The sequence below is a fragment of the Microcebus murinus genome, chromosome 22, assembly GCF_040939455.1.
Source record: "Microcebus murinus isolate Inina chromosome 22, M.murinus_Inina_mat1.0, whole genome shotgun sequence".
Classification (NCBI taxonomy): Eukaryota; Metazoa; Chordata; class Mammalia; order Primates; family Cheirogaleidae; genus Microcebus; species Microcebus murinus.
Window position 1 is genome coordinate 17699753 of NC_134125.1, and position 123394 is coordinate 17823146.

General features: G+C 49.1%; 1 protein-coding gene across 1 annotated transcript; it reads left to right on the top strand.

Annotated features, from left to right (window-relative positions):
• Positions 1-23387: 23387 nt before the first annotated feature.
• Positions 23388-102887, top strand: SEZ6L (seizure related 6 homolog like). The gene is made up of 19 exons (XM_075996816.1): positions 23388-23450; positions 24169-24312; positions 25037-25211; positions 25323-25997; positions 26799-26932; positions 28334-28526; positions 30392-30577; positions 41229-41394; positions 44851-45017; positions 45940-46134; positions 47504-47642; positions 66045-66241; positions 71990-72184; positions 75015-75206; positions 87053-87247; positions 92527-92559; positions 94596-94707; positions 96385-96487; positions 98963-102887. Exons 1-19 carry the CDS (start codon positions 23388-23390, stop codon positions 98990-98992), a joined length of 3294 nt encoding a protein of 1097 aa, XP_075852931.1. The 3' UTR covers positions 98993-102887.
• Positions 102888-123394: the final 20507 nt, after the last annotated feature.

The following is a 123394-nucleotide window of genomic DNA, read 5'->3' on the forward strand; positions in this document are numbered from 1 at the left end:
ATGACAAATCTGATCTTCCCTCCCAAACTGGCCCTTACTCAGCATTTTCTGTCTCAGGAGACTCTCCACTCTCTAGCTGGCTGCTCAAGGAGCAACTTGGTGTCATCCTGACCCTTCAGGCATTCTCAATCCACTCCCCTCACCATATCCGGGCCAATCCCAAGACCTCTTGACTCTCAATGGAATCTACCCTAAATCTTTTTTTTCCTTTTTTTTTAATTTATTTTTTTTTGTTTCAGAATATTACAGGGGTACAAATGTTTAGGTTACACATATTGCCTTTGCCCCACTTGAGTCAGAGCTACAAGCATGCCCATCCCCCAGACAGTGTGCACTACACCCATTAGGTAGGAATATACCCATCCGGTCCTCCCTCCTCAGCCTCCCAAAAGGGCTAGGAGTACAAGAGTGAGCCACTGCAGCTGCCAGCCTCTACTCCTGGGCTCCCCCCCGTACAGCTAGGTCCCCTGGAGCTTTATCCTGGGAGGAGGCATGGGTGGTATAGCTGGGGCAAGCTTCCCCTAGATTACTCTTTGCACCTCTCTTGTTGACCTGAGTTGCCCTAGCTCACACTCTGTCCTATTCCAGTAACCCGGAAAAGTCCTCTGAGCCTGATACGAATTCAGATCTGCCTTGCGTGAACAGAACCTCCGCATGCAAGTTCTGAGCCGGGAAGGAAATGAATGCTTCCAACCAAATTAGGCCAAGTAATACCCGTCTCCTCTAGAGGGAAATTATTTAAATAGCATCAAAATCAATTTCCGTGCCATTAAATATTCTGGTCTGTGTTTTAATTGAGACGATTACATATTCCCCAAAAAGAGAAGAAGCTATTTGAAGAATCATGTCTTTTCTCTCTCCCTCTCCCTGGAACTGACAAGGAAAGCACCTTGGAGAGCCGCAGACCACCGTCAGCCTCGGTTCCATCCGTCTTCTTTAGCGCTAACCTGGTTTATCATTTTTCTTTAAGAAATAAAAATGGAGCTCTGAGAGGCACCCAGGGCACTGAGAACTCTGAGTTCTTCAAATAGAATAAACCAGGTCATTCTCTCTGCTCTTCCTTAAGGGCTCGAGGTTTGCAGCTGGTGGCAAGCGGTGGCTGCCACTTTGGATGTCCCGGTAGCAGGCAGGTATGTTTGATTAAGGGGGCCAGGGAGACGAGGGTCACCCTCAGCCTTTGCTGCTCCCGGGCCCTCTCTCTACTCAGCAGACATTTCAGGAGCGTCCTCTATGATGCAGGCAGTCACTCCGGCTCCCTGGAGGCACCCCCCGTCTGCTGGGGAGATGCACCTGAAAACAAGTCATTAAAATGCAACATACTCAGCTCCCCGGCCGGCTGCACCCACTGCCATCACGGACATAAGCCGTGCGCAGCCTCTCAAGCTGGCCAGGGTTACCAAAGTGCTGGGCAGGATGGCTTGCAGAGACAGAGCACACGGGTGTGCATGGAATTTATGGATGCCACTAGCCTCTCCGTCATCCGCAACGTGACAGGCCCCAAGTGCATGGGGGATGTGCTTGCCCTGTTAGAGCCGGAGCAAGAGCACAGAGACTGTGCCAAACCTGGCTTCCAAGTCCTAGATGTCAGGGTGGACCAGTTAGCCCATGGGGATGACCTGTGACTATTAATAAAGCATTTGTATTTTATGTTAAATAATAATAATAATAAAAGCAACACACTAAGAGCAAGAATAAAGACCAGGGTCCTGGGAATTGTACTATAGATCTCACCCTGGTTGCAGCCATTCATTATCGCAGTCATTCTGGCTTTCCTTCTAGATGTAGGCCAGAGACCAGGTCGGTCCTATTTCTACTGTGCCCCCAGTGCCTAGAAGAGTGGCCAGCACAGAGTAGGGGCTCCATCAAAATTAAACGAACAAAGCAATGAATGAATGAATGAATGAATGAATGAATGCAAGGGGCTACCAAAGCATGTGAAGACGGCTCTACAGAGAAAAGAGATCAGAATCGAGATGAGTAGAGGTTCACTAGATGTCCAGGGAGAGGAAAGGCCTTGCCAACAGAGGGAACCATGCATGTAAAGTCATAATGATATAATAAATCAAGAGCTAACATTTACTGAGCATTTACTATGTTCTAGGCTCTTTACATGCACCTGCTCGTTGGATTCTCACAACTACAGTATGAGGTGGTACTCTAATACCCATTTCACAGGTGAGGAGACTGAGGCATGGAGGTTAACTCTCTAAGCTCATGCTGTTAAAAAAAATGGCAAAAATGTGATCCAGTGGCTGCAGCGATTCTGCGACTCCAGGCTTGGCTGTAGCCACTAGGTTTTCCTTCCTGCTCCTCCCAAACATGGGGCTTGGAAACTGTCAAGGGATTTGATATGGCTGTAGGGTAGGGTGAGTGCTAGAAGGCAGGACATAAGGTTGGCGATACACTTCAGGAGAGCCTGAATGCCAGGCTGAAGATTCTCCACTTCCTTTTATAGGTTAGTGTTCCTCAAGCTGGAATTCTGTGAAATGCTATTTTACAAGATGTAAACACAAGAGCGACGTGGCTAAAGGGAGGAGTGGGAGGGAAATGTATGTGCAAATGGTTTGGAAAGCATGGTTTCCACCCAGCTGAACACATTCCCTTTTTGCTGCAGGGCTTGTCAGAGCCTTTACCATGAAGGTGGGCATTTTAATTGCACAAGAGGAGGAGCAGTCGTCTTCCAACTTACTTTCGTGGAGTGTTTCTCAATAGCCCACAGAACGATGAACTTGGGGGTTGCTGGCATGGATGACAGAGGTCCATGGAGAGAATTTAAGGGGCGGGGTGTGGCATGGTCAGACGAGAGGGCTCCCTGGGACGTTAGGAGTCAGAGTCGGAGGGTTTGCTGAATTCAAGTCCCTCCCAAACAGAATATGCAGAAGGCCACTGAGGGGGGCTCTGGGCCTGCATCTGGCCCATTGACATCAAAGTTACGCTTCTACTCACAGCGGGTCCAGTGGGGAAGATACTGAATTCATATCCATGGCATTATCCAAACAAAGCCATGTCGCTTCTGTATAGAACAATGGGCTGGCTTTTCAGGGCAGTTTAATGACTGTGGCGAATCGCCCAGGCCATCAATTAAATTCCAATCCAATTTCCTTCCAAAGCACTCTGCCTTGGGAGTTCCTTTTTAACGTAGAACAAATCTGGCTGATGAAGCAGGAAGACCGATCGGCCAAAACACACGATGACTTTGTCTTCCACGAGGGCGGCCAGGCTCTCAGATCTCGTCTCCTGCCTTCCAAAGGAGGACACCCAGCATGAACAGAAAATTAGACCGCAGAACATTTTTAAAGTGATGACAGGAGTGTCGTGTAGCCTAACCCCTCCACCCATGTTTTCCCCAAGCGGAAACTGAGGCTCAGCAAGGAGTGGTCACATGGCCAAGGTCGCCCACCTGTTGAATCAGCTTCCTAAGTTGCTTTCCCAGCTTCACTCTCTTTCCAGGTTTGGACACTCCCCCTTCAGCAGCCAGGGTACCAGCCGCTCAGCGCAATCATGTGGCCCCTTGTGCCAAAAACTCTCTAAGCATGCCGGGAAACTCAGAGTAAAATCTGACGGGTGGGAGCAGGTGCACACAGACCCAGGTCATCCAGCCCAGCACCACTGACATTTGCACTGCAGAGGGGACCCCTGTGCTGTGCCCTGCAGGGTGTTTAGCAGCATCTCGGGCCTCTGCCCACTGGATGTCCATAGCACCCCTGTCTCAGTTGTGACAACTAAAATTGTCTTCAAACATTGCCAAATGTCCCCTGGGGGGGGGTGAGCAAAGTTACCCCCAGTTGAGAACCAGTGACCAAGGAAAAATTCTAAAAAGCAAGATGTGTTTAAAGCAGGGTTAGGGAATAACTGTTGGCTGGTTTGTTGACCGAATATGAGGCCTTTTGCACAGCCCTTTATCTTCTCCAAGCCTCAGTTTTCTCATCTGTAAAATGGGAAGGATAATTTCTCTTCTGCAAGGTTTTTTATTCCAGGGTGCACCAAATGTGGGAAAGTGCTATAAAAATATCACATGATTAACTATTACCCAGTTCGATGCAATTGTACCGATACAACAGCATGGTTGGGGTGGGGGTGGATTATGGGATATAATTTGCTCCGTGCCTAGAAATCCCAAAGGCAGTGGTTTTCAAATGTCAGCAGGAGCTGGGCACAGTGGCTCATACCTATAATCCCCACACTTTGGGAGGCTGAGGCAGGAGGACCATTTAAGGCCAGGAAGTTCGAGACCAGCCTGGGCAATATAGTGAGACCCCCCCCACCTCTAAAAATAATTTTTTTTAAGTCCATGAGCATGTGACACATCTGGAATACTTGATAAAAACGTAGACTCCTTGTTCTCATCTCCCCAAATTCTACTTCAATGAGTCTACATGAAGCCTAGGAATCTGCATGTTAAAAATCAGCCCAGGAGATTCTAAAGCTAGTGATCTTTTGAAGATTACTGGTATGGGAAGTCTCCCCCAGAGCCTGCACAAGCTCTCCAGAGGGTCCAGAACTCAAACAGATGCACAAGCCTGGAGTGCGGGGAGGAGAAAGTGTCACCCACACTGTCCCAGGGTCAGCACTGGGGCCCCAGCCTCACCCTTTGGGGGCCTGAGCATTAATTGCATTTTCTGTTTCCTCTTGGAAATTTGAGTTTAACCCCAATCTCTCACCACCCCCAGTCCTCACCGTTGACTTTATTTTTCATTTGCTACTTACGCAGCGTGGCTGCCTCCCAAACGTATTGTGATGCTAACATTGCCCAGTCTCTGATCAAAAATGATGGCAAAACATTGTCTTGTCATGAGGCTAATAAAGCGTGTTATCCTGCCCGTCACAGAAGCTGCTTGCCGTGCGCCAGGGCCCTACATTAATCTCCCTTCTCCTCGGCTACAAGGAGCAGAGTCTGCCATGGGAAGATCAATATTGCATTATCTCGGCCACCAGTGTTGTACCAGCTGCGGCAGATGAGTTGTCATTCTTGTGCTACAAGCCCAGTGCAAAAGGGGCGACCATCCCAGTAGGGGACGAGAGAAAGAGTCAGAGGACCAAGGACACAAGAAGCGGTAAAGGCCACCTACCCTGGCTCCGGACAGCCCCAGGGGCAGTGCTGAGCCTGCTTTCAGATGTTCCATGATGACGATTTCATTTTTCTGAACTTCAGTTTCCATACCTATAAAACGGACCCAAAAAATAGCACCTGACACACGGCAGAACGTCTAACCCGATTCATGGCCCGTTAGTAAGGGCTCAATTATCGTTACTGAGATGCTATTCTCGTTAGTGCCGTCGTCATCTTCGTTACTTCCTGGGTAACACTGGACAAGTCACTTTCCTTCCCTAGGTCCTCAGTTTCCCCAATTCTAAAATAAGAATTCCTTTGCATCTCTAAAAAAAAGAACCAAAGAAACAAAATAAAAAAGGCTTAAATGGTAATAGCAAAATTATCAGAGATTTTGAAAGAGATGTTGGTGCTGACGGTTGTGACGTGTGTGTGTGTGTGTGTGTGTGTGTGTGTGTGTGTGTGTGTGTGTGTGTGTGCACGCGTTTCTGAGTATCAGAGAGTTAAGCACTCAGGCGGAAGAACCCGCATGTGCAAAAATATGTTGGCAAAACAGCAAGAGGTGCCGTTGCAGGACAGGAGTTATGGCTGTGTCCTAGAGAGAGGATGTGGGTGTGGACCTCTTAGAGATTTAAATTCTGACTCTTGCAAAATTGCCCACTTCATTCTTTGTGCCTATCCTGGATCTCTTCCTCATCAAGGTCAGGTTGGAGAGGGGAGGTCGCAGGACCCCCAGCTTAAAGCCTGGTTGCCTAAGTCTGGCTCCCTTGGAAAACCCCTCCCTGATGTCTACAGGGACCCTTGTCGTTCCCCTCCCCCCCCCACCCGCCCCCGTGCCTGGACTCCCATCCGCGGGCAGCCAGGTCGAACCCTCTTTACAGGAGCACCCGGCTCCCCAAATTCATTTCATGCTTAGTTAAATAGGGCTCTGAGAGAAGCAATCCCCATTCAAGGATGTAATGAGGTGTCCAGTAACGATCCAGATGCCAAAATAAGGATGAAGCGTGGTCAGTCGACCCTCGGAAAATGAAATTTTGTATTGGAATAATGTCTGATTGGCCTCTTTGGATGTTCACTGGTTGGCGGTTGCTCATTGGTTTGCAGTTTTATCCAAATTATTCATTTGGTGCTTAGCACATACCTTCATCCCCAAGTCTTTGAAGGGTAGGAACCACAGAACAGCAACGAAAATAGTAATTAGTATTTATATAAACAACATTAGGTTTCCAGCGGTCTGCTAGTTACTGCATCATACAAAAGCAGTGAATAGACTTTTTTATCAAAATTGGAAGATGTGCACTCAATCTTTGGCAGGATCTACTAAATACAAAAATGCCATACCCTGTGATGGGCATCCTGTTGGAAATATACCTAACAGAAATGGGTATACATGTACACCAAAACTATGTAATAATATATTTACAGCTGTGCTATTCATAGTATACAAATGCAACCTAAATGCCCACCAGCAGCAGGATGGATAAACTGTGGCCTAGCCACATATGGACTACCACACAGCCATCAAAAAGGGAGGGATGGCCACTGCATGCAATGCCATCAATAAATCTCACAAATACAATGTTGATTGAAAGAAGCAGGATACAAATATATCCTGGATACAATGCAATCCAATATCCAGGATACAAATGCAATATAACATATTGCATAATTATCCAATGCATTCATAAGTAGTCAAAACTAATCCTCAGGGACAGAATGCAAAACACAGGTTACCCTTGAAGCGAGTAGACCAGGGGTGGAGTGTGTGCTGCCGTATTTTGTTTCTTGACCTGGCTGCTAGTTATCCAGGTGGGTCCAGTTTGAGAAAGTTCATTGAGCTGTACTCTTACAATGGGGTGACTTTTCTATGTGTATGTTTCATTCAGTAAAAGTTTATGAAAAACATGAAAAGATACGTTTGCAACTAAGAGACTCTAAAGAGGATCTACATGACATTCCTTACTTTGGGTGTTGGACGCCCAAATGTCAGGTTTGCGTTTGGGACGCAGGAGACCTGAATTCTTCTGAATTCTTCCCCAGTGCTCTTGTGATTGGGCCAGGCTGTATCCGGTTGTCTTATGCTCAGCAGAAAACCCAGACCGTGCAGGCAGGGGTGAAGGACAAACTTTGGGGAACCCCTTGCTCCTGGTTCCCCAGCCTCAGACAGGTGTGGTGCCTTGGAGAGGAAACGAAAGGGCTCTGGAGTTAGCTCACCTTCACTTCTTTCATTCATCACCGCCCACCAAGAACAAAACTGTTTCCAACTTGTGTTATACCTCCTTCCCCATTCCCTAACAAAGTGCCTGGCAGCCACTGGGTTCTCATTAAGTGTTTGTTGTATGACTATATGAAGGTATAGTTAAATGAATGAATTAGTGAGTGGGTGAATGAGTGAATTTTCACTGTGAAAATTAAATAATGTACTTAGAATGCTTTTAGCAGCACCTAAAATGGAGCAGAGTTAGCAGCTAAGGGGCTCATATATCAGACAGTCCTGGGTTTGAGTCCCAGCCACCAACCTCTCCCAGCGTGTTTGTTGTGGGCAAGTGAATTTTCCTCTCTGAGCCTCAGTTTCCCCATCTGCAAGATGGAGAAAGTAATAATCTCCACATCACAGAGCAGCTTTGAGGGTTTTATTTTTTTGAGACAGGGTCTCATTCTTTTGCCAGGGCTAGAGTGCCGTGGCATCGTAGCTCACAGCAACCTCAAACTCCTGGGCTCAAGAAATCCTCCTGCCTCAGCCTCCTAAGTAGTTGGGACTGCAGGTATGCGCCACCATGGCCGGCTAATTTTTCTATTTTTTGTAGAGCCAGGACCTCACTCTTGTTCAGGCTAGTCTCGAACTTCTGGGCTCAATCCTCCAGCCTCAGCCTCCCAGAGTACTAAGATTACAGGTGTGAGCCACCGGGCCCGGCACAGTTTTGAGGATTAAATGAAGCGATGCCTGTAAAACACTTAGCACCATCATGAGGTCCCAAAAGTGGTAGCCACGACTGTCATTATGGGAGAGTTAGCAGTGATGCTGCGAGTGAAGCCATCGTTCACAGGAAGAGGCGATCAGCATCTTTCCTTCTCCATCTTTCAGTGCCCCTCCCCCCTTCTCTGTGTCACAAGTGGCACGTGTTGTGCTGAGCCAACCCTGGCAGAGCTGGCCGCTCAGTGAATGAAAGGACATCCTTCCCCTGCCCCAGGGAGATGGCCGGGGCCACCGCGTGCAGGCGCCATGCCTGCGAAGGGGGCCGGGTGGGCGCCGGGGCACTGAGGTGCTCTGTGTAGCCCCTCTGGTGACCATCAGGTCCAGCCGTCCTGTGCCACCCCAGGCCCCGTGCCCGGCACCTGCCTGCTGTAAGGCCCCGGGCAGAGGCTGGCTGGACTGCGAGAGGCAGACATCAAGGCCCACGAGCCACAGAACGGAGGGGCTGGGGGCTTGGCACTGGGCTTGCCAGCCCTCCCCAGCGTGCACCGGGCTCTGCTGCCTGGTAAGGACACTGATGGTGGAGGCGGAGGGTGGAGCAGGTGTGTCGTGCGTCCCTGCGTCCCCCTAGCACAAGGCAGTGCTCAGCCCCTGACCAAGGGCCGGCTGGGCCGGGGGGAGACAGCTGGGGTGGGATGCAATGGGACAGAATGCAATAGACCCAAGGCATTCACTTCTCCTGTTTAGGCCCCCAGTCCTTGTCCTGCCGCTGGCGGGTGTAGACCTGAGACAGCAGGATGAAACGGAGATAAACAGAAATGGTTTCTCCTTCCGAGCCCCAGGATTCTCAGCCATGGCCCCAAAAGTGAAATTGCACCTTAAAATTCCCTACCCGTAAGACATCAGGTCTGGAAGGCGTATTAGAGACCATTCTGCCCCGTGCTTTTCAAATTATGTTCAAATCCCAGCCCCAGCGTCTGCTAGCTGTGTTGCTTTGAGCAAGTGACTAAACTTCTCTGAGCCTCCATTTCCTCGTCTGTACAGTGGGGGTGATAATATTATCTACCTCTCAGGGGCGGTGAGAGGAGTAAATGAGATGTCCCACAGATACAGAACCACGGACACAGAACCATGAATCTAGAACCACAGATGCAGGACGTAGGGCATGGCATGCTTACCATCATCATCCCCCATCACCATCATCAACGGTGACTCGGGTAAGAGGAAGGTTTAGGGGGCAGTTCTCAGCCTTCTGCCCCCGCTCCTGATTCAATCCATGTGATCCCACTTTTTTACCCATGATTGGGGTTCAGTGGTTCCCCAAGACTATCTCTTAGTTTCAATCATTTGCCAGGATTCACGGAACTCAGAAAAGCCACCAGGGTTGTTATGGTGTATTACAAGGAAAGGACTCAGAGTGACAGCAGCAAGGGGAAGAGGCACACAGGGCAGAGCCCGGCACAAGCCCCCAGTGTCCTGTCCCCGAGGAGCCCTGCGGCCGGCGCCTCCCTCGCCCGGCACCGGCGTCGTGGCAACGCCTGTAGAGCATGACCAGCCAGGGAAACTCGCCTGCCCCCTTGGCATCCAGGGTGTTTATTGAAGGCTGGTGACACGGGCATAACTGGCCACCCGTGCGGCTGACCTTGGTCTCCAGCCCCTCCAGGGGTCAACCTGAGACCAAGTCCAAACCCCCCACCCACATAAATCACAACGTTAGCGCCAAATATCTGGCATTGCCCAAGGTCCCCAGGTAAAAAAAGAAAAAAAAAGACACTCTTACCTGGCGGGATATTGCAAGGGTTTTGAGGTCACCTCTCTGGAGCCAAGGTCAAGGGCCAGACCTTTCTCTAGCATGTGCAAGGTGTGGACAACCCAGACCTGCTGCGTTAACCCTTTACAGCCCAATCATACACAGGCGGTCCCCGGCTTGCAAAGGTTTCACTTACAGTTTTTCAACTTTACGGTGGCACAAAAAAAAAAATGGCACGCATTCAGAACATCAAATTTTGAAATTTAATTCAAAATTCTTTCTAGTAACTTTATTATATAATAGTCTTTGTGTTAGGTGATTTTTCCCCAACTAATAAGTGTTCCGAGGGTGTTTAAGGCAGGCAAGGCTAAGCTCTGAGAGGTGTATTAAATGCATTTTCAACTTAACATTATTTTCAACTTAAGGTGGATTTATCAGGACGTAATCCCATTGTACGTTGAGGGGCACCCGTATTGTCATTTCTGTTAAGGTTTTACTTGGAGAAGTGATTCCGGTATGCAGATGACAAGTTGAGGCCCAGAAATGACAAAGAGGCTTACCAAAGGCCAGAGAGTGAGATGATGGGGCTTCCTGACTGCCCTAACCCAGGGCTTTGTCTTTTATGCCACAGGCCTCAGCTTGCCCATCTGGGAAATGGGGATGCCGGGCCCACACCCCCATTCCTAGGTGCCTTTTGGTGCTGCCTTTGTAGAAATTCTTCTCCCACATTTTTCTGCAGTCTAGTCATCAGTTGAAGCACCTGGTCCTTGCTACGTTTAGGGCCCCCAAGGGTCCTCCTTCATCACCAAGGTTCCTGCCTTAGGAGTCACTGGGGGCCTATTAGCTGGAGAGATCCGTGCTGATGTGTTTCTAGTAGGTGGTGCTCACCCTGGAAGCAGCCAGGTGGGGTTCAGAGGCTACCTGGAGGAGTGACAAGGAAAAAATACAGCCTTTTCCTTCGCCCCATGGGGACATAGGTTTGGGGGTCTGACAGCCTGGCTTCAAGTCCTGCCTTTGCCACTTTCCAACTGCGGCACCCACCTCTGAGCCTCAGTTTTCTCACCATGAAAATGAAAATGACAGTAGTTACTTCTCAGGAATGTTCTGCACGTCTCCAGCGAACAAAGTCACTGTTGTCCCTATTATGTCTAAAGAGAGGACAGCCCCCATCTCTCCAGCGGTGCAAACTTGTAACTCTGCTTCCAGCACCTAAAACGTCAGCCGTGCACGTGACTCCCCTTGCCTTGCCCCAGATTTTGTTTCCTAAAGGTCAACCAGGTAGAGATGCCTAGTGGAACTTTACAAAGTAGGAAAATGAGGCTTTGGGAGATGGAACTTACTCAAGGTCACATAGCGATTTAGGGGCAAAACCAGTGCTCGGACCCAGGCCTCCAGATTTCTCAAATCTTTTCCCCCTCTGAGCATGTCCTGGGAAGCGTCCTTAAAGACCGATCCCATCTCCATTCCTGTCTGCGAATCTGAGCAAACAGGTGAAGAGAAATCCTGAACTCACTCGTGATGTCTTTTACGCTCACTGCCAAACTGGATTCATTCCCAAGTCTTATATTTGTCTCCATGAGCATATAGGTAATTGAATCTAGATGGATTTCCCACCCTGTGCTTCCTCCCTGGGCTGTCTGCTGTGTCTGTCTCCCTCCCTCAATGACTCACTGAAATTTTTGTGCCCGTATTCATCACACTGCATCCCTCTCCCACTCGCTCGCTACCTGCAAGAAATCACAAAGTCGCACCACGAGGTATGAATGGAGCAGGGGTGCGTGGGGTGGAGGCGGAGGCAGAGCTGGAGGAGGGAAGGCAGAGGAGTGTTTAAATGCTAATCAGTTGGCACCGATGTCAGCCTCGGTCAATCAGATTGCTAAAGATACAAGAGCAAGACACGCCCCTGCGCCAGCGGCTCTCCGGGCTCGTTCAGGGGAGATGGATGCAGCGCCCAGCCGAGCTGACGAGGTGCAACTGGACATAGAAGGATGTTCAGGGCTTTCTGGACCCGGCACGAGTTACAAAGGAGGCCCATTTGTGGGAGAGAAGCCAGCTCACAAAAGACAATTATCAGATAATTACTCTTATTATTACAGCAAATAATTATTATTTAGTAATTATTATGTTTTTATATATTATATATAATATAATATAATATATAATATTATATAATAATATAATGTAATATAATAATATATAATATAATATATAATATAAATATATATTAAATATATAATATATAATATATATTTATATAAATTTATATATAAAATATAATAAATATTATATATAATATATAAAATTATATATATTATATTATATATAATAAATACAAAATATATATTTTATATAATAATTATATAATTAATAATATAATATATTATATATAAAATATATATTTTATATAATAATTATATAGTTAATAATATAATATAATAATTATTACTCTTTCAGCCGAAACGCTGGAAGAGCCTTCTCTTGCCTGTGCCGAGCGGCAGGCCCAGCGGGGGTCTAGGGTGTGAGCTCACGTGTGCGTTTTGGTGCAATATTTGGGGTAGCAAAATCTCCCCTCCAGCCATATGACCGTGGCGAACTCCGGGAAATGAAGGGACCCACGAGCAAATCCCCCAGCTGGGCGACTGACTGCCCTCCTGGCGCTAAAGCAAACCACGTGGTTTGCGTGGACGGGCTGCCTTCGTGCCGTGTGCTTGTAAACCAAAGCACGTTCATCCAGGATTAAGCTGGCCAAGGGTAAACCTTCGTAATAACCAGGAGAGTAAACCAGCCACAGATCTATAATCCGACACTTAGGGAGGGGGGCTTTGTCTGGCCCGGCGAGTCTCATTCTCAACACGGCAGACACATTCGCGATTCGTTAGATATTTATTGGGGGGCCACAGAGTAGGGTCTAGGGAGATGGGGACGGATAACAGACGCGCTCCCCGTCCTCGAGAGACTCTTCCTAGTAGGGGAGGCAGGAGAAAAGCCCCGCGATTATGGCAGGGTGACTAAGGCTTGGGCTTCTCTCTCCGGCGTTGCCAAGAGTTAAGGAAGGAGAGCCAGCCCGGGTAGCGAGCGCAGCACTTGCAGGAGTTGGAGACGCGAGGGGGGCGGGAAGGAGGGAGACATTGACTGACGCAGCTTGGGAGGACTGAATGGTCTGCTTGCCATGGGGCAGGCAGTGGGGAGTGAGCACAGGGAAAGTTTCTGGAACCCATCACCTGGAACCTTCCAGGGAAAGGTAAGGAGCTGGAAGTTGATCAGACAGACACACCAGCCACGGAAGGGGGTGGCTTAATGGGACCCCTCCCTCCTGAGTGCTGTGGCTGGGATGAGCTGCGGAGCCCAGGGAGGGGCCCGCGTGGGTCACGAAGCGAAGTCCAGGTGAGCAGCAGGGCTGTCCTGAAATCGCTGTGGGGACGCTAGATCTTTAAAACTCTCTCCTTAACTTACTCACCTCGCTTCTCTCACAGCGGGACCCAGGCTCTTGGGTGCAGCTTAGAAGGGAAAAGCTCGGCCGGGCGCGGTGGCTCACGCCTGTAATCCCAGCACTCTGGGAGGCCAAGGCGGGAGGATCGCTCAAGGTCAGGAGTTTGAAACCAGCCTGAGCAAGAGCGAGACCCTGTCTCTACTATAAACAGAAAGAAATGAATCGGCCAACTAAAAATACAAAGAAAAAAATCAGCCGGGCATGGTGGCGCATGCCTGTAGTCCCAGATACTCGGGAGGCTGAGGCAGGAGGATCACTGGAGCCCAGGAGTTTGAGGTTGCTGTGAGCTAGGCTGACGCCACGGCACTCTAGCCCGGGGAACAGAGTGAGACTCTGTCTCAAAAAATTAAAAAATTAAAAATTAAAAAATAAGAAAGAAGTGAAAAGCTGAACTCATCCCACGCCCCAACGAACGGTGTTGAATGGAACCCCCTGCCTCGACCTCCCCTGGGTGAGGCCCGCCTTGGGCACTGCGCATGCTCTGTCTGTGACCACACAACGCACCCGTAAATAATCACCTTGGACGGTGTCTACGGGAGCCAGGGGCCGAGCCTGGGGCGCGATCCCTGCAGGACCCCCTGGTGGAGGTAGGTCCCGTGTGGGGGGTTGCTGTCTCCCCGCATGCGACGGCGTTGCTTCCGCGTCCCTTGCCGTGGGTGGCCGGCTCAGAGTGAGAGGAGGGCTGGGCGTCTTGGGGTCCCCTGCGCCGCGCGATCGGGGTGTCGTTCAGCCACAGAGCATCGACCGATGGTCCCGGCCGCCTCCCCTCCCCCGTCCCTCGTCTTAGCGCCCGTGGGCCCCTCTCCGGGAGAGGGGAGGCTGGGAGGAGAGGCCGGGTGCGAGGGAGGAAGCCAGAGCACTGGCCGGGAGACGCCCGGGGACCAGACTGCAGTGGCTTTCCCCAGGACGGATCTGGGCACCCGGCTGGCTCCCTGCCCCCCACGCACAGGACTGCAGAATTTCTGGAAGCTTCCTCAGCTGCTCGAGATCTGCTAGTCGCCCTCCAATGCCCTTCTCTCCCTTCTCCTCCCCTGTTCCTTGGCCGTCTGGCGTGTGCTGGCGCTGTAGGAGACGCAAAGACGTGTCTCCCCGCCTAAGCTCCCTGCCCTGCTTCCTCCCACCCTTCCGCCTCTCCTCTCCCTCCTGCCTCCCTTCCCTGATGAACTCAACACCTGCTTACTGGACTTCGCAGACACAGAAGATACACGGTAGGGACACAGCAGAGAACAAAATAAATAGCAGTGTATCTCCCTTTACTTCCCACTCAGAAGTACCTTAACTTATTAGCTTTTAGGACCGGACCCAGGGCGGATGGCACCTCAGCATGCAGGACAACGGCGTAGGGGATCTTGAGTTCTCAGGAAGCTTCCAAACATCCGGGTCATTCTGCACTTGGGACACACGTGGTCAAGCCAAGTGACACTGCATGGGTGAGGACGCTCTTGCGGAGACAGGCGGTGAGCAACAAAGCAAATGACCAAGATTAATTCAGATTGCAGTAAGGTCTTTGAAGGGAATGAGATAGCAAGTGACAAGGGTGATGATCTTGGAGGTGAACTGGGACCTGAAGGACTAGAAGGAGCCAGCCAAGCAAAGATGTAAAGGGAGAGAGTTCTGGACAAAGAGAGAAGCATGTGCAAAGGCCCTGGGGTGCAGAAAGAATTCAAACGGTTCAAGGGGCAAGAAGAAAAGCGTGTGTGGTTGGTTGCCTGGGGGTCGATTTTGGATATCTAGTGGGAAATCTGCAGTGCCTGATGTCCCGCCCATATAGGAAGGGCCCCATCTGTCTTGCTCATGATGGAAGACCATCAGAGGCCATTTGATGTAAGTGCAAAGCCAGTGCTCCCGGGAAAAGTGTGATGTGCCGGGTGAAGTCCAGGTTACCTGTGCTTAACCTAAGCACAATAAACAAGACCATGAGCCACATTTAGAAGTTCCCTTGAGACTCCGGGCTCTCATTAGCCAGCGTTGGGGTGGAAATGGTCATGATTCACCTCGCTGGTCCTCACCTTTGATTTTAACCAGCTGAAATGGGCACAAGAAGTCAGACAGCACCAGCTGCATTACCGATGATAGGATGCTGCAGATCACAGCCGGACACCTACACCGTGTGCTCCCCAGGCGACTTGGATTTGGGGACGCAGCCACAAGCAGAGAAGCCTGGAACCTGGCGGGGACAGGGGGAGAGACTGGCTCTCACACTGCCCGCTTTTCCATCCAGTGGCCCTGCCCTGGAAGTAGGGTTCACAGTGGATGCCTACAGATCCCCGATTCCTGACCCTCCAGTCAGCTAGTCCCTCCTTCCATTCCCCGGGGGGGGGAGGGGAGAGGCGTGGAGCAGTGCTGTTTCTCGAGGACTCCCTGCTGGAGGGGAGCAGATTTCCCCTCTCCCCGTGGAAATGTGAGAAGGGTTAGAACCCCTGAGGAAGGCCGGGGCTTGTTCTCTGCCCTCCTCTGAAATGGAGGTGACAAAGGGAGTTAATTATTATTTTGTAATGATTGCTATAAGAATGGCATGCACGGGGCAAAATCACGAAAGTGCATAAAATGATACACAATAAAAAGTGATTCTCTCTCTCCCACCCAAAACCTCAGTGCTACTCTGCTGAGGCAACCCCATTATCTGGTCGAGGGCACCCCTATATACACAGGAGACCCAGGACACTCCCTGCCCTCCCTCCACTGTGTCAACACCACACTCAGGTGTGTTGGCACGTAGCTCTGCCGTTCTTTTTAATATTTTTCAACTTTTTAATATAGTTTTTGAACAAGTAATGTCCTCTCTCTAGACATATGCATACATGTACACATGTATATATATACACACAATATATGCACACATATAATATATATACATATATAATATATACGTATATATTACATATATTATGCATACATATATTATACATATATATTATGTATACATATATACACATAATATATACATACATATATATTATACGTGCATATATTACATATATGGATATATACATGTATGTGTGTATATATATTGTATAAATACATGTATATGCATATATAGAAAGGTGTGTAGGAAATTTTCCCTTTCCACCTTTACTCCCCATCATGCTATTTCCCATGCCCCATAATTAACCAGCATAATTAGTTTCTTGTGTATCCTCTCAAAGTTTCTCTGTGCCCATATGAGCAAATGCACACATACATAGCCTTGTTTCTCTTTCCTGTTTCTACATGAAAAGTAACACATTACACACGCTGCACACCATTCTCCAGCTTGCTTTTTTTTATTTAGAGAAAAGAAGACTTCTTGATTGCAAGTAGGAGCGAGCAGCAGGATGGTTCATGTAGTCTAGAGACGTCATTCCTCACACCTCCGCCCCTCCCCGCCCCACCCCTGCGAACACAGAGCTGCCATGACAGTTCAGTTCCGAGTTACGCACCTTCCCTGCATCCGCATTGACATGCAGTTGGACCCAAGTGAATCTTGGTGTTCAGAAAACTCACTTTTCAAGTGTATTTATCTTTAATTGGCAAACAAAATTTATAAATTTATCATATACTACATAATGTCTTAAAGTATGTAGACCTTGTGGGATGGCTAAGTCAAGCTAATTTGCATATGCATTATCTCATCTACTTATTTTTTGTGGTCAGAACACTTATAATCTATTCTCTTGGCAGCATTTAAGAATATAAGACATTGTTATTAACTACAGTCGCCATGCAGTATAATATGTCTCCTGAACTTACTTCTCCTGTGCTGTGGTTTGAGTATCTCTGTCCCCTCCAAAACTCATGTTGAACTTTAATCCCCAATGTGGCCGTATTGAGAGGTGGGACCTCAAAGAGGCAATTGGATGGCAGTTCTGCCCTCATGAATGGGCTAATCCATTCATGAATGGATGGATTGAGGGATTAATGGGTTATCATGGGAGTGAGACTCGTGGCTTTACAGAAGTCCCCACGAAGAAGAAAGCCCTCACCCTGTGCCAAGTCATGCCCTTGGACTTCCCAGCCTCCAGAATTGTAAGAAATAAATTCCTTCCCTCTATAAATTACCCAGTTTCAGCTGTTCTGTTACAAGCAACAGGACAAAACTAAAAAATTTCTTTCTAACTGGAACTGTATCCTTTGACCAACATGTCCCTAACCCTTCCCCTCCCCCCAGTCCCTGGTAACCACCATTCTACTCTCTGCTTCCATGAATTCAACTAACTTAGATGCAATTTTTTACGATTCAGCTTTTTTGGACTGCATCTTGTTTTTTAACATAACAGAAACCTTGGCCATCTCTCCTCTTCAGTCTGTAGAGACCTTCCTGCTCTTCTCTGAGCTTCGCTGCACTCCGCCTACATGTTCCGTAATCGATTTAACCTTATTGATGGATACGTAATTTGTCTTCTCGTCTTTTGCTACTACAAACAGCACCGCCTTGCTTAACCTTGTGCACACATCATTTCGCACATGGGCAAATACCTCTCTGCAGGATGGATTCCCAGAAATGGACTTCTGAGTCAAAGAGGAGATGGACTGGAAGTTTTGAAAGTTCTTCCCATGCCATACTCCATGTTATTCACCAGTGACTTCACCTCCTTCCTGTAAACCCTGCATGTACTGCGGTGTGTGTTTCCACAATCATTTAGTCCCGATCAATGGGCACGTAAGATGTTTCTAGATTTTTGCCAATACAAACCATACTTGCACTGTGAACACTTTGCATCACCCTAGTGAGTGTCAGTGACCACAAAAGTCTCTGTGCTTTGGGACGTGACCAGGCAGCCCGTTTACCTAGAAATCTACTGCCATTTAAATGAAGCTTCTTTTGCTCTCAGCCAGTGAACCCACACTTTCCTCCTAGCCCTCATTTGCCGTGAATGCCCCATCCGGTCTGTTACATGAACTCTGGCGGACATGGTGTGGACCTGCAAAGCACCCCAGAATGGGGGTCCTGGCTGCTCTTGTCAAGGGGGGGCACGTTTCAAAAGCACACTGTGCCTATATCCAACTGTCCTAGACTCCAATTACATGATCTAGTTAAAGCCACCAGAAGTGGAGTGCTGACTTCACTGCCGAGAAGTGACAGCACTCTTGAGCAGAGTTGGCGGCAGGGTCAATAGGTTCAGATTATTCTGGAAGGCAATTCCTTCATGCCGATCAAAGCTTTAAATAGGTAAATCTTTCGGTTGAGCAATGCAACTTCTAGGGTACTTTCCTGAAGAAATTACCAGAACATGTTCACCAAAGATACATATTAATTCCAGTGTTATTTGGGAGGTAGGGTAGGGCAACAAGCCAAATATTCACTGATAGGGGATTGGTTCAACAATGTATATGCTTATATGTTAATGTAACCATTTAGAAAAGATCGAATGGATATGCATGTGCTAACATGAGAATAGACCCATAATGGCTTCTAAGTAAAAAGTTGGTAGTGGAATACTATACAGCAATGAAAATGAATCCATTAGAACTGCAGGTATCAACATGGACTGATCCCATCAAGTGTTGAACAAAAAATAGAAAACCAGAAAAGGAAAAAAAAAAACAATTTGGAGGGTAATTCATTTGGCATGACAGCATTTATATAAAGTTTTAAGATGTGCCACACAGTGCCTGTCAACCATGTATTGTTGACAGATACTGACATCTATACCAAATAAATGCACACAGTAAATCATACTAAAAGTGCACATAGTAAATGAGGAAGCTAAATGCCAAATTCAGGGCAATAGTTCCTTCTGCAGGGCGAAGGATGAGTCGAAGCTGAGGCAAGAAGAAGAAACCGGGCTCGGGCCGCCTTGGGAGCGCTCTTTTTCTCTGGAGGCATGCGTACCTGGCTATGGCTCGCTGTCTTTAACTCTTTAGAATGACTGAAATATTTCCAAATATGTTACTTAGTAAGTGACAGAGCAATCTATGCCATGTGTAGACTTTGCAAATGTTCAGATAGACAGAAAGTGACACCAGAGCTGGTGGCGGCTGACAGGCTGCTGGATGAGCTCCGTGTTTCGCAGGCACGATTTGATTTCGCTCTCTAGGGACCCCAAGAGATGAAGCTGGTGTAGCCCGTTCCGTACGGGTGAGAACAGCGAGCTCCGGAGACGGGGAGGGACCGCCCTGGGTTTTACCCGCAGTGAGCAGCGGGCTGAGTCTACAACACAAACAGTTCTCACTCCCAGCCGCACATGCCTCGGTGCTACTGCACTTCGTAAAATAAAAACACTTTATTGTTTTTGTATCAGTATACTTTGTTTAGAGATTAAAGACCTTGTTAACATGGATTCCTGTTAGAAGACAGGCTTGGTGAATAAGGGGGGCTGGGTGTGTTTGTACTTTTGATTTCCTACCTTTTGGGTAGTCTTGCATTTTTTGAATAAACTGTTGTATAGGAAAAAAAAATATTTGAAGACAAGGGAAAGAGGAAAGAGCACAAGAAACAATGTTAGAGAGTGTCTAACTCTACCCCAATTTGCTCCATGATCTTGGGCAAGTCAGTCTCCACCTCTAAGCCTTGATGATTTTTTTTCTTTTTTATCTTATAAAATGGGGAGAGCAAAACGTCAGCCTCACGGTCGCGTCTGTAGGTTGGAATGGGATCGCAAGTGGGAATCCACTTTGCAGAGTGTTAACCGCCCTTCGATACCGGTTTTGCCAGTACACGCACAGGGGCAGAGGGCTACAGACGACTCAACCCCCAGGCGCACCCCCGCCTCTGTCCTTTGTCCCAGAAAGTCTTCTCGGCGTCCAGATGGGAATCTGTCCAAGGGTCCTCCTTCCCACAGGACTAGGCAAGGGGGTGAGCCAGGTTCTATCTGGCTGTCACTAGCTGTCACTAGCTGGGTGCCAGCACCTGTTGTCCCTCCCAGTGACAGGCAGGTAGTAAGTGGAATGAATGAATGAATGAATGAATGAATGAATGAATGAATGAATGCAGGGGTGGTTGGATAAATGGGTGAAGCAATGACCAAATGTGAGCGGGACAAGGAAACTCAGCCCTCACTCAATTCACGTCCTTATCTATCAATTGGGAATTATGCAAAGACTTTCTCCAACCCTAAAATTCAAGGACGCAGGGCTCTGGGAGCAGGAAGGAATGTTGCTCAGTTCTGAGGGCAGTGGCATCTCGCCTCTGTTTTGTTCGCTGTGGATAACCCCGCCGTCCTCAACCAAGGCGATTTCACCACCCAGGGGACATCTGGCAGTGTCTGGAACCGTTCTGGTTGTTGCACTGGGGGTGGTGGGGGGAGGTTCGCTACTGGCATCCGGTGGGAGGAAGCCGGCCGTGCTCAACATCCGACAACAGGACAGGCCCTCGCCCCCCAGCAAAAGTGACCCCGCCCAGACGCAGAAGGCATGGAATTAACTGGCAGTCTTCAAAGTGGTCCAGATGATCCTGGTTTTGCCACTTTGTTTGATGTGCTTTAGCGTGGCTTTTCAAGCCTCAGATGGGCTTGTTTTGTCACTGCTTACGGATATGCCGTGTGACCCCGGGCAGACAATTCTTCTCTCTGGACCCCAAGCTCTCTCTCTGGGCAGCTTGCAACCATAATATCCAGGAGTCTTTTCATCTTTAAGATGTGATATTTCCTTTCTGGGTTTTGTCCCCATTGGGGTCAAACAAGCCAACCAAGCAAGGCAGGCTGGGTAAGTCCTTATTGTGGAGTCTGAAGGTACAAGAAATAACCACTGGATCGGGTGTTACTAATGATGACAAGATTAGAAAGGTGCTATTTTTGTAGCACCTTTTACCAAAAGCACATCCACTGATTCACCTGCCAGTCCTGCCTGGCTATTAAGGTGGCCGTTGTAAACAGTCCTATGAAGGGGACAATCGGCATCATCCCTGCCAGGAAACCGCACTCCAAAGCAGCCCAGGGACTTTGTTAGTCCACAAAATGCTTTTGTGACTGCAAACGTGTCCCTAGACCTCTCAACCACTGGGTGCCAGAGCCAGCATCTAAACTCAGCTCTTTGTTCATTTAAGAAAGTATTAAATGCTTATTAAACATATTTTTGGATAATGCCCAAAAGTAGAGGGAATAAAAAGCACCGCCCACAACGGTCCCTACACCCAGGGCCCACCAGGGCCACCGTCCCCATGCCATTCTTGGATTCGAAACACGGCTCTCTGCATTGCAATTTGTTTTACTTGGTTGTTTCTAGTTATTTTCATACACACCATATAATTTTATCTCTTGCTCTTTTCATTGAACATAATGGCAGAAGCGTCCCCCAGTTCCCTGTCCCTTCCCTCATGACACATTGCACATGCATGATCATAAGCTATTGCTTGCAATTCCGTGTCTTTCCCAGCCCTTCTGCTGCTGCCGGGCATCTAAGATACAAACCTCCAGTCTCAGAACGTGTGCTTTCTGCACTTTAATGGGGTGCCTCCCAGTCTAATCTCCCGTCGTGCCTCAGAGCTAGAAAAAAGGAAGAGAGAGAGAGAGGGAGAGAGAGGTGCTCACGCCTCCCCAGCTTGGATGGCAGAACTAACGCTCGGGTGACTTCTGTGCGCTGGGCTCTGTCCCTACAGAGAAGAGTGACATCAGGATGCATTTAATTAAAGCTTTGTCTCTTCTGTTTGACTCTGTGTTTGGTTGCCGGAGTATGTCTGTTTTCCTAGCTCCTTGAGGGCAAGACCCATATCTCAGAGTGTTGACTCTCTCATGCTTGCTCAGGTGCCAACCAGGGGAGAGAGTCGGCACCCAACACTGTCATTGATTGACAGGTTGACCGAATTTGAGGTGGGCACTGAAGGTATTGTGATAAAGGAAGGCTCAGCCAAACGGGACGACCACGACTGAAATTTTTAAGTGCTCTGGGCAAAAGGAGTTTATTTAACCCATTGGTCACTGAAGTACCTAGAAAAAAAAAATCATGCTATTACAGCAAGTGGTGATGTGATCATGCTCAGTGGGGACTGGGTTTTGCACGGTGCCCGCCTGGCCAGCACAGCGCCCTGGCTAAGAGCAAGGCATTCAGGCTGCATGCGTTGTAGACCACAGGTGCACGTCTGTCGATGTTGGACTTGGCCTTAAGTCTGGGGCCAGCCAGCAAGATCCCAGCTCATATATCATCTGAGGGGGAGGGGACAGTGGGGACAGGGAGGGGACTTTATCTGGTGACTACAAAACTCTGCTTGACGGTCAGGTTTTGAGTAGGGAATGGCTGGCTCTGAACCCAGCGGGATTTACTTCCTTTATAGCTACTCAGGTTAGCACCTCCCTTGCTCCCTTCTGCTCCTGTCGGCTGCATCTGGGTGTTGGGAGGCTGGGATCGCCAAGGAGATCACGGGCCTTGGAAAGAGTCAAAAGGTCACCGCCTGCTGCACACACCCACACCTGTTTCCTGCCTCCTGCAGCCTCAGGCACCGAGAAGGCAAAATGAATAAGGAACACACAGAAAGTCAGGCAAGGCCACATGATCCCACACTGCTCTGATAACTCTGATAATAAAAGTCTCCGATGAGGCCAAGATCCACCCCTGGACACTCAGGTGTGGTGGGTCTGGGTTAAGTTGGAAAAGCCCACCCGGCAGAAACACAAACCAAATGCGAGGGAAGAGGGAAGAGACTGCTTCAAGCTGAAGAGGCGGATGCCAAGAAACAGCGATATCCCCTATTTCTTAAGAGAAGTAGTGGCATGCTCTTTGGGGTCAGGAAAAACCTAGATCTGAAACTCAGCTTTGCTGTGTGACCTTGAAAATTTACTTGCTATGGCAAAGCCTCAGTTTGCTCATCCATAAAATAGGAATGATCATTCCTACCTAATAAGGTTGAGAAAGAATTGAATTAAATGAAGCAAAGTACCTATTCAGCACTCAACAAAGCAATCAAAAATGAAATGTGATAAATATCACTAGTATTATTATGACCAAGGGGCATTTGGTGTACTTTTTGTCACCTTGTTCTGTGTAGACAACACTTGTTGCCCTAGTCGTGCTTTCTCTCTCTCCCCTCTCTCTCTCTCTCTCCTCTCTCTCTCCTCTCTCTCTCTCTCTCTCATCCTCCCTGTGGTCATGGGACCATGTTTGTGAAGAGACCCTGGCTGACCACAGAACACAAGGTTCACCAGGCAGTATTAGGATAGCTGTCACTTGTTAACCTTATTTAGCAAGGTTAGCAAATTGCTCCAAGAATAATTGTCAATTACGTGCTCATTTCAAAAACCAGCAGTGTCAGAGCTAGGAGGGCCCTTACATCATGTCTGTCCACCTGCCCATTTTAACACACGGAGAGAAGACAGCAGAGGAGACCCAGGCAAAGGTGTGATGGTGAGCAGTGGCCAACACAGGACAACCACCCCCACCCAGGTCCCCCACCCCCTGCTTGCGTCCAAGCTCGATGCATCAAACCACAGCTGGGTCTCGGGAACTGGATGTCCCTACCCGTCACCTTCTGCTCTTTCTGTCCCATTATCCTCTTCTCATTCCGCAGCCTACAAAGACAGTCGACATCAATCATTTTATAAAAGTGACAATGAGCATAAAATCCACGCTTTGGGGCAGATCCGCATGGATCTGACCCTGTAAGGTAGACAGAATATCTCCATTATACAAAAGAGGCTACTGAGCCTCAGAGGGGTCAATGGACTTGTTCAGGCTCACTCAGCTCATGATGTACCAGCAGGATTTGAACCTAGGTCAACCTTGAAGCCTCAATGCTGCCCACCTTGGACCAGGAAACCTGTTTGGCCCCTGAATGACCTTGGTCTGCCCTCGTGCCATCCACATAGCCTCTCCTCCCCATACCCGCTCCGGCCCTGGTGCCCCCGGCGGCCTGGAGGGAACTCTGGCTGGTAACCGGTGCTACCCAACAGGGACCACTGCTGGTGCCAGTTGCAAACTGTTGCAGTCTATATAGATTAAGCCACTGCCGCCAACTCCATGAAAGCGAAGGAGCCTTTCCAACGGCCGCGGCACTGAATTTAAATGACAGCACTGAAGGGCCTGGAGACTGTGGCTGAGCAAGCGTCTCTCTGCAGAAAATCGACAAGGACGGCTACCGGTCCGAGCGCCTTTGTCCCCGTGATGTCATTTCCCTCCACCTAGAGATCATCACTGGGGATGTCCGGACTGCTCCGGCTTCCCGTGCAAGGGCTGCGATCGCAACGCCAACAGGGAAGACCGTGACGGCAGCCGCCCTCACTGCTCTGCATACATCAGCTTAGCGAGTGACCGCCCCAGGACACAGGGAAGGACAGCCCCCTCTGGCAGCTGAGGGGACTGAGGCTCAGACTGTGAGGCCAGTCACCAGCCATCAGCAGAACTGGGTCTTTAAAACGTACACAAAGCTGGTCTCAAGCACCATTTGGCCCGAAAGCTGCCTGGGCCAGCCCTTCTTTAAAATTGCTGGATGGTTCTGGTTTCAGGAAGAAACTAAGTCACAAGGAATTAGCAGGGTGTATGAGGCCTGGCCCTACCTCCCTACCTCACCAGGTTTGTCCCTAATCTCCCTGCCTTGTGCTCCCTGCCCCCTCGCGATTGCTCTTCTGCACCCACTCTAGCCCGGCCCCCATAGACCTTCACGAATTCCTCTGCTCCGAATCTGTCTCATGATTCTGAATCTTCAAATCTTTCTGTGTCTCACAAGGTCACTTTTATATTATTTTATTTACAAAAAAAAAAAAAGTATCTGCTCTACTCCAAAGCCCGGTACAACATAACCATGAGCCAGAGCACAGGGCTTAACGAAGAGAGTGCGGCCTGGTTTACATCCCTACTCGTTCTCTTAGCTGGGTATCTTTGTACAGTGAACAGCCTGTGCAACTGTATGTGGCAGTGCTGTCCTGAAGACTGGGTTAGAGCCCCATCCTCTCTGTCCTGTTAGCACACAAGCTTTTCACTTGCCAGGCATTTACCATATCCAATGGGATTGTTTCTACTTTCCTGTCCCTGCTGCCCCACCTGCACCCGACCTATAAAACTGGACCTGGGGCCCTTGGCTTCTGTGGCCCTAATGCTGAGCTCAACCCTGGCATGGTCGACCCCAAGTCTTCAGGAAAAGGAAGGCAGGAAGCAAGAGAGGGTAAAGGGATCTAGAGTCCTGCCTGGCAAGCCTGGGGCCACCCCGGGGTCTGGCGGAAGGTGGGGGCCCGAAACCCCCCAAGCTAACCGGTGTCTTCTCTCCTCCTCCCAGGCGCTGGCCCCGAGGGAGACGCCGGCCCCTCCGGCCCCTACCTCCTGCCCGCGGGAGCACTGGAGAGCAGCGGCCTGGGCAGAGAGAGCCCCCGGGACGGCGTGGCCACTGCGCCCCCGCAGCCCACGCCGTCGGGGGAGGAGCCGGGCGAGCCCGAGCTGGCAGGGACAGCCCCCGCCGCCGCGCACCAGGACAGCCCGGCCCTGTCGCCGCTGCTGCCGGAGGAGGCCGGCCCCAAGCACGCCTGGTCCCCCAGGAAGAAACCGCCTTCTCTCAAGCAGGTGAACTCGGCCAGGAAGCAGCCGACTCCGAGAGCCACCCCCGCGGCCGCCGCGCCCCCCGCGCCCCCGGGCCTGGGGCTCCTCTCCTCGCCCACTGGGAGGCCCCGCCCCCCCGGGGACCCCGACCCTGGCGCCCCCTCCGAGGGGGCATCCGAGGCGCCCCTCTGGCCGGAGCAGAAGGACGGCGCGGCGCCCACCACGCCCGCGCCCCTGCAGATCGCGCCCTTCACCTCGCAGCCCTACGTGGCCCAGACCCGTCCCCAGGAGGCGCCCCCGGAGGACGCCGGCGACAAAGGGGACAACGAGCTGACCGGGTCGGCCTCCGAGGAGAGCCAGGAGACCACCACGTCCACCATCATCACCACCACGGTGATCACCACCGAGCAGGCCCCGGGTACGCAGCCCCCCATTCCGCGCCCGCCGAGCAGAGCGCCCGGGGTGGGGACAGGGTCCCGGGCAGCCCCGGTGACCACGCTGAGCACCGGCTGGCGGCTCGGCTGGCGGCTCAGCATTATCAGCCCCGTTTTAAAGGTGACACACCGGAGACCCTTAGACCCCAAGCAACCTGCCCAAGGCCACACAGCTAATCAGATTCCAAACCTTTTCACCTGGGAACAGGATTTCCACCTGCTTAGAAGGAGCACGCCTTTTCAATGTGCATTGGCCTTGACCACTTTTCTAGACTTAGTAAAATGCACCTGCGTGTTCCAGCCTTTCTTCTGTCTCCTCTCCCCTCTTCAAACATTGGAGGGACACCCCCACCCCCCACCCCCACCCCCCTGTCGAGCATATGTGGATTTTTGGATAAACGCCACGTGGCCACCCATTAAAGAACGTGAGGCCCGGGTCTGCCTCCCACTCACTGGGTGAGCTCAGCCCCACGCCACCCCCTCTGAGCTTCGTTCACGTCCCTCCCTTCAGGTCCCTCCGAAACGGGCTGGGGTGTCCGTCCGTGGGGATGGAGGGGACCTCCCCTATAGCCTGGCTAGAGGGCGCCCAGCAGGGATAGCCGGGGGTCATTCCCTGTCGATCGTTGTGATTTTCATTACCATGTCGATTCTGGAGCTGAAGAAATAGCAGCAGTGGGAGACCGGGGACAGGGCGATACAGGTCCCCCCTGGAGACCCGTCCCACCCGGCAGCCCCCTGCGACAGCTGAGCCGTCCCTGGCGTCCTGACTAAAGTGCTTCCCCCAGCTCTCTGCAGCGTGGTCTTCTCCGACCCCGAGGGATACATCGACTCCAGCGACTACCCCCCGCTGCCCTTCAGCAACTTCCTGGAGTGCACCTACAACGTGACCGTCTACACCGGCTACGGCGTGGAGCTCCAGGTAACCCCAGGAAGGCGCCCTGCTGCGGCCGCCTGTCCCCGCAGGAAGTCTCTGGAGGGTCGTCTGAGTCTGGCTCACTGGTATCCTCCTGACCGGCTGGGTTCTCTCTTTTCTCCACCCGGGGCAAAGCTAGCTGGGTTTTGCTGTATGAGTAGGTGTTCCCAACTCGGTTCCTCTCCGAAAGAGCTGGGAATGCACGGCACAGACACATTGATAAATTGTGAGGCATTACACACAAAAGGAGTCCCTTGATGCCCTGCTTGTGTGTGTGTGTGTGTGTGTGTGTGTGTGTGTGTGTGTGTCTATTTCTCTCACACACACATTCTAGAAAGCCCTATTTGGTTCATTTAATTCTTAAAATTTTGCCTCTAAACTAAGAAAGAACAAGCAGGGTAGCACAGCACTCACACATCTGGCTTTTAAGTCCTACGTCTTCCAGTTAAAGTTGCGTGACTTTGCATAAGGAACTGCAACTCTCTCAGCCTCAGTTTCCCCATAAGCAAAATAGAAATAACGTTACTACCTCACAGAGCTGCGGGGAGCAATAGATATGACAGTGCACAGGGAGCAGAGGACACCTGGCCGGCGCCCAGCAGAGAGAGCAAGGCCCCGTGCATGTCACCAGTTACCCCCAGCAAGCTGATCGCCCTAGTTCCGTCCTCCCCAGCTTGACCACCCGTCTTTACAAGTCATTTTTTTTTTTTTGAGACAGAGTCTCACTCTGTTGCCCAGGCTAGAGTGAGTGCGGTGGCGTCAGCCTAGCTCACAGCAACCTCAATCTCCTGGACTCAAGCGATCCTCCTGCCTCAGCCTCCCGAGTAGCTGGGACTACAGGCATGCACCACCATGCCTGGCTAATTTTTTCTATATATTTTTAGTTGGCCAATTAATTTCTTTCTATTTATAGTAGAGACGGGGTCTCGCTCTTGCTCAGGCTGGTTTCGAACTCCTGACCTCGAGCAATCCGCCCGCCTCGGCATCCCAGAGTGCTAGGATTACAGGCGTGAGCCACCGCGCCCGGCCTACAAGTCATTTTTAAATGGCCAAAGAAGACGTGCCTGGGTGTGGGGAGCTGTCCAGCTCACTGTCCCACGGAGGAGGGGACGGGGGCAAAGCCGGACAAGGAGGCTGGTGCCATGTGGTGTCAGAACCTTCTAGGCAAAGACCTAGGTGTGTTCTTTTTTCTAGTGGGCAGTAAAGAGCCACCAAATGTTTTTGAGCTGGGACAGTACGACCTTGCCAGAACTTTATTTATTTAGGAAGTTTTTGTTTGTTTGTTTGCTTGTACAGGAAGGATTAAGGTTCTCAGCAGCAGAACCTGTGGGCTTTGCAGTCCCCAGAGCTTTGCACAGTGTGTGGCATATCGTAGGTGCTTAATAAATGCACACCCTCTGTCCCCAGGTGAAGAGCGTGAACCTGTCTGAGGGGGAGCTGCTGTCCGTCCGCGGTGTGGACGGGCCCACCCTGACCGTCCTGGCCAACCAGACACTCCTGGTGGAGGGCCAGGTCATCCGCAGCCCCACCAACACCATCTCCGTCTACTTCCGGACCTTCCAGGACGACGGCCTCGGGACCTTCCAGCTGCACTACCAGGGTAGGGCCGGGCCAGGGCTTGTGACATAGAGGCGTTTGCCTCAGTTTCCCTCTGGAGCCAACGACTCTCAAACTTCTGGTACCAGGGACCCCTCTGGCAGCTTGCTAAAAACGACGAACCCCCTTGTCAGAATAATGTTTTTAAAAGCATAAAATAAAATCGATACAATTTTGAAAAGAAGCCAGTCATATGGAATTACAGCTGTCAAAATATTGTTCTAATCTAGGATCTCATAATCTATGTGCTTCCATGGTAATTCATTAAATAGTAATATCTCTTAGCAGTTCCGATAATTACTGTAATTTCGAAGTACTGAAGAGCATAAGAAATATGTCAAGATATCCATTATGATATGGGGAATATCTGGGGTTTTGCTCTTGGTGACAAAGTGGCAGGTTCTAGTAACACGTTGCAGTTTGTTGTCTATGTTCCTATGGAAGGAGATGCCATAGTTCGCTTGGAGGTTACTGAAAATAAACCAACCGCTTGTCCGCAGTCAAGTTCACGGCCCCCCGAATTCAGTGCATGGATCCTGTGCGAGTTCACAGACAAAGAGCCTGACCCACGAGGGGCCTCTCCGTTTTCTTCCTCTGAAATGTTTCTTTCTTTCCTTTTAGTCTAAGTCTCCTCTGTTCTGCTCTCTGGTCACCTCTCTTTTCCCTCCTCTCTTCCCGCCTTTCTCCTTCCTTCTCTCTCCCTCCCTCTTCCATGCTTCCTCTATTTCTTCCTCTGCTCCTCTTCCTCTCTTCCTTCCTGCCCTCCATTCTCTCTTCCTTTTCCTTCCTCCTCTTCCTCTCCCTCCCTCCCTCCCATTTCCTCCTGGGCGGATCTCGGGTCTCCCATCCCCCAACCAGGAGTCCCCCCGTTAGATGCTCACCAGCTGCCAAACATCTGCGTGGAACAGGGGGTATGAGCCACACACCCAGATGCAGAAGCTGCCACGTTGACGTCCAATGAACCAGACACCCAAAAAAACGATTCATGTTTTAACTTTGCCCTCACCTGTTTCTGGGACAGGTGGATGACTGTACGTGGCTGTGTCAATTTAAAAATGAAAAGATAATAGTAACTTGTTGAACCATGAACTTGAATTTATTCCTCCTGATGAATACGGGGTACACAGATATTCTAGGCTGCAGGGGGGTCCGACCAGGGTCTGGGGTGGGACTAGGATAATTTCACTGCCCACATCCAGTGAGTACCAGCGACATGCCAGACACCCTGCAAGGAGGCACTTTCTCGGCATGATGTCTTTCGATTCTCACCACCACCTGTGAGGTGGGGGCAACTGTCACCTCCACTAGAGAGATGAAGATAGTGACATTCAGGGCGCTGAGTCCTTGTTTCAAGGTCACATTGTTTCCAAGTGACAGAGAAAGAATGTCAGCTCGCATGGGTCTCCTTCCAAAGCTCAAACCTCACCTCCCAGGCCAGTCATTTTAAGCCTGGGCATTTCTCAAAGAGCTGGTCCAAACGCCCGAATTTTTAACAAACACCCAAGATGTGCATGCAGGTGGGATTAACCTACCTGGGTGATCCTGCTCCTCTGGTCCCCAAAGAGAAGACCATTCTATGTCCCAGTAGAGAAAGGCACACACATGAAGTTTGGGAACTCATTTTTCACCCCAAACCTGCCGTCTCTGGTTAGGCAGGGTGGGGAGTTTTGACCCCCCAGGGGAGTGCTAACCTGGCGGCTTCCACACCCTGGGATCAATGACAGTCACAAAAACACCACCATCCTCCGGTGCCCTGGAGTCCTCGGGGGCTCCTCTTTTCTCCCTGGCACAAACTGGCTCCCAGGATGTGGGTCACGTTCTTGGTCCCTGCCTCCGAGGGATGACCGGGTCTCTTTGCCTTTCTCCCAGCCTTCATGCTGAGCTGCAACTTTCCCCGCCGGCCCAACTCCGGGGATGTCACAGTGATGGACCTGCACGCGGGCGGGGTGGCCCACTTCCACTGCCACCTGGGCTACGAGCTCCAGGGCGCCACGACACTGACCTGCATCAACGCCTCCAAGCCCCACTGGAGCAGCCCGGAGCCCGTCTGCTCAGGTACACCCCCGCCTCACCTGGACCAGACTCCATGGTCCAACCAGGGGGGGAGACGCCAACGCCCAGGACAGCAGGCATGACCTCAGGGAGTGGCTCTCAGCCTGGGGAAGAGACTGCACCATATACACATGCCTGTCGCCATTGAAATTGTTTCATTGGAGCAAAATACACATAACATTGAATGTACCATTAGAGACATTTCATACATCCGCAATATTGGGCAACCACCACCACTGCTTGCTCTAGAATATCTTTATCACCCCAAACAGAAACTTGTACCCACCACCAGTCTGCTTTCTGCCTCTATGAGTTTGTCTATGGTGCGTTGCATCCAAATCGAATGATACAATATGTGACTTTTACGTCTGGCTTCTTTCACTTTCCATGTTTCCAAGGTTCATCCATGTTACAGCATGTATCAGCACTTGATTCCCTTTCATGGCCGGATAGTATTCTGTTGTGCCACATTGTGTTTACCTGTTCATTCTCTGATGGACATTTGAGTTGTTTCCACTATTTAGCTGTTGTAAACGGCACTAACACTGCTGTGAACATTCACATGCAAGTATTTATGTGGGCATAAGTTTTCATTTCTCTTAGGTATGTGGAATTGCTGGATCACCTGGTGATTCTGTGTTTAACTTTTTGAGGAACCATCAAACTATTTTCCACAGCAGGTGCACCATTTTATTTTCCCACTAGCAATGCACTTGAGTACCAATTTCTCCACGTCCTTGCCAACACTTGCTATTTTCCACGTTGTTTTTATTATAGCCATCCTGGCGGGTATGAAGGTGTCTCATTGTGGTTTTGATTTGTGTTTCTCTGATGAATCATGATGACGGACATCTTTTCACATGCTTATTGGCCATTCTTGCAGAAATGTCTATTCAAGTCCTTTGCCCATTTTTTCATTGGGTTGTATGTCTTTTTATTGCTGGGTTGTGAGCCTTCTTTACATATTCTGCATGATTTGCTATAGGATTTGCAAATAATTTCACCCATTCTATGGGTTGTCTTTTCACTTCTTGATAGTCTCTTTTGATGCAAAAAGGTTTTACTTTTGATGAAATTAATGATTTTTTTTCCTTTGTCTCTTGTGTTTTGGGTATGACTGTTGCCATCGTCTGAGCCCGGCCAGTATGTGCTGAGCACCATACTAGGGGTTGCACTTAATCCTCACAGCAATCCTATATGATGGGGGCCATTATCCCCATTTTACAGATGAGGCTCTTGGAAGTAGAGTCACTTGCCTAAAGTCACCAGATAGAGATTGTTGACAGTAGCCAGCTAACGCAATCCAGTGCTCTCTAGTAATGACAAGCGGGCCTTCTGGGCCTGCAGGTAGAATCTGAGACTTCAAGGACAGAAGGAATTTTAAGCGTCCGTTGGTGGTTCTTTGATATCAGAGAATCCTTTCCTGCCTGTGTAATCACCCAACGAACACCCAGTAAGTGACTGCTGGGCGCTGCGCACTGCTCCTGGTGCTACGGCTACTGCAGGAACCCTGACCCAGGTCCTGCCCTCATGGAGTTTCCAGTCTAGGTGAGGGTACAGCGTGCAGATGAGCAAACAAGGAAGCAAATGTAATGCCAACAGACCGCGTTAAGCACTGGGAAAGAAATTCACAGGGCAGAACGCGACAGAGTAACAAGCGCAGGGGAGACATCAGTTGGGATTGTGAGAGGTGTTGCGATGGAGAAAGGTATGCAGGGAGATGTTGCCGAGGACCTGACCTGGGACAGGGGCACTGAGGGGTGAGGGGTCAGGGAAAGGTGACAAGCCTGATGACAAGGCTCTTAAACCAAGATCTGGGAGTTGAGTCGGAGGTAGTTAGACTGGACTGCACGCGTAGGGTGGAGAAGATTGTTCCGGGCAGGAGGATGGCAGGTAGGAGCCCGGGGCCATGGTCAGCAGCGAGGGTACTGCTGAAAGTCTTGAGGTCGTGAGAAGACGTGCACAGCAGACAGGACACGTCTGTGACAGTGCACACACACGAGTGGTCGCTCTGGCTTCTATGTGGCAAACAAAATGTCGGGGGTGGTCAGCATGGGTCCACGGAAATCAGTTAGGACAACATCTGCTATTTCCCTCGAGCCCAGGGAGGTAGGATTACCATTTGACAGGCGAAGAGAATGAGGCCTAGAGAGAGGAGGTCACTTGCTTGCGGTGGCAGAACTCAGTCTGGAACCCTTTTCTCCTGAGCTCTTTCCCTCTCACCTTCCCTACTCAGTGTGGTCCTCAGACCGGTGAGGTTATTAGAGGCCCACAGTCCTGGGCCCCATGAAAGACCAACTGATTAGGCTATTTCGTTTCATTTTATTTTATTTTATTTATTTTTAGAGACAGGGTCTTGCTCTGTCACCAAGGCTAGAGTGCAGTGGCAGAACCTACAGCCTCGAACCCCTGGGCTCAGGCGAACCTCCTGCCTCACCCTCCTGAGTAGCTGGGCATTATAGGCACATGCCATTCACTCCTGAATAATTTTTCCTATTTTTTTTAAATTCTTTTTTGTAGAGACAGAGTCTCGCTATGTTGCCCAGGCTGGTCTGGAAGCCCTGACTTCAAGCAATCTTCCCGCCTCAGTCTCCCAAAGTGCTGGGATTCCAGGCATAAGCCACAGCACCCGGCTGGGATTTTTATTTTGACATGCCCCTTGGATGACTCGTGTGCATATTATAGTTTGTGAAGCGCTGGGCTGCAGCAAACTGTCCCTGCACTCATGGGCACAGCCTTGACAATCCTCAGCTATCAAGAGAGTAAAAAACCTTTTAGATTTTCAAAAGTCCTGGTAGGCTGCGAGAGTATAGGCTGCCCGTATTAACTGAGCACCTACTACGTGCCAGGCTATGATGCGTGTACAAAGAGAACACTGGAAACAATGAAAAGTGACTGCTGCCCTGCAGGCACGGGCAGGCAGGTGGAATTCCAAAAGTAAGGAGCGCCGATGATAAACTCGGAGATTTCACTGTTGCAGTATCCGTTCCCCTGAGGTCCTTCAGAATTTTCCTTCTTTTTTTTTTTTTTTCCTTTCGTTAACAGAAAAGCAAATGCAAACCATAGGGCAGTTGGTCTCCAAGCCTCTCTCACGTTAATTTTTATCTATGTGTGAAATCAGAGAGGAATTAAGCCTCAATTTGTGCTAAGAAAGATGGATGGGGAGCCATGGCTCGCAAACCGGAGCCAGACAGAGCCATCAGTCGGCTTAATAAGGCAGAGAAGGGGAGCAGAAAGGCGGGACATGAGCAGCAGCGGGGAGGACAGATGGCTGGCACCCCCGCCAGGAACAGTGTCCTCCGTCTTCAGCTCCCGAGCCACAGGGCAGTAAGGCTGGCTGCAGATCGAGCAGCTCCTCTGCGCCAGGAACGACACCGAGCTCTCTCTTGACACCTGGTTGCGTTGATCTCGCTCTGCGGCCCTACAAGGAGGGTGGGATTACCAGCACCATTTACCCGCCTCCAGTGGGTCAATTCGAGGTTCAGGGGACTCAGGTGGCTTGTCCTGGAGCCACAGCAGATAACTGGCACAGGCAAGGCCTGAACCCAGAACTGGCTTGCCAGAGAGGAAGATCTCTCCACCATAAGACAGAAAGGCAGCCTGGGGGGAGGAATTAACCTAGTGCCTCTGTCCATGGTCCTGAAAGGAGTATGGCGCCACTCCTTGGCCATGTCTTTGCTGTATGTCACAGCAGAGTTCTAAGCAGAGAGGATGGTAGCTATCTCCCCGTCCCTCCTACCGCAAGTCCTATTCAGTCACACAGTCATTCAACGAACATTTATTGAGTACCTGCCATGTGTCAAGCTTTGAGCTAGTGCCAGAAGTTTAAAAAAAGGGAAAAAAAATAATTCATTTTTTTCAATTAGCAAATATTTATAAAGCATCTGCTATGTTCCATGCACCTTTCTGGACCCACAGAACATCATCGTAAGACTAGGTGTAGCACAGGCTTCAACAGCAGATGCCGGAGAGAGGCAGCCTGAGCTCAAAGTCCCAACTGCTCCACTCATCAGCTGTGTGTCCTTGAGCAAATGGCTTAACACCTCTGATCTTCTTTGTCCTCTTTTTTTCAAGACGAATGGTTTCTGCTTATTTCATAAATGCTTAGTGATCACATACGATATGCCAGGAGCTCTTCTGCTTGCTGGTGGCATGATGAAAACAAACAAATGAAAAATAGTCCCAGCTCTTGGCACCAGAACCCACAAAGTCTGTGGATGGCTCCAAACCGCCTGCCCAGCTTTTCTTTCCGTCCTTCTATTCCTCTGAAAATGGAGGAGAAACCAAGGGACTTCTCAGGCAGGAAAGATTTTTTAGGCATCTTTGATCTAAAAGATGGGAACGGCTCTCAAGGCTCGAAATCCTGGTCTCAGTCTGGGGCTTTCCCCAATCATGACCCCCGACTATGCTTCCTGTCCCTCTTGGGCTGACCACTAGCCTCTGTGAGGGTGACTGCTGCCCGCCAGCTCTCCTCGGGTTCAGAAAATTCAGACTATCTCCCCCAAACAGTGCGTGAGAAAACCCTTTCCCAAGGACCAAATAGCTCCTAAGAATACGAGTAAGAACACCTCCTTGTTTGTGAGCTAGAAAGAGTGATTTCCTGTGTACAAATTGCTTTTTAATATTTCTTTATTAGATTTTTATGATAAAAGTAATATATGATTCTGGTAAAAAAAAGAATTAAGAAATACGAAAGTGTAGAAGATAGAAACAAATCACTGTTATATTCATGGTCTCAATTGATCCTTGCAAATAGCACATTAAAATATGTATGACAGACCATTTTCTAACTTGCTTTTATTTTCACTTAAAAACTAGTGAGCCGGCCAGGCGCGGTGGCTCACGCCTATAACCCTAGCTCTCTGGCAGGCCGAGGCGGGCGTATCGTTTGAGTTCAGGAGTTCGAAACCAACCTGAGCAAGAGCAAGACCCCGTCTCTACTATAAACAGAAAGAAATTAATTGGCCAACTAATATATACAGAAAAAATTAGCTAGGCATGGTGGCACATGCCTGTAGTCCCAGCTACTCGGGAGGCTGAGGCAGGAGGATTGCTTGAGCCCAGGATTTTTAGGTTGCTGTGAGCTAGGCTGACGCCACGGCACTCACTCTAGCCTGGACAACAAAGTGAGACTCTGTCTCAAAAAAAGAAAAAAAAAATAGTGAACATTTTTCTTTTTTTGTTGCATCCTTTCCTGGTTTTGGTATCAGAGTAATATTCGCTTCATAAAAGGTGTCGGGGAGGTTTCCGTTCTTCTCGATGTTGTGGAATAGTTTCTGCAAGATAGGTACTAGTTCTTCTTTATAGGTATGGTAAAATTCAGGTGTGAAGCCATCTGGACCGGGACTTTTCTTTTTAGGGAGATTTTTAATTGCTGTTTCTATTTCAGCTGTTGAGATTGGTCTGTTCAGGGAATCTATTTCTTCCTGGTTGAGCCTAGGGAGGCTGTGTGTTTCTAGAAATTTGTCCATTTCCTCCACATTTTCCAGTTTGTGTGCATAAAGATTTTTGTAGTATTCATAAATTGTATCTTGTATCTCTTTGGGATCAGTTGTGATATCTCCTTTTTTATTCCTGATGGAGCTTATTAGAGATTTCTCTTTTCTGCTTTTCGTTAGCTTAGCCAATGGCGTGTCAATCTTGTTTATTTTTTCAAAGAACCAACTTTTTGTTTTATTAATCTCCTGAATAGCTTTCCTGTTTTCAATTTCGTTTAGTTCTGATTTGATCTTGTTGATTTCACTTCTTCTGCTGGGTTTGGGGTTGGTCTGTTCTTCTTTTTCCAGCTCTTTGAGTCGTTTCATTAGATTGTCTATTTGTGATCTTCTTGCCTTTTGGTTATAGGCATTTATGGAGATAAACTTTCCTCTTAGAACTGCTTTAGCTGTGTCCCAGAGGAGTTGATAACTTGTCTCTCCATTGTCGTTTTCTTCATAGAAGTTTTTTATTTCCGTCTTGATTTCTTCATTTACGAAGTAATCATTTAGTAGGAGGTTGTTTAATTTCCACGTTTTTGTGTAGAAATGTGAGTTTCTGTTAGGGTTGATTTCTAGTTTTATTCCACTGTGATCTGAGAAGGTACATGGTATGATTTCTATTTTTTTAAATTTCTTGAGATTTTCTTTGTGTCCTAGGATATGGTCAATCTTAGAGAATGTCCCGTGAGCTGATGAGAAGAACGTATATTCAGTGGATTTTGGGTAGAATGTTCTGTAGATGTCTGTCAGACCCAATTGTTCTAGAGTTTTGTTTAAGTCCATTATTTCTTTATTAATTTTCTGTTTGGAGGATCTGTCTCGTGCCGTCAGTGGGGTGTTGAAATCCCTGGCTATTATGGAGTTGCTATTAATCCATTTGCTTAGCTCCAGTAAGGTTTGCTTTATGAATCTGGGTGCACCTAAGTTGGGTGCATATATATTTAAAATTGTTATCTCTTCTTGTTGGACTGTGCCCTTCACCATTATATAATGACCCTCTTTGTCTTTTACTACTTTTGTTGGTTTAAAAACTAAATCGTCTGAAATTAGAACTGCCACACCAGCCTTCTTTTGGCTTCTATTTGCTTGGAATATTGATCTCCACCCTTTTATTTTTAGTCTATGTGCATCCTTGCAGGTTAAATGTGTTTCCTGAAGACAGCATATATTTGGCCTGTATTTTCTTATCCATTCAGCCAGCCTATGTCTCTTGAGTGGAGAGTTTAAGCCATTCACATTTATTGAGAGAACTGATAGGTAAGGTAGATTACTGATCATTCTGTTGGGTTGGATGTTGTTGCTATGATTTCTGTTTTGAGCCATTGTAATATCTGGCCTTTAATATCTTTGGGTTTTGGTTGTTTTTATATTCGTGGGTTATTATTATGATGTTCCGTGCATAACGCTGTTTTAAGTACTTCTTGTAGGGCTGGTCTTGTCTTGGTGAATTCTCTGAGCCTTTGCTTGTCTGAGAATGTTTTTATTTCTCCTTCATATATGAAGCTTAGTTTTGCAGGGAATAATATTCTAGGCTGGGCATTGTTTTGTTTCAAAAGAGTGAGAATGGGGCCCCAGTCTCTCCTTGCTTGTAAAGTCTCATTAGAGAAGTCTGATGTTATTCGAATTGGCTTTCCCTTGTATGTCACTTGCTTCTTTTGTCTTACAGCTCTTAGAAGGGCCTCTTTAGTTGATACTTTGGTCAGTCTGATGACTGCATGACGTGACGTCTTCCTGTTTGCATTGAATCTCCCAGGGGTCCTCTGGGCTTCTTGAACTTGTATATCGAGATTTTGAGCAAGGCCTGGGAAATTTTCCTCTACTATATCTTCAAACAGCTTGTCCAACCCTTGAGTGTTGTCTTCTTCCCCTTCTTGTAACCCTATGACCCTCACATTAGGTTTCTTCACATAATCCCACAGCTCTTGTAGGCTTTGCTCTTTTCTCTTGTTTTTCTGCTCTATTTCTGTGACTGATTTATTTAATTGGAGGGAGTTATCTTCAAGCTCTGAGATTCTTTCTTCTGTTTCATCTACCCTGTTCTTGAGACTTTCCACTGTATTTTGTAGTTCCTTGAATTGATTCTTCATTTCCAGGAGTTCGGCTACACTTTTCTTCAATGTGTCTATTTCTTTTCTCATATCCTGGAGATTTTTTGTGGTTTCTTGGTGTTGGTTATTGAGTTGTTGTTGCAGCTGGGTGAGTGTTCTTATGTTCCACATACGAAATTCCTCTTCTGTCATATTGGTTGCCTGATTTTGGTCGGTGACCGTTTCTAGGGGGCTGGTGCTCCTCTTTGGGGGTGTGTTTTCCGTTTGGTTCTTCATATTTCCTGAGTTCTTTCTCTGATTTCTTCCCATGTCGATCAGTTGTTGTTTCTTTCCTTAGGTTATTGTTTGGGTATTCACACACCTTGTTTAGTTTCTGAGGCGTTAGGTGGTGCCTGTGGGTAAAATTGGACCACTCCCTGTATATTGAAAGATGCCGTCCCTGTCAGTAGGTGGCGTTTGCTTGGAGGAACAGGCTATGGTGTTGATTTTGAGTCCTGTTATCAGCTCTCGTTCTGGGCGGAGCTGGGTTGGGTAAGCCTGCCCTCAGGCCGTTAGCAGGGGTCAAAGTTCTGTTCTCTGCTTCCAGGGAGAGCTGTCAGGGCGGGGCTGGAATGGTCCCGCTCAGCCAGAAAGTCTGGGAGTGGGGGTTGGGGCTGTCTGAGACCCGCAGTCTGCAGCAGGCCTCGCTTCTTTCCACCCTCCCCAACTCCGCAGCTACTCCTGGGCCTCTGCCAGCAGGCCAGACCACAAGCCACCAGGCCTCCCCGGACTGTGATGCCGGCGGGGAGATTCCCTGCACAGGAACGCCACCTGGGTTGGGCTCACGGCCTCCTCCTGGGAGGAGGGTTGCCCTCTAGGACCCGATCCGCCCCTGGAGGCACACAGACCTCAGTAGGCTGTTCACATATAACCCTTCTGTGCCCTGGGCAATGCTAGCCCTCGGTGCAGGGGATCTGGTCTGCAGGTCCGACCTCTGGGTCCCAGAGTTCAAACTGTATTCCCACCAGGGAGAGGATTTCCGGTCCTAATTCACCCACAGGGAGCCCAAGCTGGGTCTATGTCTCTCAGCCTCTGAGTCGGCACCGTTTTCCTGGGAACACGGTGCCAGCAGCACCTGGGAGGGCGGGCGGGGTCCCAAACGGGAAGGTCCCGTTCCCTGGAGGTGCCTCCGGCTGGTGGCTGTATTGTCTCTCTGGGCAGCCGCGGGTAGGGTCGGCGGAGGGGGGGAGGAGGCAATATGGCGCCTGCCGCGCGGCTCGGGTCCGTGCACACGGAGGTGCCCGGAGGAAGTTGGGAACCTGGTGCCACGTCTGCTACAGGCTCACCGTTGGCAGGCGGCGGCAGTCTCTGGGCTGATGTCCGCAGGTCTCTCCACCCGCTGGGGAGCCCACCAGCAGTCCCGAATGCAGGGGAGGGGAAACAGCAGATCCACCTACCCTTGCTGCTGGTCTCCGGGCTGCTCCGGTGGTCTCAGCCTCCAGTTCTCCTCCGCAGCCTCCTCCCGTGGAGTCTCCCGGGGTCTCAGGTACCCCTCCTTCCGGCCCTTGTCCGCTGTATGCTCGTCTTCTTGCTTCTTTCCTCTAGTTTCTGCTAGAATCGGTCTTTTCTGCAGAGACCCTCTGTCTGGCGGTGTTATTCGTCCGCCATCTTGCTCCGCCCCCCGTGAACATTTTTCTATATTCTTTTTTTTTTCTTTGAGATTTTTCATTGAGATTGAATCTTACTCTGTTGCTAGTGTTTAGTAATGCAATCATAGCTCACAGCAGCCTCAAACTCCTGGGTTCAAGCGATCCTCCTGGTGGGACTACAAGGGTGCGCCACCACACCTGACTAGTTTTTTCTTTCTTTCTTTCTTTCTTTTTTTTTTTTTTTTTGTAGAGACAGGGTTTCTGTATGTTCCCCAGCCTGGTCTTGAACTCCTGGCCTCAAGAAATTCTCTTTCCTTGGCCTTCCAAGAAATCCAATATTCTTAAGTATTGTTTGAGAACACAGTCTTTAATAACTATGTGAGTGAAGTTATTTGCAATTGTGCATCACTTAACATTCTGAGAAATGTATCCTAAGATACATTTCTATCCTAAGATGCATTCTGAGAAATGTATCCTAAGACAATTTTGTCATTGTGCAAACATCATAAAGTGGCATTACACAAACCTATATGTCATAGCCTACTACACACTTAGGCTATATAGTCTATGGCTCAAAGGCTACACACCTGTACAGCGTGTGACTATACTGAATACTGTAGGCAGTTGTAACACAATGGTAAGTATTTGCACATCTAAACATAGAAAAGATACAGCAAAAATATGCTATTATAGTCTTATGGGACCAGTGTTGTATATGTGGTCCATCACTGACTGAAATGTCATTATGTGTGCTGACTGCATTGCACTGAACGTCTGGGAGTGGATATCCATGTTGTTTCTCATTTTCCACTCTTAGAAACAAGACAGCAGTGAATGTCTTCATCGCTAAATCTTTGTGCAACTCTCTAAATCTTTTCTTAGGTTAAATTTCCAAAACTGTAATTACTAGGTCAAAGTGTTTGAACATATTTTCTAGACTTTTTCACCAAATAGCCCTCCTGAAGGCTCCTAACAGTCTGCATTCTAACCAGTCATGAATGAAAGAGAGCATTTCTCCTCACTTTACCGTCTCCAAATTTTATTACTGCTTCTTACCTTGGCCAATTAGGTGGAAGAAAGTAGAATGTAGTTTAGATTGGCATTTCTTTTATTACTAGTGAGGCTGAATTTTTTTAGTGCTTACTAAGGACTCGAAATGTATTTCTTTTTTTGTGAACTGCCTATTTATATCCTTCTCAATTACCATTTTATAATTAAAACCAGGGCTTAGCCAGCACCATGCAAGAGTCCTTAAGTGGCAGTCATTCCCCACCAGGAAACACACACGTTGCTGTGTCCAACTGCAGAGGGAGTGCCCCCGTCCGGCAGGAAGGTTCCTCCCAGGAGGAAGAACCTTCCAGGCTTTCCTCCCCCCCCCACTTTCTCCCCCCACAGGTCTCTGGTGTTCCACCCTGGCTCAGGGGTAGGGGCGAGGGGCCGGGGAGAATGCAACGCTAACTTCCTCCGTCTCTGCTCTCTCACCCCTGCCTGCTGGACCCAGCCCCTTGCGGAGGGGCGGTGCACAACGCCACCATCGGCCGCGTCCTCTCCCCGAGTCACCCCGGAAACGCCAACGGGAGCCAGTTCTGCGTGTGGACCATCAAGGCCCCAGAGGGCCAGAAGCTGCACCTGCACTTTGAGCGGCTGTCGCTGCACGAGAAGGACAGGTAACCCTCTACGGGGCTGCAGCCAGCCCCGCCCCCGCCCAGGGTGTGAGGATGCGGCCAGGGGACCGGGTGTCGCTTTGCGTCACGGAAGTCAAGAAAGGAAGGGCTGGATGGGTGGCGAGGACCTCGGAGACCACCAGCGTCGGTCTCTGCTTTTCACAGATAAGGGAACTAGGGCACACAGAGGCAAGGGGACTTGCCAAGGCCACGCACACAAGGAAGGGGTGTTTATTGATCGCCTGCTGTGTGCGTGCCCAGCCTGTGTTGGACGCCATGGAGAACAGGAAAGGACTGAAGAACATGGGCTCCTGGTAGGATAGAAGGTTGAGATGGGAAAATTAGACAATGCACATGAGAGAACTAGAAAGAAGTTGCAAGGCACCTTCTAAGCAAGAGCATGTCTGTAGACTGTAAGTGATAGGCAGAGAATCCATAGTCTTAAACTATTCTAAGCCTTTATTCTGAATAACGCATGTCCACAGTAGGGGCTGCTGGGAAAGCCGGGGTCCTGTCCACTGGGGACTGCAGTGCTCCTATTGGAAGAAGGAGGGAGGTGGGGTATCTGTCCACCAACCTCGCCCGTCACTGGGCGAGCATGCTCCCAGGCACAGTGACTCTCCAGCGTGGCCTGACACGCTCTGAGCTGGCCGAGCGGCTGACCCTCAGACACTTTGGGGAGGAAGCCGGCAGAAAATGTGAGAGTGGCAGGTGCCGAGGGGATCGGAGGGGCAGGACCCTGGCAGCATTTATCATACCTCCAGGAAGCCGGCACCTTAGCGTTCTGGAGCCCAACAAACTGTGATCCTAGAATTCCAGTGTTTTTGGCTTCTTCGATGCTCCAAACCTAGACTATTGAGTCTTTAGGTTGGAAAGGATTATTTAAAAAAAAAAAAAAAAACACCAGGCAACTAAATTATTGTTCTATCTCTTGGGTTCACTTCTCTTTAAGTAGTCCAGCTATACCCACAACAATTCTGTTATTGATAAATCCCTGTTTTAAAGAGTAAGGTATCAAGCAGGGGCTCCCAGAGGCGGCTTTGCAGTGGCACTAGGAAAACCTGGGTGACTCTTTGAAAACAAGATTCCCAGTCCTTCCTTCTGGTGACCCTGAGAAGCCAGGCCCAGGAACCTGCCAGGTGAGGGACACTTTCCAAATCCTAGAGATCAGGTCTCCCTCCTCCGAGTGGTGCCGGAGATAAACCAGGCTTCAGTTCATACCAGACAAGAGTGAGAGGACAGGGGAGAAAGTTAACCAAAATGAGGATTTTTCTGCAGGGTATTTAAATAGTGATAAGCCAGACACCGGCAGTACTCACTCGTGGTTTCTACGGGACCCTGCAAAGGGCTATGAGAGGTATGCATTGACACTCCCCAGGGAAAATTAGTTCTCAAGTGTGTCAGTAGGGAAAGAAGTTTCTAGTAGTTCATCAAGGTTAAAGGTCAACACAAAAGAAAGATAAGACACTCCCTTATCTTCTTGCTAAGAAGACAAGAAAAATTAACTTTGTCCCTTGCGCTTTATTGAGGGAAAAACAGCTTAAAAAAAAACAAACCCCGCAGTATGTCAGTTGCAAGAACTCAGAGCTAGATAAGACCCCACATACACGGCGGGACCTTGATCTAAACCCTGGAAAGAGATTGGCTAGTGGAGCCCAAAAATACAATGGGAATATTCCAAGCCTGGGGAACTGGGGGTGATGGGTAGGGACCAAGATGTAGAGGAAAGAGTTAGCAAGCGTGTTGGGGGGCTGCCGCAGAGGTTCTCATGAGGAACAGGAGGAAATAAAGCTGGGAAGGTAAATTGGGGTCATATCCTGAAGGGCTTTGGATGCCAGGCTACTTCTACAGGCCATAGAGAGCCATGCAAGGGTTTTTAGTAACAGAAGGACATGAAGAAAGATCTTCTAAACTGCATGCCACAAGATGCAGCATAAAAGGTGGGTTCTATGATCAGACATGTTGGGGGACATGCCCTATCCTTGCCTTGTAATATAGGTTAGCCAACAAAGGCACTGACAAGTCCTGCAGGAAAAAAAATTAGTTTTTGTTTAACCCAGAACTTCCCAAACCCAGCAGACCACAGACTATATAAGGATTTGAGATAAAACTTATTATCATTGTAGACATTCTAGAGAACATAGCTAGAAAATTGCTATTTTTAAAAGATTAATAGACTACAGAGATTTTGAGGTCTTTGGGTTTTCCTCCAGAATGCCCCTGCTTGCCAAAGGCTTCTGTTCTTTGAAAGAGAAGCCCTGGCACACACACACACACACACACACCTGCCACGATGAAACAGGGTCAGCTGGGATTGGAAGACTCCCCACTCCTTGGGTGGCCCTGGGCCTCCACTGCAGGCCCCCTCCTTGCCTCAGCCCCACTGGACACATGGCAGAATGAACAAACTGTTGCTCCAACATTTATGTATCTTGATGACATTAGAAATTCATCTGGGCAACATAAACCGTTTTTATGAGTCATAGTAAAAAGCTCAAAGGATTAAACATGTGTGTTTACGACTCCATAAAAGAAACTTCTCTAATTTGTGTACTGTTTTCCTTCCTTGCTTTTGTATAATTTCTCTAAAAATACCAAGACTAGCAAGGAGTCAAGTATCAAATGGTTTTAATAACCATAAAAATAAATACCCAACATTTTGTCTAATGCATTTTATTTCTTTAGAGCACTTTATTTTAAAATGCTCTCAAAGCCTACCCATAAGATAGGTCAGAAATTCATTGTAATCCCCCCTTTCACGGCTGGGTAAACTGAGGCCCAACGATGTTTTGAGACTTATGCAAACTCAGTTGATGGGGAGTTGGGAACTGGAAATCAGAACTCCTGACTACTCCCTGCACAGTGCTCGCGGGAAAAGCGGATCAGAGTCTGGTAGTAACTATGACTTACATACCTCCTCTGTCCTGGACACTTCTTATTCATGGCCTCTAACCCCCACACTCGGATGTGAGTCTGATTGGGCTCATTTTACAGGTGAGTACACAGAGGCTCAGAGAGGGGGATTTTTCTTGTCCAAAGCCACACAGCTCGGAAGTTACGGAGTCGGGACTCGAACGAAGAACTGCCTGGCTTTATGTATACTCCACTGTTTCCGCGATGACGCCAGTCCGTTAACCCCAACTTCTCAATGAATAACAGTGAAAAACATCAGTCGATTTGCTCATGAATTGGTTCATTACATCACACACATGTCACTTTCCCGACGACCTCCGAATAAATGCTTAAAATCTCCAGGGCAAGCGCTGAACCCCGTTCTGCAGGAGAGGAAGCAGGTTCGCTAAGGTGGCGCAGATCGTCCGGGCGAGGAAGGGGCAAAGTCAGGTTCCGAATCCGGGAATGAGACTCCGGGAGGTGGCAGTGGTAGCACAAGCCTTTCTCCGCCGTGTCAGTGGCCCTCGAAGGTGACTCAGAGTCTGCCCTCTCCTTCCCTACTGCCAGGATGACGGTCCACAGCGGGCAGACCAACCACTCAGCGCTTCTCTACGACTCGCTCCAGACCGAGAGCGTCCCCTTCGAGGGCCTGCTGAGCGAGGACAACACCATCCGCATCGAGTTCACGGCCAGCGAGGCCCGGGCAGCCTCCACCTTCAACATCCGATTTGAGGGTGAGGGTCCCTGGGGGCCTCCCCTTCTCCTGGGGGGCGGGGGGGGGGGTCCGGGAGCCCGAGCAGCACAGGGAGGGCGGGGGCTGGATCCAGGGAAGTAGACACCAGGCTGCTAAGCATGGGGGGAGACTCAGTGGCCATACGGCTCCTTTAACTCCCAATCCACAGACAAACTCAACTCCTGGCTTTATTCATAACATCGCCTGCCATTTACCAAGTGCCTACCGTGCCAGGTGCCAGTGTAGCTTGTCTGTTTGATCCCAGCCACACTGAAATGTTAGAACTACTATTATCTCCGGGTTTAGATAAGTAAACCGAGGACTGGGAAACCTGGGTCACTTGCCCAAGGCCACCAGTGAACAAGAATGGAGCTAGGACTTGGGTCCAGACTTAAGCTCTGCTCTGCTTCACCCAGGGGAGCCCTTAGAGGTCAGCCGCCTTTTCCTCCAAGAAGAGTTAGCAAGCGCCGCTCCTGCTAGGATCCTGACACGCGCTCCAAGAAGAGGCACTCTTTGGGCATTTCATGTGCATTGGGGGACTTTCTGTTCCGGCTTTCCCAAGAAAAGCTGGCCATTATCATAGACAAACGTGTGGTTTCCGGTGGCAGAAAGCCACCCTGCCTCTGAGGTTGCGGAAACCCTATGGGATATGGAAAGGAATGAAAACATGAAAACTCTGTAGGGATTAAGAGGGCAGAGATTCTTATACCCATTTTACATGTGAAAAAAATGAGGCCTCAAGGAGCCAAGTGAATGGCCCAAGGGTCCTCATCAGATCGGCTGGACCCAGGGCGCGTGGGCTGGTGCTTGTTTTCCTTGGGGCTTTCCTAAGCAGCAAGAGGGGGCCCCGTCTTGTGAGATGCAGCACCTGGGGCGGCCCCGACTCACCCGAGGGGACATCTCTCTTTGTACTCCCACCCCAGCGTTCGAGAAAGGCCACTGCTACGAGCCCTATATACAAAATGGGAACTTCACCACGTCCGACCCAACCTACAACATTGGGACCATCGTGGAGTTCACCTGCGACCCCGGCCACTCTCTGGAGCAGGGCCCGGCCATCATCGAGTGCATCAATGTGCGGGACCCGTACTGGAATGACACAGAGCCCCTGTGCAGAGGTGAGCGGGCCACTGCCCTCTTCCCGGGGACGTCCACCCTTCAGATGAGAAGGCTAAAGCCCCAGCCTGGGGGCGTGTCCCCAGTTTACACGGCAAGGGTAGGGTCAGAACCCTTTCCAGGGCTCCCTACCCTTCAGCTCAGGGGTGCTGCTGGCTTGAGAAAATTACAAACTGGATAAAAATGTAAAAGGTGCCCCTTCCTCCGAGGATACGCCTCCTAGTGCACAACTTGGTGAGGCAATCCCTACACGGACTTCAGCCCCTGCACCCCCCTCTTGCTATGCACACTTGTGCAGTGCACAACCCACCCAGCGACACTTGGCACCCCTGAACCTCATTGATATTATAGTAACGATAGTAATAGTCGTTAATCGGTGTGTAATAACTACACTGCAGGCATTCTGCCAAGGGCTGTATGTGCATTATCTGATTTCATCCTCACCAAACCGTTATAAAGCAGATATTATTAGCCCCGTTTGCAGACGAGGGAACCGATGCTATGACGTAGCCTGCCTGCGAACACACCGAGGTCACTGGCAGAGACAGAAATGGAACTCGGGTCTCCTTGTTCTCGGAGAGCTGTGCTCTGAGCCCCTCTGGGCCAGGCTGGCTGTGCAGAGCCCATATCTAGGGGCTCATGCCCTGCGTGCCGCCCTGCCTGTCCCCCACACCCAAGGCCGCTGAGCCACCTCGAGCCTGCAGCTCCCGGTGGCATATGGAGCAATGAAAGGTGTTCTCGCCCCTGGCAGCCACCGCCTGGATAGCAGCCGGCATGAAATCACAGCCTTGCCACGGTGAGGGATTGATCCCTGTATTAAATGTGCCGGTTTAACAGAGTGGAATTTATCGGTGCTTTGGCCTCTGCCACGTTGAGAACTTTCCAAAGCAGTAAACACAGAATGGAATTTAAAGGGCACCAGCCGTGGCCACATCTCTGCTTCCAGTTCGGGGCCGGAAACTGTCACCGTAAAGTTATCTAAACTGTTGAGCACCTGCCATGTGCCAGGCACCGTGCTGGGTGTTTGACATTCGTGGGCTCATTCGAGCCTCAAAATAGCCCGAGGGAGCCAGCAGTTGCCCCAGCTGTACGGAGAAAGGGAGCTGTTGAGGATCCACGCCCGCCTTTGTGCTCTGTCCTTGGTCCTGAAAGAGCCATGGCGCCCTTACCCCAACTGCCACCACCCCTCAGCTAGAGAGGAGGCAGGTGGCCAGTCCCGCGTAATCATTCCGGGCACACGTGCCGATTGCCTGCGGTGGAAACACCTGTCCACGCTGCGCGGCGACCCGTTAGCCTGCAACTCTCAGCCACTGTGCCATATTGGCTTCCCTGCAAACAAAATCTGTCTGTCTGTCTGTCTGTCTTTCACAGCCATGTGTGGCGGGGAGCTCTCTGCTGTAGCTGGCGTGGTGCTGTCCCCAAACTGGCCGGAGCCTTATGTGGAAGGTGAAGATTGTGTCTGGAAAATCCACGTAGGGGAAGACAAACGGATCTTCTTAGATATCCAGTTGTGAGTGTTTATAATGGGTGACCCCCCAGTCCAGCCAAATCTGGGGGATTGGGACAGAGGTTACTCTTCCTTTATTTTTTTCAACCAATATTATTTAATAATTAAGCATCTACAATGTGCCAGGGACTGTGCAAAGAGCTGGTGTCCCCATGGCGGGACCAGCTACAGCAGCAGCTGCTGCTGCGAACACATATACGCAGAGTCCCTATCTTTGAGAAATTCAGTCCCCTAAGGAAGCAGATATTAAATGAGGATATGCACAAATAACTGCATACTATAACTTTAATAAGCAATGTAAGGAAAGGTTTATGGTACTATGAGGTTCTGTATGGGGATGTGAAATTTAGAGGAAGGTCAGAAAAGGCTTCCCAAGGATCTGCTGCTAAAGCTCAGAGCTAAAGGCTGAGTTGGATGATGCATTCAAAAGGAATAGAATGTGCAAAGGCCCTGTGGCAAGAGCAAACACACCATTTTCAAAGGACTGAATGGCCAATGAGGCCAAGAAGAAGGGGTCACTATAACACATACTCACTGTGTTACAGTAGTTTATTTTCCTGCTTATCTCCCTCCCAATTTCTTGCAGTCAGGGTGTGGTCTGACTTACCCCTATTCCCTGGGTCTAACACAGAGCCTGATGTGTAGTAGGCACTCAGGAAATGATTGCTGAATGAAAACGTGTTTTAATGAATGGACTTACCTGGCTGTACAGCTGTGTTTCCTGTACTCAGAGGGGGTAACCATTAGATGCTCCATCCAGAACTTTCCCCCAGAAGGACAATGCTCACAGGAAGTAGGAAGCACCCACTCCGGGCCAGATGCAACGGTGACTGCTCTAAGCATTTGTATCTTATGTAATTCTCACATAGGTCCGTGTCTGGGAGGCAGTTGTCCCCACTGTCTGGATAGGACAGCCCGAGTGCAGGGAGGCCACCCAGCCAGCCAGCCTCAGAGCTGAAACCCAGGCTTTTGTGGCTTCTCAGCCGTGCTGTTTCCACTGCCCCGTGTGAGAAGGGGTTGAGAAGGGGACAGAGACAGATGGTGGCATCTAGAGAAGGCAAAATAAACAGACTTCCTGGCAGCCCCGGGTGGCTGGGGGTGAGGGGCACCGCCAAAACCCAGCAGGCTGGGAGCAGCAGGGGAGCCCTGCGAGTGACAGGGAAGTTGTTTGCAAATTATTAGTGGCTGGCTTTTGAGGCTGTTTTTAGAGGCAGCAGAAGTGTTCTCCAAGGTTGTCCCAGAACCTCCTACTCCAGCTGAGTCTAAAACTTCCAGAGCCTGAACAGGTGCTCCCTGTGGACCTGGGGCCAGACCAACCTGGCAAAGAATGCCCTCACCTCCCAGCTGTGTGGCTTTGGCTTTGGGCTTCTCTCTGCCTCAGTCTTTCTCATCTACAATGGAGGCAGGTTTTATGTGTCCCCACCCCGAGTCCATCACTCCCCCCTCATTTAAAGCACATCCTCTCCCCTGTTCCCTCCACTCTGATTTCCAGAGTCTGGAAGAAGATGCTCATTCCTTCATTCTAGACTTGTTTTCTGAGTGTCTGCTATGAGCCAAGCACAATTGTAGGTGCTGGAAAGGTTCTGATACTTGTCCCCCCAGCAGTAAAATTTATTGTGGCCCAGACTGGAATGGGTCATCTCTCCTAACTCTAGGGGGAGGCGTGGCTGTGCACCTACTGTGTGCCGGCACCAGGCGGCATGCTGGAGACACAGCCTCCACCCTCTGTGTCCGCGATGGGGAGGGCAGGCAGCCGAGGGTGCTGGAGTGACGTCACAGGGAGGGGCCATCCAGCAGGAAGTGGCTTCTACTGTTTCCACACATGAGAAGAGGTGGCCCATCTGGGAACCTCACGCGATTAAAGCTCCCCAAAGCTTTATGCAAAGCAAACGCAGGCCAGCAGCATTTGCATCAAGAAGGCAGGAAGGGAACACCCGCAGAGGGCAGACTGTATTCTGATCGCTTTTTGGCAACTTTGGACGTGAGCATTGACTGGGAGGGAGGACCCCGCTCTGCATGCCCTCGGCAACCCTGGGCCCAACAGCCAGCCTCTCCTGGCCTCACATCCCTCCCCTGCAAAGTGACAGCTGCCTTCAACCAAGGGCAGCGCAAACTCTAACCCCTACAGAGCCAGGCAAGTAACAAACATGGGACTTGGGGCTGGTGTGAGATAATATGAGTGGAGGGGCTTGTGATGAACTGGGAAGTGCATACTCCACCTAAATTCAATTTTTAAGATAACGCCCGCCCCCCCCCAAAAAAAAAAACTGTCTACTGGCTGGATTCAAGCTGAGAGCTGCCACCTTGCTCTCAGTGGCAGTGAGAAGGTCCTTGCTCATTGCAGTGATGAAGAAATTTACATTATTGAGCATTTACTATGGCAAGGTGTTTACTAACATGATGAAGGTCCTTGCTCATTGCAATGATGAAAAAATTTATGTTATTGAGCATTTACTATGGCAAGGTGTTCACTAACATGAATATTTTTAGAAGTAAAAAATAAATTTTATTATTTGCCTCTCAGAGTAATCCTATAAGGTGGTTGCACCTATTATATTCAACTTGTATCCACTTGCTTCCTCACCGATCCCCTTGGATGTCTGAGCATCAACTCAAACGAAATGCATCCAAAGTCAAACTCCAGATTCTCCTTCTGTCCCATCACAGCAAGGAGTAATCCAGTCTACCAGCTGCTTAGGCAAAAACAATAAAAATAAATATTTAATTCAAAAAAGTTTTAAATAACACCTTGAAGTTACTCTGGCCCAGTGGGCTACTAGTAAAAGCTCAACATTTCCTTTCTCAGCAAGCGGGTGAGGGGTGGGCCATTCCCTGATGTGTAGCCTTTGCCAATTTCCATGGTGTAAATGCTCCCACCACGGGCAATTTCAAGCTACCCACGTGTTGACAATAGGCTCACCAAATGCCTACACGTTAAATCGGCTCTCACAAACCAGTATGAGCCAGCTCCAGCACACTCTCTGGGAACTGGATTTTACCCTTCTTCTCACACCCTGTATCCAAATCCTCGGTAAATCCTGTGTATTCTACTCAAAAGTTAAAACATGCCCAGAGCCCAAGCACTTCTGACACCTGCGCTGGTGCATCCAGGGTCCAAGACACCCCCATTGCTGACATCTTCCTCTCTGGTGTCCCTGATTCCACCTTTCCTCCCTTTGGGCTATTTTTAACCCAACACCCTGAGGGATCCTGTTAAAACCTAAGTCAAATCGCATCATGCTTTGCTCGAAACTCTACAATAGCTCTGCATTTTATTCAAAGTTAAGAGTCAAAGTTCTTACAAAGGGCCTACATGATCCGGCTGTCTCTCCTCCTTGCTCTCTTCATTTGACTCGCTGGCCTCCTTGCTGTTCCACAAACATACCTCAGGGCCTTTGCACTGCCGTCTCCTCTCCCTTAGGATGCTCTGCCCCAAATGTCTGTACAGCTCACTTCCTCTCTCTCCATCATATGCCCTCACTTCACACCTCCCATGGCTGTTCCCGCCACCTGGCCCACTGCACATCAATGTATCTGTTCAAGTGTTGTAAGTCCCACCCCCTCCACCTGGAATGTCACCTCCATGAGGACAGAAGGAATTTTTTCTGTTCTATCCACTGCCATAGCCCCAGCATAGAGACCGGTTCCTGGCCCATAGTATGTGCTCAATAAATACAAGCCAATGAAATAAAGGTAGTTTGTCATGGCCACACGGCCATAAAGTTTCAAAGTCAGAATTTGAATCCAAATTCATGTCCAGCTGGCTAGAAATGCATGGGGAGCAGCAGATGAGACAAATATGGGAAGACTATCTGGGGACATAGTCTCCGTTTGTCAGTACACTCACATTTATTGCATGACAAGAAACCTGGTTGATAAGGGATAACATCTTGGCTTAAATTTATCAGGTCGAGAATCAGTAACAGTCTAGTAAGAGCATCAAGAGAAAGTTTTATCATCCTAGTGTCCAAAGATTCACATCACGGACCTCAGAAGTAGAATATCTAGAAGGGGGAGGACTTCAGAGGTCCTCGAATCCAGCGACGCTCAGATCTGCTGGTAGAGTTTGGAAACCCAGTGGGGTGGGGTTTGGGAGGCCACGCTGTTCCGGATATTCTGGGCACTGAACGCCAAGCCAAGGCTGCAGTGGTGGCGGAGCCACAGACAGGCTCGGGATGGGGCGGGTGGGGAGGGCAGTGCCAGGGAGAAGCAGCCAACATCGACCCAGGACCTCGGGACTTGCAGCAACTTCAAAATCAATTCAGTCCCAGCTTCGATCGCCATAGACGTGTCGTGAGGGCCGGGACTTTTGTCATTAAGCATGTTCAATTCTAGTCCATGAATATTTTTGAGCGCCTACTATGTGCACGAGAGCAGGCATCGTTGGCGGGCTCTGGGGGTGAGCAAGGCCCAGGCAGCCTGGCCCTGGGGCACCCACGTTGTAAGTTGAAAAGAAAAAAAAAAAAAAAGCTTGGGCTCTGTCCTTGGTCCTGAAAGAGCTATGGCGCCCTTAGCCCAACTTCGCCAGCCCTCAGCTAAGGGGGAGGCAGGTGGCTAGCTCCCATTTAAGCTCACAGGTGAGGGGAAATACAGGCCCCTCGAGGCCCATATTGGGGGAAGGTGAGCCTGGCAGAGAATACAAGGCTTTCCTGAGAAAGCAATATCTACGTCAGGGGCTCCCAATCTTGCCCCAGCGGACACTCGCCGATGCTCGAAGGCATTTCTGGTTGTGACAACGGAGGGTGGAGTGGAAGGTGCTACTAGCATCTAGTGGGTAGAGGCCAGGGATGCCACTAAGCATCACGCACTACATAGGACATGCCCCACCACAAAGAATGAGCTGACCCAAAATGTCAATATTGCTGAAGTAGAGAAGCCCTGATCTGTACTGGGACCTGAAAGACAGAGAGGAGATGGGCCAAGATGGAGGGGAACAGTGTTCTAGCCAAAAGGAATAGCATGTGCTAAGGCCCAGAGGCAGGAAAGCACAGCTCTCCTCTTATTTGTCCGTGAAATGTAATGTTTCCTGACACTTAAGACACCCCAGGCAGCTGCATCCTAGGCATCTTCACAACAAGCACATGCAGTGGGTTCTATTACTAATATTATCTCCATTTTACAGATGAGTAAACTGAGGCCCAGGGAAGTTAAGAACTAGCAGAGCTGGGATTTGAACCCTGCTTGCCGTGTCCACAGGGCCCTGTGTGTCTGGAGCTCAATGATGCAACAGTGACACAGGACATGGGGCATTTAGTGGGATTCAGCAAGGCCTGGGAAGCCACATCAGGGAATCTGGGCTTCCCCAAACTGGGCAGCAGGAAAGGAGTTTTAAGTACTTAGAGGGATTAAAGCTTTGCAAAAGGGAGCCGAGTCCTGGTCGCCAGCCCGAGGCTGTCTCCGACAAGCTCTGGCACTCACTTGGCGGAGTGGCATCTGGACTTGGCACCTCCTCCCTCCCACCGAGGGAGTGAAAATAGCATCTCAACAGCCAGGGTTACGTGAGGCCCAAGAGCTGCTGGGTTTAATTTATCTTGCTTGGCTTCCACTGACAGTTTTAGTAAACCAACTTGGGTTTGATAGTAAAAATAATTCCGTCCTCCGGGCCCCTCAGCCTCCTAAGCGTTTGCAATTGTTATTTGTCACGGCGACGAAGGGGAACGAGCTTGCACGGCAGACTGAGCTGGGTAGGTGGCCCGTAGTAGGCACCGGGCAACATGAACTGAGTCATCAATGAGGACGGGAGCCTCGTGGGCCCACACAAAAGGGGCCTCTCCTCCCCTCTGCATCTGCTGCGCAGTCTGTTGCTGCCATGGGCATGAAGACAACGGTTCCAATTAGTCGCTGTTTAAGAACCTACTATGTGCTGGGCCCTAAGCTGCATAGTTTATGTCCATGAGCCATAATGAATGTGAATATTGTTATGTAGAGATAATAATGACACAAATTAGAGCTAATGTGAGTAGAGATAATTACAGAAGAGTAATTACCCAAATTAGAGATAATGTTATGCAAAGCACATCGCTTGGTATCTGGCACGTAGTTGGTGCTTCATAAATGGAGGCTCTGGGGAGGGGGGTACATCCGCATGACTCGGCAACAATGCAAGGAGACTCACAGGCCTGTAGGAGCTCAGAGTTCAGGAAGGGAATAGAGCCATGAATAGACAGGCTAGGGGAAATGCAAGCAAATTGCTGCAGCGTGGAGGGTGGGGTGGGGAGATAGAGAGGCACTGGCTTTATCTGTGCGTGGAAATGTCACAGAGAGGGTGACATCCAGGAAGAATCTTGAAGAAAGTCAGCTGGCCAGGCTGTGATGGGGGAAGGGTATTCCAGGAGGGGGTTGTGTGAGCAAAAGGTTCGGGCAGGGAAGACAGTGATTGCTAGGCGTGGGGTGGATGCTCTGAATTGCATCGTTAATTAAGAACCATCCGCCTTGCATTGCTGGTGTGGAATGTGAGGAAAGGGGGTGTATACTCTTGAGATGAGTCAGGAACCCCCCAGGCTAAACTTTCTTCACACCACAAATGCTTTTCCAACCCATCATGTACCTCCTGGCTCCACCAGGAATTGGCCTCTTACCCTAAAAACACAACTGGACATAAACCTCTCTCTCTCTCTCTCTCTCTCTCTCTCTCTCTCTCTCTCTTCACCCCTCACCCCCCAAAAAATAAATCATGGGAAGGAAAATAAGGAATTATTGGTGAAGGTCTCATAGAATGGAAAAGATTGGAGGGCCCCAGAGAGGGGCAGTGGCTTGCCAAGCATCACACAGCAAGAGGTAGGACCAGAAAGACCACCTATACGTGGCTGCAAGAGCTCAGCACAGGGGCCACAACCTTGAAGACGCCATATGGCAGAAGAGACATAACAGCTTCTAGAGTCAAAAAGGGCTGCATGTAAATCCTTATCCCACGGCTCACCAGCTCTGTGGCTTTAGTCACAGTGGTAATGTTGCGTCACAATGGGAGATTTTGCTCACTTTATCCCCAGCGTTTGATACATAGAAAATGCTCAATAAATATGTGTCAAATAAAAGAGAGGCAGAGAGAGAAAGTGTAAATTAATTAAATGACACAAAAAACTAAAATAGCATAAGGTTTAAAATAGACAGATAATAACCAGCTAAAACTATCTCCACCCCTACCCTATGCATACTTTATGCTACATATTTGGCATACACCATCTCATTGGTAAAAGTCAACGTCTAACATTCACTGAGCACTTACAATGAGCCAGGCACTAGGTGCTTCACCTATATTAACCCGTTTAACTCTGCAGTGTGATGTTAGTACCCTGGGTAATCTCTGTGTAATAGCAGCCTGACTACCCCTCTTTACAGATGAGGAAACGGAGGCTGAGAAAGATGAAATTGCTTGTCCAAGGTCACACAGCTAGGAAGTGGCCAAGAACCAAGGTCTCCAAGGCTAAAGCCAGTGTAACCACACAGCAAACGGTAGTGAGGTGCTCTGCGAGGGGAAATCCCTAGCCTCGCCTTACAGAAGAAGAAACTGAGGCTCAGAGAGGTGCCCCTTCCCGTTTCCTGGGAATTTACTGCAAACATACATATATCTCTAAAGAGTCTCGACCAAGCTCCAGCCTTCCTTGGCTTCAACATCGCTCCCTGTTTATGGGCCCCAGCACGGATCTCTAGCCAGGAAATAAAAGGAGGCAATAACAAACCCCAGTAACCATATGATTGATAGCCACAGAATATTTTTCTTCAGCTACTGCCAACCTGTTCTGTGCTAAGTTAATTCCAAGCCCTAAAAATTAAGTGCCTTGTCCAGAGGCACTTCAGTTCTTCAAACAGAGATATAGCTGCTCTGGGGCTGCAAGAATTCCACCTGAGAGCCAGGCAAGCAGAAGGGAGATTCCGGAGTTGAGGGCAGCACTGGCCCCAAGAGAACAGATTCCCAGACATCAGCGGAAAGCATGGGAGAAATGGCCATGATAAAAGTAAAACTGGCTGAACCCAGGTTTTCCAACCCGCTAGTGGAGAGAGACAGGATTTCCCCAGAGTCAAAAGTTCTAAGGAGTTAGAGGAGGAACAGCAAAGTTCATGGAAGCCAAATTCCATCATGTTGCAGATGAAGAAACTGAGGCCCAGAGATGGGAAGAGACTGCCCTAGCACCACGCTATCAGTGTCAGCTTTTGCTGCATAACAAACGATCCCAAATTCAATGTCATAAACAGCAAGTATGTATTACTGCACATGCGTCTACGGGTCAGCATGGTTCTGCTCTCAGCTGGGCTCGCTCAGGGGTCCGTGGGCAGCTACTGGCTGGGCAGTTGGCTGTGCTGATCTTGGTTGGCCTTTCTCATGCATTTGGGGGTGGGCTGGCTGTCCGATTAGAAATCAGGTCTCCTGGTTCCAGTTCAGAGCTCCAAATGACATCCCCGTGCAGTGATGCTGTGAGACAGGCATCATTATCCCCATTATGCAGATGAGAAAACTGAGCCTCAGAGAGAGGAAGGAACTCACCTATGATCCCAGAGCTAGGAAGAGGAAGAGACAAGACCTGTACCCAGGGCTTGGTGCCTGGCATATAGAAGGCTCAGAAAGCGTTTCCCCTCTGCACAACGCTTTCAACATATGGGGGACACTCTGGAAAGACACTGAGCTTTCTCAGGGAGAGGAAACAGCCTTTGCCAACAGTCGGAAGCCTTGGGTTCAAGTCCCAGATTTCTCGCTTGTTGGCTGTGTGATCTTGGATCAGTCACTTCACTTCTCTGAGCCTCTGAGTTTTTTGTCTTTCAAATGAAAATAAAAATAGAGCACTCTGTGCTCGTTGCTCGCTGCTCGGCAGGTGTCTGCCGCGGCCCCGTGTGGCCATTACTGCAGAGAACGATAATGACTCACGTGGGTCACTGCTAGGCCAGACACCGCTGTGCCCTCGCGGGGCGGTCAAGGCCGCGGGGCCTCCCCGGGGGCTCCGGCCAGCCCGGGTCCCAGGCCGCATCCCGAGAGCCGCGCCCCTCGGGCCCCTGCAGGCTCCTGTGAGCCAGCGGCTCAGATGGCCAACGCGCGGGCGGCTCGCACGGACGGGAGCCGCGACGCCCAGCGCCAGGGCCCGGCCTCTGCACACGCACGGATGCCGCACGCGCCACACACACACCGCACATCACACACACACACCATGCACACACACACACCACACACACCACACACACACACACATGCAGACACACACACTACACTATACACGCAGTCTCACACACCACACACAATACACAACACAGACACACACACACAGACACAGCACATGCCACACACACACTGTGTACACACACTGCCATACAGAACCCACACACACAGACACACACAGACACACACTACACACAAGCCCAGCCTCACCGCTGGTCCAGGCTCCCCGAGGCTGGCGCTGCAGGGCCAGGCGGCCGTGGGAGGAAGCGCGTGAGCAGCGGGGTGGCTGCGCCCCGGGGTGTCGCCCTGCCCTCCTCCTGCCCTCTGGGCCTGAGAGGGAGCCGGCTGCGGCTGCGGCCGAGGCTGGCGGGAGGAGGAGGAGGAGAGGGCGGCGGGAGGACCGGGAGCCCGGGCCGGGCCTGCCCCATCCAGGCTGGAACTCCAGGCAGCGCCTCGTCCTGGGGGTTTGAGGTGACGCTCCGCCGTCCCCACCCTGGGCTCTGCGAGGCCTGACGGGCGGGGGCTGCAGTTGTAAACGCGCCCCGGGGCTCCCCTGAGCAGCCGCTGACAGGCCCCGGGCGGCAGGCTCCGCGTGCCACGCGGACACGCGTGTGCTGCACACTTGGACGGGAGGAAGCAGGCAAGGAAGAGAGGGAGGAAGGCAAGGAGGAAGGAAAGAACAAAGAAGGAAATTAGAAAAGTGCTCATTTTTTATGTGTCCCTTTTAGGGGGCCGCAGAGACTGTGGACCTCCCAGAGGGATCCAGACTCCACTTTGTGGGCTAAATGTTGCTATCTCCACGGTCCCATTCTGTTACCAGCTGCTGCTTTTTGTTGCTGTTGTTCTTCCTAAAACTACCTGTAAATGGGCTCGCCTTTTTTCACTTGGCTTACGCCAGACAAAATAACGTCCGTGAAATTAAGAAGTTTGGTGCGCAAACCTTATGCGTATATGCTTTTCTAATTAGCATTTAAATAAATGCATCACCATTGGACATTTTAAAATATGTCTGTCTACCTGGAATTATCTCGCGAATACCGCTCGAGGAAGCCCTTTACAGGCAAGATTCCTAAGCAAGGGTCAAATGCGTGTTTAGAAAGGAATAAAGAAAAACAAAGTAGTTCGCTCGCCGTTTCTCCCTCCACCCTCTGTGGGATACTGACTCCAGCTCAATAGTTACAAACCTCACTCACCACCTTGTCCCCAGATCCTGAAGGTTTGGGGTCAGGACACCTGCGGGGACATCGGACACGGCGCTTAAGCGCGCACTGCCCTCTGCTGGTGAGGCGGAGAACTCCCTCACAGGAGGAGAGTTTGCTGGTCTGCGTCAGATTTTAATTTGCATTCTATTCTCACCTCTTCCACTCTCTAGACCCCAGCGAAAGCAATAACGAGGGTCCCTTAGGCTGTTTTTATCCTTTTTGAAGAGGTAATGCACTCACATAATTCAAAATGCAAAGGTACGAAAGTGTCTACGGTGAAAATTGTGTCCCACCTTTCCCCAGCAAGCAGCCCCTCCCCAGAGGCGACACTAACCGCTTGCTCACGTGTCTTTCCCCAGCTTCTTCCCATATTTCAAAAACCATAACAGAAACCCCTTAGCGACCAGACTAAAGCCACCCAGACTAAGTAACAAGTTTAACACCGATTTTATTGCAGACTCTGTTATTCGTGATCAATAACAACAAAAACAAAATGAAATAAACTTGTTGCCGGGACATGTACCATGTTTAGGAGACAAGATCTTTTTAAAACAGGGAGTCTGCAATGCAAAATTACAGCTAGATAGGAGAAATCATTTCTAGTGTTCTGTAACACTGAGGGGTGACTCTGGTTTTATATATATACTTCATATATATATATATATATATATATAACAATAACTTGTTGTATATATATTTCCAAATAGCTAAAAGAAAGGATTTTGAGTGTTTCCAACACAAAGAAATGGTAAATGTTTGAGGTGATGATAGGCTAATTACCCTGAAGTGATCATTGCACATTGCATCCATATAGCAAAAGATCACTTTGTATCCACACAATTATTACGTGTCAATTAAAACGATATATGAATAATTTTTAAAACTTTAATTAAAAATTAGAAAAAGGAACCAGGAGTCATAGAGAGAGGAAATATTACCCTGGTAGGCGGGGAAGAGAATTGGAAAATCACAGGTCAAATCAAACTGTTAGCAATGACATGATAAGGACACAAGGCACGCTGTGATTGGAGGGGTGGCGAAATGGGGCATTCCCATCCTGCAGATTCTATTTGTAATTTTTTATTCACATTTTCTAACGCGGGACAGCACCCAGGCTCACTTTCTAGAGACATGTGTACGTGGCTTTCACAGGACTTTGTATAAAATACTGGTTTCAGAGCTCAGGTTTTGGCATCGACAGACCTAGGTTTGAGTGTTGGGTTTGATTCTTATGTGACTTTGAACAAGTGGTTTGTCCTGGTTGAGCCTCAGTTTCCTTATCTGTAAAATGGAGACAATCTAAGCCTCATTTTAGTAAGCTGTTTGAATGTCGAATGCTTAGTAGGCAGCGCTGTCATTATTCGAAAGCTAAATGTGGGTCCCAGGAAATCGTCTCTCAGATACTGGATGGGACCAGTGTTCTCCCTGCCCTGCGACCGGGAGAAGCCGAGAGGAGCCAAGGGCGGGGAAGCGCCGCAGAGCGAGTGCCCACACGTGGCTGCGCAGGCCCTCGAAGGGGCTGAGGGACGTGCCCAGGGCAAGATCGAGGTGGGGGAGGCGAGGATGCTAGAGCCCTGGGGACAGGGCTATGGGTTGGCCTTGGAGCGGCCTCTCGGTCGTGCAGGGGCGTCAGGTGGTAGCAGACTTGACGCTGGTGGCCCTCATGCCCAAGGAGAGCATGGGCAATGGGAGCCCTGGAGGCAGGCAGGGCAGAACTCCTTTGGGACAGCCACTCTCTAGCGCTAAGGTCTTCAACTTACCGCCTGGGGAGCGACAGCCGAAAGCAGCCAGGGCACTGGATGAACGGAGTCCCCCTCCCAAGGCTGGAGCAGGCGAGAGTCCCGTCAGGGTCAGGGCCCCATCTACTCTGAGTGGGGGCGCAGGCTGAGACCTGGCCACCTGCCCTGGGCTGGCACCTGGCACACACACTCTGCACGGTGCCCAGGGCTGGGGATGCAGCGGTGAGTGAGACGGGTTAGGGGGCTGCACGGGGGGCCCCTGGCCTGGTGCAGACGCGTCCAGGAGCACTGAGTGCTGGAGCCCCAGGTGAGGGCTGAGCACAGGCAGGCCGCGGCCTAGACTCAGAGGGAACGGCGGGGGCTCTGCGTGTGAGCGAGTCCTGGGAGACCGAGACTAAGGGGCAGGCGGGAGCTGCCCAGGTCTAGAGCAGGAAGGCTCCGGAAGCTATTCAGGGCGGAGGGGAGGCATGCAGAAAACGCCAGAGGCTGGCAAAAACATCATGCTCTGGCAAGATTGACAAGTAATGCAGTCTGGCTGGAGGTAAAATATTGGCTTGGGAGGGACAGTCAGAGATTGAGGCTGCAGGAAGATAAGGGCCGTGAAAGAGAGCTACACAGAGCCTCGCAACTGGGATTAAAAGTTTGCACTCTACCCTGAGATGCGGTGGCGGTGGTGGTTTGTGTAATTGAGGCGAAATTCACATGACATACATTTAGCCATTTTAACATAGACTATATGTATGTGTGTATGTGTGTGCTTAGTGCACTCACAATGTTGTGATCAACTAGCACGTCTATCTAGTTCCAAAACATTTTCATCACCCCAAAAGAAAACTCCATGCCCATCCAGCAGTCACCCCCCCACCCCAGCCCCCTCTCACCCCAGCCCATGGCCAGCACCACTCCGCATTCTGTCTCTATGCATTTGCCTCTTCTGCGTATTTGATATAAGTGGAATTGTGCAGCACTGCGTGTCACCTTTGGGGGCTGGCTTCTTTCACTGAGCAGGTTTTTGGGGTTCCCTCGCGTTGTGGCATGCATCAGTCCTTCGGGCCTTTTTGTGGCTCAGTAACATTCCATTGTATGGATGGGCCCCATTGTACCGACCATTCGTAGTGGGATCCCACGACGCACACTTGCAGTCGGACTAAAGCTACCTGCCTGTCAACGCCCCCATCTCCCCTCGTCCCGGAGTCAAACTGACATCCCGGTCGCTCGGCGTCTCCCTGGCCGGCATCTGGGTGACATCTCACTTCAGACCTGGCTGGAAGCCCGGTCCGCCCCGTGGCCGATCTCCCTGCGGTCCATGCCCCACGTTCTCACCTCCGTTGCTCGGGGCGGCCCAAAGCCAGGGCCCTGAGCGCCCTCGTGAATACAGGGGTGAGCGAGCGAAGAGGCAGGTTCATCTTTGGATTGCGGGGACTAAAAACGAAATCGCCAGCATCTGTATACACAGTTGGGACCTGTCTGTCCAAAAGGCAGATTCAGAGGGACGCGGCAGAGAGTAAGTTTATTCATTCTTCCAGTGCCGCTCCAGGCATGTTCCTTGTCATTTCTCTTCTCAGGGTGAAAGCTTCATTTTCATAGGTTTTCTGGTCCTAAGAAGTGCAATTCGGCCCAATAATCATAGAACTCTAAGCTTTTTTCATTTCAAAACTTCACCTCTTCCTTGGGGCCCCTCTGGCTGGGAATTTGCAATAAGGAGGGGACAGGGGACAGGGGACGGGGGCAGGACGGGGGAGCCCAGAGGGCCTGTGCTGTTGTGTTATAGAGTGTGCAGAGTGCTGGCTTTGTTTCTTTTTTACGAGGTGCTAATTGTGGCCCAAGTCTGCTCAGCCCGTCTGCTCTTGACTTTGCCCCTTTGCTGGGCTCCTGTCCGTGAAGTTCTGTATTTTCTGGGGCGGGGACACTTCTAAGGAGATCTGTCGCTGTCTGCTGCCTGCAGGGTGCACAACCTGGGAAATGGGACTCTTCCCTCACCCTCATCGTCACAGGAAGCTCATCCTCAGCACCCGCTTTTTCTCTCTTTGCTCTGCCCCAGGCAAGTAGGCAGAGCCCAATCTGATCTTACTGCTGCTCTCTTGGCGAGCATCAAATCCAGCCACTCTTCCCCAAGCCTCAAAAGAAAGACACCTGCCAGGTCACCAGTTCCCTGGAGGCTCTCCTCTCTGTGCCTGAAGCGAGGGTGATACGCTTCCTCCCCTCCCTCTCTGTGGCACCCCGACAGAGGCAGCTCCCCTGCCCCAGCAGGGCAGTCCTTTCCTTCCCGGTGGGTTCTTTGCCGTCTCTTATGTGAGCTAGAGGTGGGGGACGGGCTCAAGCTGGAAGAGCCACGGAGATGGTGGCACATGGTGCCATCGGTACCCTCGCCAAGGCCTGCAGCACCTGCCACCCTGTGCCCACGATGGCTTCCTATTGCAAGCCCCTGCCCCCCCCTTCACCTGAAGCTTTTCTCTGCCGCCACGTGGGCAGGCCAGAGTGCCGGAGACGCAGCATACCTGGGAGCAGCCCTCAGCCAGCAAGCGATGGGAGGTGGAGGACAAATACCCTGGCTCCACCTCTCTCCAGGTGTGTTCTGCACTCTCTCTCTCGCTCTCTCTCTCTCTCTCTCTCAAACTTCCCGCAGGACCAAAACCCAACATGCACAGTGAAGCCTTTCCCTCCATGCACTCAGCATCAACTCCGTCCCTTCCTCCTGTTTCATCTTCCCGCCGGTGCAGCCGGGGCAGCCCCCAGACAAGCCGAACTTCAGGAGACACTCGTAGCTTTGTTTGGCCTCTGCTTCTGCAGAATCCGATCTCAATCAACAGCCATGCATCTCCCTTAAGAAAGTGGGCGTGTCCAGCGCCTGGTGTCTGCTTCGCAGCTTAGGGGACCTCGGATGAAATCCCAGGGCCACAGAAGAGGTTGGATTCAATCGTTCGTTGCACACTGTTAACAAAGCGCGTTTACGTAAGTCAGGGTTTCTCAACCTCAGCACTAGTGACATTTTGGACCAGGTATGTCTTTGGGGCGGGGGCTGTCTTCTGCAATGTAGGGTGTTTAACAGCACCCCTGGCTCCTGCTCACCAAGGGTACCCACCTTAGCTGGGACAATCATGACTCCAGACATCGCAAATGTCTCCCAGGGGGCAAAACTGCCCCTCGCTGGGAACCACTGATGTAAATCATCTGCCATCATTTAGCGTAAACAGAAATCCAGAGAGACAAGGTTGAGGGTGAGGATGATGATGGTGATGGTGATGATGGTGGCGGTGACGATGATGGCCACAATCGTGCTGCCCACAATGAAATCGGCACCTAACGGCATAACATCCAAACGACGTGGCCAGACTTGCTCACGTGCTGATGGTGGACCTGGAGTTTGATTCCAAACTTGACCTCATTCCCAAAGCTCGTGACACAGACTAGAAATATTCAGCCCGACTCACAGACAAGAAACTTCAAAGAAACCACCGGCCCTCCATGAGAGTGGCGACACTGAGAATGAAACCAGCCAGACCTTCCCGATTTCCAAGCCGTGTGCTCTTTCCAGTGCATCGCTCCCTCCTGCTTCATGGAGAACAAAGGGCTGCGGCACGGTCTTAGATGAAAGCTATTTGCACCCTTGAAGATGCTACCGCGCATTCAGGTCACCGCGGTGAGCGATAGAACAAAGCCGAGTTGCGCAGGGTCTGGGACCCGCTGTCGGCTGCTGCCGGCGGGTCGCTGAGGAATAAATACCTGGCATCTAGCGCGCCCCACAGCAGCCCAGCCCAGGGCGTGTAGGTAGGAGCCATGGCTGTCCTCGGGGTGCCGAGAGCCAAAGCGGCTCCACCAGGGGGCAAGAGCTGACGTCGGCCCCAGCATTTCTGCTGTGGAACAGACTCTCTGGCAGGTTCTTTCGCACCGTAGCGCGTGCTAAGCACCTACTGTGTGCAAGAGAAAGTGGCAACCAGAGCATTTCAACATAGTAGGGACTTAGAGGCTCCGTGTAGTGGAAAACTGGTAAAGGGCAGGAGGAGTTTGGGGGCTTTTCCTTGCAGCCATGCGTGAAAAGCAAGCAGGTAGGCCGGGCGCGGTGGCTCACGCCTGTAATCCTAGCTCTTGGGAGGCCGAGGCGGGCGGATTGCTCAAGGTCAGGAGTTCGAAACCAGCCTGAGCGAGACCCCGTCTCTACCAAAAATAGAAATAAATTAATTGACCAACTAAAAATATATATAGAAACAATTAGCCAGGCATGGTGGCGCATGCCTGTAGTCCCAGCTACTCGGGAGGCTGAGGCAGGAGGATCGCTTGAGCCCCGGAGATTGAGGTTGCTGTGAGCTAGGCTGACGCCACGGCACTCACTCTAGCCTGGGCAACAAAGCGAGATTCTGTCTCAAAAAAAAAAAAAAAAAAACAAGCAAGCAGGCAGCTTTTATCAGGAGAGGCTGTTGTGGAGGAAACTGGTGAGATTATGGGGGGGTGACCAAAACTTCACATGAGGAACTATACACGTCGTCCTACGGAAGGGATTGGGGGATGCAATGCAGCCCCTGCCCTCCGGAAGCAAGCCTTCCACAGCGCCCCTGTGCTTCTGTTGTCGGTTCCAGGAACTCCGCTCGGGGCCGGTTTCTGGAACGCCCCTCCTCTGGCGTTGGATTGCTCAGTCATGCAGCTCCTTTTTAAAACACATCCGTGTCTCTCCCATCCCCAGCAAAATGATGTCCACACACCTAAGCGTGGCTCTTCAGGCCCTGCATGGCCTGGTCCCTGCAGAGCTCTGCAGCCTCCCGTGCCTGTCCCAGCCCTGTGCACAATGAGCGCCAGGCGAGTCCCTTCAGGAACCATGACCTCTCTCCCTTCCTCCCTCTGCCTCACGCTTTGCCTTCTCCTCTCTCTCTCACTGTTACCCTGCCTCGAGGTCCTCTGTTCTTTCTTAAGGCTTCAGAGCAAGAAGCAGCACCTCCTCCAGGGAGGCCCCCGGGATGCCCTCAGTCTGAGTTCCACGTCCCTTCTCTGCACTTACCTTGATCGTAATTCCTGCCACAGTCTCTGGCTCAAAGGTCTAGACAACATCACTACTCTGAGACTCCGCTGAGTTGCAGCTCAATCCCTGGCACATAGTAGGAGCTCAGGAAAAACAATGTTAGGGAGAGGGGGATAAAGGAAGAGAAAGCTATAGAGGGAAAGAGACAAAAGAGAAAGGAGGAACGAAGAAAGGAAAGAAAGGAGCGGGAGTTAATATCAGTCCATGACCGACAGCGTTCATGCTGAGCGCATACCTGGCATTCTTTCAATCAGATCAATTTCATCCAGCACGCCAAGACAGCACACGTTTCTGCGGTATATTCAAGTGCTTTCCAGATTATTAACTGCCCATTGTTGCCCAATTATTTAGTGTCAAGGTACTTTCTTGCACTCAAGTCTTTGAAAATGTGCCATTCTTTAATGCTATGAGCCGCGATAGCAGGTTTGAGCGTATTTCATGAATAAGGTACCTCTGTCCCTCCCCCTGTCCCTCTTAAACGTATGTGATAACTCGCCCGATTTTGAGGAATCTGCCACTGGATAAATGAAAAGATCATTTCGCCTTCCGCGAAAAGGCGAATTATAATTAGCAAGCTGTCAGTGTGTTCTACATTGAAGAAGAATGAAAGACCCATGTCACAACCCAACATGTAGTTGTCACCCAAGAAATGGCTGTTGATAGCGGGGCTGTTAATGGCTGTTAATTCTTCTTACAATGTAGTGTCTGACTTTGCGATGGGTCCCGTGTAGGCGAGACCATTTCATAAATGCGTCTTCAAAAATTCAGTTCATCAGCAGATCTCTGTGCCATGTTTGTAGGAAGGAACAGCCTGTCCTGGTCACATGTGCAGTCTAAGCCTACCCCACTCCCATTACGTGTTAGGCCTGGGAGCTAACACATAGTATGTCTCAAGAAATTGTGTGTTGGCTGGGCATGGTGGCTCATGCCTGTAATCCTAGCACTCCGGGAGGCTGAGGCGGGAGGATTGCTTGAGCTCAGAAATTCAAGACCAGCCTGAGCAAGAGTGAGGCCCCCATCTCTACTAAAAATAAAAAAAATTAGCTGGGCATGGTGGTATGTGCCTGTAGTCCCAGCCACTTGGGAGGCTGAGGCAGGAGGATCACTTGAGCCCAGGAGTTTGATATTGCAGTGGGCTGTGATGACACCACGGCACTCTACCCAGGGCAATAGAGTGAGACTCTGTTTCCAAAAAAAGAAAGAAAGAAAGAAAAGAAATTGTATGTTGCCTGAAAAAAAATAATCAAAGGCTTATTGAATGTGCATATTTTGTTTCACACGACTCTCCTCTTCTCCCTGCCCTCCAAGCTTGAACCTGAGCAACAGTGACATCTTAACCATCTACGATGGCGATGAGGTCATGCCCCACATCTTGGGGCAGTACCTCGGGAATAGCGGCCCCCAGAAGCTATACTCCTCCACGCCGGACCTCACCATCCAGTTCCACTCAGACCCTGCCGGCCTCATCTTTGGAAAGGGCCAGGGATTTATCATGAACTACATAGGTAGGTGCCTCACCTCGTTTCTTTTTTGTGTTTCGATACAGGTTAAGATTATTTCCTCTAGATATGTCTGTTTGGAGGTTTGGTGCTACGCTAGTCTTTTTTTATGTATTGGTGCAGTTAACAGATGTAGTTTTTAAGTATCTGTGCTCTCTAGCTAGGAGGACCAGGGTTTGAGTCTCAGTACTGTCACCAATGGCTGTGTGACCTTGGGCGAGTCACTGAACTTCTCTGAGCATTTTTTTTTTTTTTACCATCTGTGAAACTGGAAGAGTGAGATCGATTCCACAAGGTTGATATGAGGATTTAGTAGACGATGCCTCATAACATTTAAGATTCATCACGTGTCCTTTGAAGGGGGCTGAGATGTTATATCATCAACACACTCTCAAAGCCTGATCTTCCCCTTCTTGCCTGAGCAGAAGCTCGGCTCTTCTCTGGGGACTTTTCTTTTCGAGTAGCCCCGTCAGACAGGATCAGCTCCCAGTTCATGTACTGTAGGGTCTACAGATGCCAGAGCTATCTTTTCTGATCCTCAGCGAGCCGTCTCTCTCCTGCTCCTCTTGAAACGAAACGAAACCTGCTATTAAATCCGGAGCTAAGTTCACACACGCCAATACCCGCTCCCTGTCCCTTCACCCACTCACATCCTTCCCTCCTCATTCCCCGACCTGTAACTCTCCCTGGTTCATTACTGGCTCCACCGCCCTAGCCAAGCTGCCAACGTCCCCAGCAGTCAGAGGCCTGGGACACTGGTGACGTCTCGCCGGCTCCCTTATCACGGCAGAAGCAGCTCCAGACCAGCAAGGAGGAGGGGCTGCTCCTTGGGGACAGAGCAGTGCTCACAGCCAGGCTTCCTCACTCCCAGCTGCAAGTTCTCCTCCAACCCCCCCTCCAGTACTCTTGACAGCAGCAGAGAACCCGGGAGACACGGGGGGGGGGGGTAATCTCGGGGTTTCGATGGGCAGGATTCAGCCGGCAATTAGGGGATGCACTTGCACTTCCAGGAACTTGGCTGGCATCTTGACTTCTAGGATGGAGCAGGGAAAAGGAGGATTCATCCTACCAAGCCCTCCACCACCACCACTACCACCAAAGACCCTCCAGCTGCAGCAAGACGGCGCGTCTTTGGTTCTTTCTTCCTTTGGGCTTGAAGAATGGCCCGCCTCTACCTAATACAAATGGTCCTCTCTCTACCACCCCTTTCGTCTAAAATGCAAACCACCTCCCAGACCATAAGCTGTGTCAGGAAGCCTCATGCAAGCCACCTCCCAGACCATAAGCTGTGTCAGGAAGCCTCATGCAAGCCACCTCCCAGACCATAAGCTGTGTCAGGAAGCCTCATGCATGCTGAAGTACACCCTTTGCATTTTTTTATTTCCAGCTGATGAGCATTTTTCATCCCTGCCTGCTCCATGTCCACCTCTCAGAGAGGCTAACCCAAGTATTTTTTTTAATTTTTTATTTTTTCATATTATGGGGGCACAAATATTGTTAGGGTTACATATATTGCCCCAGCCATTCCTCCCCACGCCCTCCCGTCCCCCCGCCTTACCAAAACATCAAGCCTTCCTACTCTCTCTCAGGTGGTGCTCATCACACCTATTTTGTAAGTGTAAATTCTTCCCCTCCTCCCCCCTCCCATTTGCCCACCACCCGATAAAAGTTTGTTTGCTTGTTTGTTTGTTTTTCCCCTTTTTTGACCTTTGGGTTACATTGTATATCTTAGCCTTTCCCCTGGAAGGTTTAGATGTATTCCCTCTCCCCCCCACTATGCTCACCACAACCCTAAGATGTGTGTCTCCCCCTCCCCCAAACCCTAGTGGGCACTATCCCCATTTGAGCATCGTAGTTTTAATCAGTCAGTACCAATTGGATGGCGAGTAGATGTGGAGCCCGTTTTCTTGATCTTGTGTCACCTCACTTTGGATAACGGGTTTAAGCTTAATGCAGGATAGCATAAATGGTGCCAACTCACTGTCATTTCTTAGAATTGAATAGTATTCCGTTGTGAGCATATACCAAATTTTAGTTCTCCACTCGTGAACTGACGGACACTTGGGTTGTTTCCATGATCTTGCAATAGTGAATCGTGCTGCCATAAACATTCGGGTGCAGATATCTTTATAGTAGAATGTCTTATGCTCTTTCGCTAACCCAAGTATTGATCTACTTTTTTATTTTATGTTTCTCAGGGGCCTTTTTACCTTTGATTGTGCTGCTAAATATTTTCAGAGTGGTATTGCTACCACTTTCTTTGGGTTCCCCACTCTTTACTGGGCAGTGTCCTGGGTGTCGGGGGATAATTGGTGTTGTCTGTCCGGGCGAGGTGCCCTCCTGAGCCAGACACCTTTGGGAGGACAGTTTCTGGTGGCATGGCTTCAGTCTCTTTCCTCGGACTTCCTCCCCCTCCCAGCTGGAAGATGAGGTCATATTGTTGCTCATTTGTCTCCTCCGGTGCTCAAGTCAGTCTTCCAAAACTGCATGCAGCCCGATGGCAAAAATCTGACCCTATGCAAGGCTGATCAAGGTTACCCAGAAAGTCTGGCCAATGTTCAGTCCGGCAACATCCTGAAGAAGGAGGTGTTCTTGTTCACTGAACTTGAAACTTAGATTTGTGCCACCATGGGCAGTGGGTGAAAGCTTTTACATATGTTATTTTATTTCATCTGCAAATGCATTATCTGTATTTTCCAGAGAGTTTGGTTCACAAAAATCTCTTGACACCTCCTATATGCCAGGCTGTGCACTAGAAACCAGGATACAGGAGTGACTAGAATACTGTCCCCGCCCTTGAGCCTGGCTGGTGAAAATGGGACAGGCCAGTCCCCTTGAGAGACAAGGTCAGGATCACGTGCTGATACTATGGGAAAGGCAAGCCCAGGGTTGCAGAGAATGCTTCCCAGGGACACACAGCCTGGCTAGTTTGGATGCGGGGAAAAAAAAAAAAAAAAGAAAGAAAGCAATTCCCATTTATTTCTGTTAAGGAAACCCACAGTTAATTTTACAAAGATGGCAAATGGAGCACTGTATTTAATTTTGATTCTGTCAGTTGTTTGTGCCAACTTATGTTGAAGACCATGTTGAAAAGAACTCAGACAGGATACGGTGGCTCATGCCTGTAATCATAGCACTTTGGGAGGCTGAGGCAGGAGGATCATTTGAAGCCAAGAGTTCGAAACCAGCCTGAGCAAGAGCAAGATTCCTGACTCTGCAAAATATAGAAAAATTAACCAGGCATTGTGCCTGTAGCCCCAGCTACTCGGGAGGCTGAGGCAGGAGGATGGATTAAGCCCAGGGGTTTGAGGTTGCAGTGAGCTATGATGAGGTCACTGCCAGACCCTGTCTCAAAGAAACAAAGGAAAAAACTCAGACAAGGTCATGCCTTAAGTCGACAGAAAAAAAGTCATGATTTATTAATGATGTCTTCCATGGGCATGGGAGATATTTGCTCTTCCGAGTCTAGATTTTACCATAGACAGATGCAACTTCCATTCAGTGGAGAGATCAGATGGTAGGGTCAGGGGTTTCTGTGATCATCTAGAGAATTCTGAGGCTCCCAAACTGACCTAAAGGCCTAAATCCAGCTCTGGAGGGTGGCCAAGGCTTACCTGCTATTCTTGCTGTCAACGCCTTCCATGGGAAGACTCCAGGCCTATGTGGTTCTGAACTCCCGGAATTCCGCTTTGCACAGAGAGATGCAAAGGCCAGTTCTCCTCGCTGCTTCCTGTGCTTTGCCCAGGGTCTGTGGCCACGTGTATGGGAGGGAAGGGATGAAAAAACAGAGATGAATAAGCAGTGCCTTCTGAAGAGGTGTTGGTCACTTGTTATGTGTTTATTCCTCTAATCCTAGGATAATAAATAAGCCCCAATAAAACAACAGCAGCTCCCTGGAGTGCTGTATTGAGAAGGATTGGGAGGTTTGGGCTGCAATCAAGAAAAGAGAGGGCTGTGATTGATTAGTGATGTCTGTCATGAGCATGAAACTGGTAGATGGCTGTGTGTATTCGGTGCGTTCAGGCATTTATGTTTCCCAAAATTTGGACTTCGGTGCTGATCTTGACCAAGAGACTGAGATCTTGACTTCAGATCCCTGTATTCCTAGTGTCAGTTAAGATCCTTACAAAACGATAGTCAAACAAATAAATAAATCCATCTAACTCATCTTAGTGTTCACACGGCACTGCCATATCCCATATGTTAGTTAATTAGCTTCCACTTTGCCCTTTGGGATAGACAGGACTCTCGATCCTACTGCACAGAGGAGTACAATAAGGCTTAGGGCAGTTAATTGGCATGACTGGAGTCACATTGCTTCTTAAAGAAAGAAAGAGGAGTAGAAGAGAAGTTGTCTGACTCCTAGGCCACTTTTCTCATTATTAGCAAAGTTAACCAACGCCCACTGGGACAGATAATTCCAGAACCTCCGCTTAGGGAGCTTTGTAAAAATGCAAATTCCTGAATCAGGGTCTCTGGGGCACAGTCTGGGGGTGGAAGAAAAGGCAGGTTAGGTGACTTAGCCAAGGCCACCCAGTTGGTGAACAGTGGGGATGAGAGCTAAGCCGGGGCTCTGCTACATGGTGACAGAGAGGGAGTCACCACAAATGCAGTGGGCAGCGCAATGGAGACAGGAGGTCCCACGGGGGTGCCGCCGCGGTGGCTCGTGTTGAAAAGCCAGGCGAGCAGACCTGTCCCGGCCTCAAGCATCCGGCACAAGGCAGACCCCGTCCCCAGCGTTTGCTCCCCTCCCCCTTTCATCCATCGCTTGTGCATTGCAGCTGCGTCCCAAATCCAGGGCTCCGCTGATTTTTTTCAAAGGCCTAAAAATAGAGGCTCCTGCCCCCCCACACACACACACCAGGCAATTCTGGAAGCCATTTCCCTGCCCCTTCGTCTTGCAGACACCCATGAGATCTCCTTTCCCCAAATAAAATCATGATGAAATCCCGGGAAAAGCCATTGCTCGCTCCCCAGAATGATTTTCCGACAGACAATGGAGGTGCTTTGCTTCCCCAGAAGCACATAAGAGCTGCAAATTAATTACACAGCGTGATTAGCTCTCTTCTCCAAATCTGTGCAGCGGGCACTTTGAAGCAAGAGTAACAACAGTGGGCTTTGGATTGCTACCTCAGTAACAAGAGTTTGTGGGAGGGAAACAAACACCCCACAGAAAGACCCTGGCAGAAGCTGAGTAGCATTTTCTGGAGGACCCCAACTCAGCAATAAGCATTTATCATCTCACGGTGTCTGCGGGTCAGGAATTCAGGGGGAGCGTTAGCTGGGTGGCCGTGTCCTGGGATCTGTCCTGAGGTTGCAGTCAGGATATCAGCTGGGGCTGCCTTCACCTGATGGCTTGACTGCCACCAGGCGTTCCACTTCCAAATGGCTCACACCCGTGACTGGCAACGCGATGCCAATTGTTGACAGGAGGTCTCAGTTTCTCTCCAGGCGGAGCCCTCCAGAGGGCTGCTTGGGCTTCCTTACAACATGGCGGCTGCCCCCCCTACCCAGAGCAGGTGATCCAAGAGAGAGCAAGGAGGGAGCCTCGGTGTTCCTCACAACACGGCGGCCCAGTGAGAGGGGTAACTGCAGAATATCACTATAGAAGAGTTCCTGGCGTTTAAGGGATTTCAGAAGCGTGTTACTTATTTCTGGCTTTTCTTCTATTCGCTGTCTCCACTGGCCTTCATAAAGGGACACCCACGCAGAAAGGCCACCTCCCCGCCTAACGATGACATTTCTGTTTTGAAGAGGTGTCGAGGAACGACTCCTGCTCAGACTTGCCTGAGATCCAGAACGGGTGGAAAACCACTTCTCACACGGAGCTCGTGAGGGGGGCCAGAATCACCTACCAGTGTGACCCCGGCTATGACATCGTGGGGAGCGACACGCTCACCTGCCAGTGGGACCTCAGCTGGAGCAGCGACCCCCCGTTCTGTGAGAAAAGTAAGAGTGCTCTCGCTCCCTCTCTCTGGGCCACTGAGTGGTGAATCCCTCCCAGGGGTGGGGGGGATCTTCCGGGCAGAAAGAGCGGAATTGTTTCATGTAGACTCTGGCCTTCCCCCTACCCTGCTGATTCGTGGGTTTTGTTCACAAATGTCATGGCAGATAATGTAAGGAGCGAGAGAGGGTGAGTGTGAGACAATAGGGAGGGGCGTGGACTGCAGAGAATGGGAGTGTGTCGGTCACTGGGGACATTAGCTGGGTGGCTCTGTCCTGGGAGAGAAGAAAGACCATTCAGAATTCATGTCTTTAAAATACCTGTTGTAGGCCGGGCGCGGTGGCTCACGCCTGTAATCCTAGCACTCTGGGAGGCCGAGGCGGGCGGATTGCTCAAGGTCAGGAGTTCGAAACCAGCCTGAGCAAGATCGAGACCTCGTCTCTACTATAAATAGAAAGAAATTAATTGGCCAACTAATATATATAGAAAAAATTAGCCGGGCGTGGTGGCGCATGCCTGTAGTCCCAGCTACTCGGGAGGCTGAGGCAGGAGGATCGCTTGAGCCCAGGAGTTTGAGGTTGCTGTGAGCTGGGCTGATGCCACGGCACTCACTCTAGCCTGGGCAACAAGTGAGACTCTGTCTCAAAAAAAAAAAAAAATAAATACCTGTTGTAGCTAAGCAAAACGAGTCCAAATCGGCCCTGGGAGCCCCGTTCCAAACGTTTGCAGTGGTTTGGAAAACATCTCCCCACTCTCCTGACCTGCTCTGCCTGCTCGCGGTCCTGCTGTCCCCAAGAGTGGGGCCCAGATGTGGGCAGGACATGAGTCAAGTGTCTTGAACAGGGGCAGGAAAGGAAGTGCTTCTGGTTTTGACGTGGATGCCTCACTGTCAGGGGGTGGAGCCGAATTTGGAAGTGGCTCCTCCCCTGGCTTCACGCCTCCTAAATGAAGCTCTAGTCCCCAACCCCCAGGCTGGGAATCCTTGGTGGTTCTTTGGTAGGTAGACCGGTTCCGTGGGACTCGAATCACCAGTTGCACAATAAGAAATATTAAGCATTAGCAGAGAAAGAGGGTGTCAGGGAAGGGGTGTGGGGGGTTATCTACAATTCCTATCATAAACCTTCCGACGTCGAGGAAAATGGTAATTGTGGGACCTGTGAATGAACCTGCCAAAGATCCACAAACTTGGACACGCACGCAAACAGTTGCAGGTGTCTATGTGGGGGTGTGCATGTGCCTGTGTGTGTGATGATGGAAAATAAAAATGGTGAGGAACAAGGTCTGTCACCAACTCACTAAAGTGATCATTATTATTCAAACATTGTAAGGGCTCAGAAAGACAGAAACTAGCTCACTATAGAAATTTTTGCCAAGAAATTGGCAAAAAAGCCAATTTCAAGCCCAAACGAGAGCAAATAAATTTGTGCTGGGTCCCTTCCGTGCACGGGTGACTCTGTTCCTGCACGGGGTCCCTCACTCTCTCCCCGTCTGAGACAGAGGAGACCCACGAGACCGCCTCTGGTGCTTTCTCTCCTGGCGAGGTGGGGTCAGCAAAACTCCTCGGAACAATGGGGTCCCACCCTAGAAGCAACCAGATGTGGTTAGCCCCTTTCATCTGTTAAACTACTCTCTTGGTGTTAAAAGATGTATATAAGCGTATCTTAAAACTACACTGGCAACAAGTTTGCCAGTAGTACCCAAGCAGTTGTAACATGATAAAGTGGAAAGTGAAAATCTTTGATGATCTTACACTCTGGAAATGATGCCACCATTAAAAGTTTATTCTCTATGGTTCTAATTGTGTGCGTGTGCGTGTCCCATGTCACACACAGGCCTAGGCATGTATGTGTGTGTGCATATATAGACATACATAGAGAAATAGCTGCAGGCCGGGCGCGGTGGCTCATGCCTGTGATCCTAGCATTGTGGGAGGCTGGGGCAGGAAGAGCACTTGAGGTCAGGAGTTCGAGACCAGCCTGAGCAAGAGTGAGACTCCGTCCCTACTAAAAAAATAGGAAAAAAAAAATTACCCGGGCAACTAAAAATAGAAACGGAAAATTAGCCAGGCACGGTGGCATGTGCCTGTAGCCCCAGCCGACTCGGGAGGCTGAGGCAAGAGGATCACTTGAACCCAGGAGTTTGAGGTTGCTGTGAGCTAGGCTGATGCCACAGCACTCTAGCTGGGGCAACAGAGCGAGAGTCTGTCTCAAAAAAATTTAAAAAAGGAAAAAGAAAAAGAAATGGCTGCAGAGATATTTGACCATAGAGGGAGTTATCTTTTTTTTCCGACCCATAAATATGGACATCTTTTCGTATCACACAATGTTGTCTACTTTTAATTAGTTCATTGCTTTCCTTTTACCTGCATTGATTTTTAATTAAAAAAGAACAATAGAGGCTTGTTTTACTATAGTCAAGCACTACGTAGAAAGCAGTGCAGGCTCTTCAGTTTGCTGTCATCAGCAGCTGCTCAGAACGCTGTGGAATGCTTGTTCCACGACACTTAATTCTTTCCCCATTAAGGGATTTGCTGTTAAAAGATTTGCATTGTTCACCTTTTATTTTTCATGGATACAAATAACGGTGCGATAAACAACCTTATGCACAGGTCTTTGGACCCTGATGCAAATTCCCTGCGCAAATTCCTAAAAGAGGAATTAAATTCAAGTCTCTTTCCCCCTGGCCCATTCCCCAGCCACCTTTCATGAGCAAAAGATGCATTTTCTTCCAAAAGGGGCGAGTGCTGAGTTCAAAACCTTTCTAGATCATTCTCTAATTCCACCTGTGGTGGTCAACACCTCTGACTCCCGCCCGGTCTGATCTCGCCCCGCGTAGTCATGTACTGCACAGACCCCGGAGAGGTGGACCACTCGACCCGCCTGATTTCGGACCCCGTGCTGCTGGTGGGGACCACCATCCAATACACCTGCAGCCCCGGCTTTGTGCTTGAAGGGAGCTCTCTTCTGACCTGCTACAGCCGCGAAACCGGGACTCCCATCTGGACGTCTCGCCTGCCCCACTGCGTTTGTGAGTCCTGTTCATTGCCTTGGGCCCCCCGTGCAGATGCAGGTTCGCGTCCTCTTATTCGCAATGCGGGGCTGAGCTGCTAGCAGGGGGCGTTCCACTTTGGGGGGGGAGGGTGGTGCTCTAATTATTACCACTACCACACAGCAATAGCTAACACTGATTGGGAGCACTTGTAACATTTACGGCCAATGTATCATGCCTCGCGCTAAGTCCTATGGCCAATTGCCCTCTTTTCTTCCTCACATAGCCCTGGGGGTGTGTAGATCGTTGTCTTCATTTTAAGAAGGGGACACTGAAGCTCAGAGAGGCGAAAGCATGGCCCCAGTTCACACAGCTAGTTAGTGGCAGAGGCCGGACTCGAACCCAGGCCCTCTTGAAAGCCCAGCTCCCAGGGGTTGGGACGTACAAGCAGGGCTCACAGGCACTGCTTGAAGAAAGCATGGGGTTACGCGGGAAAGGACGGGGCCTTCAACAGGATCCAGGGTTCAGAAACCATCGGCTGGGCTCGGATTTCAAATCAGTGCACCGTGAGCAGCCCCGTTAGGGACGAAGCCAGCTCGGACTCCAGAAGCCACACAGAGGTCTCGACAGGAGAACAAAGAATTTCAGTTTAGGGGGAAAAAAAGAAATCGCATTGCAGGAAGCTCATGGTGAGTTCGCCCACATCTGATATGAGTAACACCGAGCACGTTCGTGGAGGGGCGTTCCCCTATGGCGGCTGTGTCGCAGCTTCCCCAGCCACCCGCAACGGCTTGACAAATGTCGCCGGCCCCGCCAACAGCAGGGCCACCGTGGACACGGGCAAAAGCCACCACGGTCGGAAAGCAAGGAAGTCCTTGTCCTTTTCCATTGGATAAGCTGATACTTACGGAGCACTTGCTGTATACGCCAGACACGTTGCTGAGCACATTCTACGCATGCATAAACACGTGTGTGCATGTATACTCACATACTTCGTATGTGTACATATATATGCATGTTAAGGAAACTAAGGTTCAGAGAGAAATGCGGACAACAGCAGTTATCATTCACTGAGTGTGTAAGACACACTTACAAACACAGTGGACATTTCTGTGACTGTGTATATGCGTATATTCACCATCTATAGCTATAGCCATATTTAGCATAATGGTCACAATACTCCTTTGTAGACAGAACTAGGATTCGAACTTGGGACTCTGGTCTCCACGTCCACTGCTCCTGTGCCAGCCGCACCCCACCATCATTTAGCCGTGGTCGTCAGGGTACAAACCCATACAGGGACACCCCGGTGGGATTTTAGCCTATGGCCCCAGTCCCTTAACCACAGTGACGCCTGTCCCCAGTCCCCGGACTCAGGGGCCGAGTCCACACTGGCCGGCTCCTGCCGTGGGCTGAATTATATTCCCAAAAAGATACGTTGAAGTCCTCACCTCCCCCACCCCCGCCGCCTGTCACTGTGACCCTGATTGGAAACAGGGTCTTTGCAGGCGTGAACGAGTTAAGATGAGGTCATCCTGGAGGAAGACGGCTGGGGTCAGTGTAAGAAGAGGGAAATCTGGGCACAGATGGAAACACAGACGAGGGGAGAACGCCACGAGATGACAGAGGCAGAGACTGCAGCCAGCAAGGCACACCGAGGACTTCTGGCAGGTTCTGGCAGGCTCTGGCAGGTTCTGGCAGGTTCTAGCAGGTTCTAGCAGGTTCTGGCAGGTTCTAGCAGGTTCTGGCAGGTTCTAGCAGGTTCTGGTAGGTTCTAGCAGGTTCTAGCAGGTTCTGGCAGGTTCTAGCAGGTTCTAGCAGGTTCTGGCAGGTTCTAGCAGGTTCTGGCAGGTTCTAGCAGGTTCTGGCAGGTTCTAGCAGGTTCTGGCAGGTTCTAGCAGGTTCTAGCAGACGCCAGGATGAGGCAAGGAAGGGTCTTCCCCTGCAGGTGTCAGAGGGAGTGTGGCCCTGTGGAGACACACGGGCCTCCCGAGAGCCGGGGAAGAACCGGCAGGTGGCTGTAGCGGTGTCCAAGCAGGCAAGGTGGGCGGGAGACAGAGCAGGGGACGAGAGGAGGGCCAAATCCTGGCAGCGAGACACTCAAGTGAGAGGGAGGCTGCGGTCTGGGTTCCGAAGGTATTTTTAAGGATGAGGTTGTTAGGCCGCCTGTAATCCCACCACTCTGGGAGGCCGAGGCGGGCGGATCGCTCAGGGTCAGGAGTTCAAAGCCAGCCTGAGCAAGAGCAAGGCCCCGCCTATACCAAAAATAGAAAGAAATCAATTGGCCAACTAAAAATATAGAAAAAATTTAGCCAGGCATGGTCCCAGCTACTCAGGAGGCTGAGGCAGGAGGATCACTTTGAGCCCAGGAGTTTGAGGTTGCTGTGAGCTAGGCTGACGCCACGGCACTCTAGCCCGGGCAACAGAGTAAGACTCTGTCTCAAAAAAAAAAAAAAAAAAAAAAAACGCTATGAGATGTTTCACTGACTGAACAAAGGAAACAGACCCCATTGCATATACACCTTTGGCGTGCCAACCCCTTCCTTCCCCAGCCTTCACATACTCCCCTCCACAAAACTGCAAAGGTGGCATGTGTGTCCACGTAAAAGTAGGCAAAGGGGGCCCAGAGAGGGTGAGTAGCTTTCCTGAGGTCACACAGCAGAAAAGAGGACCAGGATTCTAACTCAAGCCTGACTAAACCCAAAAGCATCTTCCCGCCCCATTACTTTACAGTTCAGCTTTTGTGCAAAGCTTCGGGGCTTTACAATTGATGAAGATCTTCCACCAATAAGCTCGTGAAACGGGCAGAAAATTGCATAAGCCCTGGTTGTCTTCAGACTGTGTCTCAGTGACTCGCTCAAGGCCATGCCTTGGCCAAGCTGGGACTCAAGGCCGGCGTCTTTTCACTCCTTATCCATCTGCCCCAGGAAACTTCGAGAACAGACAGTTCAGGCACAGATAGACCTGTCTATGTCAGCACTGTCTGGGTTTCATGGTCAGACTCCCGCTAGCGCTGCTGGGTGATCTCGGGCGAGTATCTTGCCCTCTCTGGGCCTCAGAGCCCTCATCTATGAGAAGGAACGATGCCCTCTACCGGGAAGGGTTGCCGGGTGCGGCTGTCATTCACCAAGGCCTCCTGTGGATGGGCTCATGCGAGGACAGAAGCTCGCGGCTCACAGCGCCCTCAGCATGTCAGGAATGTGCTCCCAGATTTCCTACCCAAACTCCCTAACGCCTGCATTTATTAAGACCCGTTAGGTCCAAACAACTTAATGAGCAGTTACATCCTGACCACTTAGTAGCCATTGGAAAAAGCAATGCATGTAAATGGAAAGAAGAATAGTGTTTTTCGTTCTTAACTACTAATTACTGTTCCAGGCTTGTATGGACCTGTTGAACCATGCAAAAATTCTCAAACTTTGGGATCAGATTGGACTCCCCCACCCTAATTTCCTGTTCCACGTTGATTTTGGCTCGATTCTTGCTTCTTAGCATCCACAGAAAACCCAGCGTGGCAAGGATGGGGCATCATTAGGAAAAAAAAGAAAGATAGCTCTACCTCGTGTTAAACCTGTGAACTAGCTCAAGCTAGCAGTTCACAAGGGTCTGACAGATGTCACTGTGTTTCCTCAAAAGTTTTTAAAGTCCCTACAGCACCCCCTGTGAGTTCCTGGTGGCAGCCTGAGGCATCTTGGTGCATAGTTTGGGAACCATGGAACCAGCCCTCAGAAATACAGTAATGTATAAACAGATACGAATCACATTCATGTAGAGCCTGGAGTCTATGGGGAAGGGGAACGTGGAGAGACAGGTCTAGGAAGGAAGTAACAATGAATCTTCAGTATCACCTCCTCCAGGAAGTCCTCCCTGATTCCCTAGGCTAGGTTGTGTTTCTCTTCCCAGAATTCCCATGGATCCTAGAGTTCTGTCCTTCACACCATCCCTACAGCTGATTGAAATGACCTGTTTACATATCCATAGAATCAAACACGTAACTTGCTTGCTAGAATTGTATCCAGTGGATCTTTGAATGCCCCAGGCCCCAGCAGACTCCGCAAAATGCCAGTATTTGTTACCGTTACTGTCGTCGTTATCGTTAACAAAACTAATGTCTTCACTGCACCTCCCCGCATTGTTGCAACTGGCTCCCTTGCGTGGTAGACGGCTCTGAGGTTCCCATCCTGAAAACGCAAACCACGCCGCCAAAAGCAATGAGAGGGTGACAAAATCCAGTGAGGGCTTTGCGGTTGGCTCTCCAGGGAGGCGCTTCGCTCGCTAAGGGACAGCGATTCCCCGAGAGGCCCTGGCCCTTCACGGCGGGGTCCCCAGAGCACCTTGGATCTGAGACGCAGGGATTTCCCAGCCGGGACAGAGCCCAGGGACACCTGCGGCCAGGTCGTGGCTGCAGTGAAAGCTTCGTTGATGAGCCGTCCCCAGTGGCCACACCTCAGCCAGCACGTCCGATTCTCGCTGCGTGCCCATCCTCATTTAGAAATTCCCATCTCCCAGAAAGCGACAGCTCAGAGGAGTCCGTGGTAGCCCCAGGGGACGTGGGTACAAGAAGGGCCCTTCGTTATAACGGAACCATTAAACGCACGGGCCTCGGGCTCCGACAGGTCCGGGTTTGCATCCCAGCTCTGCCACTTACCAGCTCAATGACATTGGACAAGCCACTCTGCTCATCAGAAGATTGAAAAATGAACGTGCCAACCACAAACATAAAAGCTTATTAACGATGTGCTTGGCAGATAGTAAGTGCTCAATTAAGGCTGGCTGCTGATTGCCGCTCAGTGCCGATGCTCCGCCACCCGTGGGGTGTTTCAGGGAACCTGATGTCCAGCATTTTGCTCAAAATGTATTCCATTAATATACATTTTTCCTGTAGTTAAAGAGAGCAGGGAAGTGGAGGGGAAAATAGAGATGAGGGTGGATTTGTGATCATGTCTATAAGATCATCGGTCCAATTCACCCGAATTCCCGAGAGAGAAGAGGATGGAGTCACACCAGCTTCGATCGCAACCGTTTAAAACCTTAGGCCAGCGGTTTTCAACCGGGGTCAATTTTTCTCCCGTGGGGGCATCTGTTCATGCAATTTCTAGAGACATGATTGGCTGTCGCAGCTTGCGGGGGGTGCTACTGGCACCCAGGGTGCAGGGCCAGGGACGCTACAGGCACAGGACAGTCTTGAACACAGGGCACTGCCCCGCCCAAATGTGCATGGCATGTAGGTTGAAGCAACCTGCGCTCAAGGAACTTATTTCAAAGCACGACCACATGCCACGATGCAGCCACGTCTCAGCTAAGAACAGGTTCTTGGTCCAGCCCATTTGCAGGCAGGAAAAACGAAGTCCAGAGACGGAAGGCGATTCACCCAAGGCCACACAGCGACCCAAGCCTCCAGGTCCAAATTCAGGTCACTTTCCATGTCACTCTCCTGCCATCTTCTGGGCACCGAAGATACCTACGTAGGATTTCCAAGAGCTGATTCCTGCCAGGGAAAACTTCCATGTGACATTCTTCTCACATTCTTACTGATGGTGGAGTCAAAATTGAATCAGACTGACTTGATGGCCAGAGAATCCTAAGCTCCAAAATCGCAGCTCAGCCATTTCCTCCCTGTGGGTTCGTCACAATAAGCTCCACCTGAGCCTCAGTTTCCCCATCTGTAAAATGACTACATGGGTGTGGTGGTTAGCACAGGACTTGGGCCACCTGGGATTTGAATCCCATTTCTGCCACTCTCTAGCTTGTGACCTTTGACAGGTCACCCAACAGTTTTGTGCGTCATTTGCCTCAGACATAAAATGGGGACGATGATGACAATATCTGCGTCTCGGGCTTGTTGTGATAATTAAATGAGTTCGTTCAAATTCATACAATTCAAACAGGGGATGCTCTCAGCAAATGTTGGCTGTTTTTGGTCATGACTGCTATTACCTTCAAGGATTTGGAGGAGGATTGGAAATAATGTATGCAAATTGTCTACTACAGAATGTATGTTCAAATATTTTGGAAATTAATGAATTAAGTGATGCATTAATTTATTAGCCATGTCAAGACACCAAAGCAGCAGTTCTGAGGCCTAGCTGGACTTTAGAATTTCCTGGAGAGTTTTAAAAAGCATACACTGGGGAACTAATTAAGTTTTTAGAAACCTTACAAGGGCAGAGCCAGGGCACTAGATACCCTAGGGGGAGTCTAGCGCCTGGCCCGGGTTCCCACACCCTCACCTCTTCCTAGACCTGCTGTCAACACCCTTCGTTACATACAGGTCTAATAATTCATCCTTGTCCACCTTCTATCTCCCCAGAGCTAGGACGGTCCCTGGCATAAGACTGGCACCAGGAGACATTTGTGGAATACATACATGAATAAATTGTTGTTAAATTACATGAAGGCAGGGCCCATGTCAGTCTTCCTTCTCCTTGTATGCCCAGGGCCAAGAACAGTGCTTGGCCCATAGAGCACAGGTGCTCAATAAATATTAATGGTATTAATGAATCTGTTAATGTAAGAAAGAAAATTTCAGGGAATCCTTCCCAGATGCTACTGCCACCTGCTGGTCACTTTGCTGCACTGCAGGTAATATATGGGATCTGTTCTCTCTTAAGGGTCACTTTGAAGCCACCAATGTGCATAAGAGGAAGTCCCCTCCGCCCAGGCAGAGCACAGAGAAGTCTCTTCTGTGCGCCTGCAGCACAGCTATTAGCTCATCAGGTTGCAATGACCTGATGACTGTTCTCTGTTCCCCACTGGATTCTGGCAGAATAGAAACCACGATTCTCAAGTTCACCCCTCTGTACCCAGCTCCTAGCACCTGCTTGGCACAAAAGAGGCGCAGAGTCTGTAAGATTGAAAAAAAAAAGCCAGACAGTGAATTCTGGATACTGAGAGTTCATAAACTGTAAAGTGCAGTGCACTGGGCTGCAATTTCTGAAGAGCATTATATGCGTAGTACCCACCTGGCTTTAGACAGTGCCAAGATGAATCTTTTTTGCTTTTTGGGGGGGGGAGGGGGGTGGGCTAAGAAAATGAGAAAAATTATGACCATTGAAAGCTGTGATTATAGAAATATTATTATTTAGAGTGAGGCTAAATTACATAGCACAATTTAAATGGAAGAACAAGTCAGTAGAAATTTGTAAAAATTAAGGAAGCGATAGTACAGTTGATGTGCAAATATGGCAAAAGAATTATAAAGGCCATAAAAATAATCAGCGTTTATTGGGTACCCACTCCGTGAGGCCCGTCTCACGTGCATGAGCTTGTTCAATACTCATAACAGCCTCAGGAGCTAGCCCATTTTACGGATGAGGAAGTCGAGGCTCAGAGAGGTCAGTTATGCTCGCAGACACACAACTAGGATATGAATCCTGAGCCCTCGGACACCTGAGCCCAAGCATGTCTACTCTGTAACCTTCCTTTCATCGAAATGATGTAAGGTCTTCCGAGAAACATATATTGGGCACCTGCTAGGTACCAGGCTGCCAAGGGGGCAGCAGTGAGCTCAGCCGGGCTGAGGATCAAAGACCTTTGCAGGGTATTTTCCAAGGAAGCATTCGAACACCATCGGCTCTGGGTCCCGTTCACAATGCCACCCGTGTTGCTTACAAAAGGAACGCAGGCCCACCCTGCTTAAAAACCCAGATATCAAAACATGGGCTGCAGAAATCAGAAGTGAAATGCTTCCCTTCCTGCAGCCCCTTCATGCCCAGACACACGTTGCGGGTTCACGGTTCCCTGCCAGCGCTGGTAGGTCCCCTCCAGGGGCACACGACAGGGTGCCGCCTTGGGGGCAGGGGCTGCACGATTGATTTCAGGGCAGCCTGGTGATTTGATTCTGGGCTCAGACACAGCAGCCTTGGCGAATGTCCAGGCTGATCCGGCGCGCCAGGGGGTGAACTTCAAATACGCAGATGACATGACCTTCGTTAAATGGAAGGATTAGCCTTGGCCAAGCATCAGCTGAGCCACGTGGAGCCTCATATCTGGGAGTCGTGTGCAAAGGGAACTATCCTCCACTTCTCTGCCTGACATGCACAACTATTCTAACAGCCCCTCCCCTCTGCTACATTAGGGGCCTCCTCCAGGCACCCGGGGGCCTCTGAGTTTCTCTCTCTGTAGCACCTGCCGCTTTTAATTAAGTTGCCCATTCACACACTTGCCTGGCCCCTGAGAGCACCCAGGCCATGAGCTCTGGAGGGCAGGCGTGGTGTCTGACTCACCTCCTGACCCCCTGCTGCATGCAGTGAACACTAGGAGCTAGTTTCTGAATAAACTTTGCATGAGGGCCCGCCAGAGCATATCTCTGTTGTCATAGAAGATACAACTCCAATGGTACAGGGAGCTGGCAAGTTCCTTTCCACAGGGTAACTTCTAGGCTGGTTGGATTTCAAGGGCGGGAAGAAAATAGTGCGTAAGTCCACATGAAGATTGCTATTGACACATACAGGAAAATCCTTCAATCCCAAGAGCAGGAGGCAGGCGCCTACTGACCCATCCATTGGAGGAGACCAAAGCCCACATTCTTATTAATGGTGATCACTTATGCTAAAACTTATTCATTCATTGATTCATTCATTTTTTTCATTGGAAAAGTGATACATTTAAATGTATCACTGGGCCAGGCAAATACCATGTGAAAGACAATAGGGAGTAGTAGGGACTGTGGCTAAAATAAAGTACATTCCTAGCCTAAGGGGGACAGCCAGTACTCAACTCCAGCTGATCATTGCCATGTGACTATGTGAGCACAGGATGGTCCAACCCTTCCAGTGTCTCAAAAGAAGCCAGAAATCTAGATTATGACATGAAATATCCTGATTTGCAAAAGCTAGGTGACTATTTTTTAATTTATATCACACTAGCTAAATACATCATATTCACAGAGAAAAAATATCTCCAGCTGAGACCTCTGTGATACTGTGTTCCTCAAACCACGAGTGCAATGGGGCCAGAGGTTATAACTGTATTATTCACTCTGCGTCCTCGGTGCTATGTGCTGGCACATAATAATTGCTCAGTGAACATGTGCAGACTGAATCAATGAATGCTTCCTATGAGTTGGGCATTGTGCTGGGCAGTGGGGTTCCTGGCATGAACATAAAGTGAGTGCCCAGCCTGGGCAAGAGGTGCAGGGGTGAGAGCCAAACAATGCCAGAAAAGATGTGAAACTATGACGGAGGGGTGGAGGTCTGTGCAGGCTACAGAACCTCTGGGGTGGGATTCATGCCACTGGGGTCCTAGCTGGGTCTTGAGGGAATTCTTGAGATTTCTCCTGCAAAATCAGGTGCTTCAAACTGTAGGGATCTATTGTCTTATAGTTTCTGTGGGCCAGGACTCTGGGCACACCTTAATGGGCTCCTCTGGTTTGAAATCTCCCATAAGACAGTCGCTGGGACTGGGGTCTCATCCGAAGGTTTGTCTGGGGAAGGATCCACTTCCAGGCTCACTTGGTGGTTCCCAGGATTCAGTTCCCGGCCAGCTGTTGGCCAGAAGCCACCCTCAGTTCCTTGCCACGTGGCCCTTTCCATCGGGCAGCTACAGAGTAGCCAATTATTGCATTGAAGACGGTAACAGAGAATCTGCTGGCAGGACAAAGTTACAATCGTGCGGAAGTGACATCATTGCGGAAGTGACATCCGGTCCCCTTTGCCATATTCTGTTGTCTACAAGCGAGTCACGGTTTCCGTCCACATGCAGGGAGAGGGAGTCCCAGGAGGTCATTAAGGAGGGTCTTAGAGTGTGTCTACCATAGTCCCCAAAAGACGAAAGGAGAAGGACGGTCTGGACAGAGGGAACAGCACAGACAAAAGCACCAAGGGCTGAAACAGTGTCATCCATCTGGCAAAATGCAACTAGTCTAATGTGAGTTAAGGATCGGCCAGAGAGGGAGGCAGGAGACAAAACAAAGCCTTAAAAGCCAAACCTGGAGAAGACGGAGCCCCCTGAAGGTACATCGGAACCACCAGGCAAGATATCAGCCCCCCACCTGCCCCATGTCCCAAACTGAGGATCTGCAGGCTGGAGACGCTGACGAGCTGGGGAATGACACTGGTAAGCTGCAAAACTCCCTCAGATGTTACAGGAAATACTTCGGGTAAAAGACACATAGGGCCAGATCCTCAGAGAGTTTTGCTAATCGAGAGGATATTGGGAGCTGTGGACGGAAGCTCTTTTCACCTTGGGTCTCCGAACCGCCGACGGCGGGTGCCGGATGTGACGTTTGAAGACCTGGGTCTTCCGAAGCCAAACCAAGGTCCAAGGAGAAGTTGGAACGCTGTGCACTTTTGGTGGGAATGGAAAATGGTGCGGCCGTTGTGGAAAACAACGTGGAAGTTCCTCAAAAAGCTAAAAATAGAATCACTATTAATATATGATCCGGCAATTTCTCTTCTGGATATATCCAGAAAAGAACTGAAACAAGCATCTCAAAGCGCTATCCGTACACCCATGCTCGTAGCAGCCTTGTTCACAGAAGGGAAAGGTGAAGCAACCCAAGTGTCTGTCGATGGATGGGTGGAAAAACAGTACAAGGCACGTACCTACAGTGGAATGTGGTTCTGCCTTAAAAAGGAAGGAAATTAGGTCACCTGCTACAACATGGATGAGCCTTAGAAACGTTATGCCAAGCGACATAAGCCAATGACAAAAGACAAATACTGGAGGACTCCACTTACACTGGGTCTCTAGAGCAGTCAAATCCACAGAGACAGGGAGTAGAGTGACAGCCACCAGGGGTGAGGGAGGGGCGGACGCGAAGTTGTTTAACGCGTCTAGGGGTTCAGATTTGCAAGATGAAAAGCGCTCTGCAGATTGATTTGCACATCAGTGTAAACGTGCGTGACACTGTGGAACCGTATCCCTAAAACGGTTCAGATTGGAAATTATATATTCCATTATATTGGAAATTTAGATTTGACGATCATTTTTAATTTTTTTAAAAATAATACATTTTTTTAGATGTTTTGGGATTTGTAGTCCTGTGCGCAAAGCAGTGTTTGCTGGCTGTCTATTCCAGCCGAGTACAGAAAAAAGAACTAGATCCCATGCAGGGGCTGGGACGGGTTAAACCAGCAGGTTCCACTCTCTGATATGTCTTAGGCTGCCAGGGACTTTGTGCCTGCAGCTGAGCAGGGCAGCCACCAGATGGCAGTGTGGGCTGGTTGTACTAGTTGGGAGTATTTATCGCAATGCTATTGTATCCCAAGCCCTGGTCCTCGGGCTGGCCTCAACAGGCTCATCCCCAGGGAGGGAAACAAATATTTAATGATTCAATGCCACACAGTGTGTGAAGTGCTGGCATGGTAGGAGAACTTAAAAGACTGGTGACTCAGTTGGTGGTAGGAGGCATCAAGGTGGGCTTCCTGGAGGAGACACAAGGACTGGGTATTGAAATACAAGCCCTCGCAGGTTAGATGTAAGGTGAGATGCAGGAAGATTATTTCATGACTAAACACCACCACCATCCTTCATTTACCGAGCATCTATGATGTGCCATGAACATCCTAAGCATTCTCTGCTTTATTTTATTTGGCCTCCAAATCCCTGTGAGATAGGTCCTACGATTATTCCTATTTTGCTGGTGAAGAAACTGATGACCAGAGAGGTTATGCCACTTGCTGGCGGTCACACAGCTAATAAGCAGCAGAGCCCAGATTTTAACCCAGATTCCATAGCCCAGTGCCTTGCACCATGACCACGTGTAACCTGCCCCAGGGATGGGAGAGAGAAAGGTGAGTTTGGGGGATGGCAAAGGGTTCGGTGCCAGGTGGGGTCGGTCGTAGAGGCAGGAAACCGGCCAAAGCTGGATCAGACGGGCCATGAGTAGGAGCCCCCAGAGATTGCTGCCATCTCACCAGAGCCCCTTTTGGCTTGGATTTCAGCGGAGGAGTCCCTGGCATGTGACAATCCGGGATTGCCTGAAAACGGATACCAGATCCTGTACAAGCGGCTCTACCTGCCAGGGGAGTCCCTCACCTTCATGTGCTACGAGGGCTTCGAGCTCATGGGCGAAGTGACCATTCGCTGCATCCTGGGACAGCCGTCCCACTGGAACGGTCCCCTGCCCGTCTGCAAAGGTAACGAAATCCGCTCTCCCAGGGGCCCGGGGCGCCGGAGATGTCAGGACTGGCTCACGGGGACGCTGACCTTGCTCTCAAAACCGGGCTGCAGCTGCACCTCCTTAAGTCTAAGGCCGCCGCCACTTTTCGCGCTACAGAAAAAGGAAACAAATCACTGCCAATTAAACTGTGACACACAATGCCTTCCTTCTCCTGGCTTAGCATTTTTATTTTTACTTACTAAAGTAGCTCTTTCGAGCTTAGATTTCTATCCTCTATCACACTTTTGAAAATATTAAAATGAACATATATACATATATAAGCGAAACCAGTGGGATCCGGTATCTTTAAACTTCCCCACCTTCAGGGTCTGGCACTTTGGAGTCATTTGTGACTCAGAGTCTCCAGTGTCCCCCAATATCAGCCCTGTGCCAGCAAAAGCTTCTGAGATGCAGAATTCCTTAGGAAAGTCCATTTAAAAACAAACAAGCAAACAAACAAAAACTGAAGCCTTTGGTACTAAGGGTTTGCAATGACGCAGAGGCAGGGCTGGGACTGGGGAAGGGCGAGAGAGGTAGGAGCCGTCCTGCCATGTAGGGTCAGCCTTAAAAAGGAATTGCCTCCTTAACCCTTTGTCCCCTGGACACCTGCCCTGCCTGCTGCTTGGAGAACGGGGCGCGAACAATTCCCGCCTCCTGCGCCCCCTACCGGCGGCCGCTGGTCCCGCGTGTCAGAGCGCTCCCCTGCGCTGCCAGGTGTGCTGCCAAGGCGCTCACCGGACTCACGCGCGCCACCTAGCGGCCGCGGATAGAACACACCCTTGCTTGAAGACACGCCCCCATCTCCCAGATGGCAGAAAAATGGGGAAATAGTATCTTAGAATCAATGAAATTAAGTTGTGACATCCCAAGCGAAATCTGGATCGGTTGATCCAGGCCTCTGCGGTGTAAAATCAATACTAATAGCCCAAATAGCTTTCAACATTTTAGGCCAGTGGTTCTAAACCTTCTATCTGTGGTGTGAGCACACCTTTGAGAAAAAGCTCTGAATTCTCTACCCAGGAGGGACAGAAACATGAAGCTTCATATTGGGAATCCGTAACCTCAGTGGATCCCCAAATGCCTTATTCATGAACCCCAGCTTTAAAGGCTTAAAAATACTTTCTCGCTGGCTTTTCCACTCCTAGGTGTATGTCCAAAAGAAATGAAAACAGGTATGCAACCACCTGTACGATAATGTTTACAGAAGCATCATTCATAACAGCCAACAGATGGAAACATTCTAAATGTCCATCAACTGAATGAGTGAGCAAAAATGCGGCATGTTGACCCCATAGGCTATCATGTAGTCACAAAAAGAAATGAAGTGCTAATACATGCTACAACATAGCTGGCCCTCAAAAACTTTGTGCTAAGTGAAAAAAGCCAGACACAAAAGGTCATATACCCATTTACATGAAATATTCAGAATAGGCAAATCCACAGGGAAAGCAAGCAGACCAGTGGTCGCCCAGGGCTGCTTAATGAGTACAGAGTTTGTTTTGGAGTGACCGAACATGTTTTGAAACTATACAGAGGTGAGGGTTGCATAACATTGTGTATGTGCTCGATGCCACTGAATTGTAACATTTTAAAATGGTTAATTTTTAATGCTTTGTGAATTTTACCTATACAAAAAAAAAAAAATTCCCCTGAATCGCCTCGTTTAAGCCTCATGACCACAGCCTGAGGCGGGTGGCCGAGCCATCCTACCTGTTTTACAGATGTGGAAGGAGAGGCTCTGAGAAGTTAAGTGACTTCCTCAAAGCCACACAGCTAGTATGAGACAAAGCTAGGATTTGAACTCACATCTCCTGACTGTACATCTTCTACCGCGGGCTACCTGCGGGTGGGCTTCAGGGCTGTTAGGGAAGCCCCCAACCAACCCGTCACCCCAGCATCAGAAGCGCCCAGGGCATTCATTAGAAACACATCCCTGGATCTGCCCCAGAATACCCCCCAGGGTACTCTACAAAATCAGAGTCATTGGCAAGGGAGTCTGGAATGGGCATTCTAACAATCTGCCGGTGTTCCAATGCCCTTTGAATTTGAGAACCACTTATGTGGTTTCCAAACATGGGGTGCAACATAAACAGAGTTCTGGGCACCTTCCGTAGAAATGCAGGTTCACTGTGTCTAAGACAGGACCCAGAGACTAATCTCACTAGCACAATAGGTGTATCATGTCATCGGCCACTGGCATAGGGATGCAATTGAATCTTACCTGGTATCAAGCAGGGGCTTATCATATGAATGACAATGACTTGTAAAAGCCATCTTTTTATTGATTTATTTTATTATTATTATTATTATTATTGGAGACAGAGTCTTGCTCTGTTGCCCAGGCTGTCACAGCTCAGAGCAACCTCAAACTCCTGGGTTCAAGCGATCCTCCTGCCTCAGCCTCCCCAGTAGCTGGGACTACAGGCATGCGCCACCATGCCCGGCTAATTTTTTCTATTTTCAGTAGAGATGGGGTCTCACTCTTGCTCAGGCTGGTCTTGAACAAGCAGTTATTAATTAGGGAACAAGAGGTCCTTTTGAGGAGCAAAGAACATTAAGAAAGCATGCATTTAAGACAGACACCTTCTTTTATTCCCCCATAATTTGATTAAGTCCAGTCCTGGATTCAAATCTATTTTTGGTAGCCACAGGAAGCCTACTTTGTAGAGTTAAAATATGGTGAAGTTTCCTGAGTGAAGATTTCCTGTAAAGCCTCTAGCCATTACATGCACATTAATAGAAGTTAATGTGATGTTGTCAGAAAGTTTCCTGGTGGGGAAGAAAAATTAACAAGGTTTGTTTTTTTAAAAAAAAAACTTAAATAAGAATACCATGAGAAGGGCCATTTTGGACTCTATGTGTTTTATCTGCCCAATGACTTTTTCAATTCTTCTTGGATTAATTACAAAAGTCTCTCATGGAACAAGTAGAAAAAAAAAAATCAAGAGTTACAATTAAAGCATTAGAGGATTTTTCCTCCCTTCCTCCACCCCTTCCCTTCCTCTCTGGAAGCCAAAACTAATCACCTGAGTTTCCAGTGTCATCTTTCCCTAGATTTATACAAATAGACGAACTTGGAAAGAGGGGCAGGAGTTGTTTATCTTTTACCAAAAAAAAAAAAAAAAAAGTCATGCCATACTGTATTCTGTGTTTTGCTTTTTCTCTGCTTGGCAGAGACATTAAAACATGTAGCTCTCTCTTATTTTTTTATTAGCAGCTGCCCATAATTTCACACTATGCATGTTTCTTAATACATCAGTCTTTTCCTCTGTGGATGGAGCGATCAGCTGTCCTCTGAGTTTTTTTGCTTGTTGTGGGTTTTTTTGCTGAAAACATCCTTGCCCGTGAATTCTTGGGTGCTGGCACTTTTCCCCCTGTATAACAGATTCCTCAAAGTGGGACTGACGGTGTGGCAGAGCTGGGGTGCTGAGCTGTCGTGGACATTGCCACGTTGTCTCCCAGGATTGGGGTCATCCAGGCTCCCCCAGGGGTGTGTGATAACGTCCATTTCTCCACATCCTCGCCAGCACAGCATGTTATCGATTTATTCTTATTGTTGCCCATCTGATAGGAAAACGCAACTGCTGTCAGAAAATACACAAATGACAAAAAAAAAAAAAAAAAACAGGAAAAGATTTAAAATGCTCAATTTTGCAGGTTATTCCTGAAACCTCTATTTTCCATCTGCTAGTATCCCTTGAAGGTCCACCAGGTGTGAATCGGCTCGCTGGCCCCCACCTGCTTCCACTCTTAGGGCAGAATTCCCAGCAGGAAAGGCTCTCGGGAGACCCCTGCACCTTTCTCCCACATCCATTTCCACCCCCGAGATCCCGCTCTCCCCCGGCCAACTCTGTAAGGAAATGATGAGTTGCTTCCTCTTCTGAAAAGAAGTGGGGTCCATGACTTTGTGGGCTGGAGTTGGAGGAGCGGTTCGCTGCCCATGTGAGCGCCCCCGACCAGGACTCAGGGTCCCCGGGCTCCAGCCTGGCTCTGCTGCGGACCGTCCGTGTTGCCTTGGGTGAGCCACTCTCCCTGCCTGCCCTTCCTTTCCCTTTGTATGAAATAATCGGGCGAGTCCAGTGCTTCCCAGGAAGGGTCAGCTGGCCAGCCCGCCGCATCAGGATTGCTGGGCAGCTGGTGAGGCCTGCAGGAGTCCACCCCAAAAAATGCCACCCTGGCAGGTCCCAGAAAGGGCCCTGGAATCAGCATTTTAACATGCCCTGCAGGGGACTGTGGACACGGGGCTCCAAGGGAGGTGAGATTCGATGACTCCTCCTAGCCCTGCAATGCCATGCGCGCTCATGAGCTCCCAGAGCCCCGACCACGGTGCGGCCCGTGTCTTGGGCGGACAGCATCTGCCTCAGTCCTTCCATTCCCTTGGTGCCAAAGCTCAGAGACGCCTGCCCTCAGGTCGCCAGTCAGCTTTTCCACTGGTTCTATTGTCATCGCATGATAGTGACGTGGATCGGAGAGTAGCGTCAACCAGGCACTGACCGGGAAGTCTTGGGGTCCATGGGAGAAGCCTCGTGGGTACGTGTCTGTGCTCAGCCCCCGTGATGACTGCCGCACAAATGAGTGAACACAGTTTCACATGCAACACAGAGAGCCTAGTCACATAAATGTGGCATAAAAAGGAGATTAGAATGGTTTACATAAATATATACCTCAAAGTAGGAAATTAGTTGCACCTCTGGGTGGATTTTGCATAAAGGTCTTGAGCCTCTTGGCTCATCGGGGCTTTGTTCCTGCACAACAACCTTGAAAAGACCCTAACATGGTTCAGAGCAGAGAGAAGGTTGAAAAGTCCCCATTTAAATCCTGCCCACGTCCCTTAGAAGCTGTGTGATGTCAGAGAAGTCGCTTCACTTCTCTGAACCTCTGTTTGCTCATCTGTAAAATGGGGATGACAATAGTATGGCCCTAACGAGATCGTTGTGAAGGCTAAAGAAGCGAATGTATATAGCACTTGTGGCACGATATTGGACACGTGGGGAGTGTCAGAAACTGTCTGCTGTCAGCACTATTTTTGCTCACATCTTACCTATCTCATCTTCTCTTGAGAACTTAGGAAGTGAACATGTCCAGGCATTTCCACTGACCGCAGTAGCCCAAGATAAGCAAACACACAGCACCAACCCCAGCAAAGGGTGGCACGGACTTTCGCATCTAAATTGGGGGTGGGGGGGAGGACTCCATTTCATGCAAACAGAGCGAATTCACTTTGCGTTGACCAGCGCTTCCCGATTTCTCTTTCAGTTAATCAAGACAGTTTCGAACACGCTTTAGAAGGTGAGTTCCAGAATGACCAGCATCCACTAAATCAGCCTAATAGCAGAACACAGGGACAGGCCCTCAAATGTCTTTCTGCAGGTGCTTCCAAATAATAAAACGCTGCCCTGACACCGTCAGAGATCGTTTCCAAAGAAATGATATCCTAAGGGGGAAAAAATAATGGAATTTGCAAGTTAGGGTCCTAAATATAACCTGAAAGGGATTTGACACCAGTTCTATACATGACAATGACAGTGAGATGGGCAAAGCTGAGAATCCGTAGGAAGGAGAAAAACTGAGAAAGACTCAACGCTATTGTAAAACTTTTTATGATGCTGAATCCAGAGACCTCTCCCCTCCCGTGCCGAGCATGCTCCCAGTTTCTGGAGGGAGAAGTTTGCCCTGGGAGTGTTCTGTGGTCCATTTTCCACTGAGGCTTTTGTCTTCCCCGAAATACCAGCCCCTTCTCCACTCTTCTCCTTGCCTCTCTTCTCCTTTCATTCCCAAGTGAGGTTTATTAATGTGCACCAGATCTTTAAAACTCTCCAGGATTTTTATTTTTTGCTTTTTGTTTTCATTCTGCAATTCTTTCCCAGAATGCTCTCTATTCTGTGTCACCTCTATTAAATTTGGTATAAAACCATTCATCCAGGCTGAGATATCATAAAAAATATATATGTGGTAATATAGCCTTTCATATTTTTTTTACTGTTTCAACCAATTAAGAAGCTTTGATGATTACTTCTGGGGTCATCTCTAGCTTTCTGACAATAATGAGATCACCCAGGAGCAAGGCTATGTGAATTACATGTCATTAGGCTATGTGAATTACATGTCATTAGGCTATGTGAATTACATGTCTGTTCCTGGTAACAGACAACATTGTAATCCAAGCAGGTAGAGCCAGGGCTCTGATATAAGTGACGGGAGGAGCACGGATTAGTCACTCCACTTGGAAAATGGAGGGCATTTCGTGTCACTGTCCACTCAGAACATCCTTTCTCTGCCTTTTGGCAACCAACCAATGAACCGTGAGAGAGTCTCAAAGGGCTGGGGTGGCTCAGAGATTATGAGCGCCACCGTAACGTCTTGTGCTCAGCATTCATCCTGGGCATTAGGATTGATTTTTCAGACCCCATAAAGTGGCAGCTAATGGATTATAGATTGGTGTACAGCTAAACTCTATTAGATGTGACCAGGGAGAATGGCAGGGGAAAGCGGGAGCCCAAGTTTCTAGGAGAGATGTGGGGCCCCCCCTACAGGCTGTGCTAAGAAAAATGCCCCGGGCCCCTGCAACTGCTGTGTTAGTTCTTGCGACTGCCGCAAACATCAGGAGGTACAGGAGCCTCCCGGAGAGACCCAGAGGGCAACCCGGGGACGTGCACAGGTGGCCTCTTAGAGTCAAAGCTGGGTCTCCAGCGTCGGGTGTCGCTGGGGTGTGCAGAGTTGACAGCTGTCCCAGCTGCCGTCCTGGCTGCTCAGAGACAGCTCCTGGGGAGTCTGGCTCAGTGGTTCTGGGGGGGCCCACCAGTCTGGGTGCAATGAGCTCCCCCTCCCCGGGTGAGCAGCCAGGCGTGGAAACCCAGTGTCTGGCGCCCAGCACCACCCAACATACGTGGACATACAGGCAGCCTGTCCCTGCGCCCCACTCCTGAGTCTCAGGTCCGGACACTTCCGATTTCTCCTCTCCACTCCATGAAGTGTCCAGTAAATCTGCCTTCCCAAGCTAGTGCATTTGGGATCTTCTCCAAGTCTTCATTTGAACTGGATTTTAGCCAGTATTCAACGACAGCCCCTCGAAAACAGGCCTGGGATGATCAGGGCTCCAGCGGTGTAATTCTCGGCTGTCCCTGTGGCCGTCCCACCCAAGCACGTCTGGGCTCCGCCCCCAAGAACCAGCGCTCTCTCCTCCTCTAGAGACGGTTCTCTAAGGCCCAAGGCTCTGTGGCGGCAGCTCTCTGAGTGGGTGCAGAACTGGGAAGGCGGGTGCCCAGGTCCCCGTGTGAGTCGCGCGTGTGAAGAGCGAGGACCTCACTGGCCCCTGTGTTCAGTAGCAGAAGCGGCAGCAGAGTCGTCGCTGGAAGGCGGGAACATGGCCCTGGCTATCTTCATCCCGGTCCTCATCATCTCCTTACTGCTGGGAGGAGCCTACATTTACATCACAAGGTAGGGCGCCCCCGGCACACCGGGGGGCCGGGCAGCTCACCTGAGACCGAGGGTCTCCACCTGGGGGGGGGGGTGGCAGCACTGGTGTGGCTGTAGAGACGGTGTGATTCAGCCCGCCTGGGTGAGATCAATATTTGCACTGGGCACTCCCCGAGCCTCCACGGTGGGAGGGCTGAGCACACAGCAGCAAGTAAGACAGATGCACCTCCTGACCTCAAAGAGCTTATAGTTTGGGGCGACATAGACATTATACATTGCCAGGCACACTGACTCCGTTCACTCACTCATTCATTAATTCACACATTTAGGCCGGGCGCGGTGGCTCACGCCTGTAATCCTAGCACTCTGGGAGGCCAAGGCGGGCGGATTGCTCAAGGTCAGGAGTTCAAAACCAGCCTGAGTGAGACCCCATCTCTACTATAAAAAAATAGAAAGAAATTAATTGGCCAACTAATATATATATATATATGAAAATTACCCGGGCATGGTGGCTCGTGCCTGTAGTCCCAGCTACTCGGGAGGCTGAGGCAGGAGGATCGCTTGAGCCCAGGAGTTTGAGGTTGCTGTGAGCTAGGCTGACGCCACGGCACTCATTCTAGCCTGGGTAACAAAGCGAGACTCTGTCTCAAAAAAAAAAAAAAACAATTCACACATTTATTCAGCAAACACGTGCTGACAACATAACGTGTACCAGACGTTGCCCCAGGTATTGAGGATGATAGAACTTGCATTTGATAGAGAAGGAAGATAGGAAACTATGGCTAGGGTAGTCACTAATTCATTCAAATTCACAATGATCAAGCACCTCCTATGCGCCAGGCAGTTTTTGGGCCTCTAGAAACATTGTCTGAGAACAAAATAGAAGGAAATCTTTGCCCTCCCAGGGTTCCAGATTCTAATGGGGGAAAATAGACAATATGCAAAGTATAAAGAAAAGCATATAGTATATTAGAATGCAGCAAGGAAGAGAGAGCCAGGAAGGGAGGGAAAACGGTTCTAGCATAGAAGTGGTGGCTGCATTTTAAATGAGGTAAGTAGAGGAGGCCCCACTGGGAAATGAAAGGGGTCATGAGTCACCCATGCAGATAGGTAGGAGAGGAATGTTTCAGGCAGAGAAATAGCATGTGCAAAGGTCCTGAGGCAGGCATGTGCCTAACATAAGTTGCTCTTGCCCCTGAGGAGCTCATAGTTCAGTGGGGCGAGAGGAGAGTGAGTACAGAAGTAAATTATAACACACTGAGATGAACACAGTGGAGGAAAGAGATGGGGTGTGGTGAGTAACAGAGAAGCCACCTTCAGGTAGGTGATTACAGAGGGCTGCCCTAAAGCGGCATGGCATATAGAAGGTGCTCAATAAATGCTCGTTGTTGTTGTTGTTGTTGTTGCCCTTTGCATTAAAGAGGGAGTCTAATCACCTTACAGGTGGAAACAAAGTAAGTCCCACCCCCTTCCCAGTGAGGGGCGGCCCCACGGCTTTAGCTGTCGCTGGCTGGGAAGGAGCTGAGGGCTGTCACGGTTTCTGTTTCCACCTCACTAGGGCTCTCGCCTGCAGAGGCTGTTGGCACTCCATCCTTGTCACTCACAGAGGTGCCGCTGCTTGGGAAGTGGCGCCACCCTCCACATTCAGTGTCGTGGCACGTCAGAACGTGACTTCCCTCTCCCCCGTCTCTCCCCCAGATGCCGCTACTACTCCAGCCTCCGCCTGCCCCTGATGTACTCCCACCCCTACAGCCAGATCACTGTCGAAACCGAGTTTGACAACCCCATCTACGAGACAGGGGTGAGTTCCTTCCTCTTTGCTCTGAATCCTCCGGCAACGAAAGGGAAGCTTTCGTTTCCTTGTGCTCGCAAGAGGCTGTCAACAGCCACTGGTCCCGCAAGAGCCACTGGTCCCATCTCAAGCCCGCATGGGGGTAACTGCAGAAGCCAGCTGTCTCTGCAAGTGACGAGGATGATGACAAGCCCGTGAGGCTGTTCCCTCTCGGCAGAACGCCCATGGAAAGAAGGGTCCGCACCCAACGCCCACAGAGAGAGGGCCGAGAGGGGTCAGTGCACCCCGCTGCACTCCCACGCTACTGCCACATTGTCACTGCTTATTGCATGGCGGCGTGCAACACGCCTACGCATCCGAGTGGCAGGCCCCGCGTCGGGTACCGGAGACACAGCCATGAGTCAAAGAGACATGAATCCTGCCAGCAATGAGCTTCCAGTCTTGCAAAGGAGAAAGATATCAGTAATAACAATAATAATAATACACACCGTGTGCTGAGCACTGCAGTGCATAATCTCCTTCAATCCTTGCAGCTCTTTGCCATAGTTTCCGCAGCTATCTCTGATTGGTTAATGAGGACACTGAGTCCCAGAGAGAGGACAAAATGATTTGGCCAAGGTTGCACACAGCCAGAATCCACAGCCTGGAGCCTGGATGCAGCCCAACCTGATCCTCTAAATCCTTATACTCCCCTGTCTCTTTCGAACCTCAAATAATCAAACGTGCCCATGAATATCTTGGTTATAATACATCATGATTTTTAAAGACTGTGCAAAAAACTGGACAGGGTGGTACGAGGGCGTATGTTGGGGGACACTTGGAGAGGGTTGGGAAGACATCTTTAAGAAAGTGATAGCAAAGCTGAAACGTAGGAGGTGGCAAGAAGAGGACAGCAGGCAGAAGGCAGCGCACGTGCAAAGGCCCAGAGGCACACATGAGAAACCAAATGGCTGGACACGACTTTGCAAAACCACAACCCTTTAAATTCACTGTGCAACAATGTGCGATCACCTCCCAGCGTTCAGCCGGGCATAAACTTGGCTTCTTCCTTGTCCCTGCTAGCTTCCCCTCACCCCCACCTGCTCTGATCTCCTGTGTTAGTTATCTGTTGATGTGTAACTATATTATCGCAAATGTAGGGCCCTAAAACAGCACACGTTTATCATCTCATACTCTCTATAGGTCAGGAATCCAGGCACAGCTTAGCTCGGCCCTCTGCTTCAGGGCTCACAGGCTCCAATGGAGGCGTCAGCTGGGGCTGCAGTCTCATCTGAGGCTCGACCAGGGAAGGGCCGGTCCCCAGGCTCGTGCGGTTGTTGATGGCATCCAGCTCTTTGCAGGTTGCTGGAATGAGGGCCCCAGTTTCTAGCAGGCTGTCACCAGGAGGCCTTTCCACGTGGGCTTCCCTGTAGAGAAGCTCCCAGCATCGCTTGCTTCTGCAGAGAGAGAGAGAGAGAGAGAGAGAGAGAGAGAGAGAGAGAGAGAGAGACTCCTCACAAGACAAAGTCGCAATCCTGGGTCACGTAAACAAACACAGAATTGACATCTGAGCGCCTTTGTATTCTATTGGTCAGAATCAAGTCACAGATGCCACCCACCCTTAAATGGAGGGGGCCATACAAGGCCGTGAACCCCGTGGGGGGCAGTCCGTGGGGACCAACTCAGAGTCTTCCCACCACATTCCCATCGTCTATGGAGCGTGGACGGGACTGCACGTGTGTTGGCTCGGCAGGCACTGGAGACCTCGGTGAAAGCATGTGACAATGACCAACTCCAGGGCTGAGCCTGTGGCTCCTTAGATCTCTCTGCCCTTTGTCCCTGGGGCCTGGAATACACATGCGTGCTCCACAAATAGTGGAGAAAGCAAACTTGTCACTACCCACATACTGCCGTCCTCGTAGATGGCGCTGGTGAGGAGGGCGTGTGTTATTTTGCATTCTCTGTTGCTTGCTTACAAATCTTAAGAAAAAGTTGGGCCGATGAGAATGGGGCGTTTTTAGAGACTAGATGCTATTCATACTTAAGTAGGGCCTATCAGTGACCTGGAGCAATAGTAATATTAAGTAAAAAACAATCCCCAAACTCAGTGGTTTCAAACAACAAGCATAACTCACTCACCAGCCTGTGGGGCGGTGTTTGAAGCTCGTTTCAGATGGGTGATCCTTCTGCCATTGGCTGGGCGGTGGCCGGGTGACTCAGCCCTGTTCTCTGCTTGTCCCTCACCTCACTGCAAGGTCTAAAGGCCAGCAAGATGTGTCCTGTTCGTGGTGACAGCAGAGGGGCAGGACACAAGAGCAAGCACCTGTTGTGTGCCACCTGCCTATCTATACACCACTGGCAAGAGCAAGGCAGGCTCAGGGCGGAAGGGCACCACGAAGCGATGACCAAGGGCATGGGCGCAGGAAGGCGTGAAGAACTGGAACCGTCAGCGCATATCCCTCTCCTACACGAGGTCTAACAAACGTGTGCTTCTCTCCCTTGCAGGAAACCAGGGAGTACGAGGTTTCCATCTAACGAGAGCGACCCTTGAGCAGGGAACTCACAGGCGTGAGCGCAACTACAACCTCCTCGGGACATTCATCCAGAGACCACGTGGCATTTGATGGGACCCCAGAGTGTCGGCTGTCTTTTCTTTAGACTCTTTCTTGAAGATTCACTGTTTTTCTTCACTGTATTTATTATATTTAAAAAAGTGAGACAGGTGTGGTTTGGATGTGTTGCGGCCGTAGCCAGATTCGCGGGGCAGCCTGGATCCGGAAGGCAGGTGGAAGGCTGGCAAGGCGGCCCACGGCAGCCGCAGAAGCAAAAACCCGGGGATCGAGTTTCTCCTGCCAGTAAGGCCACCCTGAGGCTGCATCGCATTGCATGTGTCTTCGGGACCCGTGCCCGGGGGTTTCTAGTCCAAGCCCCCAGAGTAGGTTGGAAAGGGTTATTATTCATTATTGGCTTAGCATGGGCTGGAATTTAGCACGGGTCCTGAAACCTGTTTCTGAAGGTCAACTCCAAAGCAAATTCTGTGCCCTCCCTCCCGATTTACCAGCTTCTGAAAGGTCTTGTTCCGTCCCCTCCCTCTCTCTCGTGGTCCTGAAGGCGTGAACATTGTGTTTTACCACCAGGGCCTCGCTGGACGTTGACAATTTTTTTTTTTTAAGAAACTGTTTTCTTTCTAAAAAGGTGATAAATGACAAAAAGGGAAATTTTCAGAGTAAACGACAGATGTGAGAGTTGCAATGAAGAATTGAGTGGGGGAGGGGAGTCAGGTGAGGGAACCGAATTAATAAAATGTTCTTTTCTTTGACACTCCGCCAAGGATGAAAAAGGAAGTAATTTATGTTACAAGCGTCAGAATCCATCATCTTGTTCAGCCGGCCACCGTCAAGATGTGGCGATAAATCTACAGGCTGGGGAGGCACGGGCAGCCCCACGCATACAGCTCTGAGGGTCTGTGCGGGAGGGTGCGGGCACCGTGTTCTGGAATCCAGGTGTGTGTGAGCTCAGTTTTCCTCCTGGGGTTCTGAAATGTCTTAGCCCTCCCAAAATGGAGACGACTCAAGCGTTCTCTTTCTCTAAAAGGCGTCAACCTCAGAATACATTTGCAATCAAGTAATTCGGGGTGAGAAGTCCCATGAGAAGAAACTTCTTTTCTATTCTTCAAAGCTCGGTTGGATGTTGGATAGTGGCATCAATGGTGACGGTGGAGATGCAGAGAATGGGGACAGGGGATTTAAAAATCACAGCGAGGCCGGGTGTGATGGCTCATGCCTGTAATTGCAGCACTTTGAGAGGCCAAGGTGGGAGGATGGCTTGATGCCAGGAGTTCGAGACCAGCCTGGGCAACATAAGGAGGACCCCACACACACACACACACACACACACACACAATCCCTTCTCTACAAAAAATTTAAAAATTAAAATTAGAAAAAGAAAAATCAAGGCAAACTATCCAATGGAATTCCCATCATCTGACCTGAAGACTCATAAGGACAGAAGGAGGAATTTCAGCCCAGAAAGAAACTCATAGCACCACATCTAATCACATGGGCATCCCTATATTATATCAGGGGCCCTCTGCCCCAGCCCACGGGGACTAGTGAGCGGTGTGACTCTTTGCAAAATTATTTTATAAATGCAGCTATAAAGAAAAGGTGGAGGGTGAGGGTGTATGGAAGAAACAGTGTGCGTGAGGCAGAGTCACCTCCCTGGGACTGGTGACAAGGTACTGATGGCCGATGGTGTAGACAGGCACACAGGCTCGGTGGCTTTTGGAGCCCTCTTTGGTGCCCTCCCATGCGTTCTAAAATTGTTTTAGATCTGCTGGTTTTCAAACAAGAAAACTGCCATGCCATAGGGAGAACGGCAGGGAGTCCACATTTTGGTGGTTGCTTTGGAGACATCCTGAGCAAGACGGGGAAGTTGGTTTTATGCACACACACCCTCCTTCCCAGCAGGAGCCCGGGCCTCAATCTTGGGGCTCTGTGGCTGCAGTGTTTTCCTTCCACCAGAGGAGAATCATGCGTTTACACTCCTGAAGGCATGCATTTGTGGTGCGTGGCAAGAAATAGGTACCAGCTGCTTCCGGGACCCAAAGCCCATCCCCCACTTAATGCAAAAACCAGAGAAGAAGCGTTTCAGGTCATTAGTGAACAATGTCATGTTTGGAGAAAGACAACAACACTAATAATGTAAACTTTCTTTTAAAAAAAGAAAAATGAGAATCCAACCTTTGCTTTCATTTCTGTCTGATGCTTACTCTGACCCTAACCCCCGGTCATCTGGAATGAAGAACTCTATTAATGATATTTTGATTTTAGAACATACTATGGCTATGTAAAAACTAAACATTTGCCTTTTGTAAAGATTGACAAAACATAAATCTTTATTCTAAATCTGCTCCCTAAAACTGGCAGGGCCGTGGCCCAGGTATTCTTATTGGCTATTGGAGAGATAGAAAAGGTGTTGGGTTTTTTTTGTTTTGTTTTGTTTTTTAAGGAGACCAATGTCTTAGTTCTGTCTTGGTAGTGCAGCACCTGTACCCATGCTTTAAAAGTTTGTTTTAGCCTAGAGATGGATCATGTGAGTTCAACGGCATACAGTGTGATTGAAAAGACAGGTTGATGTCTATTTTTCTTTTTAAAATATCTGAATGTGTATTTGTAATATGTAAAAGTAAAAAAAAAAAAACATAATAATAGTGCCAAAAACGTGCAAGGCATCTCATTGCAGTTCATATATGTCTGTTTTTATATAAAGATCAATATTAAAACCCATTGGGATTAAATATTTTTGAACAGGATACACTCTTGAGAAACTCGAGAATGAACTGAGCCTTCCTACAAGCCACTCTTTGTTTTTAAAACAGCGGGAAATACGTTTACAGCGATCGCGAGCTTCAGAGAGTGCATGTGACAGCGTGTATTACATGCTAATTCATCGAAGCTGTCCGCCAGCTCTCACCCTGTGCTTGAAAAACGCACACACTGGACGCTCTTCAGCTTGGAGCTCAGCCTTTAGCCTTTCTTTTTTCTTTTTTTGGTAGAATTATTTCGCTAACATAAGTATTCTGAGCTCTACTTGATGGCCATCCTTACTTAGTGTCATAGACGTGCTTTAACGATGACCTTCTGCCGCTAGCTCCTTGGAGAGCCTACGAAACCTCAGGTTGATGGCTTTGCAAACCCCCAAACAGCACAGAAAGAAGCAAAGTGGCTGCACGGATCAGCGTGGTTGTACAAGAGGAAGCGATTTGGCAACTATGTGGGTAGGTTTAGGCTGAGGCATGAGCCTCAGACAATGCCCTTTCCATGGGGTAAGTGCAAATGGTATGACCTTCCTACGCCCTTGACTAGGGGGGTCCCTCTGAGGCCCAGTATTATTGAGTTGTTCAGCACCCTTGAAAGGTAGGCTTGTCTCCTGGGAAATTTTCATTTTATCGCCAGAATAAAAAGCAAAACAAACTTTCTAAGCTAGAATCATGAAATTAAGTCATTTTCCACTTTGTATATATTGATGCTAATAAAACAGATGAAAAAGAGTTGAGATGTATGGGATTTTTGTTAACCAATGCTCCAGGATGGCACCAAGCGGAATATTTCCAGTCTGGGGGGGCTTGGGTTGGGATAACACCCACCAATGCCTTGGATGCCAAGACGGGACTGCCCACTCTAGAATGGTTCCAGGAACATTCGGGGAATGTCTGGAACGAGACAGGTCTCGGGAGAATGCCATCGTCAGACATACCACCACCCTGCCTGTCTTGGCTCAGGCTGCCATAACAAAATACCACATATGGGATGGCTTAAGTGACAGGAATGCTTTTCTCAAAGTTCTGGAAGCTGAGCCACCTAAGATCATGGTGCCAGCCAGTTCGGTGCCTGGTGAGCTCTCCCTTCCTGGCTCGCAGGTGGCCTTTTTGCTGTGTCTTCACATGGAAGGAGGAGAAGGGGAAGTCCACAGTCTTAACAGATTAGAGCTCCACCCTCGTGACTTTGTTTAGCCCGAATTACCTACTAATGGCGTTAACTCCGAATATAGTCACATTGAGGGTTAGAGCTTCAACATATGAATTTTGGAGGGACATAATTCAGATTATAGCATTGTAACCCCTGGCCTCCTCCCAAAATGTATGTCCTTCTCACATGCAAGATGTTCATTCTACCCTAATAGTCCCCAAAGTCTCTTCGCTCATCCCAGCATCAATCTAGAGTCTAGAGCCTCATCTCAGCATCATCTAAATCAGGTATGATTGAGACTCGAGGTGTGACTCATACTCAGGCAAGATTTCTCTCCATCTGTGAACCCGTGAAACCAGACAAGTTATGTGCTCCCAAAATACAGTGGTGGGACAGGCAGAGGATAGACATTCCCGTTCCAAAGGGAGATGTTGGAAGGAAGAAAGGAGTCTCAAGAAAGCATAAGGCTTAGCAAGGCAAATTCCGTTAGATCCGAAGGCTCACAGACAAGCCCTTGGGTTGACACTCGGCCCCAGAGGCCCACTGAGGCAGCAGCTTCACTCCCATGGCTCCTTGGAGTGTCCCTGTCCACTCAGCTCTCTTCATGGGGCGGGGGGACCCACAAGGCACAGGGTGGGGCCATGCTGGCTGAGACCAGAGACACAGCCCCTCCCCTCTGAAACAGAAGAGGAAACAGCCTTGGTTCCTGGGTCTGTGGGGGCAGTGGCCACTCTGATGGCCTCTTAATCACCTTCCAGGTCATTCTTCCCTTCCTTGAAGAGTAGCACGCAGTCGCAGCTGAATAGCTCTCTGGTTCCTTCCTGCAGAACCCGAGAAGTTCAAGAGTCACCTTGCCTCGAACATTCCATCCTGCCTTCTCTATCCCGCCCAGTTCAAACGGACAGCACCTTCCCTGGTACACCCCCACCGCTACTCCTGGACTCTGCCCATCCGGCTGATGAAGGCCTCGAGTGACACCCATGACCTCTGTACCCCACGGTTGTTCAGCCTCATCCTTAGTGCTCTCTTCAGAGCAAGCTTCCTCATTCTTTGCAATATGGATGGGCTGAATTTGCCAAATCGCCCAGTCCTGGCTCCTGTCTGCTTCACAATTCCTTCTTCAATTCATCTCTCTCCCTTCACATTTTACTATAAGCAGTCAGGAGGAGTCAAGCCACTCCTTCAGTGCTTTGCTTTGAAATCCCCTCCCCTGCTAACTACAGTAGAGTCTCCCCTTGCCCGTGGGCGATACGTCCCAGGACCCCCAGTGGAACCCTATATACGCTATGTCTTTTTCCTATACATTCCTATGCTAATGTTTAATTTATAAATTAGGCCGGGCGCGGTGGCTCACGCCTGTAATCCTAGGTCTTGGGAGGCCGAGGCGGGTGGATTGCTCAAGGTCAGGAGTTCAAAACCAGCCTGAGCAAGAGTGAGACCCCGTCTCTACTATAAATAGAAAGAAATTAATTGACCAACTGATATATATATAAAAAATTAGCCGGGCATGGTGGCGCATGCCTGTAGTCCCAGCTACTCGGGAGGCTGAGGCAGAAGGATCGCTGGAGCCCAGGAGTTTGAGGTTGCTGTGAGCTAGGCTGACGCCATGGCACTCACTCTAGCCTGGACAACAAAGCGAGACTCTGCCTCAAAAAAAAAAAAAAAAAAAAAAAAAAAATTTATAAATTAGGTACAGTAAGAGATTAACAATAACTAATAATAAGTAGAACAATTGTAACACTATGCCAACACCACTACTCTTGTGCTTTGGGGACATTATTAGGGGACACTTCGGCATGAACACTGTGGTATCTAATGGTCGCTCTGACAACCAAGATAGCTACTAGGTGACTGACAGGTGGGCAGCATACAGGGCATGGATACGCTGGATGAAGGGAAGATTCACGTCCCAGGTGGGCACAGTGGGCTGGTGCGAGATTTCACCACGCTACTCAGAACAGCATGCAATTGAAAACCTACGAATTGTTTATTTCTGGAATTTTCCATTTACTATTTTCAGAGCTCAGTTGACTATGAGTAACTGAAACTGCAGAAAGCAAAACTGTGGCTAAGGGTGCCCTACTGTATCCAGTTTCATTGCTCATAGGCTCTCCTGTCCCCAGAACATTAGAACAAAGTTCAGCTCAGTGCTTTTCCACTTACAACTAGGATTGCCTTTCCTCCAGTTTCCAATAACATGTTCTTCATTTCTGCCTGAGACCTCACCAGAATCACTTTTAAGGTCCCTATTCCTACCAACATCATGCTCATGGCAATGCAGGCTTTTCCTAGCATGCACCTCAAACCCCACTCCCCACCCCCACCTTTCACTGTCCAGTTTCCAAGCTGCTTCCACACGACCAGGTGTTTGTTGTAGCAGCAACCCACTTTTTAGTACCAAAATCTGTATTGGTCAGGGTTCTCCAGACAAGCAGAAGCAATAAAATGTGGGCTGGGGGTGGAGAGAAAGAGAGAGAGACATTGATGTATCACAAGGAATTGCTAGTACGGAGACCAAGAAGTCTCAAGGTCTGCAGTCAGCAAACTGGAAACCCAGGAAAGCTTCTATGTGGTTTCAGTTCAAGTCCTACGGCCTGAGACCCAGCAGAACCAATGGTGTAAGTTCCAGTCTGGAAGCCAGTGAGCTTAAGACACAAGGACAGATGTTTCAGTTCGAATCCAAAGGCTATAAAAGATCAATATCCTCGCTCAAAGTCGCCAGGAAGGAGGAGTTCCCTTACTCATAATAGGGCCAGCCTTTGTGTTGTGCTCAGTCCTTCAACTGGTTGGATGAGCATTACCCCCATTAGAGAGAGCAATCTGCTTTACTTGGTCGACCAATTCAAATGTTAATCTCATCTGAAACCCCCCTCACAGGTGCACCCAGAATAATATCTGCCCAAATGTCTGGACATCCCATGGCCCTAATCAGATTGACTAAAACTAACCATCGCACTCCTGAAGCCATACAAATACAAGAGGACCACTCTAAGCAGCAGATGAGCCATGACGTCCACGCTAAAATCTTGCAGTGACGTTGTCATTTCTCAGTGAGACGTGGAGGAATATTTTTACACCTCTTAGAATGCAGGCATATTTGTCTTAACCTAATGTCTTAGGTTGAGCTCCCCCAGAAGCAAACCTTCAGACATGAAAGTTCAAATAATTTCTTTGCTAGGCAATCCCACAGAGTACCCACAGAGAAAGGAGTCTCAAGAAAGCATAAGGCTTAGCAAGGCAAATTCCGTTATATCTGAAGGCTCACAGACAAGCCCTTGGGTTGACACTCGGCCCCAGAGGCCCACTGAGGCAGCAGCTTCACTCCCATGGCTCCTTGGAGCATCCCTGTCCACTCAGCTCTCTTCATGGGGCGGGGGGGGGGGGGGCCAGACCCACAAGGCACAGGGTGGGGCCATGCTGGCTGAGACCAGAGACACAGCCCCTCCCCTCTGAAACAGAAGAGGAAACAGCCTTGGTTCCTGGGTCTGTGGGGGCAGTGGCCACTCTGATGGCCTCTTAATCACCTTCCAGGTCATTCTTCCCTTCCTTGAAGAGTAGCATGCAGTCGCAGCTGAATAGCTCTCTGGTTCCTTCCTGCAGAACCCAAGAAGTTCAAGAGTCACCCTGCCTCGTCCCTTTCTGGTCTTCCTTCCCCAGTCCCCAGGGACTGGGGAAGGAAGACCAGAAAGGGAAATAAACCAATACAACCTGCATGGATCAGGCAGGTTACTCCTAGGGACAACTGGGAACCCACCACACTGGGTGGGTGGTAAAGAGCAGTCTTAGAATGGTTCCACCTGAGCAGGGAGGGAGCTGGGGTATTTCTCCACCAATTCCCAATAGCCATTGATTGAGAGTTGTTTCTGTGAAGCATGAACCTCTAGGCACCTCTGGAATGCTCTGTTCTCCAAGTCAGGGAGCTGTGTATGTCTGCAGGTGGAACATTCCACTCGGAGTTCATGGGACTCGTGTGAGCCAAGGGGACGTGGCCGGAGCACCGCCTGCATCTGTTACGCCTAATCATTGCCCAACTCAATTGTCAATCGATTCACCAACAAGTAATTTTAGCACCTACCATGTGCAGCCCATTGCACTGCCAGCGCATTAGTAACTTGGTCAAATTTAGGAAGCCCTAGAGAACATGTGTAAATGTGGAACAGCAATTTAAAAGATTAAAGATTTCAAAGTTAAGTCCTTTGAAAATAAACCCTTCCTCTTCTGATAATCATAATTTGTTCGAGTAATATACATGTTTAAAGAGTGTTTTCAAAAGAAGGCACACTCGGATCACTCCTCTTTTCAAACAAAAGTCCCTAAAGATTAGAAAATTGTCAGTGGACATGTCTGCATCCAATATGTTTCCACCTCGGTAATATTTGGGATGAAAAAAAGTATTCCTAGATCAACAATCTGTGGTTTTAAGAGCTTAGATCTTTCCTCAATTAAGGAAAAATCTGGGTGACAAAATTCTGCTTGGCTGTGCTTTCAAGATTAATTATATCACCCCTAATACTAACGGGACCAAAAATATTTCCTAGGAGGAAATATTCACAGGATGGAAATGGGTATAATTGGAGACCTGGAAGGAATGGATAAAAGATATAAACAAATGGGAATGCCATTCTCAGCCTTGGTGAGGTTGAATTTTGCCTGTGCCTTCCATAAATGTTCATGCTTAAAATCGGTGAAGCAAGTGTGTTAAGAATGAAAGAAGATGATATTGTACTTGCCCCAAAGTTTTAGAACATGAACTGGTGAAAGGATGACTATTGGTGAGTTCACTAAGGAGAAAATGTAGAACTATATGGATTTTAACTCTGCTAAACTCTTTTGTGGTTTACCACTTCTTGTCTAGGTAGAGACAATCTATGCTATGCGCCTCTTTTACTTACAGCTTTCTGTAGGATAGGGAGGTTTTTACAAAAGGGTTTTGTAGGTAACCTAAGAGTTGTGTAGCTACTTCTTAATCCACCCTTCCTAAGTCAGGAGTCTATATTTGTTACCATGAAAGACACAGATTTGCAGTGCAACATAAACGTATGTTTTCATGCAACTTTCTTGCATGATATAATAATTCATTCTGTGTTGTTTGCTTTCTTACAGATTTTTTCCTAGATCCACAAAAAAGCTGAATTGACCCTATAAAGCAAGAACAGTAGGGTACTATCCCTTAAGCAATAGAGCAAATGCCTTTGGGGCCACTGTCCTTTGTCCTGGTATATCCAACTACCATAAAATTTTCCTTACACGTCACATAGGATTTATAGTCAGCCATTAAAAATATTGCATTACAGTGTTTCCAGAAATTGATGTCAAGAGGGCAAAACTGGTGTGTCTCTTTAGCTTATACTTTCTCCCAGGCCTGTATACATTTGACAAATCAATTCTCCAGATGGTGACCAGAAGTAAGAAAAGAAGAAAAATCTTGATGGGAAATAGAGTAACAGAGCCAAAAGAAGACAATTTGGCCAACTTGTGGCACCAAAATTGCTGTTCCTGAATCCTTCAAGTTCAATCTGTTCTCCAGAGATTGGGCAGAGGACCAAGGCAGTGGAAGGAAGGGAAGGAAGACAGTTCCAGCTACGCCATTCCTCCAACCTGAAATAGCACGAAGTATTCAGCACGCAAGCACACACAGAATAGAAAAATTAACTGAGATCTTTCATTACTATATTGGTTATGAAATAGAGATCAGAAAAAAAATAGAGATGAGAACAAATATGAAAATCTCCTTTCAAACTTGGTAGTGCCAAGCTCCCGCTAGCAGGTCAGAATCATTTTATTCATTCAAAAATCAGTTATTGGATATTTACTTCCAGTTACAATACCAAAGGCTCAAGATCATTGCTTTCATCCACTAGTCAATTCACCAAAAAAAAAAAAAAAAATCACCGTTTTAAAAAACCCAAAAGCCATCAGAAATTTGGAGATACAGAAATACCCAAATTATATAATACTAAAGTTCCAGAAAGAAAGGAGCCCATAGACCAGGTGTGGTGGCTCATACCTGTAATCCTAGCACTCTGGGAGGCAGAGGTGGGTGTATTGCTCGAGGTCAGGAGTTCGAAACCAGCCTGAGCAAGAGCGAGACCCCGTCTCTACTATAAATAGAAAGAAATTAATTGGCCAAATAATATATATAGAAAAAATTGGCCGGGCATAGTGGCGCATGCCTGTAGTCCCAGCTACTCGGGAGGCTGAGGCAGGAGGATTGCTTGAGCCCAGGAGTTTGAGGTTGCTGTGAGCTAGGCTGACCCCACGGCACTCACTCTAGCCTGGGCAACAGAATGAGACAAGACAAGACAAGACAAGACAAGACAAGACAAGACAAGACAAGAGGAAAGAAGGAAGGAAGGAAGGAAGGAAGGAAGGAAGGAAGGAAGGAAGGAAGGAAGGAAGGAAGGAAGGAAGGAAGGAAGGAAGGAAGGAAGGAAGGAAGGAAGGAAGGAAGGAAGGAAGGAAGGAAGGAAGGAAGGAAGAAAGAAAGAAAGAAAGAAAGAAAGAAAGAAAGAAAGAAAGAAAGAAAGAAAGAAAGAAAGAAAGAAAGAAAGAAAGAAAGGAGCCCTATCTGGGAGAGAAGAGTTTCACGCTGTCTTAACCTCTGGGGGAACAGTGGAAGGAGGCGAACAGCTGGCGTGTGGACCGCCATGGTGGCACGCAGGGATCCCAGGACCCCCGGCTGTAGAACGAGGAGGCCCCCATGCTCCAGCCGGAGCCTGCAGAACTCTCCCTGCAGAGCCAAGGCTCGGAGCAGGGCTGGGAGGGAGACACGCAGAGGGTACAGGCACTACAGGATGACTCAGAATCCATGCGGTCCCACGTGTCCTTCAAAAGAACCTCCTCCTGAAGGTCCACAACCCCAGCGACAGATACTTCTGTCACCCTTCTCAGAGCACCTCATTGTCCCTCCCTCTCTGTAGTTCACCTGCTCACGTTTCTGAGATTGCGGGTTTGTTCAAACTGAAGCTCAACAGAATCATCATTTATAGGCTAATGTTTTATAAGTAGAGACACTACATAACTTAGAATCTTATAAATAAATTGCTCCCTTTTTATTGCATTCTTACAGGATCAGTGTTGTATTTTTATTTGATTAACCAATCAATCATCTGTAGGAGGTCTAGATATATTTGAAACTTTAAAGGCCTTTTCTGTTTGCAGAGGACTGTATTAGCTATTCGTGTAAGATCATTGCAAGAGTAGCTAGTTTACATACACACACACACATTATGGCCACATAATGACGTTTCGGTCAACAACGGAATGCATTATGACAATGGTCCCATAAGACTATAATGCCATATTTTTATCGTACCTTCTCTATGTTTAGATATACAAATATTTACCACTGTGTTCAGTTGCCTACAGTATTCAGTGCAGGAACATGCTGTGCAGGTGGCAGCCTTGAAGCCACGGGCTGCACCAACAGCCTAGGTGTGCGGTAGGCTGGCCCATCTGGGGCTGTGTAAGTGCACTCTGTGATGTTTGCACAATGGCAAAATCGCCTAACCACGCATTTCTCACAACGTATCCCGTTGCTAAGCAACGCGTGACTGTAGCAGCATAGTTGCCATAGTAGGAGAGCTTTGTGCTGCGGCTGGCCCCATGCCAGGGACGCCAATCATTTAGGTAGCTCTCAAGGACGACTCAGGATTCGCGCTCACTCTTGACCTTCACAGACCACTCAAAACACAGACAAGAACATGGGGGGGAGGGGTGCCATCCTGGGTGGACAGCGGGCTGCCCCTTCCCTTTGGGGTCCAATCCTCTCCCATGAGCACACAGAGGGCTGGGCTCCTGATGGGGCCCTAGAGGAAGGGACACTATGGGGGGCCTGGGGCAGCTGGCAGGACGAGGGCCAGCCTGAATCCTTCATGGACCTGTCTCTCCAACAGTAAAGGAACTGGGATTGCAAGGAGAGGCAAACGGAGTAAAAGAAGATGGAGAGGTCAGAACATGAGCAGGATGCTTCAGAAACCAAGACGCTGTTTCCCGGGCGTGGCTGCCCTCCAAGTTCAGAATGACACTAGAGAGACAGCGCTTCCCCTGAGACCTGGAGCCACCCTCGCTACTAGGCATGCTCCAGACAAACAAAATGGGATGGGGGACCTGGGCCAGGAAAGAGATGGCACCACACACAAGTGACCAAAGAGACCCCTGCCAGGCAGTGACAACAACAACAATAAAATTAGCTGGCATTTGCTGTCTGCTTGCTAGTTCTTTGTTGTTTGGGTTTTTGTGGGGTTTTTTACATTTTTAAATATACTTCTTAATTCTGGCATAGAGTAGGGGGTAAGGAAAAATTCTAGCATCATTTTAGATTTCCTAGCTATTTGATACACTTTAATGCCTCATTTACCCCCATGAGTAAAGAAACTATTCTCCTCCTTTTACAGATGTAGCATCTATGGCTCAGAGAGGCGAGGTCACTTGCCCAAGTTCACACAGATGGTACCGAGGGGGTGGTGCCCAGGAGATCTGGTGCATGCCCGGGAGAGAAAGCACTGAAGGCCAGACCCCAGGGAGCAGAGCCCACTCCTCCCAGGGCACTCGGAAGCGAAGCAGGCTCTTTCAGCCCACGGATTCCCTGAATACAAGACCCTGCCTTCCTTACCTCATGTCCCAAGAGGTGATCGGGATGGGTTAGGCTGTGACTATTGGCTGGAACTCTGGGTTTGAGTCTTGGCTCAATCAGTGATTAGCTGTTTAATGGGGTGAGGAGCCCTGGCAGAGGGGGGATGCCTTCCTACATCACCATGGAACTTTCCAATGGGGGCCTCTACCTCCCTATATAAAAGAAAGAGAAGTCACTAACTGTCATAGGATGTGGGGACAAACACAAAAAGGTACCTGTCCATTATCTGCTTCCCTTCTCTTTGCTAACTGAACCCCAATTTTGATCAGAGCAATGACAAACCAGACTCAGGTGATGGATCACGGTTGGCTTCACTTGGAATAATCCTTTTACCGATGTGTTCAGCCTCCCCTGTTGCTAGGGTCAACCCTCCGACTCCTTCCGGTCAATGAGCCTCAGCAGAAACTGGCTTGGAGGGGCAAGGGTGGGGCTATTCCAAGGAAGGGCTTGCAGCTGCCCCAGCTCCAGCCCCACCCCCCCTTCTCCCTACCTTGAACCCAGAAGTGATTTGCCATGACTGCAGCAGCCACCGCGCAACAGAAGTGGCCGGCCTGAGGACAGAAGCCACGCACTAGGGGTGAGGGGTCAATACCATCCCACCTCACAGAAGCACAACACATACCTCATGAAACTAGTGACATAAATTGTGACATTTAGGTGATAGATCTACATATTCTGCAACACTATAAACAAAGAAAATAGTTCTTCGAAGTGAACTATCTCAAAACATGCCATTTTCTGGAAAGTTCTACCAACTTTTCAGATCTTGTGCTCCCACCAACCTTGCATTCCAAATTTCTCCCTCTTCCTCTTCCTCTCTCTCTCCTCCCCCTCTCCCACTTCTCTCTCCATATTATGCCTTTGTCCAAGATTAACTAATCCTGTGCACTAAAAGATGACACAGCATAGAAAAAATAGTTTCAATATTAATTTCGTGGCTGAAAAGTTTTAAAGAGCTAGTTTTTATTTCCTTACATTCCTGGTATAAATTTTTATTTGCACTGAGCTAAGAGATTACAGGCATACCTCGGAGACACGGCGGATTATTTGGTTCCAGAACACATCAATAAAGCAAATATCACCACAGAGCAAGTCACACAAAATTTTTGTTTACAGTGCATGCAAAAGTTACGTTTACACTACACTGTAGTCTATTGAGTGTGCAATAGCATTATATCTAAAAAACAATGTACATACTTTAATTTAAAAATATTTTATTTCCGGCCGGGCGCGGTGGCTCACGCCTGTAATCCTAGCTCTCTGGGAGGCCGAGGCGGGCGGATTGCTCGAGGTCAGGAGTTCGAAACCAGCCTGAGCAAGAGCGAGACCCCATCTCTACTATAAATAGAAAGAAATTAATTGGCCAACTAATATATATAGAAAAAATTAGCCAGGCATGGTGGCGCATGCCTGTAGTCCCAGCTACTCGGGAGGCTGAGGCAGGAAGATTGCTTGAGCCAGGAGTTTGAGGTTGCTGTGAGCTAGGCTGATGCCATGGCACTCACTCTAGCCTGGGCAACAAAGCGAGACTCTGTCTCAAAAAAAAAAATTTTATTTCTAAGAAATGCTAACAATCATCTGAGCCTTCAGCGAGTCCTAATCTTTTTGCTGGTGGAAGGCCCTTCCTGGGCGTGGTTGGCTGCTGACTGATCGGGGTGGTTACTGAAGGCTGAGGCAGTTGCAGTTTCTTAAAAGAAGACAATATGAAAATGTATTGCATCAATTAACTCTTCCTTTCATGAAAGATTTCTCTGTAGCACACAATGCTATTAGATAGCATTTTACCGCCATTAGAACTTTTTTCAAAATTGGAGTCAGTGGCCAGGTGCAGTGGCTCACGCCTGTAATGTCAGCACTTTGGAAGGCCAAGGTGGGAGGATCCCTTGAGGCCAGGAGTTGAAGACCAACAACATAGTGAGGCAACAGAGCAAGACCCCCATGTCTACGGAAAAATAACAATAATAAAAATTAACTGAGCATGGTGGCACACACCTGTTTTCCTAACTACTCTGGAGGCTGAGGTGGAAGGATCGGCTTGCTTGAGCCCACAAATTTGAGGGTACAGTAAGCTAGGATTGCACCACTGTTCTCCAGCCTGGGTGACAGAACAAGACCTTGTCTCAAAAAAAAACAAAAAAACTGAAGTTAATTCTCTCAAACTCTGCTGCTGCTTTTTCAACTAAATTTATACAATATTCTAAATCCATTCCTGTCATTTCAACAATGTTCACAGAACCTTCACCGGGCGCAGAGTCCATCTCAAGAAACCACTTTCTTCACTCATCCATAAGAACCAACTCCTAATCTGCTAAAGTTTCATCATGAGATCATAGTAGTTCAGTCACATTTTCAGGCTCCACTTCTAATTTAAGTTCTCTTGCTATTTCTGCCATATCTGCAGTCACTTCCTCCACTGAAGTCTTGAACCCCTCAAAGGGTTATGATCAACTTCCCCCAGTTGATATTTTGGCCTCCTCCCATGGATCGCAAATGTTCTTAATGGCATCTAGAATGGTTTGCAATGTACTTTGCCCAAATCCATCAGAGAAATCACTGTTTACAGAAACTATAGCCTTCTGAAATGTATTCTTAAATAATAGACCCCAAAGTCTAAATACCCCTTGACCCATGGGCTGTAAATGGATATTGTGTTAGCAGGCATGAAAACAGCATTACTTTCCTTGTACATCTCCATCAGAGCTCTTGGGTGACTAGATGCATCACCAGCGAGCACTAATATTTTGAAAAGAATCTTTCTGAGCAGAAGGTCTCTACTGTGGGCTTAAAATATTCAGCAAACCAAACCATGTTGCAAACAGATGTAGTGTCATCCAGGCTTCGTTGGTCCATTTATAGAGCACAGGTAGAGTAGATTTAGCATAATTCTTAAGGACTCTAGGATTTTCAAAATGAGCAATGAACACTGGCTTCAATTTAAAGTCGTCAGCTTCATTAGCCCCTAACAAGAGAGCCAGCCTGTCCTTTGATTCTTTCAAGCCAGGCATTGATTTCTCCTCTCTCACAATGAAAGTCCTAAATGGCATCTTCTTCCAATCCAAGGCTGTTTCATCTACAGACTATTGTTCAGTGTAGCCACCTTCATCGATGATCTTAGCTAAATCTTCTGGATAACTTGCTGTAGCTTCTACATCAGCACGTGCTGCTTCACCTTGTACTTTTATGTTATGGGGGTGGCTTCTTTCCTTAATCCTCTTGACCCAATCTCTGCTCACTGCCAATTTTTCTTCTGCAACTTTCTCACCTCTCTCAGACTTCATGGAATTGAAAAGAGTGAGGGTCTTGCTCTGGATTAGGCTTTGGCTCAAGGGAATATTGTGGCTGGTTGGATCTTCTATCCACACCACCACAATTTTGTCCATATCAGCAAAAAGCTTGTTTCACTTTCTTATCATTCTCGTGTTTTCTCTGAAATAGCACTTTTACTGTCCTTCAATAATTTTCCCTTTGCATTCACAGTTTGGCTAAGTACTTGGCATAGAAGCCTAGCTTTTGGCCTGTCCTGACTTTAGACATGCCTTCCTCACTGAGCATAATCATTTCTAGCTTTTGATTTAAAGCGAAAGACATGCAACTCTTCCTTTCACTTGAACAATTAAAGGCCACTATAGGGTTATTAATTGGCCTAATATCGATAGTGTTGTGTCTAGGGAAGGCGGGGGGGCCCAAGGAGAGGGAGAAGGACAGCGGATGACTAGCTGGGGTGCAGAAGTCAGAACAAACGCAACATTCATGGAGTAAGTTTGCCGTCTTATAATGGGCATGGTCCGTGGCACCCCGAAACAATTTCCATAGTAAATCAAAGATCACCGATCGCAGCTCGCCATAACAGATACCATAATAATTTTGAAATATTGATAAAATTACCAAAATATAACACAGAAACATGAAGTGAGCACATGCTGTTAGAAAAATGTTGCCAATGGACTTGCTCAAAGTAGGGTTGCCAAAAACCTTCAATTTGTAAAAAAAAAAAAAAGATCTGAAAAGTGGAACAATGCAAAGCCCAATAAAACAAGGTATGCTGTACCATCCTAAAACTATGCTATTAATGCTATTGATGACGATGCTATCACCATGCCTGGCACATAGTAAGCACTCTCTCCTACTTGTTGAAGAAATGAGTATCAACCAATAGAGAAGCCCAGAGGATGGTCAATGTCATTGACATTGGGTGACACTTTAAACCACCAGATGGCGCCCTCGGCATGACTTACCGGAAGGCCTTGCGCATCCTAGAGAAACACAAATAGCTGGGCTAGCTGCCTCACAATAGTTATTTTCTTTGGACAAAGACATCTGATGAAATGGATTCTTTCCGGTAAAACAAAATATAATTTGGAGAATCAGCAGGCTGCCTTTTATTCCTGGCAGGGAAAGAAACCAACGTCATTGTGACCTCATCCTTTCACATAAACATGGTCCAGACTGAGTATTATGGGTACAAAATCAGGTGGCCTTGGACCCAGGGCTCATATCATGTTGCCCTCAACCAGAGAACCACACAAAGGATTTTTAAAGAGTCTAACTAATCCTGATGTACTCTAGAGAGGACGGAGTGGGAGGAATATTACCAGGCACATCACACAGGAAAACATCTTTAAAATCTACTGTACTCATTTCTGTCCCCAGGAATCTGACACCCCTGGGAACCTGCTCCAATCTCTCTCTCTCCCCCCAATTTCAGGTGTTCTCCTAGACACAGAGCTTTGTCCTCTATAAACTCCCCTTCCCCTTACCCATCTGGCTTTCTTCTACCTAAGATTAACCAAATTTACAAAGTAAAAAGGCCTGGCGCTGTGGCTCACGCCTGTAATCCTAGCACTCTGGGAGGCCGAGGCGGGCGGATTGCTCGAGTTCAGGAGTTCAAAACCAGCCTGAGCAAGAGCGAGACCCTGTCTCTACTATAAATGGAAAGAAATTAATTGGCCAACTAAAAATATATACAAAAATAAAATTGGCCGGGCATGGTGGTGCATGCCTGTAGTCCCAGCTACTCGGGAGGCTGAGGCAGGAGGATGGCTTGAGCCCGAGAGTTGGAGGTTGCTGTGAGCTAGGCTGACACCACGGCACTCACTCTAGCTTGGGCAACAAAGCAAGACTCTGTCTCAAAAAAAAATAAATAAATAAATAAAAATATAGGACATCCAATTAAGTTTGGAAATCAAATAAGGAAACACATAAATGTGTAGTATTAAAGTTCTGATTCTGTGGGGCACCTAACTATAGTCCGGCCAATCAGAGGTTCCATAATTAGTTCAGAGATGGTCACATGACTCAACTTGGGCCAATGGGAAAGTATACTGTTTGAGATATACTTATACTAAAAAAGTATTCATCGTTGATCTGAAATTCAAATGTAACTGGGTGTCCTGTATTTTATCTAGCAACCCCACCACCACTCTCTTCTTACATAACAGTAATGTAAATTAGCTGGCCATGGTGGTGAGCACCTATAGTCCTAGCTACTGTAGAGTCTGAGGCAGGAGGATCTCTTGAGTCCAGGAGTTTGAGGTTATAGTGAGCTATGATGGTGCCACTGCACTCCAGCCTGGGCAAGAGAGTGAGATGAGACTCTGTCTCAAAAACAAACAAAAAAAATGTTTTAAGTAATGTATAAAATGAACAAATTCTAGAGATCTGCTGTACATTGTGCCTATAGATACAATACTATACTACACACTTAAAAATCTGTTAAGAGTGTGGATCTCATGTTAAATGTTCTTACCATAACAAATTCTTTTCAACAGGAAGAAAAAGAAAAAGTGCTATTCATAGTGCATAATTAACATATCCTATTTGCAAGTACAGTATGAACATAATGAACCATTTGATTTGCAAATTTCCTAGTGTCGTGAATCTGAGAACTTTTGTGCCAGGTGAGACTGCTTTTATTAGTAAAGGATTTCCTTTACTAATAAAATCTCAAGGAGGAAGGAAGGAAGGAAAGAAAGAAAGCAGAGAAGGAAGGAAGAAGGAAGGAAGGCAGGCAGACAATCAGATAATGTCTCCCTTTTCATTTCTTCACCCACCAACCCACAGGACCCTCCTTGGTCCCTCACGTCTTAGAAGGCAGCAGTAGCTGATGTATTCGTATTTGTGGGCTATTCACAAATGCAACATTTTTTCCTTTTACATTTTGCTTTACATGCAGGTGAAATAACATACATATATTACAATGTCAAGTGCAGATTATAACAATTCAAACACACAAGACCAGCAAGCAAGCGAATAACTGAACTCCCTTATCCTACACCCCTTTGAAACGTCAATGTTTCAAGTGCTGTTTTGTGTGGTTCTTTCCACACCATCCCCTTTGCTCATAAAAATACATATGATAGATTATGTTTTCCTCAAAAGAAGTCAATATGCACCTTGCTTTTGTCCCTGTTGATAGAGCTGTATCTATGTTTACATCTATCTCTATTTCTATAGATTCAACGAGAAAAAGAGAACATATCTATAATGAACATCTCTCCAGGTCATTACACAGGGCTCTAGCTCATTCTTTTTCAAGCTAAATTATAGGCTATAAGGATGCTAAATCCTAATTTATTCCACTTATCTCACAGAAATACAAAGCACCACCTGGGGTCAGGATTTTTGTACCAGGTTGTTTATTGTAGCAGGGTTTGTTATGTCAAAAAGCTAAAAAGAATATGAAGGCTAATCAGTAGGTAGCTGTTGTGCTTGTTTCGCTCAAAAAGTTTTACCAATGGGTCTAGATCCATCTTTTCTTAACAGGACCTAAGCGTCAGTGCTCCAAGGTCCCTCTGAAGCGAGACTTCCGGTCCTACCTGGACCTCCTCTTCGATGGATACCTGAAGCCTCACTCTCCCTCCTCAGTTTTCCTCCCCACAGTCAGTCCTTCCTGACTTTCAACTATTTGGGGCTAGAGAATTTTCTGAGAGGTTTATAAAATCAAAATGATTTCATGAAACGATGAGAGGGCCACACAGCATGGCCAAGCAATTGCCCGTCTCCCTAGGAAGACACAAGGACATTTTGCCTCTCAGTCTCTGTGCTTCGGTGGGCTTCAGGCTACCTCGTGGTACCGTGAACACCTGACCACAGTCTGGCCAATCAGAGAGTCCTTGATTGGCTCAAAGTAGGTCACATGACCCCAACTGGGCCAATGGGAAACCGGCTCGCTGCTCCTGCGGGAGTTGCCAGGCTGCTAAGAGGAATGCCCGGACCCACTGGCAGCCATTTTGCTGCCTCATGGGGCAAGCCTGCCCGCAAACGAAAACAAGAGAAAACAAAACCAAAGCCAGAAATGGAAAAAGACAGATGCCTGCTGACATTGCTAGGGTTCTTGGATCCAAAGAGACTGCAAGTCAGACTCACCCACCTCTCACCTTTGCAATCTTGGGAGCGAAACACACTCTTTGGGATGAGGCCAATTTGAGTTGGATTTCTATCTGTTGAAACGAAAAGAGGCCTCAGCAATTGAACACTACTTGTATTTCAAGTAATTGAGAAAATACATCCTGACTCCCCACCCCCACCCAACTTAACACGTACCCAGTTATTAAGAATCCAGTCATACTCACAAAACACCTATGTTCATCTGAAAAACCGTAATATTTTTGTAACGTGCAAACGATTCTCTACTTTTACGATAACTCTGGTGCTCCAGGTTCAAGACGCACAGGTAAGACTCGAATGTTCTATGTCCAGATGTTCCACGGGACATCTGGAAGCGCCAGAGAGATGTGCCCGGGAGCAGCCCTCCCCCGAAGAGGGATGGAGTTGGGGGATAAGCACCCCGGCTGCCCTGCTCTTGGGTGGGACAGTTCTGAGGCACATTCTACGCTGTCCCCGGCGTTCCCTGCGGGGTTGAGCCTCAGCCTTTTATTGGCTTCTTTCCTTTCTGAATTTCACTTGCCCATTCCCGTTCTTGTGAGTCCTAGCATCACCTCCAAACAAACCACTTCTAGCGGAATCCTTGACCAGCGGTCTCGTGTTGCAGAACCCAAACCAGGAGAGCCACTTCCGAATTCAGGGCAGTCCCAACAAGCCAGAACCCACCCACGCGCCCAGACTAAGGGCCCCTGTTCTAGAAGATTCCGCACACCCACCAAGTGGCACTCGCTGCTAAACGACCTGACGTGCTGAGTTAGCGAGTTACTAAAAAAAAAAACAAACAAATTTCCAAAGCTCTGTAACTCCCTGCACCTGATGCTCTAACTGCCATCAGATTTGGAGTTTTGGAACTCTTCAATCCCCGTGTTCCTAGGGCATAGGCAGGCTGTGCTTTTAGGGGCATGATTTATTGTACCCTGCCCATCCTACCCACACCTTCACTGTGCTGAAAAACCCCACGTTCATGTGGAACAGCCTTCCCACTGTTTTAGTCCTGCGATCTCCCTGCCCACTAGAAGAATTCCTGAAGCAGATGCTCCGTCCCCACCCACCGAGCCTCACTTTCCGTCTCCTGTCCTAGTTAGAAGAGGAGCAGTGATGGGAATGGCCTGACGGAGTGAGGGCTCTAAGAAGGCAGACCTGGTTCTGTCACCCGAGAGCCCTGGGACTTGGGCCAGAGGCCTCGATTTTGTCATCTGTAAAATGGAGCCGGCAATAATGCAACCACACTCTATAGTTATTAATGAGAATAAAGGGGGATCGTACAGGTAAAATGCTTAGCACACGTATGGCACATGGAAAAGGCAATGCCACTCAAGGTTAGCAGTCAAATAGTTGTTGAATGAATGAATGAAATCAACAGAGAAGCCCAAGGCGCGGGCAGTGCCTCTTGCTATCCCAGTTCTGCCTCACACACTCTTGCCTTCTGATCTCTCTGTCTCTCCATCTCTGTCTCTCCAGTTCCATCTCTGCCCCTCTCTCTGTGTGTTTTTCTTTTCCAGTCTCTCTCTTTCCTTATGATCTCTCTCCCCCTCTGCACTTCTCTGTATCTCTGTTTCCCTCTGTGTCTTTCTGCTTCTCTCCTGGTCTCTGTTTGTATCAGCCCCTGCATCACGCCCACACCAGCTCCTCTCCCAGGGACCAAGTTGTCAGGCTGCTCACGTCGCGGGCTGCCTTGAAACCTGCCACGCACATCCTCGTGTCTGGATTTCTCCTGTGTCCACCTCTGCTACAAAAAAAAAAAAAAAAGAAAAACCTTTTGACCTTTGAGAGTCAAATAAAAAGAGCATAGAATGGCCTCAGGGAATAGCAGCGCCTGGAACAAAAACCTCATTCCCGAACTTTGTGTTTTTGAAAGACACACAGCAGGAGGGTGTGGGGACCCTGGCGAGCTCTCTGTGGGAGCTGCCCGCAACCAGTCCCCTCCTCCCGCTCCTCTACCCTCATCCCTATGGTAAACACCCAGGTGAGCTGAGCTGATCATTCTGTTTTCTGGAATCTGTCAACATGTGCAGCAGATGTGCCCAGCAGTTGCCTCTTAATCCTGTTGAGCCATTAGCCACAAATTCCTCTTCTGTCACAATTTAGCCGTGAGCTTTAAAGAGTGACAAGAGCAGGGCGAGAGAGGAGTAGGACGAGTCTATGAAAAGAACCTGGGTAGGTGTTAAGAGCACAGCAGTTGGGGCCGGGCGCGGTGGCTCACGCCTGTAATCCTAGCTCTTGGGAGGCCGAGGCAGGCGGATTGCTCAAGGTCAGGAGTTCAAAACCAGCCTGAGCAAGAGCGAGACCCTGTCTCTACTATAAAAAATAGAAAGAAATTAATTGGCCAACTGATATATATATATAAAAAATTAGCCGGGCATGGTGGCGCATGCCTGTAGTCCCAGCTACTCGGGAGGCTGAGGCAGAAGGATCGCTCGAGCCCAGGAGTTTGAGGTTGCTGTGAGCTAGGCTGATGCCACGGCACTCACTCTAGCCTGGACAACAAAGCGAGACTCTGTCTCAAAAAAAAAAAAAAAAAAAAAAAAAAAAAAGAGCACAGCAGTTGGGCGAGACAGCCCTGGGTTCAAATCTGCCCGGAACACTTACAGGCTGGCTACCTCGGGCAGAGTGACAGCTAACGAGCGCTCAGCACTGGCAGAGTGTGTGGCGTCATGATAAGCTCTGTACAAGTTGACCTCACGAAGCCCTCCCAGCAACTCTATAAATGGCAAGCCGGTATAGTTAAGGAAGCTGAGGATCAGAGAGGCTGAGTAACTCACCCAACGTCACACAGCTAAGTGGTTGGTTACTCTTCAAACAGCCTGATTCCTAAGCCCAACACCTGAGGAGTTTGGGAGGGATGCTGGTTCCTGGGACCTCCCACCCAGCGCCCTAACCACCATGGTCACTCCCAGTGGAATTTCTCACCCTCCGCAGAGCTGCCTCTGGGAACTGTGCAGCTACTTTTAGTGCCGGCCCCAGCACCAGAATGGAGTCCACACAGTCCCAAAAATTCGAGGTCGGGGCAGATGGGGAAGCGAGTATAAGGCTCTTTCAGCAAATCTTGGAGGAGACTGGTTCTGCTTCCTGAGCAGCCAGAGCTCCAGGAAAGGTTAAAGAACCCTGCCCGGGAACACCACTCAGCTCTTCAGGGGGGTGACCTCCTCCAGGGAAGATGACATGCTCACCAGCAACCAAAACACTCTCTCTTTTTCCCACATACGCTGTTTTAGGATTACTCGGCTGCACTATCTCTAGCGTGCATCAAAGAACATTGAGTCCTGCAAAGATGCATGCAGCCTTCTATTCGATGAACTACGGTAGCTTGGGGGCCTGGCTCCTATTGGCCCGAGTTGGATCACGTGCCTCTCCCTAGCCAATCACTGTGGCTCTGGTTGTAAAGCCTCAGTCACCTGGACCTCAGGTGTTGAGGTTTGGGGTCAGCCTCACCCAAGCAGGTGGATCGACCAAGGGATGGGTGGTTTCTGGAAGGAAATGAAAGTGTCACTACCAGAAGAGAGAGCTGTGATTTCTGGGGAGGTAGAAGCAACCACTGCATCCTCTACTCAAAGGGATTCTGAGATTCGGTGGGAGCTTGTGCGTGAGGCAATTGGCCCATGCAAAGTGCTCAATACTCGCACGTTCTGTTATTATTAAGGATGCTAAGTTGCAACATTTCCTCTGAACCTATTCAGGCCTCTAGGCAAAATGTCCAGTTTGCAGAAAATACCCAATTAGAAGTGGAGGGTATCCAGCAAAACACATACTTTCATTGGTTAGAAAAAAAAAGATATAAGATTTTAATAATTATTTTAAAAATTGAAATAAAAGGGCCGGGCGCGGTGGCTCACGCCTGTATTCCCAGCACTCTGGGAGGCCTGGGGAGAAGGCTCGCTCAAGGTCAGGAGTTCGAAACCAACCTGAGCAAGAGCGAGACCCCATCTCTACTATAAATAGAAAGAAATTAATTGGCCAACTAATATATATAGAAAAAATTAGCCGGGCATGGTGGCGCATGCCTGTAGTCCCAACTACTCGGGAGGCTGAGGCAGGAGGATTGCTTGAGCCCAGGAGTTTGAGGTTGCTGTGAGCTAGGCTGATGCCATGGCACTCGCTCTAGCCTGGGCAACAAAGCGAGACTCTGTCTCAAAAAAAAAAAAAATTAAAAAAAAAGAAGTGGAGGGTAAACAGCAAGTGTCTGTATTCTGCTTTTTTATTGTTGTTTTAACTTCTCAATGTATTTGAAATTTTTCAAAATAAAAAAAAATTATAGATAAGAACAAGCATATGAAAAGTTGTTTAACAGCATTAGTCATTAGGGAAATGCACACTGAAACTACGATAAGATAACCACTTCTCACTCACCAGGATGGCTATAATGAAAAAAAAATTTAAAAAAACAGAAACAGAAAATGGTACGTATTGGCAAAGATGTGGAGAAATGAGAACCCTTGTATAGCGGCTGTG

Excerpts from the sequence above, each read along its gene's own strand:
- SEZ6L (XM_075996816.1), top strand. The coding sequence starts at position 23,388 with ATGTCTGTCCACCTGCCCATTTTAACACACGGAGAGAAGACAGCAGAG. Across the intron at positions 28,527-30,391 it reads CTTCCAGCTGCACTACCAGG|CCTTCATGCTGAGCTGCAAC; the intron begins GTAGGGCCGGGC and ends CCTTTCTCCCAG. Across the intron at positions 96,488-98,962 it reads ACCCCATCTACGAGACAGGG|GAAACCAGGGAGTACGAGGT; the intron begins GTGAGTTCCTTC and ends TCTCCCTTGCAG.